This window comes from Oreochromis aureus, linkage group 18 (assembly GCF_013358895.1).
Source record: "Oreochromis aureus strain Israel breed Guangdong linkage group 18, ZZ_aureus, whole genome shotgun sequence".
Taxonomy (NCBI): Eukaryota; Metazoa; Chordata; class Actinopteri; order Cichliformes; family Cichlidae; genus Oreochromis; species Oreochromis aureus.
The window spans coordinates 22,804,408-22,938,191 of NC_052959.1; the positions used below are offsets into that span (position 1 = coordinate 22,804,408).

The 133,784-nt window shown below is 38.9% G+C and overlaps 6 protein-coding genes across 15 annotated transcripts; 4 read left to right on the top strand and 2 right to left on the bottom strand.

Annotated features, from left to right (window-relative positions):
* The first annotated feature begins 7,434 nt into the window (after nucleotides 1-7,434).
* cplx4c (complexin 4c) lies at nucleotides 7,435-13,614 on the top strand. Of its 2 annotated transcripts, XM_039602768.1 has the most exons (4): nucleotides 7,435-7,536; nucleotides 7,702-7,912; nucleotides 12,093-12,180; nucleotides 13,084-13,614. In XM_039602768.1, the coding sequence occupies exons 2-4, from the start codon at nucleotides 7,746-7,748 to the stop codon at nucleotides 13,300-13,302; spliced, it is 474 nt and encodes a 157-aa protein (XP_039458702.1). In that variant the 5' UTR covers nucleotides 7,435-7,536; nucleotides 7,702-7,745; the 3' UTR covers nucleotides 13,303-13,614. The 2 variants fall into 2 exon arrangements, with proteins under 2 accessions (XP_039458702.1, XP_031586859.2); XM_031730999.2 differs by having other exon boundaries at nucleotides 7,435-7,912.
* Nucleotides 13,615-17,705: 4,091 nt separating this feature from the next.
* On the top strand, nucleotides 17,706-22,565 carry LOC116313337 (retinal homeobox protein Rx2-like). The gene is made up of 3 exons (XM_031730996.2): nucleotides 17,706-17,988; nucleotides 21,075-21,331; nucleotides 22,125-22,565. The coding sequence occupies exons 1-3, from the start codon at nucleotides 17,706-17,708 to the stop codon at nucleotides 22,563-22,565; spliced, it is 981 nt and encodes a 326-aa protein (XP_031586856.2).
* Nucleotides 22,566-25,785: 3,220 nt separating this feature from the next.
* On the bottom strand, nucleotides 25,786-63,006 carry LOC116313459 (dynein heavy chain 8, axonemal). Of its 4 annotated transcripts, none has more exons than XM_039601963.1 (93): nucleotides 62,735-63,006; nucleotides 60,653-60,764; nucleotides 60,421-60,552; nucleotides 59,561-59,645; nucleotides 59,112-59,263; nucleotides 55,203-55,386; nucleotides 54,940-55,103; nucleotides 54,520-54,696; nucleotides 53,775-53,888; nucleotides 53,013-53,120; nucleotides 52,813-52,914; nucleotides 52,566-52,712; nucleotides 52,283-52,480; nucleotides 51,980-52,056; nucleotides 51,748-51,847; nucleotides 51,540-51,659; nucleotides 51,321-51,456; nucleotides 51,042-51,229; nucleotides 50,887-50,967; nucleotides 49,642-49,758; nucleotides 49,445-49,561; nucleotides 49,126-49,261; nucleotides 48,925-49,028; nucleotides 48,739-48,845; nucleotides 48,569-48,644; nucleotides 48,311-48,434; nucleotides 47,719-47,885; nucleotides 47,496-47,622; nucleotides 47,111-47,346; nucleotides 46,756-46,860; nucleotides 46,517-46,630; nucleotides 46,363-46,425; nucleotides 46,101-46,201; nucleotides 45,830-45,967; nucleotides 45,473-45,713; nucleotides 45,167-45,366; nucleotides 44,758-44,911; nucleotides 44,501-44,664; nucleotides 44,077-44,179; nucleotides 43,644-43,748; nucleotides 43,249-43,410; nucleotides 42,592-42,816; nucleotides 42,299-42,471; nucleotides 42,033-42,211; nucleotides 41,516-41,703; nucleotides 41,347-41,433; nucleotides 41,154-41,261; nucleotides 40,942-41,076; nucleotides 40,436-40,597; nucleotides 40,109-40,355; nucleotides 39,766-40,007; nucleotides 39,519-39,659; nucleotides 39,200-39,431; nucleotides 38,969-39,111; nucleotides 38,744-38,878; nucleotides 38,523-38,645; nucleotides 37,975-38,188; nucleotides 37,788-37,897; nucleotides 37,540-37,703; nucleotides 37,271-37,463; nucleotides 37,046-37,168; nucleotides 36,831-36,961; nucleotides 36,383-36,536; nucleotides 36,048-36,212; nucleotides 35,656-35,882; nucleotides 35,401-35,519; nucleotides 35,201-35,304; nucleotides 34,900-35,076; nucleotides 34,641-34,808; nucleotides 33,746-33,961; nucleotides 33,362-33,499; nucleotides 33,142-33,269; nucleotides 32,822-32,993; nucleotides 32,570-32,725; nucleotides 32,319-32,474; nucleotides 32,054-32,236; nucleotides 31,772-31,877; nucleotides 31,428-31,680; nucleotides 31,078-31,268; nucleotides 30,867-30,988; nucleotides 30,670-30,785; nucleotides 30,368-30,570; nucleotides 30,200-30,273; nucleotides 29,940-30,092; nucleotides 29,672-29,827; nucleotides 28,093-28,209; nucleotides 27,895-27,999; nucleotides 27,636-27,796; nucleotides 27,376-27,532; nucleotides 27,144-27,296; nucleotides 26,806-26,995; nucleotides 26,468-26,589; nucleotides 25,786-26,342 (listed from the first exon to the last, which is right to left on the bottom strand). In XM_039601963.1, the coding sequence occupies exons 2-93, from the start codon at nucleotides 60,692-60,694 to the stop codon at nucleotides 26,055-26,057; spliced, it is 13,653 nt and encodes a 4,550-aa protein (XP_039457897.1). In that variant the 5' UTR covers nucleotides 60,695-60,764; nucleotides 62,735-63,006; the 3' UTR covers nucleotides 25,786-26,054. The 4 variants fall into 4 exon arrangements, with proteins under 4 accessions (XP_039457897.1, XP_039457898.1, XP_039457896.1 ...); XM_039601964.1 differs by lacking the exon at nucleotides 62,735-63,006 and adding an exon at nucleotides 62,582-62,724 and having other exon boundaries at nucleotides 33,746-33,916; XM_039601962.1 differs by lacking the exon at nucleotides 62,735-63,006 and adding an exon at nucleotides 62,582-62,724.
* A 134-nt stretch (nucleotides 63,007-63,140) lies between these two features.
* calr3b (calreticulin 3b) lies at nucleotides 63,141-66,779 on the top strand. The gene is made up of 9 exons (XM_031731106.2): nucleotides 63,141-63,312; nucleotides 63,696-63,797; nucleotides 64,109-64,312; nucleotides 64,402-64,496; nucleotides 64,600-64,809; nucleotides 64,905-65,018; nucleotides 65,125-65,268; nucleotides 65,360-65,452; nucleotides 65,583-66,779. The coding sequence occupies exons 1-9, from the start codon at nucleotides 63,216-63,218 to the stop codon at nucleotides 65,793-65,795; spliced, it is 1,272 nt and encodes a 423-aa protein (XP_031586966.2). The 5' UTR covers nucleotides 63,141-63,215; the 3' UTR covers nucleotides 65,796-66,779.
* Nucleotides 66,780-67,726: 947 nt separating this feature from the next.
* On the top strand, nucleotides 67,727-87,410 carry LOC116313405 (epidermal growth factor receptor substrate 15-like 1). 6 transcript variants are annotated; one of them, XR_005609043.1, is made up of 24 exons: nucleotides 67,727-68,001; nucleotides 68,442-68,483; nucleotides 68,634-68,723; nucleotides 68,824-68,871; nucleotides 68,966-69,061; nucleotides 69,240-69,305; nucleotides 69,405-69,530; nucleotides 69,630-69,689; nucleotides 69,771-70,055; nucleotides 71,221-71,378; nucleotides 74,828-74,993; nucleotides 75,252-75,314; nucleotides 76,486-76,571; nucleotides 78,080-78,152; nucleotides 78,415-78,576; nucleotides 79,031-79,228; nucleotides 80,107-80,271; nucleotides 80,522-80,642; nucleotides 80,790-80,929; nucleotides 81,173-81,233; nucleotides 82,641-82,726; nucleotides 82,994-83,060; nucleotides 84,533-85,430; nucleotides 85,858-85,986. XR_005609043.1 is itself a non-coding variant. In XM_039602101.1 (24 exons), the coding sequence occupies exons 1-24, from the start codon at nucleotides 67,975-67,977 to the stop codon at nucleotides 86,002-86,004; spliced, it is 2,667 nt and encodes an 888-aa protein (XP_039458035.1). In that variant the 5' UTR covers nucleotides 67,728-67,974; the 3' UTR covers nucleotides 86,005-87,410. The 6 variants fall into 6 exon arrangements, 5 of the variants coding, with proteins under 5 accessions (XP_039458035.1, XP_039458036.1, XP_031586962.2 ...); XM_039602101.1 differs by having other exon boundaries at nucleotides 67,728-68,001; nucleotides 84,533-84,666; nucleotides 85,858-87,410; XM_039602102.1 differs by having other exon boundaries at nucleotides 67,728-68,001; nucleotides 85,414-85,430; nucleotides 85,858-87,410.
* A 1,077-nt stretch (nucleotides 87,411-88,487) lies between these two features.
* On the bottom strand, nucleotides 88,488-90,914 carry LOC116313404 (Krueppel-like factor 2). Its single transcript, XM_031731101.2, has 3 exons — nucleotides 90,579-90,914; nucleotides 89,461-90,373; nucleotides 88,488-89,324 (listed from the first exon to the last, which is right to left on the bottom strand). The coding sequence occupies exons 1-3, from the start codon at nucleotides 90,648-90,650 to the stop codon at nucleotides 89,149-89,151; spliced, it is 1,161 nt and encodes a 386-aa protein (XP_031586961.2). The 5' UTR covers nucleotides 90,651-90,914; the 3' UTR covers nucleotides 88,488-89,148.
* Between the last annotated feature and the right edge of the window lie 42,870 nt (nucleotides 90,915-133,784).

Consider the following 133,784-nt stretch of genomic DNA (forward strand, 5'->3'; position numbering starts at 1 on the left):
ATATTCAGCACCCTAATTTAGAAATAAGAAATTTAATCCTGTGACATGTGCCACAAAAAATACAGCTCTGCTTCCTGGAGAAAGCAAACATCTGTTACTTTCATTCTAGCAGTCTGGAATAAGAAGCCAAAGGTTTCATCAGGCTACATTAACGTGATGTGCAATACTATTACTAACAACACTGTTAGTTTTGCCCTGAAGGTGTTAATATTTTACTTATTATACAGAGCTCATCATTTTATGCTTAGTTTGCAGTGCTGTAGGAGGTGGCAGTTCGTGAGAGATGAATCTTTACTGGTCCCACAGCAGGAACATTTTAAGTGCTTCAGCAGCAAAGAGATAAAAGGTAATAATAAATAGAAAAAATAATTATATAAAAGGTGAGGAATAGGATGATAATAAAATATAATGTTAAAGTAGACGGATGATCATAATGGCTTATGTTACTTACACAGGGAGCATTGCTGTTTCATAATATTTTACATAATCCATCCATCCATCCATTCGCTTCCGCTTCTCCTTTTCAGGGTCGCGGGGGGCGCTGGAGCCTATCCCAGCTGTCATGGGGCGAGAGGCGGGGTACACCCTGGACAGGTCGCCAGTCTGTCGCAGGGCCAACACACAAGGACAGACAACCATTCACACTCACATTCGCTCGCACATTCACACCTAATATTGGACAAAAACAGTTACGTGCATGTCAGTGCTGCGATTTTATCTAATGAGCAGTGTTGATTGTAAAGTCTGACCGCAGCAGGAAGGAAGGACCTGTGATGTCTTCACCTGAGTCTCCTGAGCAGATGCAGTCTGTGATCTACTCTTTCTTGAATAGATCACAGAACATCAAGGTACTTAAAGGAATTCATAATTTCAATCTCTTCTCTTTTCTGGTTCAGGCAGAGAAGCTTTGCACCTTCTGGAGTCTAACATCTGTTCTTTGTTTTTTTCCACCTTGCGTCTGGAGGATTTTGGGGTATGAACGGCCAGGTTACTGCTAAGCATCTAAGTCTGATTTAAGTATGGATTATGACTAGGACCCTGCAGAATGTTCATGGACATTCTCCTTCAGGATTTTCTGGTAGAAAGCAGAACTCATCATTCCATCAATTACAGCAAGTCATTAAGTAGCAAAGCAACATCAGACCATCACAATACCACACCACTATGCTCTGTTAGTTTAACGCCAAATGTAGTGAGACACAAACCTTCTAAATATTTGAACTTTTCTCTTGTAAGTCCACAGATTTCCCAAAAATCTTCGGGATGACAATCAAGATGTTTTTGGCAAATGTGAGACGAGCCTTTGTGACCTTTTTGGTCCACAGTGGTTTTCTCCTTGGACCTCTCTCATGGGTGCCACTTTTGTTCAGTCTCTTTATTATTGATGACTCATGAACACTTGCTTTAACTGAAACAAGTGAGGCCTGCAGTTCTTTAGGTGACGTTTTAAGGTGCCGGCCACGGCTGTGAAGGTTCACCGCTGTTCCAGGTTTTCTCCATTTGCAGATAATGAATCTCACTGAAGTCCTGAAACCTCAGAAATGGCTTTGCAACCTTTTCCAGACTGATAGATATCAGTCAAATCTATATCTGACAAATATGCAGAAAACCAAAAATCAGGAAGGAGGCAAATACCTTTTCGCAGCACTGTATGTCTTAGCCTGGAGCTCCCCCAATCGAAATATCTTAATTTTCCAAAAACTTTATCGAGATCTGAAAGAAGTACCGTTACTTACTGCTTTAAATGAAGTGATATATCTGTAGTGGGCAGTCTGGCTAACACCAACACGATCTCCATGAATACCGTGCCCATCTGTGTGACGCCTGCTGAATCAGAATTTGCAATTGTGTCAGTCAGACTAAAGAGGAAATCAGTGTTTGTCCTCTAGTTTCAAGTTACTCAAAATGATGAATGTTTAAAGTCTTAAGCTTGACCAGTCATTTTTGTGGAGGCGATTCTTTCCATATTTGCTCAGCTCTGGTCTTACATGATGCTTTTTCTGCTCTGTTAAATCTGTAGTGAACCACCAAAAGGTAAAAATATTCTAATCATTATTGTACTTCACACAGAGGTCAGATTTCCACTGAGGTAGAAACCAGATAATGGTCAAACAAGAATAAAACCTGCACAAGTAGGTGCAGGTTTTATGCTTTAGTAGGTCAAACACACTGTCTGGGTGTCTGTACCGTAAGTATTACATAAAGAGTAGATCACCTGGAAAAAGTCCAAAACTCGTGGTGAGAGCCTGGAGAATGGGATGAAGAAGAGATTCCCATGCGTCACAAATGGACTTGGTAAAGACGTTGGATTACCAGGTCAGAGGTCAAAGTGAGAGAACACTTGACCACTTTAATCGGTACCTAGTACAGACAGACCTGTACTAGGTACACCTTACTACTACCAGGTTGGACCCCCTTATGTCTTCAGAACAGCCTTAATTCAACAAGGTGCTGAAAACATTCATCACAGGTTTTGGTCCAAAGTCACATGATAGCATCACACAGATGCTGCAGATGATGCAGATCTCCTGTTACACCACATCCTAAAGGTGCTCTATTGGATTGACATCTGGTGACTGTGAACTCGTTGTCATGTTAAGGTATGGAGCAGTAAGGTCAAACGCACTGTTTCTGTGGCCGTACAGTGAGCAGTATTTAAACTGTAGGTTACCTGGAAAAAGTCCAGGAGTCTTGGTGAGAGCCTGAAGGATGGGATAAAGAAGACATCCTATGCGTCACAATCAGTGTTGGGACTAACGCGTTATTAAGTAACGCGTTATAGTAACTACGTTATTATTGTGGTAACGAGCACGGTAACTAGTTATTATGCCAAAACCAGGAACGCGTTACTCGTTACTGGGATTTAGATAGGCTCGTTACTCGTTACTTCGTGTGGTGGATATCGCAGAGCTTCCACAGATTCAATAACATTAGCAAGTGGTGGAAGCCAGCAGGTGGATGAAGGAAAAGGGAGGCAAGAGGAGAGACCCAAGCGGCCGCGGTCCGAAAGTGTCAGGTGAACTGAACTTCAGGTAAGAAGTTATGACCTGCAGTCTGTCTGGGTCAGATATAAACCAAGTTTAGGTGGAGTTTATTTTCGGTATGATGACTTTTTCGTACTGCATGCTAGCTTGCATGACGGAGTTTCTATACAGCTGGGTGGGTGCTATGTTACTGATGTTGAACTTTATTTTGTTCATACGGTTAATTATTAGAGTTGCCAACCGTCCCGTAAAAAACAGAATCGTCTGGTATTCAGAGAAAATATTACGCGTTTCGTACTGAGGTGAAAAGGAACACAGTTTGTCCCGGACTTCAGCTACAATGAAAAAGACACAAAGCTGAAGCTGCACAGCTGCCTCTTCTTCTCTCATTCTCTCCTCTCCTGTTTCTACTTCAATCACGAAACTGATCAATGATCAGCTGATCGGCTTTTCTCTCTTGTTTATTTATCGCCTACTTTGCGCCAGAAAGAGGAAACCAGCGGATGTCGCGTTAAACAACAGCAGCACGTTTAAGCTTGATCAGCTGTTGTTAGAATTTATTTAATATTAATTTCTAGAATCAGCTGATGTTTGCTGGAGCCACAGCTGTAAAGCTGCTGGTCATGATATCGGTTTGGTTATCTGGAGAGAGGAAACATGAAGATGAAACCAGGAGATGTCCTTACTGAATCATCAGAGCTGAACAGGTGATGGAGAAACAGGTTTACCTTTTAGGTGAAATGAATGAGTTGAAGGGAAGTTATGAACTGTTTCTGAGAGACAAATAACACCAGGATCCTTTTCTAAGTAGCTGACAGCTGGTAACTGTGCAGGGGTGGATCTAGCAAAGTGTTGCCAGGGGGCCAGGTAGGGCATTAACAGGGAAAGGGGGGGACAAGGAAATACTTTTCTTTATTATTCTCATTTAAAATGTCTCGCTTTAAAAAAAAATAATTATCTGAGTCTTACAACAAACAATTGATAGATTGATACATATATACCATCAGAACAGTGTACATCACTGTCACAACAGTGTTTATTTTCATTCAAAGGCTTTATGATTTTTCCTATAATGGTGGGCGGTCTCTAGTCAAAATGCCCGGGACTATTTTTTGTCCCAGTCCAGCTCTGTATGCAAGCTCATCTGCAGTCTGGTGTTACCTACATCTTCCTATTCAGAAGGCAGAATTTCCAAGTTCTGAGTACAATCAAAAGCACCACGACTGCAGTTTTTGTGTTGGATGTAAAAAGCAGGCTAGAATCATGGCGGCGGTCAACGACGGTCCAGGCGTGGGATTTCTCTCGTGGAAATGTGCACATTATTTTTCCTTTCTATTGGTAGGTGGCACAGTGCACTTGTGGCAAGTAAGCAAGCTAGAAGACTGGCAATCTTGCTGGGTATCCAGTTATGGAAGCAACACATTAACAAGAGAATTCTGAGTAAAACCAAAGTTACTTTCCCTAGTAACTAGTTACTTTGAAAGTAACGAGTAACTTGAAGTAACTGAGTTACTTTTTTAGAGAAGTAACTAGTAATGTAACTAAGTTACTAATTTAAAGTAACTTACCAAACACTGGTCACAATAGGCTATGGTAAAGACGACGTGGATTACTGGGGCGCAGGTCACAGTAAGCCAATTCTTGACTACTCCTCTGTCTGTCTGTCTGTATACCCGCAGCAAATACCTGTGGTATAAAGCAGGTGAGCTGTAGTGACAGGGTCGCAGCCTAAGCTGTGGCAGGTTGTTATAGCTTGGCAGCATCTCTTTTGTCGTTTGAACTCACAACAAGGACAAGTGAAGAAAGGGATCTGAAAGATGTGCTTGGTCTCTTGTGTGCATTAATGGAGCAAGGACGATTAAAACAATGATCCTAAAGGAGTTTTCAAATTTTGTCAAAAGACCTGAGAAAGTATGACAGACAAAAGCAAAGGAGGTTAAAATAGTAAAAACAAAATACATAATTGAATGGGACCTCAAAAGTTTTCTGTAACTCTAATAATAATCTGTAAATAGCATAACAATAATCAAGCAGTAAATTAAATGAAATCTGATGCCTTCATCAGTGAAAAAATCCCATATGAATTTCTAAAATCTCTCAAGGGATATTTCACTTAGACGTTTCCATCTCAGTATGTTCATTAAGATACACGCAGAAACCACTTTATTAGGTATACCATTTTGAGATGATTTGAGTTTTGAGACATGGTGTGTTATCCTGCTGAAAGAAGCCATCAGAAGATAGGTACGCTGTGGTCATAAAGGGATGGACATGGTCAGCAACAATACTCAAGAGGCTGGTTTATTTGAACAATCAGTTGGGATCCAAAGTATCCCTCACCATTAAAAAAACACCACCACCAACAATTCAATTCAATTCAATTCAATTTTATTTATATAGCGCCAAATCACAACAGAAGTCGCCTCAAGGCGCTTTATATTGTACAGTAGATCGCACAATAATACATACAGAGAAAAACCCAACAATCATATGACCCCTATGAGCAAGCACTTTGGCGACAGTGGGAAGGAAAAACTCCCTTTAACAGGAAGAAACCTCCGGCAGAACCAGGCTCAGGGAGGGCGGGGCCATCTGCTGCGACCGGTTGGGGTGAAAGAAGGAAAACAGGATAAAGACATGCTGTGGAAGAGAGACAGAGATTAATAACAGATATGATTCGATGCAGAGAGGTCTATTAACACATAGTGAGTGAGAAAGGTGACTGGAAGGGAAAAACTCAATGCATCATGGGAATCCCCAGCAGCCTACGTCTATTGCAGCATAACTAAGGGAGGATTCAGGGTCACCTGGTCCAGCCCTAACTATATGCTTTAGCAAAAAGGAAAGTTTGAAGCCTAATCTTGAAAGTAGAGATAGTGTCTGTCTCCCGAATCCAAACTGGAAGCTGGTTCCACAGAAGAGGGGCCTGAAAACTGAAGGCTCTGCCTCCCATTCTACTTTTAAATACTCTAGGAACAACAAGTAAGCCTGCAGTGCGAGAGCGAAGTGCTCTAATAGGGTGATATGGTACTACAAGGTCATTAAGATAAGATGGGGCCTGATTATTTAAGACCTTGTATGTGAGGAGCAGGATTTTGAATTCAATTCAGCAAAATAATATGCAAACCTTCAAATTCTGACCCAGTGCAGTAAGGACAGTGTGTACCAAACTTTTATTTGGTCAGGAGATCAGATAGTAGACAGAATTATAAAATGAATGTAGAAAAATAGAATCTGCATTCAGCCTTAATAGGTGCTTGAAGGCGAGATGGTTCCATGGATCCATGCTTTCATCATCAGCGTCATTTTTCCAATCTTCTTCAATTTTGGTCTGTCTATACCAACTGTAACCTCAGTTTCCTGTTCTTAGCCAACAGGAGTGGAACTCGGTGTTGTCCTCTGCTGTCATGGTTGTAACACTCTGGCTGCATTGAGTTAGTTGCTGTGCTTTGTATCAGTTTGAAGCAATCTGCCCATTCTCCTCTGGCCTCTGACATGAACAAGGCATTTTTACACAGAGAACTGCCGCTCACTGAATATTTTACATTGTCTGTAAATCCAAGAGAAAGTTTCTGTGCAGTTTTTTAGTTCTGGGTGTTACAAAATGTTTATGTTATGAAAGTGTGATGTCCACAACATCCCTAAAATACTCTTTAGCTCTAACTAGGACAATATATGGCAGTCATGGCAGACAGGAACGCTTCTGGACACTTTTGAAGTATCGTTCACCTCTTTAATTCCTGTCTTAACATGCAGATAACCTGCAAAATCATTTTTAACCAATGCAAACTGCACTTAATGTGTGAAAGATACATAAACTGATACAGACATTCTCTGCTTATATCATATGATTTGGCAAGACAGGAAGCCAGGAAAGCTGGGGACAGTGCACAGGACATGACACGCAGTTAATGGCCTCAGGAAAGCTTCAAACCCAGGACTGTGCATCAGCCCTGTAGCACATGGGTTGCCTGCTAAACCCAAAAAACCATTTTTGATGTAAATGTCAGTGATAAGAAAATCTTGCTTTAAAATATGAACCATTTTTATTTCTACTTAAAGGAAATCAAGACAGCTCTGTGGCTGTAGAGTCCAGCATTAAAAACAGTCAATACTGTGAAGCTCAGCAGGAAAAGAATAATATTTTCCAAGTGTATAGCTCATGTTAGCCGTAATATCAACTAAATAACAGTTATAAATAATAATATAGTAACAAAGAGCTGTGCAAAAGAGTTTTCAGTGTTTTAACTTCAAACACAAATAAGTTCAGTATCATTAATGAATAGCTGTATCTGCTGTAGCACCGCTGAATGTAACATCCACTGTGGTAACCACTGTTTATATAAAATGTACGTGCATATGTATGCATTACGGAAGTTATTTATGCTTTACCTACAGTTAGTTTTTATTATTCTATCACACTGGTTCCATTGCAGTGATTAGTGCTGGTTTGACAGGTAGATAATAGTGAACTACACCCAGAGGGTCTATCCTGCTCCATCTTGTTGACAAGATAAACACTCTCCATTGTCTACAGGCTGGCAGTTATGAGGTAAGCTCTTTATCGGTTTTACTCCAGCTACAAGTTATTGACACGGTCTAATCGTCTTGACACACATCTAGGGAAGTTTGTATACAGCTCTTGTAAACAGTATCTTGTTTTAAACATACAAAAATTAATTTTAACGTTACCCTTCTCCTCTCCACCGGCCCGTAGCTTTACGCTTTCCCTGTAGGACTGAAAAAGATTACAGCTGAAATATGGCATTCCTCATGAATCAAATGTTGGGTGACAAGTTGAAGAGTTTTACCGGAGGAGGTGATGAAGGTAACGGTAAAGCAGAAGCAGAAGGAAAGGAAACAGCAGTGTCCAAAGGCATGTCCAGAGAGGAGTTTGAGGAGTACCAGAAGCAGATGGTGGAAGAAAAGTGAGTAAACCTTTGCAGCATTGGATGAAACCGTGAAAAACAGTGCCTTAAAATAATGTTAACAACAGCTAGCATGTTTACAACTATTCAACAATATGTTTTTTGCACTGAAGACACAAACTAGTGGTTAACATTTTTAAATGACAATCTTAGTTTGATGTAAGTGTGAATACTTGTCTGTTATTGTGTGCTTGGACTGGTGGTTTGTCCACAGCATACCCCACCGCTCATCTAATACCGGCTGGGATTAAAATTTATGTAAATGTTTAAATGTTTAACAGTGTGTAATTTTTAAAAAAAGGGAAAGATACAACTCATGTTAAGCACAGGCTGTATTACTCATCGCCAGGATTAGTAATACCAGGCTATCGCGTCATGTTTGTTCCAGAGCTGCAGATAAAAGCATATAGCACTGATAAAAAGTGCCTTTCTTAATATTAAAACCCACTCATGAATTACTATTACATTGTGGACCATAGTAGCAACATTTAAAAAGAAAGAGGTTTGTTTGCATTCCCTGTCAATACAAGCTGTATTCTACATTTCAGACACTTGTATGCTGACCAGATCCCAAAAAACTAAATGCGGTGTGGGACAGGTTAGCATTGGTGGGAGGTGGTCTGAAATTTTCATATGCAAAAAATAACAATACAATAAACTCTGTAGGTTACAGAATTCCAAAGTCCAATGTATTTCTAAGTACAAACAGCCACTTAATTTTGTTTGTAGTAGTTTCCATCATATTCACCCAAATATACAAAACTTGTTACTTTTTGGTGACGCCTACCTTATGGGCAGAGCATTAGACAGGCTAACCTCCACTTCAATGTAATTAACCCTGCTCTCTTCATATGCACTGGGCATAAGCCAGACTTTAGGGCTACTTTGCCTTTTATTATGAGCTGCATGATCTTAAGACTCATTTTGGACTCAACTTCTGCCATTATGAGAAAATACTGTCAGTCAGCATTCTCAAATTGTATTGTTTTCTATAGTGTGTGGGTGTGTATTATGCAGTCTTACTTGTGTGACTACATATGTGACATCAGCGGATGTGAGACAGGCTTATAGTTTAGCTTTAGGTACGGTTTATTCCCTTGAGGCTCAAATTAGCCAGTGAAGCAGATTAAGCTCTGTGTGTAATAACTCGGCACGGTTCGGTTTCAGGAAGCCGCCATTAAACATGTCTGCTAAGCCAGTGCGTTTTAAAACAATAATTATTTAATCACCTTAAAATCTGAAGTGATGCTAAAGTGTAAGCTAATTTCAACTAAGTGAAAAAAGAAGGTCTTAGGGCAGACTATATAACAGATTACAGTAATTTTTGATGTATTATTTACTTATTCAAGTGGCAAATGGCAGTTTAGTCTTAATCCAGTTCAGGCAAGTATGGTGGTCAGAAATGCAGGTTACTGGTAATTTAATAAAGGTAAGTTCAGCAAGAAAAAAAAGACATTTTTGTGTTTTTTTTTTATTATTGTTAATTTTTAAATGTTAGTTTATTTAATTATTTTTAAGTGGCAAATGATGTTTAACAGGAAAAGGAATAGTAGTGTTCATTTAATTAGGGTAAGTTCCCCAATACTAATTTCATTTAATTGGTGTTATTTTTTTATTGTGATTTTTTTAAAGTAGATTTTTGTCTTTATTTAAATGTTTATGAATTTTTAAATTCATAAACATTTAAAAAAAACAAACTTGTTTTACATTTTTTTCTTTAAAGATTATTCAAGCTATATTCTACAACAGGAAGTTGATGGACAACACTGAATAATAATGTTAGTAGAAATGATTAAAAAATTGGTCTGCATCTTTAATTTATTTAGAATTAGTAAAAACAAGAAAAACAAACAACAAATTACCTAACTAAGCTATACAGGATAAGCTAATAATTTACTTTTTCGAGTTACTGTGATTCTATTTGAGGATGAACTGCATTTAAGTAGCTAAATGCTAATATCGCCTTTGTGTATAAATGGCACAGCAATGGGAGTGAACGAGGTGAAGGAGTGCAGCCCTGGCCAAAACATCAAGTAACCCCGGATTTGTGCCAACCGCTAGCTCTCGGTGCAGCTAATCTTATTAAGCAGGGTCAGGTCTGACATTACTGCACCTACAGTTACAGAAGTGGGCTAATAGCACAAATTACGATAGTCTGGTGTTTTCAAGGAGGTTAATCTGAAATCAGGAGGTACATAAGTAAAAGTTCTCTTCTATACCCCCTAAGCTAAACCTTACAGTTCAGTGATGTGCATCAGCAAATTGTTTTTACTAGGTACGCAGCCTTATTGTTATTTTTCTTAAAAATAAATATTGACAGACCAATACCTTGTGTGCCTGGAATTTGAATGAATTTTTAATGAATATATTACACCAATGCAAACCAATAACAACATAAAAAAGTTTTGTATACTCCAAGTTTCACAAATTCTTGAGTGTAACATTAATGAAACACTCACAGTAACCACCAGAGAGCAAATACTGGGCCACCTACAGGAGCCGCCCACCCATGGAGACCCATGCCATGAAACGCCTGCTGCAGTTTCTGCGATGATTTTAATAACAGAGCAGGCTCCCTATTAGGTTCCTATTAAGTTCTCTCTCACAAGTGTTTATAATGGCAGACTGCATGGCTAGGTGTCTGATTTTATACACATCTGGTAATTGGACTTGGATTGGACCAAGAGGTGTGATTTAAAAGTTTTATGAACACATAGAGAAGAAAAGAAAAAAATCAACAGTTTTTAAATGAGTTTTTATAAACACAATGTTGGACAAGGGACTAACTGATAGAGGGTCATATGATTGTTGGGTTTTTCTCTGTATTATTGTAGCATTTACCTTACAATATAAAGCACCTCAAGGCGACTGTTGTTGTGATTTGGCGCTGTATAAATAAAATTGAATTGGAGCATATGATGAGCATCAGCTCATCATCATTTAATTTCTTCTAACCAATAACAAACCTCTCTACTTTAGAAAATTCAAAGTCTGTGTCGAGCAGGTATTATGTATGTATATATATATATATGTAAATATGTATATGTAAGTGATGCTGATGTCATAAATGTCATAAATGTTGTGTGCAATTTTTGGCTCTTAAGACATCAAACAGTAACTTTTGATCTGTGAGGTAACAATAAATCTCCATGATTTCAAAACAGAATTTAAAATTTTGATCAGTTGTTGTTGTTCGACTTTGCATCAGTCCATCTTAATAAATTAGCTGAAATATTTTTTAAACTAGTACATGCTCATCCGAAAGTACTATTTGGCCTGATTGTACTGTTGGCAAATTGATATACTTAATTACATTGAGAAAAAAAGAGGTGGTAGATCTTGTGTGTGTAAATAAAGGATAAATATTGGAGTGATTGTACAAACATTAGCCTATTATTGTGGCTCTCCTGTAATGCTCTGGTCCTGTTCTGCTGCATAAATGTTGGACTTCAGTGGTGGTTGCCAGGCGACGATATGTCATTATAAAATATTAAATATATTGTTTTTTTGTACATAAATTAGATGTTACTGTCATTAAATGAAAATGATATGTTGCATCATATCTCCATGCATGCTAAAAATGGGTCCCATTAGTCTGTTCATAAGTGGTAGCTTGGCAAATGATTTCAGGGGGCCTGAGATGTTCCACTACTCCAAGTTTGGTCCCTCAACGTCTGATCACGTAGGAAGAGTTTGTGGACAAACAGACAGTCACACAACTACTTAATCCTCACAGATCCACACAAGGTCAAACACAATAGATGAAGGCAGGAAAACAAGAGCCGTGCAGTGAGACTTGCTGATCAGCTTAACAAGATAATGTTTCATACGACAGTCTAATTGACGCAGCTGGCAGTCCTGGCATGTCTGCTTCTGCTAACATTACAGTATTATACATGTGATAACATAATGATATGAAAGGAAATATTTACTTACATTAGATATATTTTAGGGATTCTGAGCATCTTGGAAAATATGAGTCACATCCAGATTAAAAATGAATAAATAAATAAATAAATAAAATCATTATACATTAAATGTATGGTAAAAATAAACACAATTACATTCCAGTGATTGATTTACTGTTTCTTTTTCCTTTGATTCACACTCACTACGTGGCACTGTTTGCGTTGTAACTTGTTCCATTTACTGGCTCACATAAAGTGTGTGCATTTTGCAGGATTCAGCGTGACAAGGACTTTGCAACCAAGAAGGCTGAGAGGGCAAATCTCCGAGTGGCTTTAAGAGATAAATATCGACTTCCAGATGTAAGGAACTCTTTAGTTACTATATGTTTAGTTGCATTAACCTTTACATATATCAGTTTATTGTGCCATTTTTCCAAGTGTATCTCATTTACCAATGTTATTTTACTTTTATTATTATTTACTATTTTGATTTATTAATTATATTTATTATTTTTATCACTGTATTACTGTTTTTGATTTTCCTTAAATCATTTATATTACTTCTCTGATCATTTTATGTGTGTGCAGCAGTTTAATGTCTGTACCATTGTGCTTAAATGTTCTATATAATATGTTTACTCGACTTGTATCAACTTAATTTTTACCCAGGTAAGTTTACTCTATAACTAGTACTGCATGATTTCTGGCACAACCCTTTTAAAATTACTTTACTTACTTAATTACTTTCTTTAAATGGTAAAAATGCATTATTTTGGACATTAATGCAGTTGCTATTGAACCATACCAGTGCATTTGTATAGTTATTGTAAAACATTTCATATTTTCATCAGATTTAAGTAAATAATGTTTCCACATGAAGGTGAACACAACTTTTTAAACAGGGATTTGGGGAAAGGATACTTTTTAACGCAGTTAATTATACTTATATTCAAAATAAAAATGCGTATTTTGCTTATTTATTGTGTAAGTACTGTAAAGTAAGTTATCCTTTGTAGAACACCCAACAAACGTTTTGACATATATTAGAAAAAGCATGCAATTAATTGCATGTATTTGCTATTAATACTAGGAAAAAGACTTGTATTTGAGTTATTAGCAAAGCTGACTGAGACTCTGCCCAGCCATAATCATTCAGTCTCTTAAACAGCTCTAAAGTGCGTTGCAATGGTAACTTTATTAAATCTTTGGGTTTTAACATCATTCTGAACTTACTGCATTACAATTTTGTAACTTTTGTCACAGAGCACTCAAGACACGGCATTAGTGGAGATGGCTGGGGATGACATCGATGTGCCAGAGGAGCTTGCAAAAATGGTGGATGAGGATGAGGAGGAAGAGGAGGCCAATGACTCTTTCCTCAATAGACTTCAAAACTTGGACGTGGACACACTGAAAACCAAGGCCCAGGCAACAATGACGGAGATGAAGCAGAATGCAGAGGAGAAATGTACCCTCATGTGACTACGACTCGTCTAAATCTCAAAGTATAAGATATACAGTGCTCACATCGTACCCAGGCCTTCACACATTACTTTTTACATGAACTGCGACATTTGAAATTAAGTGTCTATTTCACAGATAATTGCTTTTATTTTTCAGTCTTCATACTCAGACTACAGATTAAAGTGCTTTGTTTATGGAGCGCTTCTCTACATACAGGTGCTTCATGAAATGAGTCGGCCATCTTCACGTCACACTGGTTTTGCTACTTATATACACAGTATGATACTCAGTACGGTCATTTGTATCATATTTAATTTGTCTATCTCTTCATCTGTCTCTGTAAAAAATTCAATAAACATATAAGAGTTCTTATTTCTTATGTTTGTGATATTCATTCAAAAACTCTCTTTAAAGAGGTTAAATTCCCATTAAGGTTAAAGCATTAAGTTCCTAATCTGGATGAGTGGAGGAGAGAGAAACTCGGGTTATTATGACAAACTAAAAGATTAAAAGATAAAGTACCTGAATGCCCCAAATATTGTTTTCTTTCAACTAACGGCTATCTGCATCATTTTGGTAAATACATTTATCTCGGATGAGATTCACTGCATATTTGGAACTTTATTCGACAGGAATTTGGATTTGCTTTTATCTACAGAAGACATTTTAGGTCACAGAGTATAATCTAGGATTATGGGCCACAGGATTAATCTAGGACCCATATACCTTGTTATCTCTTCTATTAATTGACAATCATCACGTTATATTTTTTTGTTGCTGAATACATTAAAATGTAGTTTTTAACACCTCTGTAGACATCCGAAATATCCTTAATTTCTGGGCAACATGTTTTTAAATCATTTCATTTGGGCAGCGACTGGTTTCATTTTCAAGTCTTTAGACTTAAAATGATCACATTTTGTACAGACTTTTAATAATAAGCACAAAGTGCACATTTACATGTGACAGATTAGACTTTTTTTCACATTTCAGCATGAGTTGATCACATCTCTCAGCATTTAACCCTCCCTTTCCATCATGTCTGTCATCCCCCTGCTGTTCACCATCCCCCTTTCCCCCTGTAAGCTGACACAGCGCCTTTAAACATTAGCTGCTTTCTTCCTAATGGGATCTCAGGGACTTAAACTGTCATCTGATAAAACTAAGGCGCTTGATAGCTGCGCTGCGCCCTCTTAACCAATTTGTACTCAATTAGGATAATGGGGAAACAAGCAAAGAGGGACAGCTTTAATATATTAATGTGATAAAATGATTATCAGTTTCCCTTGCCTATGACCTGGCTACTATTAGGAGCATCTAGCAGGTGTCATATAAATATGATCTGTTATTAAAGTTGTCCAAACATTAAAGGGCTTTACAAATGGTTTATAATTTATAAGTAGATACCTGCCAAAAATGACAAAGACAGTATAAGAGTCTGAGTTATCAAACGGAACAATTCAGTATGGACTAAAATCCATGTGTGTATCTTTTTAAGATACACATGGATTTTACATATGCACATTTTACATACATGCTTTAGTTTACTAAAACTGAGCCATTAATTAAAGGTATCTACAAATATGCCTTCACCGATATCACATGTCAACATGATGACCTTCTGTAACAGGGATTAACTGCAGCAACGGTGCTTTTCCTGGTTTGTTAGCCTGGAGTAATCTTTTCCAAAGATGACCTTTTATATTTGGAACCAGATGAATAAAGTTTCTTTATCCAACAGGTATAAGATAATATTACAACAATAATTTCATTCATTCCAATTTCTTTAAATAGTAATTAATGTTTTTGTGGAGGCATTTCACTTTCATCATGCAAATATGTGAGATTTAGCAAAATAAATGCCTGTCAGAGTCACAGCTAACATTGTTTAGGGGTGAATTTTGAATCTAATGAATTAGTAAAAATAATAACTTTAACAGGTTTTTACTTGCTATTCTTTTTCCCCTCCCTTACATATTGAAAGTTAGAGAAAGGTGACGCTGCACAACACCTTACAGGGTTGGCTTCCTTCATGGTAACCATATGGTGGCTACCTACTTACCGGCAAATCTCTGCCAGGGGGGCATCTTTAACTTCTTTATTCATTCACAGGCAAAAGTAATAGGCTTTTCAGTCTCTCCTTTATTGGAAAACAACTTTGACAACCCAGAAAAGGTGGTCAGCCAAAACCACTTAACCTATAGTCATTCAGCTAATAGATCGGACTGACAATGTAGCTCGGTGGCTCAAGTGAGGCCAGATGGCTTTAAAGTTGTTTAGCTTTAGGTTTCCACGGATTCTTAACCTTCTCACTGACTCCCAGAAGATGGTTTATTCCCTGCTGCTCCTTTATTGTGTGCCAAAGGGCTAATAAAAAAACAAACAAACAAACAAAACCCAAATAGGATCAACATTTACCACCAGGCAGATTGCTGGACTTATGCAAAGTCACACTAACTGTTATTAATTATGCAAATGTGTAAAATTGAAAACTTCACGAAAACTTGATCTATCTAAAAAAACACTTTGCGTCAGAATTCACTGCAAGAGTCTCAGTGAACCTCTTTGAAAGCAATTTGTATTTTTTGAAAGAAAAGTCCTGGATTTTGTTCGGCATGCCAAGAACGCCTAAATATAGCTTATGGTAGGTGGAGTGAGGTCAGTGGAAATCTCCAGTCAAGTCTTTAGGCTAATTAAGGATGGGGTTGATCTCTGCAACACCTACTGTAGCTTCTACGGCTTTGGTTGTGCCAGCTGGCACGGGTGAATCTTGCAGGCTGTAGAATGAAATACCCAGTGCCACCAATCCAAATCCACTGTGTACTATCAGAAGCAGATCAGCAAGATTATGTGTCGATTATGTGTTGATTTGAGAAATGCAAACATGGTATTGAAGAAAACCTTTTAGCAAAAAGGGTAAAGGAATGTAAAGGATTATGTTGAAAAATTGACTGCTCAAGCATGAATTACTTAGATAAAGTGGGGTGCAATCCCTTACATCAATCACAATTTTTTGCCTTTTTGGCTTCTTTAAAAAATGTATCATTACACAGTGAAAAGTTATTGCAATGATTATAGTATATATGTATATTTGAACCCAATATATCAGTGTTTACTCCACTTTGAAAAATGTAATATGATTAAATCCACTTTCATTTTAATTTATCAAACCCTTAAAAATGAGTAGTGTGAGGATTAAAATCTTTCACTTGCTTGAATGAAACATTATTTTACGTCTTTACAGTGTGCAGCCATTTAAGTTAAGTCTATCTCTGTGTCTTTCCTCTCTTATATTGTCTATAATGAAGGGATTAGTAGGGGAAAAAAACTCTCAGTACAAGCCATTATCTTTCAGACAATAGATTTTTTGAAAGAAAGTTTTGTTGAGCCTTCATTAGCAATGGCCTCCCTCTGTGGTCTGAATGCAGGACACATTTGGAGCAATTACTTGACCAGAAAACAACTGTCAGTCATTCTTAAAGGGGAAGGATTCCAATTAATAAACCTCTTAAACTCTTTGATTTTACTAGCATTCAACCTCCAGCTTTGGTGTCTTGTGTGGTTAAGGAGGAGTTTTGTCGGGGGAGACATGTTACATGTTCTTTCTGCACAGAACTTCAGCAGTAGGTCATTTGCTCAGTTGTTTGCAGGGGATTTCAAGGACTTAACAGGGAGTAACAAATGCCTACGGTAGATATTGTTAGAGTCAGTTGTCTACTTACGGACTGCAGAGACGTCATGTGCGCAGCGTAGCCTGTGGAAGGAGAAAGAAAGGAAGGTAAGATTACTTTATGTACTTTCTCGCTATGCATTCTGTCAAATATGTTGATGAACACGAGATGAGTTAAATTCGCTCTTTTGTGCCCTGAAGGCAGTCACAAAATGTATCCAGCTAAATTCTTAACCATGCTGATTGACTTCCTATTTGAAAAACTTGAATCACATTACAATAGAAATGGGAATCAGTGTAAACTCAGAATCAGCTCAATTTAAAAAGAAGAAGAAGAAAATGTACTCACTCAAATAGTTTAATTATGTAAAATTGTTTTTACTGAATCAATTCATAATTCTTCCAACTTTTACCAGAAAAAAATATTCCCAATGCTCCCATGCTCTCATTTTAAACTAAAGGATCACAATGAGCAAACTGGGGATCCCGTTCATCAAGACTAATAACAAACCGTTAAATTACCTTCAAGTGCAGAACTTTACATTTTTGTCTTTTTTTTCTTTCATTTTATTTCTTTTGCAGACAAATATGTGAATTTGCTTTGCTATTGTGGAAACGGCCCGCACACTCCACAAAATTCTGCTCTGCTGCTCTGTGTGAAGCAGAACAACAGGTGCTCTGCCTCGTCTCACTCGGTAGCCTTTTGCTTTTCTCTGACAAGGAAAAAGAGACAGTGTCTCCAAAGGTTCGAATGCATTTGTCAATGGATACCCTGGGAATAGTGGATGATAGTTGCCTAGACAACTATGACATGGCAAAAGGTGCTGGGTCAAGTGCCGGAGGCAGGGTTCACAGTATCGATGTCATACTGGGATTCACTAAAGACCAGGAGCCTTTACTCCATTCAGCAGAAGGTGATGAAAGCCAGAAAGCAAATGGAGCAAACCCTCAGGATCCTGAAAAGATGGTCCCATCGGACCCCTACGCTCACCTACCAGACCTCGGAGACAGCTCCCAAAATTCTTCCTACCATGGTGAGTCTTTTAATAAAAGGCATAAAAACCGGGAGGTTTTTCCTCTCAGTTTAAATCGTTCAGGGGATTTTCTTGTTAACCGACTAAAGAGTGGAATTAAACCTGTACTAAGGTTGTTAAGGTCTTGTACAGTCTAGTTTAAACATAATACTCCCACACATTTCTGTATCAGTGCTCAGGAGCTTTAAGCCATCGTGTTAATTGAGTTGCTTTTCTGAAACAACTTGTTTAAATACAATAGTTCTGCACCTCATGCAAAGTTATTTAACAGTAAGATGCAATAAGTTGTGGCAAGTGATAAAGTAACTGACAAACTTACTGTACTGTAATATTTAAGTTTGTGTACATGCTGAGGACAAAACACAAGCTTTACTCCAAACTTTACAGTCCATCAAATTCAAAAGTCAGCCCAAGTGTCCCCAGGATACTGTTTAATTAACTTCAAGCACCCAAATTAAACTGCTCACTTCTGAGTTTCATCAGCAAAATATTATACATTGATGAATAGATGGTGTGGTTTAATTTTATCTATATGTTTTGAATAACGCTCTTTTATACAAAATAAAGACGTGAAATACATTTAGTGTCTTTTACATAATTTTCCTGCACTTTCACTTCAACACTTCAACAAGAAACAAAGCTATATTACTATCTTCAGACTTGTTAGCTGCAGCTGTAGCTACTAACACAAAAACTGATTACATATTATTATGTTTTGCTTGTAAAGTAACTGGTTCACCTGACTGGAAGGCAGACCATCCAGTTTGCCATATTTCTTCTTTTACCTTCTGAGGATGAAAGTAGTGCCTGTCGATACAGGCAAGGCAGGTGGGACCAGTTTGAGATAAGAGGCCGACAAGCCAACAACATCAGCGCATTCAGTCAATTAACTAAAATTGAGTGTAATAAGTATTTAAGAATAAAGTTAATTGTCCTGCACATATCATAACCAGAATTACAAAGTGTTGTAGAACAACTAGAGAGCAAAATAATTAAATACACAGTTTATGTGTATGAACAGGTTAAATAGAAAAATAAGAAATACGACTAAAACAAAAAGACTAATATAAAACAAAGGATAACCGCAAAAATATATTATATTTTCTTTACTTGTATAATACTTTTTAAAACGCATCGTTGCAAACCAACCAGTGCTAAAATTGAAAAACAATTAAGTTTAACTGGATATTTTAAAACTTAAAATAGAGATGTACATGACTCAAATCTGCAAGAATAAGAATAATAGAATAGTAATGCTTTCTAAAGTTAATATAGACTATTGTTATAAAGCACATCGTTCATCATGGTTTTAGCACAGAAAAGAGCTTGATGTGATTTATCGGGACCAAAGATAAAGATTTAATCAGTTGTATCTGATTTGACTGAAGAGGATTTGTGTCTCCCTGGTCTTTCCCAGGAGACAGAGCTGTTTATTTCATTAGCAGGGACCTGAATGACAGCAAAGGAAACATTTGATATATAGTATGGTTCTACTGGCTTTTATTGAGGTTTCCTTCATGACTACTCATCAGCTTAAAAAACCTATGCCCTTTTCATGAGCTTACATGCTATATGCTACAGATATGTAATGCTACATTACTATATATTTTTAACGATTTTGGAAAATGACAATTTTGTCTGCCTTGCTGAGTTAGAGTTAGAGCTGTGTGTGATTATAGACTCCCCCATATTTACAGGGGCCATGCTTCAGTGTGACTGTTTGCTGGACAACATTAAATATTTCCTACACATTTTGTGCACACATGTTGAATTCTGTTTTGTAAAAGAAGAAACACACAAAAATCCTGTATATGAAGGATGAAATAAAACATGGCCGAATATACATTTCTGTGCAACTGCTATATTATTACATATCTTTATCGTGAGTCTTTATCCCTGCAAGTTAAAAATATAATTCCAAAGCCAAACAGTAGTTCTGGACCAACTTTGAAACTTGTACCTCAAAACTGTTGTTTAATATTTAATGTAGGGTTTACTATAATGTGCATTAAACATGAGTCCCTTGAAATAAGTTTTAAAGTTTGACAGCTCAGGTTGTGTTGACTGGACGCGACTTTAGAGAGGCAAGGCTGAGATGGTTTGGACATGTGCAGAGGAGTGATAGTGGATATACTATATATAAGGTTGTTGAGGATTAAGCTGCCAGGCAGGAGGAAAAGGGGACAACCACAGAGAAGATTCATGTATGCAGAGAATAGGTAGGTGAAAAGTAGGTGAAAGAGTAGGTGAGTACTAGGTGAAAGTTGTGACAACAGAGGATGCTAGGGACAGGGTGAATTGGAGGTGGAGGATCCCTAAAGGGAGCAGCCAAAAGAAGAAGAAGAAAAGCAAGTTGGTTTGTTAAATTAAACTTAAAAAAGAACGCAACCTACATGGAAAGATTTGGAAGACTGTTCTTTGATTTGTATAAAAGCAGTCACTTTCTCCTCACGTGCACATTTAGAACAAAGATACTTTTTATCTGTGACCATATTGCGTGGAAAGATTTGCTATGACTAATGAGCTTTGGTACATCACTCACATGACTCCCTTGCTCTACATCCATTTCTTAGAAAGCACAATCGGCAGTACAACTGTTTACCTGGCTCGTGCAGAAGCCAGTTGTCAGGGACTTGCAGGTTTAACTGGTAGCATCTGTCACTATGGGATTACTGCAGGGAGGAATTCAGTGAAAGACATGATGTCATTTAGACCTAGCCCTAACCCACCCTAAGGTTCATAAGCCTTTAAAGGGCTTTGAAAAGAGTTTTCAATCATTAATTTGTTTTAACATGGAAGCTAATAAAAGATTTCACTTTCTCAGTGGGTGGTAGGATAATGCATAAAACATTTCCCCCCAAACTATTCACTTCTTATTAGAAAAATCTTACATATATCAAGTTATCTCGGTTATTGATGACTGAAATAACAAAGGGCAATTAGACCATTTATTATTGTTTGCCATAAAGTGGAACGATAGAACAAATGTTGGACATTTAATAGTGTTCAATTTAAGCAGAAACATCAAAGCACTTTAAAACCTTAATTTCACCGCTCGGTTGTGTCCTTTTGTTGTTGTTTTTTAGAATCTGACATTTTCTCTGGTGACAAATGTGAGGGAGAGATGAGCAACTTGCAAAAGGAGGCAGATGATGCTGAGGGATCACCAGAGACCACTAAAGATGAAGAGCACTCTAAAAAGAAACACAGAAGAAACCGCACCACTTTCACCACCTATCAGCTTCATGAGCTGGAGCGAGCCTTTGAGAAATCTCACTATCCAGATGTCTACAGCCGTGAAGAGCTGGCAATGAAAGTCAACTTGCCTGAGGTTCGAGTTCAGGTAAAGGCAATGTATATGAAGATATAAGCACATGGCATCCAGATATTCTGACAACCTAAACAACAATACAGGGACTGATTGATAGTGTTTGCCAATCTTCCATCAAAAATCCATGAAAGAAATGAATATTTACCAACCGTTTGTGTTTAATGAAGGGTTAGAAAAAATCAACAAAGTAATATGGAACCTGAGTGGGATGGTGCTGATATGGAAGATTATTTGTTCACCTTTTAACAAATATGCTTTTTCTCGGAGGATTCATTATTCAAAGCCAATGATCCGATGACCATATTGCCTGAAACTCTTTGGCATGATTAATGAGCTTTGGTACATCACTCACCTGACTCCATTTCTTGGAAAGCAGAATCAGCGTTACAACTGTTTACGTGGCCCGTGCAGAAGTCAGTTAAAGTCTGTGGTTAGATTAGAGAAGGCACGGACTTACAGGTTTAACTGGAAGCATCTGTTACTATGGGATTACTGCAAGGGAAAAATTCAGTGAAAGCATGATGTCATTTGCAAAAGGTGCAACTATTGGTAGTAAAAAAAAAAAGTATTTTATTCAGAATCCATTTTAAGGATGTACTTAGTCTTTTCACTATGCTTGATAGCATATTAATCCCAGTCATATGGCATTTAACTGTTAATGCCCTTTATGTCTACTATTGCCTGGAAAGCAAATGTCCACTTTTAGGTCATATACTTTAATATTAATATTATAGTTCTTGCTAATGTAACTTAGTGCTTCCTTGTCCGTGCACCATCCCATTTCATATCATTTTGTTCGGTTCAGGTGTGGTTCCAAAATCGAAGGGCAAAGTGGAGACGTCAAGAAAAGATGGACACCACAACCATGAAGCTCCATGATTCCTCCATGCTATCCTTCAACCGTCCACCGATGACTCCAAACGTGGGGCCAGTAGCCAATCCAATGCCGCTAGATCCCTGGCTGACCTCACCTATTTCCAGTGCCACACCCATGCATACCATTCCAGGTTTCATGGGTTCACCTCAGAGCCTACAACCCACCTATCCAAGTCAAAGCTTCCTTAACGCCCCGCCAATGACGGTCCAGTGTATGCAGCCACATATGGGGCCACCTCCTTATCAATGTCCTCCCAGCTTCAATGACAAATACCCAACGGAGGATGACAGGAGTTCAAGCATCGCAGCACTCAGGATGAAGGCCAAAGAGCACATTCAGTCAATGGATAAAACCTGGCAGCACATGTGATATGATCAGACAGATTTGATTTAGCTGGTTCTCTATCACATCAAGACTATCTCTCCACTCTGTTACATATTCCATATGTACGGGAAATGATCCCCCTTTGTCAGGGTGTGTGGATACTTCTTTAAGACACTCCGGTTTGCCCAGCCAGGACCCACAGCTTGACTTTAAAACAGCTGTGCAGATGTGAACGGAATGTGTCTCTGAGCCTAAAGGCTGGAGATAGTCTCTCACTCAGAGAACCGAGGTTACAGTGTAACCACATGTTCCATTAATGTTTACAAACTCCCTTTAAAGCGTTTGACTCATGTTCCAGTGACACGGACACGTGATACCAAAGAAAAAATAATTTTTTTAATCAATTTTATGTCTAACAAACATCTAGCCATTTAAAAACATCACTTTAAAATGTATTTAAGTTTCAGCGACCCTTGTTTTAACCCTACAAATACAATTAATTCCCTGCCAGGTTCTTGAACAGACTCTTGTTTGGCTTTTGTAATCATTCATTTTGTAAACCTTTAGTGAATCCTTGATGAACTGAGATGAGAGATGATACACATAGAGTCATGTTGTCAGAAGTAGCAATGTTTTTGTATTGTACTACAACTTGATGAAAAATTCATACTTGAGATTTTATAACTGAGTTGTGTTCTGACTGTTTTGTGGTGGTAAGATATTTTACAACACACACACTGTTTATGGATGCATTATGTACAGGTATTAATGATGTATGTTATTTCGATATAAGATTTCCCAGCTCCTATGAAGTGACTATGACCAATTAGTTGCCCGTTAAAGGGCTACAGAGCTCCTCTGTTTTATTGTAAATTTAGTTAGTTTGATGTTTTTCTTTCAGTTGCTGCAAAGAAAGTGAAAATGAGCATCCAAAGCCAGTTTTCCACTAAAATCAATTTTGTTGAGTCTTTATAGGGAATATGAGTGTTAACGGGCTTTTGAAGAGCACCGAGTTCTGATGGGGGAGGTTATCGTAAGTCATGGAGCGTAATCTATCTTGGAGGCTAATCTAAACAGACATGCACACCTCTTAACACCTAATTACTGCTTTTAAAGCGATTAACCCTGGATTCTCAGCCATAGACAAAGTGCCCTCATATGGCCCTGAAAACTTTTTTTCAAACCCTGATTTACATGGCCCCTGCTCTAAGAATGTGACAATTCTAATATTAATTCATTGATACAGAATATACATATATTTTAATCATGACTGCATCTTCATGTTGATCCATTTTGTTTGCTCATTACTTGAATGTTGACTAAATATTCACTTAGGTCAGGTGGATTTGGAGATAAAAGATTAATGGGTGGTGGAAGTCTCTCTTATCTCTTGGAATTAGAAGAGTTGAATGTAACTGTTGGGCCACAAATAAACAATCTTTTACTGGCTTGGCCCAGAGACACATATGCATTAAGTCAATGCTGAAGGGTACTGGAAAAATGTTCTCTCTCATTTTTCCTTCTGCTTCTTATGGAATTTGCAAAGATGCTTAAATATACTTAGTTCTATATGTCAAAAATACAATACATGTATAAGGGTAATACTAATACTTCAAGAAGATAATGAGGGAAGTATCCACAAATATTGTCTGTATACCCCATCCTTGAGAAATGGCACCGACTGCAGTCAGTTTTATAGGCTTTGCTGCTCTTAGTGATGACCCTGATCATAAAACCAAAGAGAAAAAGGAAGATTTAATAGAACACAAACGTTTGAAGATGTTTGTTTTCTATTTTCAATTATATTTCGAACCCCTTTATGTTTTTAGGAACGTGACTTTTATTTTCCAAATGCAAGACCCAGAATAAAGTTACAGAGCACAACTGTTGATTGTGGACCTTGTTTTTCTCTCCACACATCCATTAGCCACGAACATGACTTTGTACTGTTAATGAGCGCTGGTGTACAATAGGCCATGTAAGATGTGACCGAGAGAGCTGGCCTGACGGAAGCCTGTTGTGCTCGTGCAGGCCTGTGGAACTTTGCCAGGCTGTTAGGCAGATGAAGCTCCACTCCATCAGGCCCAACCGGGGGTGTCAGGGGCCCTGCCTGCCAGGACGCTAAGGCCACAAGGGCTCAAGCTGTATTGAGCCCTTGTGGCCTGTAGCCTAGGTGGCTTAACTGCCCCGTTTATTTTGGGACCAATGATTGTATAAAGGGCTATTATGCATCCAAGTACTCTGCAACAATGCCTTTTAAACCTTTATTTAATCTGGATGGAAACTCTTGAGATTAAGAACCTCTTTGGCAAGAATGTCCTGGGCCTTCTGAAGAAATCTCACGCAAGCACACCAACAACATGCAGTCCACACAGAAGCACCCTGCATGGGCTCAAACTCACACTTGCTCCACACTGATATGTCTTGTCTGATAGACACCATGAACTCCACAATCATTATTTTTAGGATATTTGCCAACAAAGATTGTCAGATTTTAGAAAAGCCTCTTATTAGAGGTGTTCAAGCTCAGTATAAGGAGTCAAAATTCTCTCTCTGCTTTTCTTTGCTTTGCAGTTAGAGTGCAAATAAACTAATACCATTTACATGCCTAAGTAGTTAAGCACAATAAAGCAGTAGAATGAATTCAGATGAAAACTGTCTATGCTATATTTAGCCTTAACCAATTCTCACCACACCTTTGTCAGAAAGACTTAAAGCAACAAATCCCAGAATATGTCCAAGACACACTCAGAAACAGCAATTCATTACACAAATTATTGCGTTATTTTGCTTGGCCAAGCATGACCTTCTCCGAGTCTCAGGCTCTAGTTAACAAGCTGGCTAGCGGGACGTGGTCCACGGTGGAAATAATGAGGGAAAGGAGCGGAAATAATTGGGTTTGATTAAGAACGTTTTTTAAAGGGACACCCTTTTCCTCTCGACAAAACTGCAGATCCCTTAGAGGATGAGGGGGCTTGATCACTGGCGCCAGTTGTTTGTCTTTGCTCCTGTGTTCACTTTGAAAATAAGGACAAGTTTCTCAAACAGTGCTCCCTGCTTTGTCTCACAGACCTGCATGGCTGTATTTACAGTTTTTAGGATGATAGCTTTCTTCTGAATAACCGTTTTTAATTATGACAAAGAAAAATAAAACAACACTTTACACTTGTTGAAATAAATGTTTTAAATTCAAAAGTAATCACTAGTTTTTTTTCTTATTTTAATTGTCTCATCATATATCAAATAAAATGCACAGGAGACAAAACAGTGATCAAAGTTTTGATTATTTATTTCATTTCAGAAATCAGTTTATTAAGTAAACATGTAGTTTAACTGCACTTCTTGAGAAGTCACCCACACTAACTACCCAGCTCAGAACACAAACATAAAATTGAAAAAGATGAAATTATTTTACACCACTAGGAGGATCTGTCAAGACTCCATCTATTTTAAAAGAGCATGCTTTTCTGCAGGAAATGTAATTATTTCTGTTTTTATCACTTTTACATATTAGTAAAGATAAGCAACTGTCTTTTATTTGATGTCACAGAGCAGGGCAACCCCACGCAGGATCCAGTGGTCTGGTGACTCGACTGTAGGCAACACCACTGCTGTGATGTAGTTCAGATCTGTGCGCTTTGGCTTCTTGTAGATGGGGCACACATAAAGCTTAGGATCCGGAGGGGCAGTGGAATTGACAGCAAACATGTGAATGATAGGCAAGGGTGTGAACAACACTTTGGGTGAGGACTCGATGAGACGGGCGTTCTTTCTGTCCCAGCCAGCACCATCAACGTACAAACCATAGACATAAACTCCCTCCTGTTGAAGAAAGGCAGTCAATGACAGGATAGTCCATTATTTTATTCTCTCTTTAAGTAAAAAAAAATCTATTAGTCAATTGCCTGTTATTCCCAATTTTCAGAAAATACTGCATTTTAACTCACTGTTGGTGAGGCTTTGATCTCCTCCTTTGTGTGCTTCAGTACTTTGTTGTTGAGTGTGACTGTGTCCAGAGCCCAGCCTTTGTTCGCTCTGGTTACTTCTTGTCTCATGGCAGTCAGAAATCCTGCAAACATCCAAATAAAGACAGAATTAGCATCAGTGTGAAAGAGTTTATTCCCAGTTGATGGTAACATTTTTAGGTTTTCAACAGACTGACAACTGGTTTCATTTAGCTTCATTTAGCTTCAAAGTACAGTGTTAAGGATCGATATCAGCAGTCCTGCATGTTTTCTCATTGGCTGTATATGATATCGGTAAAATGCTCAAAGGTTCAACTAACCCTGTGGGTTGAAGAAGCCTGTCATCCAAAATGTTTTTGGTCTTCCTTCAAACACCCAACTGTGGAACTGTTTGTTTCTCTCCAGGAGATCAGTGAACCAAAAGCCTAGCGTGGAAGACTCCCAGGAGATTTTCCTCCACAGGTTTGGCACACGGGCATCAAAAATATTGTCGAGGGCATCACGCAGGTTCTAAGAGTGAAGTACAGACTTTAAAACTTCATGAATGCATTTAATTGTATAGTTTAATCACTATGTTTAAAAAAAAAAAGCATTTCTGAATTCAACAGTTAAAATGAATTACAAATATGTTAATATTTGAACAGAGAAGTAAATTTACCTCGCTCATTATTATAGTGCCATCGATGGCCAACTTCAGGTCTGTCAGACTTATGCGCACCAAACTTATAATCCTTTGCATTCGATCTACTTCCTGACGTAGGAAGATGTTCATTGGGTTAAGCACTCCCATCTTCGAGAGCCTCGCTTTGACCTTAACCAATCAAAGTGACAGCCATTAGATTTTAGTTCATGTAAACGGTGACAAAAAGCCTTTGAACAGACAAACCGACCTCATGAGGTACATAGTTAGGAGGCAGTTTCTCCAACATGTCCTGTGCCATGTTATAAACAACAGACTCTCGAGTCACTCCTGATCCCCCTCCACTTTCCTTGGGCTGAATATTTGTGATTGTGTCTAGCACTTCAGCAGATGTGTTTGTCTGGTACCTGGTTAATATTCGTTACAGAGCAGAAATGCATGGTTAGCAATTATATCAGCAATTACAAGCAAAGCATTCAATGCTTCATGATGACCACGTCCTCTCCTTACGTGATATCAGCATTAGGGTGCAGGCCTAATGCTTGCGGTGAATCCACAGTGGGCAAGCTCTGAATATATTCCATGTACTCCTCCACTGTCTCGCACACAGGAATCTTGTAGCCCGTGTAAAAGCAAAATGCTGGATCAAACATCTTTTTACTGAACCACACCTGCAGAAAGGAATGCAAAATGCAGAGTAACCAGGACATAAACCTTAATTCATCAGTGAAAGGTAACACAAAAACAAACATAACACTGGGATTCTTACACGAGAGAAACACTTCAACAGGCGTTTGTCATAGTCATCTGTGACTCTTCCTCCATATTGCACCTCAGCTAGCATGTATTGCACAGTTACCCATGACACATCATGCTGGAAAAAAACAAACAAACCACACACTGGTAAGTGAGGGCAGACGATGTGAACTCATTTTTCTTTTATACACTGTCCCAGATGAATCCTCACCTTCTTGCAGCAACAGTCATCCAAGTGCTTTTCAACAAATTCAACACTTGCTGTGAAATCAGCTGAGTTGAACTCATAAGGTATGTTCCAACCCAATGGTCCAAACTTGCGTCGCTCCTTAAAAACAAAGCAAAAAATAAATAAATAAATAATTTATTTATAATTTATATAAATAAAAATAAATAAATAAATAATTTATTTATAATTTATATAAATAAAAATAAATAAATAAATAATTTATTTATTTGTTTAAATAAATAACTTCCATCACTGCATGACATTTTAAAGGCCACCAGTGGGGGCAACCTATCTTCAAACATTGCTTGTTTTAAATACTATTTGTCTCAAAGTAAAATGGGAGGGATTATAGTCATGCGTTCATCTCATCCCACCTTGCTTTTTGCAGTTTGTTATTCTTCTGCTTGTGCAAATCATCCCTGGATCACCTTAGATGGCTTCTCATCAGGTCGTCTAAAAGGTCCCGCCTGACAACATTTTTGTCTTCGTTACACTGGCTCCCCAATGAAGTTTAGGGTTCAATTTATAAATATGGTGATCACTTTCGGAGTCCTTCACAGTCTGATGCCTTCCTTTATCAGTGAATTACTTCAACCAAACATAATGTCTAGATCTCTGGCATCACCTGATCAATGCTTGTCGGCTGTACCTCGGTCCAGATTAAAGACAAAAGGTGAATGTGTTTTCGAGGTTGTGGCCCCAGAGCTTTGGAACTCGCTTTTATTGAAACTAAGATCTCTGGACACTGTTGATATCTTTAAAAAGAAACTTAAAATCAAATCACCTGCTGCTTTTATTTAGTATTATGTTTTAAAGTTTTTTTTAAACATTTGGTTTATATCAACTTCTGAAATTGTAAAAGACTTTAAGAATTTTGTTCTTGGAAGGCGCTATATAAATAAACCGTACTAACAATCAGGATCAGAGTGACTGCAATCAAACTTTGACAGACTGGTGAAGGTTTTTAAATAACTGCAGTATAATTAATAAATTCAGGTAGATTTCCAAAATGTTGCAATTAATTTGAGCCAGTATGTAATCTAGCTATATTCTTATATCAAAATAGGTTATTGAGGGTCATTTTGTAGTTAATTTGCTATCCTACAGACACTACATTAACTTTTGTGGGGGATTTCCTGAAAAATGCCTGATTAAATCAATTAATTCATGTGAATTTCTGTATAAGCTGATATCACCACATTTGTGATTTTTTGCATGATTGCATGAAATTTCCAACTTCACCCAATTCAATCATAAAAACTAATGTAAGACTCGCCCCTGTCTCATCATCATTTTATTGCTGCTTCAATGCAACAAAGTCACTTTGAAAAACTATGTCAAAGACAAAAAGATCCCAAGCTGACTGCACACAGGCTCAATAATTCTGGTGTGGTTTTCAACCAGCTTCCCCTAGTGTGCCTTTAGAATTCAGAGTGATGATTCTCACTTATCATAACACACACAATTAAGAATTCTCAAAGTCAGTGATCCTTACATTTGTATATTATTCTGGCCTGAATCATGTCAGGAGCTACACTGATCACCTTAACCTGGGCAGTACCTGCACAGCGGTGTGGAGAAAGGCCACACTGTACAACAAGGGCTTCCAAATGGGCAGGTCGCATACTTCCATCTGCTCCCGTGAAATTCCTGCAAATGTTCGTTTCAAGCCAGCACGTATTCCCTGGGGTGGATCGTTAGTAAATTTGATGGAGGACTAGAGGTAGAGAGGTGAGAAATATTTGCTTTAAGCTTCTACCCAGCATCGGGTCAAGATGGGAAGTAATAAATGAAGTACTGCAGCATACAAAAGCTTTGTCAAATGTCACCTGTAAAAGTGTGATGGAGAATCGATTGTGTGGCTCCGTGGTGATCCACACTCTAAAAGTGTTGTGCATGGTGTCTGCAGCTGTGATAGTTTCAAGCAGCTCATCCATAAACTCCAAGCCCAGGTGACAGTTTTGCAGTAACACCCAGCCTCCCTATACATATCCAGGTACAGAGACCACAGATTAGGTGAAATACTCAGCCATTATTAGGGTTATAGTACAATGTGATCGGATATCGTAAAGCTCTTATTTAATCACACCTCTATCATTGACGTGTTAACAAGCTTCCTTGCATGCACCTCTTGTCCTTGTCCCATGGATATCGCGCTACATTCTGTAGGATGAAACAATGCAATGACAAATCATCTTCTAAGTTAAAACTGCAAACTAAAGGTTGTAGTGTTGTTTTATGGTTTAGTCAAACTCACTAAGTTGAAGTTTCTTAGCTAGTGCTTCAATTTGCTCTGTGGGATCTGAGCCCATAGAAAGGAAGCAAATTAAAGGGGTGCGAGGGTCACTTTCCTCCCACGTGCTGTGAAGGTTCAAGATGACAGGCTCAGCAAACCTCATGCCCAAAGAATCTCCCACATATTTTACAGCCTGAGACAAGGTACGGTCAGGGCACCAGGACCTGTGGAAAAAAAACCCCAAACTTATATGGTTATTGTCTTGTGTATGTATGTGTATTTAAAAACACAACCGCATAAAAAGACCAGCAGGAGGATCCAACCTTATCAACAGGAGTTTATGGAAAACATCAAGAGAGTTGTATCCATCTGGAATGACACCTTCTTCTGGTGCATCAAGATTGACCCAAGCTTTCCACTGTTTTCCACTTTGAGCCACCTATAAAAGATATCAATATTAACTCTGTAAGTACACAACAGCAGAAACCTCAGATTTATGATCTGTGGAACGTAGCCTCACCTGCTTTACAATGTTTGTGAATTGTGGCAATTTGCTGAGCTCCACCAAGTTTAGCCATACCATATCCAAGATCCAACTGAATGGTTTGGGGGGGCAGGTCTTCAGGTCCAGAGCCGCTCCACCTATTTAAACATTTTATGAACTCATCATGTTTTATCACAATAACAGAAAGATGCAAAATTACATTTCCTGGAAGTGCCGATGACCTCACCTTTAATAAGAACCTGAAATTTGTTGTGCTCTATTTTGTTATTCTGTAGGTCAATCTTGAGGGCCAGCAAAAGGGTAAAGATGAACTTGTGGTTTTCATACAAGCCTCTGACGGTGTATCTGAACACCTCAAAAGTCAGATATTCAATGATGTTTGCAATTCGCTTCTGAGTTTTAGAGGACTGTTCAGACCTGCACAAACAAATTCACAGTAAGAGTGAGTAGACTCTTACCTTACTGTTAGAGTAAGCCATACTTACTCTAATGTGAATTTTATCAAAGCCTTATGCTTCATACTTGATAAGAGACACACATTTTTCAGTAGATAAACTGGTACTGGTGAAAACATACCTTTCCAGTGACAGGTCAAAGATTTTGAGGAACTGACTCAGGGACGTCTGGTACATGACATTGACCATGCTCATCTCTGTGATGAGGAAGTAAAGGATGCTGCCTCGAGAGGCAACAGGACGATATTCTGCTTGAGCTATATTGATGTTCACCTCCGCTTCTGCTGCAACGCTGAGCTTTGCACTAACTTCTGCTGCGGTTTGCTTAGTTGTAGTCAGAATGCCGATCATGGAGTCGTCATCAACTAAAGAACCTTTAATCACACAGAAACAGCTTTTTTAACAGAGCAGTAAATAAAATACAAGTACGTCTTAGACGTTAACATACAGAAGAAACTGGCTTACCTTTAGTACTGCTGAGTTTGTACAGCAGGTTGTCTTCCAGCTCTTGCATTTTTCTCTTATTAGCAGTCACATCTTTAATTAGATTTAGTCTTTTGGCTTCTAATTCCTATTAAAATAAATAATCATAAAATTTCTGTGTAACAAAATGCCCCATCAATATTACACGCACAGTACTGAAATAACTTTTCATCAAACACATTAAAAAAAATGCAGCAATTTTCACAATTCATTAGTACATTTTCTACCACTAACCAATGTGGGGGGAGACTGTTTTCCACTGACCTGTTTCTCTCTGAGGATAACACGGCCAAGCAGCTGGTTCTCTAGACCCTTCATGTTAACAGTGAAATCAATGATGGAAGTCTTGGCACTGACTTCTGGGGAGTACGCTGGATTGGGCAGCTTGGTGGTTATATAGAGTTGGAAACCATCCATTACATTTACTTCTTTGTCTCCCACTTTGACCTAAACAAATCCCATTTATGAGAGAGCACGGTTTCAAGAAGTAGACGTAAAGATTGTTGAATATTAATGGTTTGACGATTACCTTGAAACTTGTCCCAGATTTGACGAAGTTTTTCTCAAGGACATTGTCCAGCACAGGATCCAGATCCTCAGCTATATCTTCAATAAGCAGTGGATTTCCCAAAGAAAGAGAGTCTTCCAAATGATTACGAAAGAACTTGTGCTTCAGTGATGTGACCTGAAAAGACATAACAGCTTGCCTCCATAAGATGCATAACTAAAACAACCAAGTTTGTTAAAAACAGCAACATTTAATTGTAATCGACAAAGTACTTGGAGTGAATTGGCCATTTCTTTTTTCTTTATCCAAGCCTTTCCCTGAGTCTGGGGATCAATGAGGAGGGGATATCTTGTTGCTTTTGTGACAATGATACCATTCTGCACAGACAGGTCATCTCCAGGGAGTCCCTGAAGGTTCCACTCACTTATCTTAAACAAAAATAGGATGATAAATGGCTTTAATAAGTCACAAATATCCTTTGAGATGCTAGTAGATATGTAGAATTAGATTTATTTTGTTCTTACAGTGGGAGGGTCCACTAGGGCAGAAATGATGTTGAGATTTTCTGTAAAAGGGATTTTATTGCTCTTGAGCTCTGCCTCCCAGATGTCCTTCAGCAGCATGTCACGGAAACTCTGGTTGAACGGCCCGCAATAAGACAAGAAACCAGTGAGCTGCAGCACGTCACCCACCAGTCTGCCAAGAAGAACAGAAGCAACTTGCCTCATTATTATTCTACCCCAATCAATACACTGCAAAACTGCAAGCAAACATGCAGACATGAAAAACAGTCCCTTCCTAACACAATATTTCAATATAAAATGTGATTTTCTTTGTAACCTACCTGTTTATCTGTGATTTAAATTCTTTGCTCTGCTCTGTCCAGCGAACTTTCTCTCCACTAAGTCCATCAATAAGTGCAGATGCAGCCTGCATTTTATTCTTGCATTTCTCAGCATCATCCAGCAGGTCCTAAAAAAGACAAAACCTTGAATGATCTACAATTTCAAATTCTACATAAAGGTTTATGCAATTTTAATAAAATTTATCAGGGTGTACTGCACCTGTTTTTCTTTCATAGCAGCGTCACATTTGGCCTTGACTTTGTCAAACTCTGCTTGCTTCTCAGCAAGCTGAGCCTCTGCCTTCATTAGCTCATTATTTGCGATTCTTAGGCGGTTTTCTTGAACAGCCAGGTTAGCCTGGAGAAAGATAAAAGACACTGAGATTCACAAAAATATATAAGGCACAGAAGTTTCATTACACATACTAACTAATATAAAAAGGCTATGAACTAGAAGCTAGGATTAAAAAATATTGACCTCTAAATTACGGACTCAAAGAGGCTGAAAGAAGAAAGCTTAACAATACAAGTACAACAGTCCCATGTCAGATCTACTTTGTAAACAAATTATGTCTCTCTCTGTCACATTGAGCATTAACATCACCTTAAGTGGCAGCACTTCTTTGTTGATGCCAAAGAATGTGGACATAGCCCGGGTCCATGCTAGCAGACCAGCTACATTACCACACACTTTCTTTGCATTTTCCATTGTGTAATCTTCCATATCGAAGTAAGGCTGTAGCAGTTCTACTGATTCCCCATTAATTTTGTCATTCTGGAAATGTTGGAGGGACATCATGAAACCAGTAGCACTCATAAGCTAAAAGAGGACACAAACATATGGCAAAGGTATCAAATAAAACAGCATTCAGTGATGTGCAACTCTCATAAACCTATATTTTATTCTCAGCAGACTACAGAAAACATCAGATGTTTAAAGTGAGAAAAATACCATTTAAAAAATGAAAGATTCAGCATAAAGCCATGCTGTTGTGATAGAGGTATGAGGATGAGGATGCAGTGTTCATGTTTTCCAAAGATTTTCAAATTTCGATTCAGCTGATTACAGAACAGTTTTCCACTTTTAAAACACAGGATTTAGCCCAGGGACGACAGCAATGTTACTGGATCATGTGCAGACATGCAGGCATGGTGAACTGTGTTTAACTGACAGTACCTAAGCCCCTGCTGTGTTTTCCATGACATAATCATGCATGTTTTTCATCAGATTGTATCATATTGATTTTTTGGCTTGCCCTTTGCACACAGATTTCTCAAGATTTTCATAATCGTGCGATAATATTATGTAATGTAGATGATGAGCTATTCAGTCTATCTATATTGAGGAACACTGATGTCAAATCGTCTAATTGATTTGTTACCAATTAAGCTAATTAAACTAATTGGTTGCAAAATGTTTCTCCTAATTTTTCAGCCTTAAATATTTTGCTGGAAAATAACTCCAATTAGTGAGTTTTTATAAGAAAAGTTTTTGTTACCTTCAGTGCTTCTGCCCACGATGGCTTAAGACACTGTCGTTCGGGATCAATGGAGACAGAGTCTAACTTCTTTTGAAACAAGAGAAGGCAGCAGTCCATGATCCGCATAATCAGATGTGGCGGCTTGGCTAATTTTCTCACAGTGGCAACATCAGCTGGCTTTATGGTCTGTAAAACATTTAAAGTATATGTACTGTGTACATACAATATATATGAGATAAGTACCTGTGTATGTAAAAAGTAATCACAGAGGTCTCACATTCAGTGCGGCTTTAGCCTCTTCTAAAGCTGGTTTAGCAGCCTCTAGTTTAGCTTCAGCAACAATTTTCTCTTTTCCAATCCCCTCCACAATTGTCTGAGCTTTATCCTTCACAACTTGGACCTCATTCTTTACAATTGTAGCAGCTTCAGCACTGACTGTTACCTCTGCCAACACCTATGTAAACGTAAAACAAGATGGCATGTTATAAAATGTGTAAAATATATACATAATATACATAACATTATGTCTATCAGTTGTGCATTTTGGGGGGTCACAGGAACCACTATGTATTACTTACCTTGTCAGCTTTGACAGATGCAATAGCAAGCTCTTTTTCCTTTACTTTTAGTTCTTTGGATAGCTGAGCCACAGACTCACTAGCCTCTTTTAGTTTCTCCAACCCTGGAAAACAATAATTTGAAAACCCCTTTTTCCTGAATAATCTTTGCAAAGTAATCCATACATGTCATCTACAGATTTCCTATTGAACTTCCTTACCAACATTCATGCGTTCTGCGAGTATGTTAATGCTGTTATACTTTTCAGTGTACAACGTTTTGTAACCATTTATAAAAGAGAGGTAGGATTTAGGGGTAACATGAGTTCGTCTTCGGAATCTAAAAGATAACACATACAATGCTGCATTGGTGTAAAATACAAATTATATACAAATAGAAGAAAAATTAAAATTATATACATGAATATAAAATCATTTAAATGTAACAACATAAAAATATCATCTGTGTTTTATACCTCTCAAAGTAGCTTTCACATGCGACAGATACTTTGTCATGGTATGTTCCCATAGTCGTCACCACAGATGCTTTGACTTCAGCAGAACAAACCATGTTAAACTCAGACAAGAAATATTTGGATACAGCCACCAAAGCCTCATTTGGCCAAGGGGTGAACCAGTCCATTGTGCAGCCAGAAATCAACCCTGGAAACTTCAGAGACCAGGAGCGAAACTTCGGTCCCACCTGTCAAGGTTGTGAGACAAAATGTGCTTCACCACAGACTCATACAAAGATGTCTTTGTGTATCTTTAATGTAACATTATAAACAATACAGGTGAACAAACGATACAAAGTCCCAACCTCTGAGTCACTGCTTTTGTGAAACAAGTATACAAATCTTTGACGTACCGGTGAGAAGCAAAGAACAACATGGAGATTCTTTCTTGACCGTGATATAAAATACTCGTAAAGGTTGTCAAAAGTTGGTGGAATACGAGGAAACTCCTTTTTCATCACAGGTATTAGGTTCTGGGTGATCTCTTGGATCTCATCTTTAGCAAAAAGATTGGAAACCTGCAAACAGTCAATTCACTATGAAGTCATCTGGACCAAATATGGCCACAAACGTGACAGTTTTTAACTACATGGTCTAAATTTTGACTTTCAGCTTGGATCAAAGTGGATTTTTGTGGATTTAAATATATAATAATATAATATATATAATTTTTTTTAAAGATCCTCACCTCTCCAGATGAAAGAACATTGTTGAGGTACTCAAGGAAGGCCTCATTCTTGATATCATTATCAGTAAAGATGAAGGTGATGCCTTTGCCTTCAGCCCCAGCTGTCCTATACAGCACTTTCAGGTCATCCAGGAAATTGGTCATGTTGTATGTTCTAATAAGAAGACAAACACTATAAATTGTGCTAATTAGCTCAACCCCAGATGATGCACATGTGTTTACATGCCATAACATGCCAGGTGCAACCATGTGTTTTCCCCATGCTTTTGACCCTCAATCTATGGCTTGTGGACCACTGGGGCTCCAGGGCACCCAGTTTGAGAGCCACTGGTATAAGGTCTTTACCTTATAATATAAGCAGCTTGAGGTAACTGTTGTGAATTGGTACCATATTGATAACATTAAATTGAGCTGAACTGAACTGAAGTTTTAGTTTTTCTATTCTTACCTGGTCAATGTGATCTGGAAGATGCGGTATCCAGCTATGAATGAGGCTAGCCGAGTAAGGCTCTGTTTACCTGATCCTCCGACACCCACAAGCAGGGCATTTCCTTGGTCAGTTCGAATTATTCGTGAGATCTAAAGCATTGGAAATCTTCAATAATTCAGCATTAATTGTAGCCAGATATAAAGGAAATGTATTAGTTGGGCTTGTAGTCTGACCTTGACGAGATGAGTCATTGCATCTGTGAAGAAAACCAGATCCAGAGTCGAGCCTCTTATGATCTCATTGTGTTGAGTCTGATACATCATTAGTTTCTCTGATAAGAACTTGAAATTTGGCACCTGAAAAAGTGAGCGTTTTCTTTCTGATTAGTATGACAGCTTTCTATGTCAATGTGCAACAGTATAAACATTGCACTGTAGTTATAAATACAAATCTTTTACCAGTTCATAAATTTTAGGGGCATCAAAACACGCATCCTCCCCTTCTTCTCCAGTTGGCTCAGGTGCATCTCGAAGAAAGTCCACAAAGTATGGCTCAGGATGAAGTTTTGGGACAAGGCTAGGATCAACACGCTCTTGGATCACCCGGGATACACCCTTCTCAAACCACTCTCTGTCCTCTGAGCAAATAAACCTACAGCAAAATTATGTTTAAATTTTAGCATCTTTGTTCTGCTTATAAAGTGATTTGCTGTATGTGAGGACTTTACCTGTCAGCAATCACCCTTGTACATTCACTCTTAAAAAGAGCCAAGAGGGTAGGTATATCATGACACTCCTCTGCCTTGATGTTTAACATCCCTTGCCAGATACGAGACAAATCTCTCAAATTGAAAATGTAGTGGAACTTGGATGGTGTGGGAAGCATTTTTACCTTCAATGTGAAATCATCGAATAAGATGTCTGTAGTAATACATCCACTTTTACAATCTGTTCACATCATCTTTTAAGTAGTTACCTTTGTCCACTGCCATAAAATCCTCCCAGCAGATACAAGACGCTTAACCATATCTGAAATGCTCTGCTTGAATTTTCTGCATTCGTGGAAGTAACCACCACTAATTATACCTGCAAAAAATTGCGTCAAAATAATATATTTGTTAATACAACTCGTAATAAGGGGAAACGAATCTTAAGGTACTTACCAAAGATCTTATCAATTGAAGTATTTGATGGCAGAGTACAGTTAAAGACAGTAAACTGCCTCTTGAGTCTTTGAGGGATGTCATTTCTCCCACCACCAGGGTGAATCATGGCAGCAAGTATCTGCACATCTTCAATAGTGGTGAAGTCTCCTGGTTTGTCCAGACTGTACATGCCACTCATTTCCATCATCTGTCGAACTATCTCATTGGTGATCTGGTTTGGACAGTTATATAAAGGAGTTATGCCTGAATTACTGTTCAGTGGAAAATCTACACCGTAACCTTCCACGTAAGCTGACATGCACCTTCTAAAAATGCATCTATGTTGGATCAACGCAGCCAGAAATTACTGAATGGCGTAGAAGGTTGTAGTGTATGGTTAAAAGGAGTTTCTGGTTATGTCCTAAGTTATGATGTAGATTTCCCAGAGAAGTCTAAATCAAACTTTACTAAGACTGGAAGCAACATGAAATAGTAAACAGTATATTTGCTGTTTTGTGTATTTTGTAAAATAAATATATATATAATACATGTATATATATAAATACCTGATCTCCCCATTCATTGACAACTGGCATGTTTATATCATCAATAAAGACTGTCATCCTGCGTCCTCCTGGGGGTCCATAGGTGCTGCCAATTCTTTTCTCAATGTAACTTTCCACTGTTCGCTGTATGTGTATGTATATAAAAAAGCTTTTACTAACAAAAAGCCAGATAGAATTTGACAAAGATAAATATGAAGAACATTTTATAGTTAAGATTTTACCTGAAACATTAGGGGTTCTGTTGCAGATGAGAAGTTCAGTGTCTTTGATAGGTCTGTCTCAGGATCATATTTTTTTGTGTAGCTTTTTATCATCACTGTTTTAGCAGTTCCTTGTTCTCCAATGAGCAGCACAGCCTATTTATACATACAATTTAACTGTAATTGAAGTACATACCAAGGATAAACATATGCTCTTTTATTTAATATTCATATTTTAAAGGAGACCTTGTGTTGTTTAGCAATGGTATCCAGCAAGAAAGAGGTTCTTGTGTTATCCACATTGGGAACAAGAATAGAAGTGTAGTCAGGCAAATGGTCAGTTGGGTAGATATATTCACCCACATGGTTGTTCCAATGACACCAATCACCTGAAATAAAAGATGAAGCTCTTACAGTAATTACATTTCAAAATGCAAAAGACACCATAGGGGTTTTATGTACTGTATAAAATGTTACCATTTGTGCCAATCATGTACTCAAACATAGTCTCCCCTGGCTGTGTTGGAGGAACATCAATATTGCTTTCATGACCTCTGATGTAAGTCTCTAGTTTGTCTCTATCATCTAACTCCAAAAGGGCTCCAAGGCTCCACATCAGACAGAAGGCAAAGAGACGCTCAAGGTGTTTGCTACCAGCAAAGCCTCCTGTCTCCTTGGTTGGGAGGAGGCCTTCCAGCAGATTCACAGACTGAAGGTGGAACATAATGAGACAATTCAATATTTCAAATTAATTTAGAAGCATCATCAATTTCTTCTCATTTGTCAGAATACATACCTGCATTATGTAGTTACACTCCAAAAGCTCCATTTTGGGTTTAAGGTTCTGCTTCATGTACAAGTAAGCATCCTCAAATATCTTGTCATATAAACTTAAAATACGTTCTGCCTCTTTTGCATTGTGCTTGTTAGCCCATCCCTAAAACATAAAGGCCACATTCCATCTGAATACAGTATTGTAACAGCAGCACTGATTCTTTTCTCCAAACAGCTTTTGAATGGAAAATTTCAAAAAACAAGCCTACCCTGAGTATGGGTTTCCAACTGAGAGCGGATGCGCTCATGAAGACCATACCCACCCGGGACACTGTAGCAGGGGAGGCATTATCCATGTTGTGCACCTCAAACACCAACTTGCAACATGGTGACATTGAGATGCGGTCACCATTAGCCAAGGTCAGTGTTTTGTTATCATCCAACACAGAATTAAGATTCTCAATCCATATGGCGTCGACGGGACCATCAAGCACAATCCATATGAACTCCCCTGAAGTGTTCACATTTTAAAGAAATGAAAAATAATAATTATATATATATGTATTTATATGTCTGTGTGTGTGAATATTCATTAAATATTGTATTATAAACCTTTCTTAGCTTTGAGTGTCCTCCTCCATAGTGTGGAAAATATCCCATCTGTCCAATCATTGGTGGCTGCATCAAGACGGCCAAACATCTGTGCAGCAGTGATTGCTTTGGGGTTCATGCGCATCTCCCTATGCGGGTATCCACATTCAGTCATAGCTCGCATGAGAATGTTGATGACTGTGGTCTTCCCAGCTCCACTTGGTCCCAAAGTCATCAGCCCATGGCGCACTCGTGAAGTCTCATAAAGCTGATAGTGATTATCAGTAAGAAAGAGTGTTTTCCAAACAAAATCCAAATAACAACAGCAGATAAACATGCAGATGGTACCTGAACAAGCTTGAGATTCCAGGGAGGATGGTTGATAATACCGGCTGACTGCACTTGATGGGCAACAGCTGCCTGAAGTTCAGCATATGTGCTACCATCCAGCTGGATACCAGGGAACAGGTCATTGATGAGACTGAGGAAAAGTGACTCATCATCATCCACCTGAAACATACACACACACACACACACATTATAGATATATGTATATATATACATATACATATATGTATACATATACATATACATATATGTATATATATATATATATATATCTGAAGGATAAACCGCCGCGAGGGGCGTGCTGGGTGTTTATATATATATATATATATATATGTATATATATATATATATATATATATATATATATATATATATATATATATATATATATATATATATATATATACATAGATAGATAGATATAGCTATAGATAGATATATATATATGTACATATATACTGTCAAATATTTGACTGCTGTCCTTTAGCACTAGGTTTGTGTCATACCAGTTTAGACAGATTCATGTCACGCAGCACTCTCATGACAATGCTGGACTCTGTGTCATCCGGCCGTGCTCTTTTAGCAGCCCCAAGTGTTCGTAACACGGACAGGATGTTCCTCAGGCCAAAGTCATAGTGAACCTAACAAAGCAAGAGCTTAGCTTTAGAGGCTTAATAATTACTTATTATAGGAACTAAACTGGCCATAAGATTATTACCTGTTTTGTAAGTTGTTCTTCACACAGTTTATAAAGAACAAAAAACTTCTGGGCTAAGATGATATTTTCATTGAATCCACAACTGGCTAGCTTAACTCTCATGATGATCTGTCAAAGGCAATAGTGAAAAAAATGGTTAGAACTTAAACAAAACAGATAATATTTCTCCCTAGCAAAACTAACTTTTACCCACCTGTCTATCTGGCACCATCATAGAAACCGTCCTGAATTGCACTTTTAAATTTTCAGGAAGTTCCTGACGACCGGCATATCCGGGGTTCTATGTATTGAGTGACAACATGTTTTATTTTATTCATACTAAACATCTGCTGCCTAGTAAACATGTAAATCTCGTATCTTACCATAGTGATAAACAGGCCAAACTCTGGATTCAGATCCACAGTGTCTCCATCAGTAAAAATGAATGTTCTCTTCTGGTTCTTGCGTGCCGTCAGAACTATGTAGATCTGTTGAGCAGCAACAGAGAGCACTGGCAGGTCGATTCTGTTGAACTCATCAAAACAACCCCAGGACCCTGACTGCGCGAGGCCTGAAAAAGAATCAACAATTAACCAAATGTGCATATTTTTGGAATGTGAAAAGAAGTTGGAAAATCACAAATCGCAAATGCACAATGGAAGATCCTCGTAGATTTGAACCTAAAATCAAAATCTTTCTATGAGCAGCATAAGATAAAATGAAATCTGAGTGTTATGCTCATTAATCCAGTTAAGGAAATCCCAGAAAGTTGATTCGGTTCACCTGGATGTCAAGACCGAAGAAGTCACTTGGGTGAGAGATGAAATGTTTCTCCCACTGAAAATGCTACACAATACATTTTCTAAGATATCTGATAATTCCATTAATTGCTTAGGATACCTTTATAAATCCTTCCAAGTCCTCTGAAGTCCATCTGGTCAGAGCAGTTGAACACTACAACATACTTGCCAAGGCAGCGACCCATGTCTTTGGTAGTTTCAGTTTTCCCAGTTCCAGCCGGTCCTGCAGGGGCTCCTCCCATACTCATACCTAGAGCTTGGGCTAGTGTGATGTAGCACCTAGGTAAACAAGACGGAGTTAATGAATGTACCTTAGTAATTAAATCTATATAAAAAGTAATTAACAAAATTTCATTATTTACTTGCCTGTCTGTCAGTGGAGTGATGACCAGACGATCAGTACAGCCTAGAAACTCATTCTGATAAATGAAGTCAACATTAGTAATAGACACAATGACCTTATCCAGGTAGCCCCTGAAGTAAAACCTGCTCTGCTTCAGCCATTCAAAGTCGCCAACAGATTTGATACGCTTTTTCACCTGAGGAAAAAGCAGGACATAAAGAGGAATGGTTGACCATAACAGTTCAATAATAAAAAGTTATCTGTGACAGTAGATGTGGAGTAGTATTTATCCCCCCCCAAAAACCCCAAAACTTACTAGGTCATTAAATATATCAGTCTGGTGCACATGAATTGTGACAAGTGTCTCATATTTGACTCTGTCAAATTTGCTGAGGTCATAGGTTGTTTGCTTGATGAGTGTAGTGAGCAGACTCAGTAATTTCTTTTGGGTAAGAGGCATGATGTGCTTGTCATCTTCTGCATGGTGCAGGGCCTTCTCTGCATCTCTTGTCCAAATCATTTGGATTCCTAGCAAGCCCACCTAAAAAGTAAGAATCAAACAATACACGAAAAGATGCGTCATGTATAGTACATACAGGTAAAGTGGTAGAAATATGATGCTACATGAAAGGTACTGTCAAAGATATCCATACTTGTTATTTTACAAACGTTGGACAAAGAATGAAAAGAACCATGAGATCTGTTAAGCTGCCTCTGCCACTGATAAAGGCCAGAAGGAAATGTCACATGAAAACAAGCAGTGATGTTGCTGGATAGTGTAATTAGAAAAAGGACAGCTCACATCTCATAGAGAGTAACGTCTCAAATCTTTAAAATCTTAAATACTTTAAACACTACTAAATGGTGGTTGGTATTATAGATGGAAAAAAATCTCTATTACATTTTAATGAACAAAATATTTTAAAAACTCATGAAAATAATTTTACTAACAGCCATAATTCAGTCTTCCTACCTGTGCTTGAAATTTGTTGAGAAAAGCAAGAAGATCAAACTCCTCATCGTCTATCTCTAGATCTGCAGCTCTGATAACAGAGTGCAGTGAAGCCTGTTGTTGCACCAAAAGCTTCCCAAGCCAGATCTCAACTTCTCCCTGAGCCATTACAGGACTCTCTAGCTGAAAACACAGAAACACATTTGACCTTATTCTTTTTGAATATCTATTTATTGTACCCTACACTTGTCTGTAGAAAATAGCAATCTGATATAAATTTAACTTTAATTTGAACTTAACTCTGTATTGACCACTTGCAAAAGTTATTTACACTAAAAGTAGCAAATGCAATTCAACATATCATTGCATTCCTGAATTTACAGCTCTAAACTAAAAATGCAAATAGCATTAAATACCGGCAGTTTCTCCCCTTCTTGTGAAATAACAGCTATGATCTTGTCATATTCTGTTTTGTGAAACTCAGCTTCTTTTACATTGTCAAACACTCCAAGGAGATGCGCCTGAAAAACAAATGCATCTACAGTTATTTTTGCTATTTTACCCAAAATCAAAAACACAAAAGAAAAAAAAGAGAAAAACAAATAAACAAAACCCAAGAAATCAGACTTCAATATACAAATCCTTTTCTTAATATTTCTATCCTGATCCTTTTATTCTTTGCCCATGAAAACTCCAAATTTAAATTGTATTTCTTATTTGCTAACATGAGTTTTTAATATATCTATGCAGACAAACAAATTAGGCCTTTTGCTGCAGCATTTTGATTAAGTTTTTTTAGACTATTTAAAAAAATTATTATTTTCTTACAGTGGCAGTGAATGTTCTGACCTGAATTGTGTGAGAATCACTGGCTTGTCCAAGGATTTCCAAAAGGGCAGGATCAGACACAAAGAAGAACCGTGGAAACAAGAGTCTCTTTTTCTCAAGATACCTGTGAAACAAGATCATATCACCTGTAGTGTACACATCGAACACAAAAGTATTGTTATAATTATGGGCCCCATTTATTCAATGCTTTTCTGTTTAGTGCAAAGCATCTATGTGTGATACAAGGAAAAAAAGTGGGAAAGAGAGGCAAAGAATAAAACCTGCAGTGCTCAAGTAAAAGCTAATTAACTAAATGGCTAAAAAATCTATATAAATTATTATTTTTTTAAATGCCGGAACTACTTTTCTGATTTTCTTTTTACCCTCCACTGTTGCAGCCAATACAAAGATGCAAACTAAAACAAGGATGTTGCTAAAAATTTACCCTGCAAGAGATTTCTGACAGAGCTCTAGTTGTTTCTGAAGATCTGGAAGGTTTTCTCTCAGAGATGGATCACCTACACAGCACTCCACCACATTTGGGACCTTTTGTGCTCGCCACATGATCTCAGTCCAAGACTTGTCAATATTCTGAAATCGATTTGCTTCCTGCAAGCGAAAAAATTTTAATGCTGGCATTTACCTAAGGATGCCTTCAAAATTGTTATTTTCAGGCCACAGGGCAGAATTAATGAACTGTACCTGTGGCAGATCTTTGGCAATGTCACCCCCAACAAACACAGCCTCCAAATAGACCCACAAGTTTTGCACTATAACCCACTGTTCAATGACCTCAGATGATGTTGAAAGCTTGAAGACCCAATCTTGGATCTCTGCTTTGTGGAAGGTACTATACCTGTAAAAAGCAGCCAAAGCTCGTTAAGTTCTTTAAGACATTGCAGAAATGGGAATATGTGTGGATATTTCACATCTTGAATGATCACACCCAAACTAATCTTTGTCACTACTAATGTTTCTGGGCTAAATTATTTGTTACAGTTAGGTAGGTCTAGCGGTCTTGCCTTTTATCACTCCAAAGTATCAATGTTTCTTGGGATCAAGTTTATAAAATCTGTTACAAAATTTTAAGCCGGGGTCTATTCTGTTCTACCTGTTGCTCAGCAGTGAACCTAGCACCATCAAACTGTCCTCCAAGTTGGTGAAAATCTCTGATGTTTCTGCTCCTTTCAGCATCAGTTCTCCTCTACTCTTAAATGTCATAAAGCTCAGGGTCTGAGCAGACCACATCTCTTTTACTTGTGATAATTTGGCCTCAATATCCTTCTCCTTTACAGCTGATATGCAAATGTCCTACAAATACAAAAAGCAAAACTTGGGATGGTGCATACACATGAGCAAATCAAATCTATAAGCTTGAAACTGAAGTAGATTATAAATGTCAAATCTGCCAGCACACCTCAATGTCGTCCTTGTACGTCAACAAAGGCGCCTCCATGATGTTCTCAAGTGTAAACGTACTGGACTCCACCTCAAATTGGTGTCCAGTCACTTGTGCAATACGGTCCCAGTGTCTCCGTTTCATAGACTTGTTTGCAATCATTTCAAGAAGAGGACACGAATCATTAAAATCGTCAATGGTCTTTTTTAGATCAAGAAAGGCTTGCCAGTCCTTTAGTGCTTTGGGTAGCTTCCGACACCTGCAAAAAAACAAATAATAAACTTTTTTAAAATGAATACTCTTTAAAAAAAACATTCATTACACAACAAATTTTAATTTTTAGGTCTGTAAGTTTTAATAACAGATATACTCAACCTGTTCTGAAAATCCAAAAGTTCGCCATTGATCTTTTCAATATCCACTTGTGTCCACAGTATCTTATAGTACCCATTAATCCTGTTCATCACTGCATCATACAGGCCATAGAGTTTTTGAAGCAGATCAAGATCTCTTCTAAAGGAAACATTAGGAAGCATAATGTTTGAATATATTTTACAATGTAATAAATGTTAACACTTAGCATAGTATTAATAGAGACGCAAAAGTTTCCTAGCACAGAACAAGGTTTGTTTTTCTGCTGATGTACCTTTTCTCGTGTAGACAGTTGTATTCTGTAACTGGTAAGCCAAGAAGCTGCTGTCCAGAAGTATATGTGGTGAAGTTTCTCCAAAGCTCTTCAAATCTAGCCTGCATACAAAACATACATACAAATGCTGCAAGGCTGTTTGTTAAATGTGATTTTGATGTTTTCTTGCTCTATCAGCTCTCTCTTATCTAGTAAACATTTACCCTAACTTGTGTGAATGATTATAGATTTTCACAAACTGAAAGAATTGAAACTTCGTCACCTGATAGATTTGAAGCCTGCGGCTGGCTTCTCGTGGAGCTAATCCTTCAACCAAGGGGCCTTCCTGAAATACAAGACATGAATTGAAGAATAGGTTAATATGAATACGCTGATTTATTGAAAACCAACCACACAGAGTGTTTAAGATTACTCACAGAATCAAACTGTTCCATAAAAGTGTCAACATCTTTTTGGAAGATAACAACGCTCTCAACAAGGTCTTGTTGGAACTTGGGTTGCATACGAACAAGCTCATATTGCACCGATCTCTGCACAAGTCAATATCGAAAATAAAATCAAGATCACAGCTTATCACATTTACATCACACAAGATCACATTTATTTAAAAAAAGTCATCAAACAAAACAGGCATTAATGTCATGATAATACTTACAGCTTTAGACTGGAGCATTGTGAAGGAGTCTCTCAGATTGTACACTTCTTCTACTTCTCTTTTGGTCTCTTCTGCTTCGTATTTTGTCAAAATTTCATATGCTTCCTGGAAATACATTATTATATTTAAATGATCAACATTTAGCTCACTCTGAACATGTGGGCCTCTCATTTATAACTAACAGTAGTAACAGTAGATAGTTAGATACAGTTAAATTACAAAATGTCTTTCACTAAAAATTTCTGGGCTTTATTTAATTTTGTTACTGGTACTCTGCAGCAGTTCATATCACTTTGTTTATTGTGTAGTGCTATTGCCAGTCTGTAGTTACACAATACACTTAAGCAACTGATACCTCAATGGAAATCAGTGTCATGTCAGTCTCTATTTCAGCTTCTCGAAGCGTAGACAGGACCCCCATAGTACAGCGTACATCTTCCAGATTAGCCACAGGATGTGATAGCTGTATAAGGTAGTTGTTCAAATGTACGTGTGTGTCAGTCATTTTCTTCTTGTAACTCTCCTTCAGGTATTTGCAAATTAGTTTCTTCCAGGCTTTTGTCTCATCTGTTAGGGCCTTTTTCAGTGAACCTATATGTAAAGGAACTTAGCATTAGTCCTCCAGTTCTCAAACTAATAACCACCTACATGGGACGTGTAATAAAACACAAGAAATATTATCCAATTATCCAGTGGTAGCAGAATGGAATTCAATCCTGGTCCTCACAAATAAAACTTACCTGTCGTTAACTGAACAGATTCAAAAGCAATAACAGGCTTGATAGCTTGAATTTCTTGCTCAACTGAATCATAGTGTTGGATTTCATCTGTAATGTGGATCAAGGATGGGTTGCTTCCCATGAATTCCTTTGTAGAAATTAAGAGAAGGGTTATGATAATGATATAACTATATGAAAACAACAAGGAACATGTCATGGTGAAAGAAAATCAAAGACAACTAACTTTGACTTTAGCGTTTTTGTCCTCTTCCCAGATCGCTCTGAAAGTACTGAACTGTTTCAGAACATCAGCTGCTTGTCCCTTCTGAGAGTTGATCGCTGTTTTCAGAATGCCCACGAGTTTTTTGATGTCCTTGTGTTCCACAACAAAGTTAAATAAATGATTTTTTTCTGCAGAAACACAAATAAACAGTCAAAAGTACAACCAATGATTGTGCTAACAGTTAGCAGCTGACAGTTTCATTCAAAGTTTAACATTTACTTTTGTACAAATGTATTTTATCCAGTATGACCCAAAATGGGCAAGTGAGCCCATAAATTCAGCAGGAAAGTATTTAAAGGGAAACACGAGACTTCTATAGGACCAGAAGTCCATTTGCAACCACAACTATCACCATCTAGTGGCCTTCAGATAGAATGCAAGTTAAAGGTACCTCTGCAAGGTAATACCCTTCATGTCTTACACAGTCCCCACAATAAGCTTAATATTTAAAATCTTCATTCATAATAAAGGATGTCTTTAATTTAGGAGCTGAACTTTGAACTTGTGCATCAAGTGTGTTTGCTCCTGTATGTGCATACTGATGGTGAGTTACCTGTTTTCTTCCTTTCATTAGGAGTGTACTCCCACTGCCAGGCAATACTCTTGCTAACTTTCAACACAGAGTCAGTTAGTTGATTTATGGCCTGTTGGATTTCATCTAAGGTGGGAATCATTACCTGATAATGTCAAATATCAGAAATCAAAACTAGATTTTCTGTTCAACAAAACTTGCAAAGAATTCCAGATCTCTCTTTCCTACAATGCAATTACTGCACCCTGAACATGTAGTGAAAGAGAAGTAGAAACTCACCACATTGGGTATATCCAGCTGGACTTCAGATTTTATTAGCGGAACTATCCTAGGTTGAGGCTTGGATTTCTTGTAACTTCCGTAATATATTGATGAAAATATGAAAGATCTTTTCTCTTTGAGTTATGATACTGCATTGTGCACATACCAACAAACACAAATATACTTACATAGCGCAACTAATCCTCTTTTTCAAGGTGTTTAGAGAGGACTTGGTTGTTTTGAGAACTGCATCAAGTACCCTTGCAGTGTAGGATTCATAAAGCTTCTTAAACTCCTGAAATTAAGATTTGTATGCAAATCAGTGGGTGAAGTGCACATAGCAGAAGTGTTTTACAGTTGGTAGACAAATATACCTTTTCAAATTTAGTATTTTTGTCTTTTATTGAACTTTCTGCAGTCCCTCTCTCATCCTCATGAGCAATCGTCTGTCTCTCTCCTGCAGTCATGGTCCTCCCGACTACAGTGTTGAAAGTGTGAAATACAAAAGATACGCTTAAATACTTAATTGCTGTGTTCACTTGTGTGCCACTCTTAAAACTCTGCCTTGACATCACCTGAAACAGGTTCCTGAACAGTCTTGTAGCCTTTTGGTTCATAAACAGCACTTAAAATAGTCTCCAGCTCTTTGATTGCTGTTTTGACATGACTACATTTGTAATCCAATGTCTTTGCCCACTCTTTACAAAGATTCTAAAAAGAGGTTGACATATGTATTTGGTGAATAAGACACAACTTATTTGTAAAGGCAAATTAAAAAATGAGAAGAAGACTTTAGCAGAATAATCATTAAATTATTGTAAAGAATGTAATTAAATTGATTTCAGTTGATAAACATCTAAAATTTGTGTTTTGATTTGGTACGAGTGGCCATACCTTATTATGGTCAATCAGATGCTGAACTGAAGTTGGATCATCTGAGAGCTCAATCAGCATCGTCTCTGAGATGTCTTTAAGGACATCATCAATGTGTAACTTGTTAATATTTAGCACCTGAAAAAGAAGGAAATGTGGTTCTTGCTTATTATAAATGCACAATAAGGAAAATTGTAATGAATGACACAGAAACAGACCTTATTCACAAGATGCTGGAGCTCATACAAAGCCGCGTCAACTCTTTGGAAGAACTCGTCCAGGAGTAAGGATGACCAGGTGAACAGCACTGCCCCACGTTGAAGAGCAGATTCAACCTTGCGAGTTACCAAAGACATTAAAGCTTACTTATTACACAACAGCCATAAAAAAAAAAAAAGCATGGCAACAGCAGGGCTCTAATTTCTCAATGGTGCAACTAAAAAAAGCCTAGGTTGCACCGCTCTGTGTGGTCAACAACAGATACACATCATGCCCATATCGTGGTCGAAACCAATCGGGGATAGTCAAGGGAGGGACCTCTCTGATTGGCCATGGTTGAGATATTCCTGTAGGCCTATGTGTATGTACATTTGAAAGTGCAGGCTGATAGAAAGAGGTGAGTAGCCTAAGCCTGATAGAAGTGGATGAAGCTGTGAGTAATGAGAAAAGATGAAATGAACAATTGATAACTTTTTCGTTAAGTTAAGGCCTGATCTGTCTGAAATTCATAGCCAGTGCTCTGACAAAGAGCCATCAACCTCTCATGTAATATCTAACACTGGTCATGAGACGGCATCAGATAATGAGCCACATACGATCGACTCCGAGCCAGAGCCCACTGAAAGTAAAAAGGGGGAAAGTGCATACATTTTGAAGAGAGTGGCTTGACCAGTTTCCCTGGCTAAGATACAGTAAAGCTGACAACATGATGCACTGCATTTACTGTCATGAGTGTGGAAAGAGCATCACCGGCAATACTGCATTTGTGACTGGTGCTAACACGTTTCGAATTGAAACGCTGAAAAAGCACAGTGTATCCAGAAAACACATTATATGCTGCGATAAATGCACTGCCCAAGTCTCCCCTCTCCCCACTGCCTTTAAGCGGCAGGCAGCAGCAAACAGGTCGTCAGAGGAGGCCGAGATGATGATTAAGTTTACCATTGTCTACAATATTGCCAAAAAAGAAGTTGGGTTCACTAAGTTCAAGTCCAAAATAATTCTTCACAACACCCCACGTACAGTAATGATGTCGCCCAGTGTATGGGTGTCATCTGAGACACACTGAAAAAAATGTATTTAATTTATTTAATATATCTTGAGATGTTTTAAGTTTAAATTTCAGTTCAGTGAAGCACTTTAAGCACCAGCACTTTTTCAGTAACTTATCTTTCTTGTAGAATTGTGCTCAAATAAAGAGACATTTCTTTCACAAAATGCACCATCTACTGTAATATACTTACATTTTGGATTTTTGAAGCCATCCAGCTGGAAAAGTCTTCAGGTATTTTCTCACAAGTGGACTCATAATCTTCCAAAATGGTCTATAAAAAAGGACAAGAAGTTATTTTATATTAAGTTAAATAATCATTTTGTGAAAAAACTAGTTATTACTTGCCTGTAATCGATGGTGATCAGCGTTGAGTTTTGTTTCGATGTTGAGAAGATGTAAGGCTTGCTTTGGAACCAGGAGATCCATCTTCAACAAACACTTTGCCTCCCGTATGACCTCAGTTACTTTGGGATCGAAGTTGACAACTAACTTTCCTGTCTTTGGGTGACGAACCAGCAGTGCAACATTTAAGACTGTTGTGAATAACACAGAGAGTAAAGTCATATTAACAGAATCAGATACAGTGTGCAATCAAGGTTATCAGCATATTTAATTTAAGCCAACCATGATTCATCTGCGATACTTCCTTGAGCCATGCTTGGTAGTAAATACACTCAAACTTTACTAACGAAGCTGCAGTCTGATTGTACATTTTGACGGCATTTCGTCCCTGAGGACTGAGCAGGATGTCCGAGTTTTCCTGTTTAGGATGATAGAGTGAGGTAACATTCAAATCTTTCAGTGGTAGTAGCTTTAAATTTTTTGACAGAAATCTAACCTTACTTTTATGTGTAACATGGGTTCCTCTATTTTTTTGAAGAGGTGCCTGGCCCAACCAATTCGTCCAGCCACAGGAGGCATGTCCCTAGCTAGTGGAGGGTTCTCTTTGTGGTTGCCATAGTGCTGCAAAAGAAGTTTGTAAAACAAAATCAAATCTGTGCATTTATATTTTATTTTAAATGGCATTAGCGAATAAAAATAAAATAGGTACCTTTCTCACAAACTCTACTTCTGAGACATAACGCTGAAGAACAAGACCCAAAAGATGGGGAACGTGTGCGTTAATGCAGGGAATGTTCAGCCTCTGGAAACTACAAATTTAAAAAAACAAAGTAATAACAAATCATTACAGTAGTCAATGTTATATTTCTAATATAATATTTCCAGTGTAATTGATATATATATATATTACATTGCTAAAAATATCATATATAGACACTAACCGCTGTATCAGGTGAATGGCACGCTCAGATGTCTTCACATGTGAGAAGCACGAATTCATAAAAGTCTGCAGCTGGTTCTGGAGAAAAGGTAACAAATGTAACCTTCATTAGTACTTTATCATGTTTTAATTGTGGCCATGTCTTAATGAGTGATGTCTGTGATTAGTGGTTTTGTGTATATGTAAATTCTTTGCAGGTCTCTGAGAAAACATCTTCATCCCTATGATGCTTCCTGTTTTAAACAATAGACAGAAAAACAGCAGCTACATGTTTTAGGCATAACGAGTACACAAATATACATACCTCAGTGTAATGGATTTGCTCCGTAAACTTGACAAAATCTGCTCCAAATTCAGCACTCCTTGGAGCCAACATGTCATACTGCTTACTTTTCATATTCATGGCTATGGTGTTGAACTGTCTGGCTAGAATCTCAATGCCCTCAATGTTGGACTTGTTAAGTGATTCAAATGTCTTGAACACTGTGATTATTTGTGTGATCTAGAAAAAATAATGCTTACTGTTACACAGCAAAGCATTATGACAAGACTGACATTCACATTTTAGGAATTAAAATAGATCGTACCTTTTCAAGCTGCTTGCAGAAGTTGGAAAACTTCAAAAAAATTTCCATCTCTGAAACCTCAAAAGGCCTCTTTCCAGATGCAGCCACTGTTTCCATCTTTGTTTTCTGGAAACAAGACTTATATTCCTGGTACAAGGAGATACAGTGCTGCAAAGGACAAAAGATTAACAACAGCAGAAACGGTGTACTGCTGCAGTCATGCCTCTGTAATAACACTGATGTGCACTAATCACAGTGTCACAGTCACCTGCACTTTTGTGATGATGTTATCAGCATCTTGGTCCCATATGAGACATTTGCCGTTGTCAGTAATGTACGATCTGCACATTGTAACCATCTGATTTGTGACCTAGAAAAGTTTTCAGTATCACATGTTGTACAAAGGGAGTTGGATCTTAAATGTTTGTTCTTTGAATGAAATGAAAAGACTCAACAAAGTAAACTTACTTTGATGAACAGTGAAGATATAGTTTCAGTCGTGTTGTAGTACAGTGAAACTCTGAAAATCATGTGAATAGTACTGATGACATTTTGCACATTTGTCATCATGGTAACCTGAAATGACACCAAATATAGTCACATTATTTATAATATACTTTTTGCTCTAATATAATTTGTATTTCTTAAGTTTGTAATGAACAACTTTATTGTACAAAAATGGAACTATTAACAGGCTATTATCCATATTTATTAAAAAAAAAAACTGTATGTGTGAGGGTCACTAATGAATAGTACATGGAGTATGAATTGAATACTAGCGTTGTTTCTAAGTGAATAGTAAATAGGCAATTTTTGATCATTTTGTTGTGATGTAGTCTCGGGCAAATAAAAGACTATTTTAAAACCTGTCAAAGACCTCCTGTATTCAGTCCATAGCAATCGCTACTCAGAATTTTGCATTTGTTTGTTATTGCCTACATTTGGTAAAAAAAGACCATACTTTTCCCCCCAATACTGTTGGTTTTACAGCCTGAATGCTTTACAATTCATATACATGTCTTTAAATAGCTGTGTATGCGATATAGGTGCTTTCATACTTGGTTAATTCCAACAGTGGATAACTAACTAAACACATAGGAAATTATGTGTTATTTTAACATCACTTCATCAACAAAAACACTGTTTGGCTCAGAGGTAAAATTTTATTTAGTACTAAAAATTCTAACAATTGCAAGTTCTTAATGGAAACATATTGTTGACTGCACATACCGGGTCACTGATGTAGAGAGGTTGAAGAACCTTCTCCAGTGTGTTCAGGAATTTCACATTGTCTTTTGCCTCATTGGCACACCTTGTTATCCTAGTATCCAGCTTCCGCCACATCTACAGAGGTACATGTTTATGTCAGTGATGACGGTAATAATATATGGTGTTTATTGTAAATGTTTGTTTATTGGTCAATGTTTCAAGGAGTAATTTAAATTTCTAATTTTATTAGTATTAGTATTAGTATTATTGCTACATTTTTTAATGATTTTTTTGTACATAAAATAAAGGCAATATCCCCTGAATTATATGGTCACGATCCAAAATATTATTAAAAATACACAAAACAAAATCACATTTATGGATTCCTCATATATCATAGAACAGCGATAATTAGTAATTACTGATCATTCAGGAATAATCTTACTATTATATAATTTGCATGTAATTTTTATTATATATATCAAATAGATTCAGTTTTTCATATTGCATCTATACACAGTGTTATAGATGCAATATGTCTGAAGGTATTTTTTTTAGATTTCGATATTGTTATTGAATGAGATTAATCTGAACAAGATTAGAAACAGGTATATCAGAGGTGTAATTTAAAAAAAAATATTTCGTGCAACAAATGACATTGTTACAGTATACCAGTACATACATTATACTGCCAAGTATTATCCCACATTAAACAGTCGACATAAAAAAATACTATAATAGTGTGACTGACACTGAGAATGAGTACCTTTACAGTTTTGGATCTGCTAATATGGAGCACCATTATCACTGTCCTGCACTCTTGGCTTTTGATGTGAGTGATGATAGAGTTGAACCTTATAGACATTCCTTTCCAGTGCTCTAAGTCACTCAGTGGCCCTTCGGAATCAGCTCCTTTCCTCAGCTGATCACTCTCTATGAGGACCTGATGTACACCGAAAAGGTTACATTAATGCAGTCAGTACTCTACAGCAAGCCACTACAGCCAGTTTTTTTCTTTTTTTCCTTTTCAGTCTCATCTTTCGTGTCCTTTCTTTCATACTAACAAAATATATACCATTCATTTATGAAGTCATCATCTCTGGCCAGTAAACTTTCTTCCTGTGTTCCTTGAAGCCATTGATTCATAGGCTGCACTTCACTTATGCCTTTTAATGATTTAACAAACCTGCTCAATTTCCTTGCACAACTGCAAAAGAATTTTTTCCAGTTGATGGACCAGCTCACAGTTGGCAGCTGCAGTTTTCATATCATTGAGGGTGGCCAGTTTAGAGAAGTCAATATGTGTGAATGTAGTCAGATGAACAATGTACTTGTTGCTTATCTGAATTTCTGCAGGACAAACATAAAGTACAAAATTATTAAATTATTAAAACCAGTCATTTAGTTACAGTATGTTGTTATGAAGAAACAAGGTTGTTTTTTTTTTACCTTCTAAGGAGTCAAGACAGTGTTTTATGGTGTACATTAAGTTCTCTTTACATTTTACTCCATGTCTGGACTCTATAGTGCCCCAGTTTTGTGGTGCATCGAGAGCAGGCAGTAGAACATTGTAAGCGTTCCTTATTCCTTTCAGGAGGCCGTCTCTGGCATCAACTACTGAAAAAAAGGTCTCCTACAAAGTATGGAGACAAGTCACCCATAACTTCATAAAATCCAAAGCCAAAACATCTGTGATATAAATCAAAGTATTCTAAACAAATTTATTGTCTAACAACTGTGCAGTTACATTGTAAATAGGTGTGGATGTCAGATTGTTTTATAATGTTACTGAAATGGTTGGATGTCAAATGTGACCTCAAAAAGATGTAAAAATATGTTAAGGAAGGAGGGTTAGACCATATCAGCTTTTTCCTAAACTAATACGGGGAATCCTGAAAACTGACAAGTTTATTATGTGATGCTTATTATGTGAACACAAGAATTATTATGTGGATGCACGAATTTCCCCGCCATGGGATCAATAAAGTCTTATCTTATATACACTGCTCAAAAAATAAAAGGAACACAAAAATAAGACATCCCATATCTGAATGAATGAAATATTCTTATTAAATACTTTGTTTTTTTACATAGCTGAATGTGCTGACAACAAAATCACACAAAAATTATCAATGGAAATCAAATTTAGCAACCCATGGAGGTCTGGATCACACTCAAAATTAAAGTGGAAAAACACACAACAGGCTGATCCAACTTTAATGTAATGTCCTTAAAACAAGTCAAAATGAGGCTCAGTAGTGTGTGTGTGTGTGTGGCCTCCACGTGCCTGTATGACTTCCCTACAATGCCTGGGCATGCTCCTGATGAGGTGGTGGATGGTCTCCTGAGGGATCTCCTCCCAGACCTGGACTAAAGCATCTGCCAACTCCTGGACAGTCTGTGGTAGATGGAGCGAGACATGATGTCCCAGATGTGCTCAATTGGATTCAGGTCTGGGGAACGGGCGGGCCAGTCCATAGCATCAATGCCTTCGTCTTGCAGGAACTGGTGACACACTTCAGCCACATGAGGTCTAGCATTGTCTTGCATTAGGAGGAACCCAGGGCCAACTGCACCAGCATATGGTCTCACAAGGGGTCTGAGGATCTCATTTCGGTACCTAATGGCAGTCAGGCTACCCCTGCCGAGGACATAGAGGGCTGTATGGCCCCCCAAAGAAATGCCACCCCACACCATTACTGACCCACTGCCAAACTGGTCATGCTGGAGGATGTTGCAGGCAGCAGAACATTCTCCACAATGTCTCCAGACTCTGTCACATGTGCTCAGTGTGAACATGCTTTCATCTGTGAAGAGCCACTGCAAAACCACTCCTTTATTAGGGATGTCTTGCTAATTGCCTATAATTTCCACCTGTTGTCTATTCCATTTGCACAACAGCGTTGCTTCCTAAGTGGGCAGTTTGATTTCAAAGAAGTGTGATTGACTTGGAGTTACAATGTGTTGTTTAAGTGTTCCCTTTATTTTTTGAGCAGTGAACACAAAGACATAAAATGCACAATTAGCTTTTTAAAATAGTTTCCAACCCAGATCCTAAATCATATCTGTATGTGATGAAAACTTTACCATACTGTTTTTCTCCAAATTTAAAACAGTTTATTGTGTGTTTAAATGGGATTTTTTTCACATAGAAATCATTTCCATCAGCATATAAAGAAAATTCTGACACAAGTAAGTGGGACTTATTTGATATGTTTTATATGTTCTGTTGTGAATAAAGTATGGGCTTATGAAACTAATGAGATTATGATTTCTGTTTTTATTTACATTTTACACACTGTCCCAACCTTTTTAGAAGTGGAATGGTTATAAAATCATATATCTATATTATATATATGGTTATTTGAAATATAATTTTATAGGGATTTTAAAGGGCACAAAAATTGTGCATTTTGTTTAAATTTGTATAAAGAAATATTAGTTTTTGTATAGTATTCTGATTCTGAAACAGTTGGGACAGCGTGTAAATAAAAACAGAAATCATAATATTATTAGACAGTATCTCACAAAAGCATTTTTGTAAATATTTTTGTATATCTTTCCATGGGGCAACACTGTAGATATGACACTTTGATACAATGTAAAGTACTCAGTACACAGCTTGTACAACAGTGTAAATTTGCTGTCCCCTTTAAATAACTCAACACACAGTCATTATTGTCAAAACCGCTGGCAAGTGAAAATGTCCAAACTTTGCCCAATTTGCCATTTTCCCTTCCTGCTGTCATGTGACTCGTTAGTGTTACAAGGTCTCAGGTGCAAATCATGAGACAGTGTGTTGAATTTGGTGTTATTGCTCTCACACTCTCTCATACTGGTCACTGGAAGTTTTAAAATGGCACATCATGGCAAAGAATTCTCTAAGCATCTGAAAAAAAGAATTGTTACTCTACATAAAGATGGCCTAGGCTATAGGAATATTGCCAGCACCCTGAAACTGAGCTGCAGCATGGTCAAGACCATACAGCAGTTTAACAGGACAGGTTCCACTCAGAACAAACCTCGCCATGGTCAACCAAAGAAGCTCAGTGCACGTGCTCAGCATCATTTCCAGTGGTTGTCTTTTGAAAATAGATGTGGTGCTGTCAGGATTGCTGCAGAGGTTTAAGGCATGGAGCCTGTCAGTGCTCAGACCATATGCCACTCACTGCATCAAATGACTATCCAATCCAACTTTATTTATAAAGCACTTTGAAAACAACATAGTTGACCAAACTGCTTCCCAGTAAAAACAGTGATAAAAGTTAAAAACCATACATTAAACAGACAAAGAAAATTAAATAACAATTAAATAAATAAATGAATGAAAAAAAAGATAAAAATAAATCGGTAAATATTACAACATGAATAAAACAGACAATAAAATAGACGATAAATAAAACTAACAAAGTAAAGAAGATTAAAAGCAAACCAAAACTGATTAAAACTGACTACAAGCTGACTCTGGTACTACTCATAAAACGCCTTGGAAAAAAGGTGTTTTAAAAAGTGATTTGAAAATTTCAAGTGGTGGATGCTTCCTTGTGGGACGAATGATAATGCAGAAGAAAGCGCACAAACAGAATGCTGAAGACAAGCAGACTAAGGACATGGATTAGTTGTGGTCTTATGAGACCAAGACAAACTTATTTTGTTCAGATGGTGTCAAGGATGTGTGGTGGCAACCAGGTGAGGAGTACAAACACAAGTGTGTCTTGCTTACAGTCAAGCATGGTGGTGGGATGTCATTGTTTGGGGCTGCATGAGTGCTGCTGGCACTGAGGAGCTACAGTTAATTGAGGGGACCATGAATGCCAACATGTACTGTGACATACTGAAGCAGAACATGATCCCCTCCCTTCAGAAACTGAGCCACATGACAACATGTCCTGATAACCAACATGATAACATCCACCCATCTCCATGATGTCATCGTGGAGGGGTGGAAGAGGATTCCAGTGGCACCCTGTGAAGCTCTAGTGATCTCCATTCCCAACAGAGTTAAAGCAGTGGTGGAAAATAATGATGGCCACACAAAATATTGACAATTTGGGCCCAATTTGGACATTTTCACCGAGGGGTGTACTCACTTTAGTTGCCAGCGGTTTAGACATTACTGGTTGTATGCTGAGTTATTTTGAGGTGACAGAAAATTTACACTTTTATACAAGCTGTACACCGACTACTTTACATTGTATCAAAGTGTCATATCTTTAATGTTGTCCCATGAAAAGATACAATAAAATATTTACAAAAATGTGAGGGGTGTACTTACTTTTTTGAGATGCTGTATATGGTTATTTTAATTATATTATAGTTATAGAAACAAACCACCATACAAATTCAGTACCCTCTTACCTCATGTACGTTTTCAGAATTCACAGCAATGTCCTCTCTTGTCCGTATAAAGTAGCAGCAAATACCTGTCAGGCATATCTGGGACAAATCGGGCATAAACAGCCTCAGTGTTTTTTCTCCTTTTGCAGCACCAGGATATGAGCGACCACACTCTGCAATAAAATAGAAATAATTTTGGAAGAAATTAAAAAATGAAAATGACACATAAAACAGATTTTAATTTTTTCTGCTAAAACTGGGATATTTCACCAGCACAGGGATAAAATCGTTAATTATCACGTGAACTTGGTAAAAACTCAAATTACAACTGGTCTTGAATATCAGAAAAGTAAAATACTGTAATCCTAGTTTGTTTTAAATTAGTGGTCAGTATTATTTAGTATGAAATAAAAAAAAATAAGCAGGGTAACATGTGACAGTCAAATACTGGAGTCAAGATCTATTCTAACCTGGTCCTGGAACTGCAGACTCTTGATACACGAAGGAAATGGTTTTGCAACCTCCTTTGGCAAAAAAATGATCAAAAGCAGCCAGCTATTCATAATAAAGAAAGAAAAGAAAGACAAAAAATTGTGAACTGAAAAATGTGTAACTGTATAATATCAGATGTGTTAAAACCATAATTGCCAAATCAACATAGACAATATAACATGTGAAATGTATGAGATGTTTTGATTTTTGCTTGTTCCGTTTGTAGTTGCAGCAGACAAAATATACACTTCTGATTATGATATTTTTTGCTTTTGATATTTTGCTTCCAAGGAGCCAAATGTTCATGTATTTTTTTTAAGGTTGCCTTGAGCAATAGTTCTCCAGGCTTTCTGAAAGTCTTTTCGAAGCTTTTCTGTTGTTATATTTTATATTTTTTATATATTTTATATAAATTTTATATTGTATTTCAATGTATGTCTCCACATTTTAATAAATCACTGTAGATATTTCCAATTCTCCTTGTAAAATAGGAAAAAATTAGTAGCTGATCAAGACTTTTGCACCGTACTGCATAAATATGTTTTAATGTGTGGTGATTGAGACACTGCCTCTTTTAACTGAAAAATATTTCCTGGTCATATGGAGACCATCTGGAACATTTTAATAAGATATAACCAAGACAAGTGAACTTTATCCAGATGATACAAATAAAAAAGTTACATTTTGTTTTCTATGGGTTTATTTGGAGTATTTGGAACTGCTGTGGTGAAGGTGTTAGTGTTTGATTTTTCTCTGTTCAAAACAATTAGAATCATTAATTACTGATTTGAAGGGCTATGTTGAACATAGTTTGTTCAAGTATATGTGAAAAACTCACAGAAGAATCTAAAATAAACTCCTCTACATCTGTTGGCGATAGGGCCAGTCTGTCAGCCAAGATGTCAATGATATACTGGTGTGCAGGGGTGAGGAGCTTTTTTCGCTCTTCTCTTGCCTCCTTATATTTGGCCTGAGAAATACAATAGATTTTAATTGTAGTAATTGTAACTGCTCTGACAATAAAAGTGCTTGATGTCAGTAAGGTTTCATTAAAGCCATTATCAATTTACCTGACATCCAACCTCGTTTGTATTTTGGCTAACTTCTTCCATCGTAATGTTTGGCAGGAGGACTCGCCTCCTTGATGTTTGAAAAACTCAGTGACTCTTCGACTTATTCTGCCTGGAGGAAAAAAATAAGTAAATGAATAACCAACTAACTCCAAAGTAGAATACAGTGAAAAAGTATTTTGCATGTTTGTCACATTTTCATGTTTCAGGCCATCAAAGAATTTTAATATTAGACAAAGATAACCAAAAGATAACCAAAGATAAAAATACAAAGCAGTTTTTAAATTATTGTATGATTTATTAATTGAAAAAGCTATCAAAACCGCAATTTTGGGAAAGCTTAGGTCAGTTTCACTAGTCCCTCCCAGGCCTGCTTACTGTCAGACCTGGGAAATCAAAAACCACTTAAATAGAATCTGTCTGACGGAGATAAGATAAGATAAGATAAGATAAGATAAGATAAGATAAGATAAGATAAGATAAACCTTTTTTAGTCCCACACGTGGTAAACTTTTAGGTCACAACAGAGAGTACAAGTTTAAGAGCAGTAAAAGTTAAGAAAAACACAATAAAATATGATAAGATAAAATAGAATAACATACTATACAACAAGAATAAAATACTATATACAATAGAATAAAGTGAAGTTGGCTAAATGATATCGGAAAGCAACATGTCACGTCACAATCTAAAGAAACTAGAACAGCTGAGAAGAAAAGTCACTGACATCTATCAGTCTGAACAGGGTTACAAAGCCATTTCTAATGTTTGACTTTAGTGGGATTCACTATCCACAAGAGCAGGGAACCTTCCAAGGAGTGGCGGGCACAGCAAATTAGTTCAAGACCTCGCTTGCTTCAGTTAGGGTCAATGTTGGTGATTCAACAATAAGAAAGAGACTGAACAAAAATGGCATCTATGGGAGAGTTTCACAGATAAAACCACTGCTGACCAAAAGAACACAAAGGCTTGACTTACATTTACCAAACAAAAAACCCAAACAAACAAACAAAAAAACATCTTGAAGAGCCACAAGACTCTTGTCAATATTATATATACTGATAAGACAAAAGCAGAACTTTTTATTGTATTCTATTTTTGTATTTTGTATTTCTATTTTTTTATTCTATTTTTATCCTATTGTATATTTTATTCTATTTTATTTTACTGTATATAGTATTTTATTTTATTCTATTCTGTACAGTTGTGTACTGTATTTATTCTTACTGTATTCTAATTTTTGCTTCATAACTTTTGCACTGTCCACTTCGTGCTGTGACAAAACAAATTTCCCACGTGTGGGACTAATAAAGGTTATCTTATCTTATCTTATCTTATCTTATCTTTTAGAAGGTTTGTGTCTCATTACATCTGACATAAAACTAATGTAGCATCATTAAAGGAAAATCACGCACGCTTGGTGGTGGTGGTAGTGTGATGGTCTAGGGCTGAGCAAAGCAACAATTGACATGTCCTCAAATAGGCTGTTTATGATCAAAAGTCTCCGATGTGGCTGAAATAAATCAATTCTCTAAAGAAGAGTGGGCCAAAATTCCTTCATATGATGTGAAAGACTCACAGTCATTTATAGCAAACATTTGATTACAGTTATTGCTGCCAAACGTGGCACAACAACTTTGTAGGTTTTTCACAGCACTGTGTAGGTAAGCTATTGAATTAACCCCCAAAATGAGAGCATCTGTTAACCGATAATAGTATTCATTACAATTGTACCAGTAAAACAGAACTTTTTTTCAATCAAAGTGGCACTGAGGATAATGTAATTAATAAAAAGTTCTTCTTTCTTTAGTCTTTACTGCCATCTGAACGAGCTAACTGGACTATTTATTACAAGTTGGACACTTGTTATCGAGGTCATATCTTACATATATAATTCTAACCTTTGACATATATATTTTCTGCCCTTACCAAAACTTGGTCATCCGATAAATGGTAGCTTTCTGTTGGGCACATGTTTGTGCCAGTTTTGTTTTAAGTGAAAAAAAGACTATTTTGGTTCCCGTTTTACAATCGTGGAAGTCACTTCCAAGTCCTGCAGTCGTTATGAGTCGTTACTGATACCTGCTGTTAACGCAACAGTTGAGACGAGGTGTCACGAGCCCAACCGTTACCACACGTTATACATGTTAATATTCACAGTAAACGTAAAACACTTTCTCAAAGCATTTTTCATAGTTTGGTGGGACTTCTTGTAGTCGTATTGCTAACCTTCCTCTTGAAACACATCAGATAAATAAACATTCACAGGACAGTCATTACTTTACACTCTTTATTTGTTATTGCCACCCTCTACCGGGTGGTTCCCGCACCGACACGACTGACATAACTCAAACAACAACTGATCTTGGACCAGGCTACGGACAGGACATATGTTTCGTGGTCTACTGTGATTGGTCCAGCCACACCGTCTGTTTGTCCAATAGCGGGTAGACATCTGTTCGCTGGAGCAACTCTAAAATATTCCCCTCTCTTCCTCCTGCACAGTCTATTTGCTGTCCTGCCCGGCGACGCTCCTGCAGAGCTGCTGAAAGTTGAGCTGAAAATGGGGAAAACGCAAGTCTTAGGGGTAATTGCAGTAATATTAGCAGTGTACTGTGTACATGCGAAGATTTACTTTCGGGAAGAGTTTCTGGATGGTGGTAAGTTGTGTAGAGAATTTTTATAACTTTGCAAGGTTAGCACTTCACTGCCTGTTAGCTTGACTTTGAGACATCGTTGTGTCACAAAAATTGTTGTCTGGACTGTGAGTCCTTTTAAAAAATACCACCCTTTTCTGTTAAATAACCGAAAGTGCATTGACTATTGGCTACATTCATTAAGGTCGAAGGGAGCAGACGTAATGTCGATATCAGTTAATAATCGTCGTCCAAGTTGCAGTTAGTGAAACTAAATTTCGACATTGACAATTTGTCGTCGGATCTACAATTACTGGGAAATTGTGAGACGATTTTCATGACGTACCATGCTTTATTGGCTCGCGAGTGTTAATCCTCACCAAACTTACTGGTTGTTTTCTGAACAGATGAATGGAGAAGTCGCTGGGTGAACTCCAAGCACAAGTCAGACTATGGGGAGTGGAAACTCACGGCTGGCGACTTCTATGGCGATGCAGAGAAAGACAAAGGTAAATGTTCTGACTTTCTAATGTAAGTCTTCATTACAAAGTTGTCTTTTGATTAAAATAGCATTTGCTGTTTTCCAAAAGACAGCAAGGCACGTGGCATTTAATGTGTTCCTGTTTTTTAAATATTTAATTTTTTATTTCTATTAAAGAAGTGAAAATGAGTCATTTGATCATAATAAGCAGCTGTAATGTCTCAAAAAGCCCCTACAAAGTGCCCTCATGTCTGATTTACATTATGGTTCCTACTTCTTTTTGTTTGTTTAAAGCTAAACAAAATATATTTAGTTTTGGTTTGATACTTTCATTTTCAGGTCTGCAGACAAGCCAGGATGCACGTTTCTATGCCGTCTCTGCCCGTTTTGATTCTTTCAGCAATGAGGGTAAGCCTTTGGTCATCCAGTTTACAGTCAAGCATGAGCAGAAAATCGACTGTGGTGGTGGATACGTGAAGGTCTTTCCTGCGGACTTGGAACAGACTGAAATGCATGGAGAATCCTCTTACTACATTATGTTTGGTAAGAAATAATGACCTGTGTGATTTACAGTGCTTTCAGCGTCACTGGATTTGATACGTATAATAATTAATTTTATTCCTTTCATCTAGGCCCTGACATTTGTGGCTACAGCACCAAGAAAGTTCATGTAATTTTTAATTACAAAGGCAAGAATCATCTCATTAAGAAAGAGATTAAATGCAAGGTAATTCTTGTGTTTTGAAGTCCATATTTTTTTTTTTTAACAGAACCCTGCTTCTGCACCAAAGGCTTTAATCTAAACCCGGCTTTTTTGTTTTTCTTTCTAGGATGATGAGCTGACCCACCTGTACACACTAATCCTGAATCCAGATCAGACCTATGAAGTAAAAATTGACAATGAGAAGGTGGAATCTGGCAGTCTGGAGGAGGATTGGGACTTTCTGCCCCCTAAGAAAATTAAGGACCCTGAAGCCAAGAAGCCAGAGGATTGGGATGACCGTGCCAAGATTGATGATCCCAGTGACACCAAGCCTGAGGTGAGTAAACTCAGTACAGTCATTCTACCACCTCTTAATTTGCTCTGCGCAAAGAGTTAATTATTTTAACCTCAGTATTTTGTGTTTTTCTCTAGGACTGGGACAAGCCCGAGAATATTCCAGATCCTGATGCTAAGAAGCCTGAAGACTGGGATGAGGATATGGACGGAGAGTGGGAGCCACCCATGATCCCCAACCCAGAGTACAAAGTAGGCTAGAAATTGATCATCAAAATACTTTAACATTAATATATAAAATGTTTAAAATGCTTTTAAATTGCATTACTGATAACCCTTTTAACTTCCTGTATTTCAGGGAGAATGGAAGCCCAAGCAGATTGATAACCCCAACTACAAAGGAGCCTGGGTGCATCCTGAAATTGAAAATCCTGAATACAGCCCAGACTCGAACATCTACAAGTTTGACAACATTGGTGTTTTGGGTCTTGATCTTTGGCAGGTGAGACACGGTTCATCTTTTCAGGTATGTGGTAGTGGCAGTTGAGCTACAGTGTAACAGTTTTGTTTTGTTTTTTTCCCTCCCTCCTCAGGTGAAATCTGGTACAATCTTTGACAACTTCCTGATCACAGATGACGTGAAAGAGGCAGAAGAGATTGGAAAGGAGACATGGGGTGTGACAAAGGTCTGGTCTTATTCTTTTTAACTCATAACTTGTTGTTCATGCAAAGCACAAAGTCTGCTCCTATGAACTGCTGCCGTGATTAAAAGACTTGTTGTTTTTTTTTGTTGTTGTTGTTTGTGATTCCTTACAGGAGCCAGAGAAAAAAATGAAACAGGAGCAAGATGACCTGAAACGAAAAGAGGAGGAGGAGAAGAACAAAGAACAGGACACTGAAGCTGCTGCTGATGAAGATGAAGATGATGAGGAAGAGGAGGAGGAGGAGGAGGAAGAAACACAAGAAGACACAGATGAGGCACTTTCAGAAACGGATGAAGAAGATGCAAAGCCTAAAGATGAGCTTTGAAGGGGTGTTGGCATAGAATTTCTTTCTCTTTTTTTTTTTTCTTTTTTTTTTGGGGTGCTCCCTCAGGAACTGTCCTATATTTCCCAGGGGTATTGTGGCTGCTGTGCATCCTTTCCCTGAGATTTGGACACAACCCAGCTAAAGGGTGATTTGCAGTAGATTGGAAGGGAGGGGGGGCAAATGGTTTGTAACATACTTGGGGTCTTTCATTTTGATCTTGTTAACCCTGAACTGCTGAATTAATTCTAAGGTTTTCCACTCAAAGTACATTCTTTATTTTGTAATAACAGATAATAAGGATAAACCGTCACCTGCTGTTTGCTAGATTTTCTTAAACTAGACCACAGACTGTATATAAGATTAATCTATGCAGTCTGTGGTCTGCATGTCTTTTTTTTTTTTTTTTTTTTTTTTGCAAATTCCCTCTTTTGTTTTTTGTTTTTTTTGTCTTTTAGGGTGTTTGAAAGAGCTGAAAATGTAGTAACTATATTAATTTAAGAAGATCAGCCACTCAGATTTCAACATTAACTCTGGGACAGAACATACAAAACTCATCATACAAAGCATAAACCAAAAGTTGTGACCATAAAAAAAAATATGTGAAGAGACAAATCAACACTATGGTGACTTCTTTTGGTTATGTATGCAGCACTGTCTTTTTTTCCTCCCCACACTCTGAATTGAATTGATTAGGCATGAATTGATGGGACCTGCATCACATTTTGAAAGTCTGGACAAACTGGTGGTGAGCCCCTTGTGTGTGTCTTATTTTTATGGGACAGAATGTTATTGATACCAAAGTTTTTATTAAAAGATTATAACCTTATTGTCCACTGATATTTTGTGTTGTGTGAGTTCACACTTTAGAAGCACTGCTTGTGGTTTAGATATAAATTAGCGGACTCCACACCAACTGTTTCAAAAAGGAATGTCAAATGAAGTTTCATTTCCTCCATCTGTGAATAAAACTCTTCTAAAGATTCATTTCAATCAATTAAGAAGTTTCTGTTGATATCCAAGCTTGGTATGAATAAATATACATTTTTAGAGTTCGCAAATGCTGGAAATTTAAAAAACAAAACACTGTCAAATGCATACTATTTTTCCTTATTTTTTCACCCAAGAGCAATAGATAAAATATTCATACTGTGAAAGTCACTTCATGTCAAGGACACCATACATGTTTATTAATATGTAGTGCCTGCTTCATTGTATCTTCCCCAGAAAAAATTCTGGAGAAGTATAGAAAACGCTAGTATTTGGGGGCCTGTAATCCATGTGTCTTTGGGTTAAGTACAATTACACTTCACTAAAAAAAAAAATATATATATATATATATATATATATATATATATATATATGTGTGTGTGTGTGTGTATATATATATATATATATATACACACACACACATACATATACATATATATATATATATATATATATATATATATATATATATATATGTATAACCTGTGGGTTCTGAAATGTAGTTGTAGTCATGGAAATTATCTGGTGTGAACTGAAAACAAAATGTGTTTGTAAAAGCAACGGTAACATAAGTCTTCACAAAATTCGCCTGTTACTTTGTATGATTTTTGGTGTACCACATCTCGAAAAACTGAATGTGGTACACCAAAGCTAAGGGACATCTGAAAAATTAAAACATAAGACAAACTATTTAACATCAATCCAGTGAATGCATTAAACTGAATGTTTTTCTAATTCATTAGAGGCCTTAAAGGAGACTAAAACTTGGATTTATGGGTTTTATCCACTCGTGTATGTCTTTTTTTTTCTGTAAAACTGTTCTTTAGAACACATGCTGTTCTTTGGGATTTTAATAGAGACGCAGCAGCAACGTCATTCCTGTAAGACCCACGTGTTGTCTGCAGCCAATGAAAATGTGAGACGCTGTAGGACCGGGTAGTAGGGGTTAAAAAATGCCGTGCAGTCCCAAGTAAAGTTGGACACCTGCTGACCACACATGCAAACGCTCCCCGGCCACTAAGACTGAAAACCTTATTTAATTTTAATACGATTCAAATTTACGCAGTTGCTCTGTACCTCTGACAAGGGCGCGGCGTCCACACCCACCGGAACCGCGGTCCCCGTCGGTCCCCAGGCGCTCGCGCCCGCTCCCTTTAAGGACTCTGTGCGCACTCCCGAGACACCAGGAGATATGGCGGCGTTCATGACTCTGAGTCAGGTAACAACTCCAAACTGCTCAAGAAAAGTAATAAAATTTATTAGAAAGCGTTAGCAGCTGACAGCGACAGCGGTTATGTGATCTGAATACTTTAGGCCTTCATAAGATGGGGTGAATATAAACTACTGTGAACGCTTTATTAAGCTTTCGCTGTCAACTAAGTTGACAGGGTTAGCTAGGTTAGGATAGCAAAGTTAGTGTACGCTTTAAAGGATGAGGAAAGCGACTGCTGGCGAAGACAGTAATGACGCTAGTGTAGAGTGTGGTGCTGTTGAAAACAAAACACGACTAAGTGGCAACTAAAAGAAAGATGGCCTTTACTTTATAAACTAACTATGTTGGAAGTTTGTTGCCATTGAAATTAGCCATTCGGTTTCTAGCAACTTAATTTAGTATATGTGATGCTTAATACACATTCATTTGTAATTTATTTCCTTCAGTTATCAAGTGGAAACCCAGTTTATGAAAACTACTACAGACAGGTAAGGTCTACGTTGTTTGCTGTTGCTCCCCGCCTCACTTCAGATCATTTACTGTGTATTCATCTCTGTATGATCTTTTATGTAACCCCACTCTTAAAGACACTTCTATCCTCTGCATCCTCTTGGTAATTTCCTCATGATTCTTTATAGCTCGACCCAGGAAACACAGGCAAAATATCAGCTGGCGATGCAGCTCAGTTTCTTAAGAAGTCTGGCCTGTCAGACAGCACACTGGGAAAGGTGGGTAACAGTGTCACCTACATGTACACACAACACACAGTCATGTATTTGACCTAACTAAAATCTTGTACCTTTGCATTTATTTATGTACGTATTTTAGATTTGGGATTTGGCAGATTCAGAAAGAAAAGGCTATTTGGACAAGCGGGTAATGCAGAATTTCTTTGTAATTTTGATGGTATTGTCATGCTGATGCATGCAGAAAAAACAGGATTTGTTCTGCTTTCTTCCTCTTTTTTTAGGGTTTCTTCATAGCTTTGAGGCTGGTGGCATCTGCACAGGGTGGAAATGACATAAGTCTTCACAATCTCAACCAACACTTAGCTGCACCCAAATTTGTAAGTCATAATTACAAATAATAATAATTATAAATAACTCCAAAGAACTGAATTAATCAATAATGTTATGGGAATTATTTCTGTGGATCATATGAAAGCTTCATTATTTAGTGACTTAGAAAATGATAAGTTGATGCATTTCATTTCATTTCTTCTTTTTCTTCTTTTTTTATTATAGAAAGATACAAGCAGCCCATTACTAACCGTTTCAACAACAGCATCTGATTCACAGTGGGCCATTAAGGTAAAATGTTATAAAGTTTCAAGAACTGTCATGAGGATATCACAGAAAAATGGGCTTGTCACCGAAACTTGAGTTTGTTTGTTTTTCTTTATTTCCCAGCCTGATGAAAAGGGAAAGTTTGAGGGAATTTTTGAGAGTCTGTTACCTGTGAATGGCCTCCTCTCTGGTGATAAAGTCAGGCCAGTTTTGATAAACTCCAAGCTACCTCTGGATGTGTTAGGAAAGGTGATGTTACATGTCAAGTAATACTATGCAGCCTTTTTTTGATATAACTGCAATTTTAACAGTTCGTTAAAATTGAGTACTTACTCATTGTTTGTGCAGATTTGGGACCTAAGTGATGTGGACAAAGATGGACACTTGGACAAAGAAGAATTCACTGTGGTAAATTGTGATTCCATACTGACGTATTATCTGGGTTCCCTTCTTTATTTGTAATAATTGGTTATACTTTCCATTTTACAGACTATGCATCTTGTGTATCGCACCATGGAGAAGGAGCCGCTCCCCACTAGTTTACCCACTTCCCTTATCCCCCCTTCTAAGAGGAAGAAGACTGGGGTTGGGCTTCCAGGTGCTGTTCCCGTACTACCTGCTCTGTCTGGCCTTGGAACTGGTCCAGCTCCTCTCAAAGAAACTTTACGCAGCACTTCTCCTCTGGTCAACACTACTCCCCTCGGCAGTGCTGCTCTCTTTGGCTCCGGTGCTGCCAACCTTTCTCCAAAACAGTCCTTTAAGTCCAGTTCGCCGGTATGTTGCCTCACATTGTCTTGTGGACAATATTATTAGTCGAAGATGCGCAAAGGCCTCTTTCTGGCCGTTGAGTCATGTGATTAAACCTAATATATAATATCAATGTAATGGACAGCACAGTGATGATGCTTCAAAAAGTTTCTGGGTTTGAACCTCCTAGGTTTGGTCTTTGTGGAGGTTGCATGTTGTCCCTTTACCTGCATAAGTTTTTGAGTTTTCCAGTTTCCTCCCACAGTCCAAAGAGAAGCATATTGTGTCAATTGGTGATTTTAAATTGGATATATGCATACAATTGAAGCACATAATAAAGTGCGCTCTGAAGCTGATGTTGGTGGAAAGCACTTTGAATGATCATATCAGATATGGTCACGTGACCATTCGTTTGATGTAATGAGGGAAAAATCAGTGTAATGAGGAAAAATCACTACATTTGTTTATTTTTTTTTTTCTTGGTTCTCTCTACGTGTCACAAGGGCAGATTCTCAACTCTTAAACAAGCTAGGTTGCCATGTATTAACTGTCTTCTGTTGCAAATGGGTAGACTTGTTTTACCACATTATTCTGAGCATTGTTCAAAGGCCAACCTCTCTCTACCAGGATACAGCTTCAGGGATTTCAATTTTGGAGAAACAGGTTTTCTTGAAAGTATAGAGCAGCAATACTTGTACTACCTTTGTTCCTTGACCACTTGATCAGTTGTAATGTTGTTCTGTCTTTTTTTTTTTTTTTTAAATCCATGGCCCTTACTGCTTCTTTAAATGCTTTATCATATATTTTGTTTTTTAACAGAAACAAAATGCAAGGTATGCATTTCATCTTTGCATTTTTTTGCATATATTTTTTTGCATTTTTCATTAGCTTGATTAGTTACAGCTTTAATGTATTGTGTATGTTATACAGTTGTGTGAATGTTTGTGATAGGGCAGTGAGAACGCATCCTGCATCCTACAAATGCAGTTCCATCTAGCTGAGGACTGTACTTTTTGGGGGTTTTTGTTTTGTTTTTTCCTGATCTGTTTTAACCATGTCAGTGTGCAGATTCATAAATTCCTCTTGTTGCGTAAAGTAAACCTGTCTGCACTGAAGAAGAGCTGTGTGTTTGTTGTGTACTGAATGCTGTGTTCATCATTTCATATCAAACAATGTCTTCTGTTGTCTCTAGCCGGCGATGAACTGGGTTGTACCAGTGGCTGACAGAGAAAAATATAAAGAAATTTTCAAGAACACAGACACTGACAATGACGGCCTCATCAACGGCGGTGATGTCATCGAGCTCTTCATGAACTGTACGCTCTCCCAGACGATGCTTGCACAGATATGGTAAGACCACAGCTCAGCTCAGACATATTTAGAGATTTTGTTTGTTGGGGCTTTTTTGTATGTTGTGAATAGCACTACAGTGTAAGAAAGCACAAGCAAATTATATTTTCTTCATTACACCCTCACAGTGGCTTTTAAATACAATAATTCATATATGGTTGAAGTGCAGACTTTCAGTTTTCATTCATAAGGGGATCAATAAAAGTATTACATTAATCATTATTAGGATAAAAATCCTTTACAGTTAATGACTGCCTGAAGTCTAGAACACATGGGCATTGCCATATACTGTCTTTCCTCCATTGAAAACCTCTGCCAGGCCTTTACTGCAGCCACCCTTAGTTGGTGCTTGTTTGCAGCTCTCTATGCCTTAAGTTTTGTCTTCAGTTACTGAAAAGCATACTCTGTTGGGCTGAGATCAGGTGACTCACTTGGCCATCAAAGAATATCCAATTTCTTGCCCTTGAGAAACTATTGGGGCTCTTCTGCAGTTTGTGTTGAGTTATTATCCATTTGCACTGGGTACTGTGTTGCTTACACATTCATAAAGGTGTCTGATTGTATGTGTACCTCCTGGAGAGTGTTCTTGATTTGGTTATATGAAATATGATGAGACATTTCTCATAACCATGGAAATAATTCAGTCATCATGAACTTTGGGTGTTCCTGAGCTTTCATTTGCACTTCTTCTTATTAAGAGAGATAGGGCTGTGCGATATGACCAAAATCTCATATCCCGATATTAAGACATCTATCGTCCGATAACGATATAAATCACAAAAATGTAACATTTTCTGTAAATTCTGTGAATGTCGGGTAGCTCGACTTGCCTGAAGTGTTTCCAGCTGGGCGTCGCGTACCTGGAGTCCAGTGTTTTAACTGATGCATGAAACGATACATTTTTAGACATAGGTTGTAATGGCTGCCGTTTTCTTTGTGAGTATTTATTACACAGCGTGCTGCGGGAAAAAGCCTGTTCTAACGTTTGAGTCTAAGGTTTATTTTTTAGCACCTGACGGCTCTTTTTTTGCTTCTCATCCGTAAATACTCTGCATCTTTCACGTGATTCAGTTTATTTTGAAAAGTCTCAACAGGATCTTGAGCTTTATTGTGAAAGGTTTATGTGGAAAATAAACAAGCGGACACGAGGTGGTTTTACCGTGGTTGTTGCTAACCACAACGCATAAAAACAAGCGCTTGTCCGTCTGTAGTGTGGTTATATTAAATATAAGAGAAAGAGAGAACTTTAGGAAATTAATATAGCCACTACAGTGACCATCAAAATAATGAAAAAATATTGCCGTAAACAGTTTATTTTGCGACACCACGAAACAAACGATAGCGTAAAATGAAACGATAGACGTTTTTATATCGTCATGATATATATCGTTATATCGAACAGCCCTAAAGAGAGAACAAGTTTGTGGATTTGACCAGTCCTAAAATTTTTGCTATCTCTCTGATAGGTTTATCTGGGTTTTTATCTTAACTTGTACATTTAAAATCCACTGTGTTGGTGTCACAAAAACAGTTTCATTGTCCAAAAAGTTATAGACCTAACTCTTTTTGTTGCCATTGTGTTAAATTGGTGAAGATGTCAACATTTTCTTACGTTTTAACACTTCGTCCTGTTTTGATTCAATTCAATTTTGACTCAGTCAGAAATATTATAATTATGATAATTCATCTTGGATATGTACTGTCGAAAGAACCCTCTAAACATTGTAAGTTAAAAATGCATAATTCCAAATTATTTGACTATTTCTCTGCAATTACGAAGGAGGTAAAAAAAAAACAACCCCAGAACTGACACTTATGAGACATTATCAGAGGTGTAAGCATCACAGCAGATGCCTTTGTGTCAAAGTAACTGAGGATAAAACACAGAAAAATATGAAGGAGATTTTCCTGGCCTGATCTTTTATAGCAAATAACCCCCCTGAAAATATGCTGCAGTAGATCAAAAACTAAAGAAAACCACAAATCAACATGTGGACATTACCTGTACAAACTCATGCTGCTGAAGTGAAACAGAGCAAAGTTACAGAGGTTTTATCACTGTCGGAGGTTGTTTTGGTGAGGGGAAAAAAACCAGCAGCTGACAATACTGTATACAACGGTAGAATGGTGCGTAATAGGCAAGTGAATAATGCAGAAAATAGAGGTTTTTGATGGGAAACTGGTCTTGAAGTATAGAGGTAATATTGGTCAGAGAGTGACGAAGCCTGGAGTTCAGAATCTGTCAGCTTTCAGCACCTGACATGTCCGTGTACGAGCTGTCGTTAACCCGACAGCTCGTACAAATTTGCAAAATCCGTTTACCTGCTCTTTAATCATTTGCTGTTTTAGCTGTTTGGCAATTGTTGAAATGTTTTTGAGCTTTTTGCTGAGGTTCTGGCTTTTCTGGCAAAATACATTTATATTTAAAAATTAATTTTTCAGGATTTAATGCAGCGGTCCCCAACCTTTTTTGCGCCACGGACCGGTTTATGCCCGACAATATTTTCACGGACTAGCCTTTAAGGTATCGCGGATAAATACAACAAAATAAAACTAGTACCGGTACCGAAAAAAAAGAAGATTTATTCATAACACACGTGAAAAGACCCAGGAAAAACCGAGTTAACGATAAAAACAATAACAAAATAACGCTGAAAACCGATAAAAACCCTGAAAACCATACATTTCACACCTGAGCCTCAACTCTCGCGGACCGGTACCAAACGACTCACGGACCGGTACCGGTCCGAGGCCCGGGGGTTGGGGACCGCTGATTTAATGAATCAATATCAGATTATTCAAATTAAAATCGATTTGAATGGGGAAATCGATTTTTTTTTCTTTTTTTTGTTAAATACAGTCAGAAGGATTCTCCCAGATAAAGCTATATAGCACCATCTTGTGACCACTTAAAATTAGATTCAAGAAGTTTATTGTCATATACACCTCAAAACACAAAAGGTTACACTGAGCAATGAAATTCTTACTTTGCAAGTTCCCTTCACACAACTAAATAAACAACTAACTAAAAAATAAAGTAAACCTAAGCATAGAAAATAATAAAGCAAAGTGAATGCTGTGTACACAAGAGTAGGTGTAGTTAAAATTTTAAAAGGCAGTGCAAATATTAAAATTGTTTATATCGTATGAAGTTGTATTATAGTTTATATAAATATTCAAAATTGCAAAGTTATTATCAAGTTATTGAAGGCATTGACAAATAATCTGAGTTCAACCAAATTATTACATTTAGTCTAGAGAAGTGGAACAGAAGTGTTTTTTTGTTTTTGTTTTTTTAAATGATTTAAAGGATGCCCACTTAACCAGCATAAAATGGACCATTTGGCCGTGGTAACCACTCAGTGGAGATTTATATTTATAAACATTGCTTTTATTATTGCTCAGAAGTATATAATAGGTTGAGAAAAATGTCTCCTCTTCCTCCATAGGGGACTTGCTGACACAAAACAAACAGGCAAGCTGAATGAGGAGCAGTTTGCTCTAGCCATGCATTTGATCCAACAAAAGGTCAATAAAGGCATCGACCCTCCCTCCACTCTCACTCCTGACATGATCCCTCCATCAGAACGATCTGCATCATCAGCTATGGGCTTTGTGAGTTCTCCCTATACCATACTCCAACCACTACTTCATCTGTCGGTTTGCCAGTTTATTACAATTTGTTTCTTTTTTTTTTACAAAGTGCTTTTTAAAAATTTGCATCTGTACCTTCAGTGTGTTTCCCCTCATAACTTATGCTATTTAAGTGGTTCTTATTTATTGCTTTCTAGTCCTCAAATGCAAAACTTTTTTTTATTGTTTACAGTTTTTATTCTTTTGCCTTCTTGGGATCTTTTCTATCCTGTCTAACAGAACCATGTGGGGTTTATGTCTCCTGTGAGACCAGAACTTGGTTCCTTTTCAAAGGTGCACATTGTGAGTAGTTGGGCTTTTGCCACAAGGTGGCGCTCTTGTTCTATTATATTCTCTTTCTGTGTTTCAAGGAGAAGGTGACCAATAATATGGGAATGTTTAATGTGCAAGTGCTGCCACCTGCTGTATTTTCATCTTCACTGGCTTGACATTTTTTGATCTTCAATGAAACGCAGCATAAGAGAATACCGTTCTATTATATTACAGAGAATATAATAGAACAAATAATGTTTAATATGTAGTAGAGAAATGGGGCCAGTGTTAAGTGGGCAATCAAGTAAACCAACATGCAACCTTTTATTTAAAATTATCTGGGGAAAAAAGGCATCAATTACCATTATCAAGGTGTTAGCTTTTTATTTTTCAATGAATGTAAAAATAAAATTTAATCTGTCTGAACTAAGTAGGTAGGTTTAAGCTTGACTGCCAAGGTGAGGAAAACAAATCCGTTACTCCAGTTAAGCTTTTCAGACCAATCATGCTTTTATTATTAATATTATCAGATTAATGTCATCATTACAGTAAAATCTAAGAAACACTATTTAATTTAAATGCACTGAAATTCTTGGCCAATAACAACTTTATAAATAACAAATGAACCAATAGCTGATGTTATTGGCATCAGCTGTCAGTTATATTTCTGTATTGTTCTGCTATACTTGTGTAGCTCTAATGGATAGTCTCTTATTTCAGGTGAAACAAAAAGCTTAAATGGATTATGTGTTGTCTTGGTCTGCTTCAGCAATTTTGCGAATTGCCCAATATTTCTGTTTAGGTTTTTTGATATGTCATGGGTCTGTTTAGCAATGAACCCTAATCCAAAATTTACTCTAGCATTGAATTCTTTTAAATTGCCTTGTGTGCAATTTATGTATCATCTGGCTGGCTTGTTCCTACGCTAACTGTGTGAGCTGCTTGTATTTCCTTCCTCTGACTTTTGTTTCTTTAGACACAACAGCGGGGAGCGCCTCTTTCCCCACTGCATATCACTCACATCTTCCCTGACCTCTTTTCCCCTCCTTCTTGCCTATTAGAACAGATTCTTTGTCGTTTGTCTGTCCATTTCCCAGTTAGCTGTTTCTGTGCTCCCCCTTCATTTTACCCTCATCATATCTTCTCTCCTACCTTTTTTCTCCCCTGTCTAACTCGTCTTTCTCGATGTCTCTCGCCTCAGGACGGTATCAGCTCCACAGGGTCGACAGAGCTGACAGGTATCAAAGAGCTGGATGACCTCAGTAAGGAAATATCTCATCTGCAGAGGTGAGCCCCCTACACCCTAACTAGCAGGAGGGACAGCTTTGTTTTGCTTACTGTGAGGAAAAAGTAGACAAGCTTTTAGTAAGGTGATGTTCTAGATCAAAGTTTTTTTTCATACTATTGTATTGCTTGTATACAGGATGCATTGTACTCGACAGCTGTCAACATACTTCTCACTGTGTAACTCTATACGGATTGCTGACACACATGAAAATGAATTGCAGTAAATGGTTACAGTTGACTACACTTTTGTCTGTTTTTGGACTGTGAAATATATTTTTATTATCACAAGAGAGATTAATACAAGGTCAGCTGAAGTAGCATGCCGCTTTTTGATGCTACTTTATTTTTTCTAATGTAATTTGGCACCAGGGTTTGATATAATTATTACACCAAATTAAAGTATGTTTAATTTAAAAAAACAAAACAATAAAACAAACAAACCCACAAACAACATGTTGGGCAACTTGATTAACTGGCTGCTGGCCTTTTCTGGCTATTGACAGCAGTCCAGCAAGTCATGGTCATGAGTTAACATTTGATGTAAATTGTTTTTTCTTGCAGTCAGTATTTTCACCCAATGAACAAACACTTGTGGTATAAGAAGGAAGCTACTAAGAGAATGTGTCAAAGAATAGTGTATAAAGACTGCAGCGTATGGAAGGTGCAATCGTTCCACTAGCATTTACAATTCAAAATAGATTTGTGCATATTGTAAAATACATTTATAAGCCAATGAAAAATATTAAAAATTCATCTCAAGTAACCTTTTTTTTTTTTTTTTTTTTTTTTTTTCAAAGGGCACTTGATAACGCACCAACAGTGACATAGTCATAATAAATGTGCTGCAGAAGGACCTTGAGCGAGTTTAGCCTCTTTGTTTAGTCTCTTTGCATTAGGGTGGCTTGACAAAACTATAAAACCACAGTCAGAGATAACGGATATCGCATCACGTTAGCGGTTTCAGCATTCTTTGCTAAACCAGATATTTGGCTGCAGGCTCTGTGCACGTTCACGTAAAATGGGGCAGTTGATGAGTCATTGGAGATCTGTAGTGTCCATATAAAAAAATAAAATAAAATAAATACCAGTAAAAAGTAACACTGTAGCTGGAAATAACAGATGAAAGTAATTGTTGTAATTCATTTTCATTACAAGGACACAGAGGGGTAAAGCAAATGCATCAGTTCACATTAATGCATTTATTTTACTGTTTGGTGCTGATGCCCATTAGACCTCTGAAACGTTGAACTTTTTACATTTAAAACATTAAAGGTTACTAGATGTGTTCATTTCTGTTACTTTTCCATAGCCTTGTAAAAGAGATATAGAAATCATTTTGATTGAATGTTTTAATTCTGATTTCTCTCATCCGTTATGTTGCCTGCAAATCTAGACAGAAAAATGAAACACTGGGTATAGTTTTTGTCATTTGCCTCTGTTTCGTTTGTTGGTGAATGTCCATTTTATAACGTCTTTGCTCTTGTTTTGCTTGTGTTTTTCATCTGTAGAGACAAATTCATCCTGGAGCATGAGATCAGAGAAAAGGAGGAGGCCCTCAGACAAAAAAACGGTGATGTGCAGGTAAGACTGAATAAAATAAAATAAAATAAAATAATTTAGTTTGCCTGGTTAAAGTTTAGTCAGTGTAATGGTATTCATGAGTAAATTCCAGTCCATTTGACCTTTTCTACAATTAAAAAGTTGTCAGAAATACTTCAGATTCAGCACAAGTTGCATAATTTTGAGGGGAACTGAAGGCTTAATAGCTCAGAAAAGATCATGCCTAATAGCTATACTTTCTGCAAACACATGTGCCTCTGTGTGGGTTTTTCTTGACCCTCAGGACTTGCAGAATAATTTGGAAAGGGAGAGCAGCAGCTTGCAAGACCTGGAGTCCCAGAAGCAGGATGCCCAGGTACGCCTGGAGGAAATGGACCAACAGCGCTCCAGGCTTGAGGGAATGCTGAACGACATCAAGCAAAAGTGCCAGGATGAAACCCAGAAGGTTAGAGATGTGACACACTGAAGTGATTGGCATGTATTTCAGTTGAGAAATGTTATTGAATTTTGTGTTTGGCTACTGGTGACAGTGGTACACGTGCATTTGTGATTTTACTGTAGTGTAATCTATTTGGTCTGATAATGTCAAAACATTGGTCATCTGAGGTTAATATTTGTTTACATGAAAGTGGGGAGAGTTAGTATTTTTAAACACATTCACCACATGAACAATTAGGTCTTTGTTTAGAAAGTCAGTGTAACTGCTTAAGAGACAGCTGTGGATATTTGGCTTTTAGTTTGTTGGTGCAAGATGGATGTGAAAAAAAAAAAATATGTAAGAAGTGAAGCGCTAATTGCATTTAAGAAATGTATAATTTAAATCTACAATTTCTAAATGAACAGCAAGCAGGATGTTGATCCTGCAGATATAAACTCCTTTCTTTCTTTTTGTTTGGAAGATTTCATCCCTGCAGAGCCAGATCCGCTCACAGGAGACTGACCTCCGCAGTCAGGAAGATGAACTGAGTCGCACCAAAACGGACCTGAGTCGAGTCCAAGATGAGGAGGCACAGCTAGAGCAGAGACTGCTGTCCGGTCGGACTCAGCTGGACAGCGTCATTAAGTCACTCAAAACCACCCAGGATGAGATCAGTCAGGTCAGTTCAGAGGGAAAGGCAACAGGTTACTTTAGGATGTTGTGCCACTTCAGACCACCAAGCTCCACAATAGCAATGTTGGGATTAAAGATCAGGTTGGAAAGTGGGATAAAGGTGTAGATGTCTAGTAGTACTAATAATAATACTTATACAGAGGTAGAATTGAATTTATGTTTATTTACTAGTGAAGTTTCAACTTGTATTTGAATTTATTTATTTTCTTTTTAAATAATCATTTTTGAAGCAGACGTTTACTCTCTTACTCCTCTGACAGTCATATTTATCATGCTTTAAAGGTACAAAACACCTAAACTGCTTACAGCCAGTTCTGTTTAGTGACTTTAATGTCTGGTGCTTTCATCAGATTTGAACACCATGTTTGTTTCTGTTAGCTGAAATAAATCCAGATTACAATCCTGCCAAAAAACGAAAGCCAGCATTTCTACCTGAAAATTTGTTAGCCCCACTTGATGCAGATTTGGTTAATATTGCGCTCCCTTTAAGTAGTGGAATTATTTTATTGTTTTTTTGTATTTATGTTTCTTTTGAAGTCGGTTTATTTCAGTTGGTGTCTGGAAACCGTTTTCTAATTTCAGTTTAGTTTTTAATATTTAAAAATGTTTCCTTTTACTTTTGATTTTCATTAGTTTCATTTTCAGTTTTGGCTTTTTCTTTTGTCATGATACGGGACGTTTGTCAGGGCCAGAGGAGGTCAGACTATTTGTATTGTCACTGTGGAAATTATTGGGTCATAGACTTGTAGGCAGTGAGCAGTGAATGATTTAACCTACCATGTTCGACATACGTGGATAGATATCAGTGTGGTTCTTTAGAAGCATGGTGGTATACTGTAGATTGACATTCTTTGTGTTTTTTAGGCTCGTGGTAAGTTGTCACTGATTCAGGAGAGCCAGAAAGAGTTGACCAAGACCATTGAGCAGTACAACAATGCTTTGAAAGAAATCAACGCAGGAAACTTGAGCAACCTGCCGGACCTAAGTGAAGGCTTTGCTGAAAGGGAGGATGGAGGTTTCAGAAGTACGGTGAGGAGACCACAACTACTTATGAAGGATGATTTGTTCACAATACAATTTTAGTCTAAATCCAAGAAACTCTATTTTCCTCTTCTCTAATGATCTGGATTCAGATTTTGTTTCATTTGTCGTTTTGCTCTGGAGATGCTAGAGAAGTGCAAATGTACCCAGACTTGTAGTGTGAAAGTTAATTTCTAAATATTTTCCGTGTACATTGGTAAAGAGCTTAACTGATTGTTGCTGATTTGTTGTTTTCTAGATGGTTAATCAGGAGGGCTCTTTAAAGTCAAGGATAGCCATGTTCAACAACAGTGCTGCCAAGGAGACTCGAGCAGACCCCTTCAAGATGGAGGATCCCTTCAAATCTGACCCCTTCAAAGGTGTGAATACTTCCTCAAGTCTCCTTATTTACTCCTTTTTCTGTAATGACTGTGGCTCTGTCAGCTGCTGCTTGCATTCAGTTTGTGTCCCTTAGAAGGAGCTTTTCTTGTTAGAGGATGTAAGTGATGGTGTTGTGCTTTTTCTAGATCCATTTGGAAGTGATCCTTTCAAAGAAAGCGACCCTTTCAAAGGCACCTCATCTGAAGACTTTTTTAAGACAACTGACAGGCCAGACTTGTTTGGGTCTGGAGACCCCTTTAGCAGAAAACCTGTACCTCCAGTCAAGGTATTGACTTTTTTTTTTCCCCCTTCCCCAAGTGATACTACTTTGGAGTGCTAATATGGCTCTTTTAGATGCAGTGCGATTATTAGTTCAAGAAGATTTTCTTTTTTTGTGCTTGCAGATGAATGGAAAAGCAAACCAGAAAGAGATTTGTGGCGTGGTCATAGTGTGTACATTTTAAATGTGTTTGACTGAATTAAATCTCACTCTGTTTGTTTTTTGTTTCCCTTCTTTTGCATTTGTCAGCCAAGTCCTTTCGGCAGCAGTGACCCCTTCAGATCAAACAGCCCAAAAACAAAGGACTCAGGTACAGAATCAACATGGGAAGTCAAAGCACGCTGAAAGAGACTTTAAATCTCAAATTATTAAAACCCAGAATAATTTGTTTGCACATAGTCCCAGAGTTCTTCAGTTTAACGTTTTTTCAATTTCACTTTTATTAAAATAGCAACCAACTCGTACCAGCAGTCATCTCAAGAACTGTAACAATCTGATGATCCCCTTTAATCAAGTACTTTGAGGGGCAAAAAAAACACCTTTTAACTTTAACAGGAAGAGGCCTCATGTAGCTAGTTTGTCGTACATAAATTGGACAGGTTATATTTAAATATGTTACATATCCTCATCCTTCTGCATTTGCTGTTATTGAGAGGATGATGTATGTTCATGTTTTCGTGCACGAATCCATGCCGATTTCCACGTATAGTCATCCCTGTACTAATAAGAGCAGATTTTCCAAGCCTTTTACTGAAAATACGACTCTAAAAACAGACATCTAAACATGAGAACTCTCTCTAGTTGTGAAACCGATCTTAAAAGAGTCTTTTTGCCCGTTCTGGGTGACGTGTTAGATTTAGATTTTATTTTGGGGGGAGCACCAGGGGCAAACAATTTTTACTCACTGTGGCTTCAATTTTTCCTGTGGTTTCGGGCTATTTTTAGTCGAGTACCTACACATTTAACTACTGACCAACTAAAAATACCCCCACCCCCCCCACCCTGGAAAAACAGGAGGCTAACCGGAGCCAAGCATAACAGAAACTCTGTGACTGCTGGTCCTTCTCTACTAGAATACACTGCCACTCCTTTAACCAGTTCACTTCTGCCTCTGTCCTGTCTTTATACTTGCTGCTGTTGAACTGCTGTGTCTCTTTTGGTGCGGAAGTTGTTTTAAGTTGGTGGCTACTGCTGGTTGATGCTCTGCCGTGCTACACGTGTTTAAGAAGAACACAGAGTCGACTGTAGACCTGAGCTGAGTTACTGTGTGCAAAAGAAAACAGCGATCCTGCACATGAACGGGGTCTTTTGTGGTTGAACACTCACAACAAACATATTCTCTTACGATGTTTTGTTTTTTCACGGTGAAAAAATGCAGTTTTTTTTTTTTTTTTTTTTTTCCATTAAGTGGCGTACTGCTGAGCTTCAAAACAAGCCAGGCATGGTTATAGTTAACAGGACGCCAAATGACGCCCGATGCATACGTCAGGTTAAACAAAACCTCTGCTTTACAGGTTTTTTGTAAAATGTCATGGAAAATTAAACGGTCATGCCACATTCCCTCTTCTGAAAATAGAAAACAGGCCCTTTCAGAATAAGCAAGATGCAGAGAGGATTTTGAATGTGTGGTTTGGGGCTGAACTTCATTATAGTTTCTGGCTCTTTCCATAAATGTATTCAAATGTTCCAAATGCATTTCAATGTACTCTTGTCACAGATTTGTTTGGGAAAGCAGACCCCTTTGGAAGCAACTCTTTTGGAAGTAAGGGGGGTGGATTTGCTGACTTTAGTCAGATGTCAAAGGTAAGCTCTGGAGACTTGAAGTTATGAATCAGTTGCACCATAAAGCATAGTTTTCCACTAAAGCTGAAGAAAGCCGTGTTGTTAATTTAACTTTCATCGTGACTGAGGTCTTGTTTTTTTTTTCCCTTCCAATTTATCACATTTATGAAAAGGGTCTACCTTGTATAAGTCCAGAGGCTTTACATCTTAGCTGACATTTCTGTTGGCATCATCGTTTTGTATGACAGTTTATGGTTTTTCTTTTCTTTTTGTCTTGTGTCTGAGAAGAAGTCGGACAATCCTGTACTCCCAATCCCAAAGAAAAGTGTGCCTAAGAGGCCTGCACCTCCCTATGGTAAGCATTGAGTTTATTCATATATATATATATATATATATATATATATGTATATATGTCTATATAAAATAACATAAAACATGTGTTTTTGATGAACTTGACTGCGCATGTGCAGGCATGGTGTTCATAACTAGGAAATAGAAATGGGTCAGATCTGCCAAACAGATCACACTGTGTTTTTTTTAATGCCAGTGATGATGGTACTCATATGTAACTCAAAATAAAAGCATAATAACTTTTGGGGGTTTTCACAGCGAGTAACCGTCCTGTGAAATAAGGATTTGATGCTTAATGGTGGTGGAAAAAAAAAAAGAGAAAAAAACAACTTCCCTATTGAGGTGCTAGGGTGCTGAGAACATAATTTCTTCTTTTGATTTGGTAAACAGGAAAGCTGCTGGCAGAGATACGAGTCCTTTAAATGATAATGTTGTTGTTAAGACTCGTTTAGATTACGCTGCCGCAGTGATGTGTTAAGATATTTTTGTGTACAGGATGAGGAGCCTTGAGAACAACTTTCTCATCCTTTTTTTTTTTTTTAGTGGTTTTGTTCGTGTTGTTTTTTTATGCACATGTGAATTCACACATTACCTAGAAGCCATGCCCAGTACATGCCCTTCCGCTGTGACCTTGCACTTATTCTTGTAGCAGAAGCATCAGCCTGGGAAAGTTAGTGTTCCCCTTTACCGCACAGAAAAGGGTAGAGATGAGTAGCCACGGTTTGTCTTGAACTAGAGACGTGCTTCACGTGTGATGGGGAAGTGAGAAGTCCACTCTCACAAACCGTGGGCACCGTTGACTTTCTGTATTACAAGGACAGTTGCTCAACAGTTAGAACTTTTAATATTTTTTTTATTTGATTTGAATTATTCTTTTGCAGGTGTGTTGCAGCAGCATTTGTAAACAACTTTAATAATACTTGTTTTTCTTTTTGTTTTGTTTTTTCTTAATCAATTCTTTTTAATTTGACAAATCAAAGAATTTGTTTTTCAGAAAATTGAGCCCTTGAATTTGCAGGAGCCTGTGCTGCATTGGTGCACAAAGTTCGTGAGATAAACAACATTCTCACTTATTAATAGTACCATCATTATAAGAAATGTGTGCTTACTGTACACAAGGGTGTGTCCATCTTTTACAATTGCAAGTTCCAAAAAAGCAACCGTGTGCATGTTTAAGCTTCACTGCATCAGTGAGCTGTACTGAAAAAGGTGTTAACCACATTTTTTGAATCAATGTGGCTTTCCCCTGGGTAACTACTCTGCTTGCATGAAGCTGTTGGCTTCCTGTGAATATTTAGTGGCAAAGTATTATGCGTTAGCCTTTAAAGTGTGAGTTCAATTTCCCAAGGGGCTATCGGTGAGAAATATCTCTAATGAAGATGCTAACAGCAGCATTTTCTGTCATGTTGGGTTTTTTTTTTTTTTACATATATATATATATATTATCTTATTTAAATGTCCTTCCTTCTCTGATAGGTGTGCTCGGTTTGAGTCCATCAGAGCTGCTCCAGAGCGTTGGCTCCACAGCAGACGGTGTAGACTCTTTCGTTACGACACAGTCGAGTAAAACATCCAAAGATTATCCTATGGGTTTTGCAAATTTTGCATCTGTAAGTGTAGTGTACTTGCTGTAGTGTATCTTTGCCTGCACAAGCTGCTGATGTCATCTCGATCTTTAGATTGCTGTGTTCAAGCCACAGAGGTGTCAGCTCTGTGTCATTGGGCCTCATTCTGTTAACGCCCCAAAAGCAGTGTGTTCAGAAGGCATTCAAAGAACTTTTGCGTTTACTGGCTGTTAACTAACAACTGACAGAACATGTGAGAGCTTTTCAACTGCTTGGTTTAGAAGGAAAGTAAATGATTGCATGACTGAGTTGGACAGTCCCTCTGCTAGTCTCTGTCGAGTTATAGATTGGCTCTGTGCACCTGGTAAAGGGGCTTGCATGCTTGCTGTCATCTCTGACTTTGCCTTTGAGAGGAAGCGAGGATTTATAAACTCATAGTTGGCGAGTTCATGAACTTGCCTGGTCAGGTATCACTTGAGGAGCATTTTTCAAGTCTTGAAGTGCAAGCTAAAGGCTTATTCGCTGTCAAAGCATGATATGCCTCAAAGCAGAGAACAACAGAGCAAATCTTCCTCTTTATGTCCCACCTTCCGCTTATTTGCCATCTTGTATAGCCTAACGGCTGACTATACTCTCATGTGGAGAAGTGATGCATGGCAGCTTTTTGTGTCTGGTTTTTATCACTTGACATGATATGTATTTATTTTATCCCTCATGCCAGCATGACTGTTGTGAAAGGGATTTGTGGTTTTTATATCGAGCTCTGTGTTGTAATTTTTGTTTTTCTGCCAGGATCTGAACATGTTAAGGTAAGACGGTATAAAGGTGTGCTTTTCAATTCTTTGCATGTGAAAAACCTGTCGGCAATGCATAATCTAAGTAAAGTGATTCTCGAGCATAATTATTTTCCTGCATTCTTGCATCCAAGCACAGAATTTGGGAAACGTGACCATTGATTTGTTGTAGTAGAGCAGCACCTTCTTTGCTTTCTTTTGTGATGTCAAAGTGAAATCTAATTGTCTTTAATTTGCATTCAATTTTTGATCAGTATTTTTCTATGTATCAGATCATTTAGCTAAATATGCAGTTTTTGGGAATCAGCCCAACTAGAAACGCTTGATTTTTATTTATTTTTAATTTTTTGCATATTTTATCCAGTGTTTTGTCTGTTGTGTCTTATACAACTACATTCCTGCTTTTTATTGCGCACATCTAATGTTTGTGTCTCTGCTCCAGTTTGGAAGTGAGAGCGAGCAGCTGGAGTGGGCCAAGCGTGAGAGCGAGCGTGAGGAACGGGAGAGGTTGAGGAGGCTGCAGCTCCAGGAGCAGAGGGACCTGGAGCTGGCCATCGCTCTCAGCAAGACCACCATGCCGAACACCTGAGCAGGCGTTCTCCAGCACAACTTTCTGTCCTCTTCCCTTTTCCTTACAGCCCGCCGTCTACAGGCTCGTGAGAACAGCACCATCATTGGCCCGACATGACTAGCATCCCCTGTTACCAACTTGTGCAAGAGCCCAGTGTTTCTGCAGCTATGACTGTACTTGTGTTCAAATGACTCCACATTTAGCTACCAGTTAAGGTTCATTGCTCCCAAACTATGTGGAAACTATAATCAGGGACGATATGGAGCCACTTGATTTAAGCCTTGCTTCATCCTCCAAGAACATGGCGATTTAACGCAAGCCAAACCAGCAGGGTACTCGACTACTACAACCTATATCTAGCTCCATATCTGGTTATGGCTAATCAGCTTTACCTTATCCAAATTTGCGGGGGCTTTTTTGAAGGTAAAATAACATTTTAAAAATATTTTTGTTTTATTTATAAACGAAAGGAGCTAATTTGTCATGTATGAAGTGAGATACCTCCTAAAACGGTTTTTATATCACTCAGAAAAATCACAATGAAAGTCGAACCATTTGCTCTGCTAACATTGAATTGACTTTTTCAAATGTGTTTTGTTTTGTTTTTATTTTGTTTTATTTTATTTTTTAGGAAACTTTCTTTTAGTGTATATAGTTATACGGTTTTATTTCGAGCTCAACCAAATAAAAGACGGGGGGACTCCATTCCTGTCTTAAACAACAAGTTATGAGATCATCAGTAGCATGATTTAGATTCTCATTTTAAATGCTACTAGTGTTTCTGGGCATTTATGCTTTCATAGCTAATATTTATATAAGTAAAGTGCATGAATTAAAAGAGTACTGGAATATATTGGAAACCCTAAAGATGCTAATGATAATCATTAGTCTTTCTTTCCTGTGAACCCAGCTCTGTCCACTTGGAGCGCTCTTCCTCTGCGAGCAGCTTGTTTGTCAGATCATTGGTTGCATTGTTGTAACACCCAAATAGCTCCCTGCAACTAATGCCTCCATTAAATGGAAAAAGTATAAACCTCTCTTGTTTATACTGGTGCTGTTACACCTTTTTACTACTTCTGCTATTCAGCCAAATCGACCTTTTGGATATTTATTATTTGTTTCCATATGGATTTGTGTTATCACTGTCTAGTAATCGAGTGGGAAGACTTTTCTGCAAATGGCTTGAATTATTGCATTCTTGTAATCATACAAAACACTAATCAGGTTTATGTGACACATAATGTATGCACTGTTATGTTCCAGAGCCTTCTGGACATTCACAGAGTGACAGCGCCTTATTTGTCAACACGTTAGCACTGTAATGTGTAATTGCTGCACATTATGTATATAATTTTGAGGTAAAGGTTTGAGTTGCTCAAAACTGTAAGGACTTTTAATTGAATAAAAGTGATTTTTAACACCAAGCACAGTGGTAGGTCTGATTTCTTAAATATTTCCACAACAGCACGGAAAGAAGTGAGTCAGGTTTAATTGCAAAATTAATGTTTCAATGGTAAACAAAGAATGAATATACAGCAAGTGGCCTTGAGAAATGGGGGCTGAGCATTGCATAGACTTGTTATGAAGGGTGGATTTAGTTTAATTGTTCTTGCAATGCTTCTTTCTAAATGTAGTTCTCGAAGTAAAACTAGAGTGAATCGAACATTGATTGTTTTTATGTCTTAGAAGTCTGGTTTGATATTGGAACAAAAAAAGTGAAATGAGAATGACATATTTGCATGTACTGGGTAGATATTTTTGGCCCAGTGTGTACTTCCTCTTTTTTTTGTTTTAAAATATGATAAATTTCAGTGTCAATAAACGCGTTTGAACTCTGTTTGCGTTTTATTGCTGCAGGTGAATTTACTATACAAAATAACTGAGTTACACTGATTCAATTAAAACTTTTATTAAGTTTTTTTTTTTTTTTAAAAAAGACTAAGCTTTTTAGAAAATGCCATCTGGCTTTTATATATGCACTCAATGCACTCTTTGATGCGGGCGAAACGACTGCTCACTGACACTATGCAGCCATAATGTGCACGGACTTGGATACTTTGAAACTGTAGTGCAGAGTGACTGTGTGTAATTGTAGTATTAAGGCTCTTTGATGTCCTACTATAATTTCTACCCATCAGAAAGGGAGTCTAAGGGCTCCCTGATGAGGGTTTGCTGTGCCCCTCTGTCCAGACGGCTCCTGGCTCACTCTGTAATTATGGAAATGGAGTGTTTGTATTTATAGGCTAAGCCCACAAGCGGCTGCCCTTCTCTGTCTTGCAGCTGCAAAACATCACAGTGGAAATCAAGTGCTCGTGTTTTAAAATTCGATGTACAATTTAGAAGAACTGATGTGACAGTCTGCAGGTCTGCTGCACCTTTTTACAAGCAGTTATGAAACATTTGTTGAGTGGGTGGATGTATCCAATAAAAACTAAATGTGTGAACAAGTATAAGGAATGAGTAAGCACGCAAGCAAAGTAAAGACTTCTCAAGCCAAAAAATTCAGTTCCATTTTTTTTAATATTTACAATAAATACATGATTTACAGTATAAAATCCAGGTACTTTTTTAATATAAATTTAAGTAAAAAATAAAGCACAGGACATCAAGCCCTGATAGTGTACAGAGGGGCTGGAACCAAGAGTTTCACACTGAGATGGACAAAAAGCATTAAAAAAACCAACAAAAACAGTATAGGCCATTCAGACATTGAGGCAGTTTAAATAAAACATTGTCTTTGCACATATTAGGCAACTGTATGTGCATTGCACTCCTGTCAGCAAGAACATGTACTGCTTTTTTGGCCATGTCTTCTTTCACAAAGAGTTTTTTTTTTTTTTTTTTTTTTACAGTAGCACAACACAGAAAGGCACTTTTGTGTCAAACACAGCATTCCAGTTCTGTCAAAGGAGAGTAGTATATACAGGGCCAGCCCCTTCTTGGTCTGCTTGCTCTAAAGCAAACAAAGCTTTTCTAAAGCTTTAAACAACCAAAGTAGTACCAGCTACGTTATTAAACAATAACACTAAACGTTTTTTGAATTCAATATCATAATATGCGTCTTTGGTCATGTGAGGAATGTTTTAAATAAAAAATACAGTTGAAATCGTAATAAAAATAACACAACCCCCCCAATCGCCCAGAGTCCTTATGTGGGTTACTTCACATGTGTCTCTTCATATGAAGGGCCAGGTGGTCAGACCTTGAAAAGGCGCGCTCACACAGGTGGCACTGGAAGGGTCTGTGTCCGGTGTGTTTGCGGAAATGACGGGTAAGCTCGTCGGAGCGGGCGAATTTCCATCCACAGCCTTCCCAGCTGCAGTGGTATGGCTTCTCACCTGCGTGAACAAAATAAAAAAAAAAGGTTTATTAAGCTGTGCTGAAACGGAATTTTTTTTTTTTTGATCAATGCGCTGCTTTGTGCGTAACTGCGCACTTAAAAATAAATCATAGCATACTTCAGCTCAAACTTACCGGTGTGAGTGCGGAGATGTGCCTTCAGGTGCGAGCTCTTTGTGTAGGTTTTTCCGCAGCCTGCAAACGTGCAGGTATGCGTGGCTGTGCGCTTCCGTGGCCACGTGCGCCTGCCTCTTTTGGGTTTGGACTCCAGCAGTTCGAGGGGAGATGAGGGTGGCGTAAGCATCACCCTCTGCGCGCCCGGCTGCAGGCTGAGACCTTCATCATACATGCCAAAGCCAGCATGCGGAGCGTGGTAGGACATCTGCATCTGTGGAGCCTGAGGGTGGTGCTGGAAAGCCACAGTTGTGTGATATTTCTGCTGAAAATTCATGGGCTGGCATAACTGTCCCTGACAGTCCGAAACTCCCTGGTCATTGGGACTCAGCGGCGGGGTCATGTTGCTGGCCGCTCGGGGAGAGATGGCCACTCTTGGCTGCTCAAAGGACATCATGCAAGAAACGTTGCCTTCTTGCTTGATTTTGCTGCAGCTCTGGGGCACCATGCCCATTACGGGACCATAACTGTCCATTGGTGGCTCTACTTTGATGTTCTCCGGGCGGGGGAAATGCGCCGTGCTGGCATAAAATCTTCCCTGAATGCCGGGGTTGCGCGTAATGCCATAGCTGTCTGTTCCTTCGGAGCGGAGTTGCTCTGTCATGAGGCTGGCGCCGTACGGGGGCGGCGGGGAGCGATGGTCGTCTGCTGGGAACGATGGCATAGAGTTTCCAGTCGTGTACATGTTGGGGTCGGCGGTGCCCAGATAGTCCATCGCGCTGTCTGAGCCAGTTGTATTGGCGAGAATAAAATCCAGATCCAAATAGTTACTCAGATCCTCGTCGTCCTTTTTGTTTTGATTGTCCAGGTTTTGTACCATTTCAAGCATGGAGCAGCTCGAAGAGACCAGTTTCTCCATCTCTCCCTTCCATCTCTGCAGGAATGAAGAGAAAAAAGCAGATGAGAAATAAGCGACTGCAGAAGTTTTTTTAGAACCAAAATATATATTTTTCGAAGCAAATAAATTATTTTTACATGATATTTATATTATTACAAGCAGAATCAAAATCACGGATATTTAAAAAACAAACACACACAAAACACATACACGCAATTACGTGACATTGTTTCAAACTTACATTTTCCCAGGGTTTTTCTCTTTGGTTTGAGAAAGTCGAAAATGACGGTAGCATCACTCCGGATAAGGCCATCGTTGGGTAAAGTAATATAAGTTTCTCTTGTCAAAATCGTGCTGTGCTGAGCGGCAGCCGCGCAGTGGTCTGTGCGCCTATTTCACTGTCGCTTCTCCACAGTTTCACATCAAATACATGAACAAGTTTAAAAGTGGTAGGAGGTCCTCCGAACCTTATAACCCTATTCCGAGTGCGCCTGGCCAATTGTGAGAGCTCAGGAAACAACGTAAAGTTCGGTAAATTTAGCGCTTTATAAAGCAGCTCGCGCAGACTCACTGCTCACTTGTGTGTGACAGGCAGAGCGGCTCGCACCAAGCCTCTTTAAAAAGGGCGGGCCCTAGCCCGGCCCCTCCCACATTGTGACGCAAGATATTTGAAGTTTGTTTTTTTAAATTATAAACACACTGTATAGCAACCATATATACTTACGTAATAATCTAAAAAGAACAAGTACAGTGACAGAAACTGCTGGAGGCAAAGCCGCACCAGCAACTTAAAAATAAAGGCTGTCAGTACTCGAGTTAATCACCACGACACAAAAGAGATGTGGCTTTTCTGATGAACAGTAATAAAAATATAATTAGATTCGGATTAGCGGGTTCAACTCTGGAAAGAAACTGAAAGATTTGCCACGAAATAAAAAATATATGCTGGATGTGACATGCATTATTAATATAATTATTATATATTTATTATTTTCTGATCTCGATGCCTCTATAAACCCTTTTTTTTCTTTCACACTTCCTCATGCACTGGTCCAAGAGCCTCGATTAAAGGGGTTTCTATTTAAATAAACACGTTTTTATTAAACTTATAAGAGCTCAGTAAAGATGCGTGCAGTGTAGGTGTCTGTGCCGGCTCATTATCATTAATGGAAGATGCTTTTTGTTCTCTCACAACGGGCCTGTCTAAACAGGCGCCAGGGACGTCTGAAACTTTTTTCCCCCTTTTTTTGAGGGGGGTATTATCACGCTTTAACCATTCCTGATATAAACGTCATTTAAGCTAACGCCCCGTTCACATGTAAATAGCATAATTGGGGCTACTGGTTTCGATTGGGGTCACATTTGCATCACAAATCGGCGTTAGTGTTTGTTGCTGCTTCGGCCGAGAGATTTGAGGTTTTCGCTGCGAGGAAAGGGGGATTGTTTTCTGGAGGAATCCGAGGAAGTCGTCTGGCTCCAGAGGTCATGAAGACAGGCTTTCTGCAGGGTACGACTCCGCACTTTTTTGTGCTACTTTATCCCAAATTGTGATGGAATTAGAAAAACTGGTGCCTAAACTTTATTCCTTGGATCCAATTCAACATAGAATAGTGCAATGAAAGAAGAGATTGTTTTAAGAAGCACGTGTTTTATCAAATGTCACAGTGAAGCACGATTAGTGGAGGCAATTAGGCACGAGTAATGATTTAGATTACCTGTAAGCAGCCATTTATCTGCAGGTGGAGCTGATGTTAAGCTAGTTTTGTTTTAAGTTTAATGTAGATGTGTTATTTCAGAAGGAATGCTTCCCTCTAAAATGCAGCACAGAATAAGTCAAAAGAAGCCTATGTACTCCAACCTGAAGTACACACTATATTTTAGGTACTCTCCAGCTGTACTTTATGTAGGATTTAACCTGAAACCCCAAGAGAGACACACACCTCATCCTCAACCTCAGCAGGTTAAAAAAGCGCAAAAGTACTCAGTGTGCCGATGACCTGATCCAAGTCAGCTTCTAATGACAGATACACCACCTCTCATCAAGCTGTCATGTCCACCACCTTCACCAGTAAACTTTCAGCTGTGAGGTTTCCACATCCTGAGCCCTGTCAGTTCTGTGTGTTCAGTGGAAAGTGCGTCACACAGAAGAAGTCCAGTAAGGCCAGAGAGGAAATGTGTTTTTAGTGGCAGCGCAGCAGCCGGCCTGATGTCTGAACCCGTGACCGCTGTTGTTGACCCTTGCTCTGCGCCGCGAGCCTTTTCTGCTTTGCTACTAGTGAGAGTGAGAGCAATCTCACTTCCTCTCTTACTCAGCTACCTTTACTGCCCTGTAATGCCTGATAGATTACATTTAGGCAATTACCAAAGAACTCAAAGTTGTTAGAGACATTGCTTAAAATCTTCTTGCACCACTATGTTTAAATTCAGAAACCTTATGCAAGGTTTGTCACTCTGTGAAAGCCCACATATGAAAAAAAAAGCAACAGGCTGTCTCAACAGTATATTACACCAGTGCCATTTGAACTTTAACTTTTCATGACCTGATTCTGAGCGTTTGTCTTTAGCATTTTACTACATGCTTTTGTCTCACTTAACGGGAGCGGTATTAATATTTGCCTTCTTTCTAAGAGAAAGATTGGATCTCACTTGTTTAACTTGTAAAAACAAAGAGGCTAAATATTTGTGTTTTTATGGCATTTTTGTGGCTTATTATTTACTGGTGTGTTGCAGTGACTTCAACATACTTTATATATGTCTCATAAATGTCAACAGATTCCTTTCAGGACACTTGAACAGGAGGAGTCTGGGATGAAACATCAGGTTTTTCTACCCACTGAGCCACAGCTGCTGATTTTATGTTTATACAAGCTCTTGCTCAAGGTTTGTATTTATAAAAAAAAAAGGTGAAAAAGACAAGAAGGTTAATTTGGCTCGTTTAATTATCTGTAAATAGCCCTGAATTTGTACTGTATCTATTAAATAACCTGTATCTGAAGCCTTTTACAGACTTACTGATTCTCACAGTGCACATTTTAGATACTTTGTTTCAACTAGCACCGCTTAATAGAAAATCTTTGACTCAACGACGCTGCACCTGGCGGATTCAAAACCAAGCCAAACATGACCGAAACGTTTATACGCGAGCAGCCCATACCCACGTTAAACTTCACTCAGCGTGCACTGGTCTGTGAAGCAGAGCAAATTGATGTGAAAGGCAACAAAAGTAGTTGGCATGTCTTGTGGGAATACAACATTTAGGAGACGGGTTTGTATTTCGTTCTGAGCTGTCGCTTCCTGTGGAGAAGTGTGCATACCCGAGGAGAGAATTTCATTTGAGCGCACCGGGCAAATACTGATGCTGGACATACGATGGGCGGGACACTCTTATGACTGCAGCAGCCCACGTAAAAACATCTCTCAGGTTGCACTCAAAGATTTGTAACAAGTTCATAAAGAACTGGTACTCAGTTGATCCCTGTGGGGAAAATTGCCCCCACTCTACAGAGGTCAGGAGTAAAAAAGGAAAAGGAAACAAATATCTTGGTTTCAGTGCACTTGTCAGTAAAAGCGCTGTCTCTCTTGGAGTCAAAGACTGCACCTTCAGCTCTTACTGCAGAAGAGGAACCACTAAAGTCATCATATGGCAGGATTAAGTATAGATTAGTACAATTTCCAGCGAAGCCTCTTTCCCTGAACTAAAATTTACACAATAGTTTTACAATTGGGCAACAATGTAATTTCACAATTGTTCAAACTATTACTGTTGCTGTCTTATCTGTGCTGTGAGGTGATCAACTTATCAACAGGCTGTCATGTTGCTCAGGAATAATGAAGCTGCTGACATGTTGTTGCATTAACAGCGGCAGTCGTTCTGTAAAATCTATTCTTTTCTCTTAGAACTTTTCTCAACAAAACATGTTGAGAATGTTAAGCATCCTCTTTTGTTTTTGTCCAAGATGCTCTTCAGGACTTTGTGTAAAATAAAGACGAGCTATTTCTAAAGCGAACCTCCCATCCCTGTGCAGCCAAAAATGGAGAGATCAAACGAACTACAAAGTGCAGTTTCACAGAGAGAAAGCACAAAAGAAGAACGAGACAATGCTGTTCTGCGAGAACATGCTCGACCTCAGCAGAATAGTACTGTACACATCCTGTCCGCGTCCAGTATTTCTTTGAGTGTGGAAAGGCAGATAACTTTACGGGTCTCTGAAAATGCCAAGTTTCTGACAGAATACAAATGGGAATGTTAAAAACACCAAGCATGAGGTTTATTAGCTCATCACGCTGATGTATGCCTCATGTTCTCCATGATGAAACTTCATGTTGTCACTGCCGAAATTGTTTTTGGGCTGTTTAACTTAGTGACATGAGTACAGCCGTGCATCATGTTTATGTCACGTCTGCAAGTGCTTCATCACCCGCGCTGAGGATCTGCCTCACTGCGTTAACTTTCATGGAAAAACAGCGTGTAAGTGTGAGAGAGAGGACTTGGCGGGCCCGCTCCGACATCCCAACTGGGCGAGAGGCAGCGAGAGTTTGAGAGTGAGTTGGATCCTGCTCTGTGCTTATATACCCCGGTTATTTTTAACCACCCACCCCCTTGCTTATTACAGCGTTTCCCCCCTCCGAACACTCAGGAAGCACGTTTGGCTCCTTTTCCTGCTCACATGCGGCCAGATTCAAACAGAATCAAAGAATGATAGCATTGAGGCTCGCCGTCCCCACTGCTGGAAAAAAAAATGTAGGGGGATGTGGACAAGGTGGGGGGGATGGGGGTTTCGGAGGGGGAGGGGGGGGGGGGGGTGTTAAGCAGAAAAGGTTGGCACACGCCAGTGGCATGACATTCTCAGAGCTGGCTCCAATCCTACACTAATTTCAGACACCGTCAAACATTTGTTAGAAAAGTCAGCCCAGAGACAGTCCTGGACTGTAGCTGCTGAGGGCCTTCAACAAGTTTGCTTTGTTGAATTAGCTGAATTTCACAGCAACACTTAACTGTCACCATTCAGAGCTGTCAGTACCTTTGTAGATCATTTTCATTTCTTCCTTTTAACAATGTGTTGCATGACATTGCCTAAGTGTTATATTGTTAAGTAACTAAGTTGATACTAAAGATTAAAGATTATTGACCTTTACCACATGCTCTTTTGTTTTTGTTTTGTTTGGCTTTTAAAAAAAAATGAAGTTCACTAGTGAAGACTTTTATTTAAAAAAAAAAAAAAAAAGCTTCATGAATATCAATTGCATTCAGTTGTACACCTACAAACAGAGAAAACCAGTTAAACCAACCAAAGCCGATCAAGACAGCCTGAATGAATGTGAGATCCAGAGCAGGATTAGTCGCATTCGACCGCATTAGCGTAATGTCGGTTCATTTAATAAACTGCCGTGTCAGTTACAATGTTGAAAACTTGTAGACAAAGGTGCAATAAGCTCCTCTTTTTGTTCTCGACTCTATCTGGCTAATAAACCTGTTTGTCGTCTCTGCTCACAGAGAAACAAAGACCACATGCTGGCCCCCGCTGCGCTCCACAGCACCTCTGCATTAAAACAGCCGGCGACTGGCTTCCACAGAGCCCAAACATGTGTCCCAACAACCAGTGCAGCTTTCAGCAAGTGTTATGGAAACCCACCTTTTAAAAATATGCAGCACACTCAGGCTAACATGGCAGGAATACTGGCTACATGTGGATATAATTGAGCCAGTAGAGCACAGAGGGGATGGGCCCCAATTTATTAGCTGTTAACACCAGGAATCATACTGGTCCAACTCGTCATACCACACACACATGGCTTCACAGACAGTAAAAATGTTGTTTTTTTCATTCTTTCTCTCTCAAAAGGTGCAAAGAAAGGTGTTTTTTATTTGATAAATGAGAATGAGAATGAAGTGGGCCACTCCAAAAGGCACTGAAACACTTTCACATACCCTGTGGACACATAACAATTCAAAGTGCTGCTTATTGTATTACACAAGCACTGAAAGGCATAATCCACCTTTGAAAAAAATACACTTATTAGCTCTCTTGCTTAGAGTTAGATGACATTCATACCACTCTACTCAAAACTTGGCATTTTTTCAATGTGCTGGACAATTTTCTCAAGGGGCCACATGAAAAACTGGGACTGTTGTGGAGGATCACATGAATAATAAATTCACTTCTCCTTCATATTAATGTAATCTCCTCATACTCTGGTACTGGTAAGAGCAAATATTACAATTAACTCCTAATTGTGGACTGCCCACCTCTGCCCTCTTCTTCTTCCACCCTTTCTTTACAGCAGAAATAAAGGCTTTTATTTCCTGATATGGTCTTTAAGGTTAATTTCCCCCTTTGTGGCCACTGTAAGGATTGTGAATTTTTATATAACTACCACATTAAAATTGTATTGAGGGTTAAAGTTATGAATGATTAAGCCACTTTCATTGGTGACAAAGGTGGCTACAGATGCTAGCTGCCTGCTAATTGTAGTCTGTGCGTTGAAGCCTTGTGTTTTTTAGACAAGTTATGGTTTGATGTGCGGTTTTAATGTCGTTATATGTTAATTCATTCATTCAATAAGGTCACTTAGGGCTTGCAAAAAGCAAATAAACATAATTCCTGAAAGGTCACACATCTCTTTTAAAGTCACGTACTGACTTTGTATGATGTGCGAATGGTATTCATTAATAATCCACTGTGCCGGCATAGAAGGCATTGTGCTTTTTCTGTTCTGTTTGCACTAATTTGTAACCCGACTAGTGTCAGCAGGTTAACTCAACTGCTCGATCAAGCCTTTGGTTATGATGACACTGCTGAAAACTGGGGTAGGCCTGTGCTTTCCCCCCGCTATAGTTCCACAACTTCAGACCTGTGCACATTTGAACATGCCGCACTAAACTGTGCCAGCTGTTTAAATAACATATCCATGGCCTCGACACAGGTTCCCCATTGAAGGCACGCTCGGCTTGATTGAGTGATCGAGCCTGCAGTGCGCTTTATAGTGTGCACACTTCAAAATGGCGACATTTGTGGAAAGCCTAATAAAAACATTCCAGGAATAAGGTATGCGCCAGGTATTTCCTCTCCTACACCTTACCATTCCTTAAGTGCACTCGTCTGTTTTCACAGAACCGCACTGTTTCAGTGAGTGGACACAGATCCTGTACTTGTGAATGGAGTTGTGTTTTTGCTCAATGGATGACACTAAAATTGCGGCTCCCTTAAAAAGCAAAAGATTTGTGCTCTTTGAGCCAAATTTTTGGGAGCTGATTCCTCAGTCCTTTGAGAAACGGATGAGGTTGTAAAACGAATGGAACGCTGTGAGTGGGCGTCATAATGTATGAAATCCAGAATGACAGGAGTGCATTAGCTATCAGTGTCATGGAAAATGGTGACAAACTCACATCGGAGGGTGTTAAAAAGGTCAGGCTGAGTGTCAGTAGAATACGGCAAGATTGCATCAGGGTTACATGACAAAATGTACTACATATGAAAATTTCTCAACTCAGGGTTACGCAATACTTCAAATGCATTTTGAATTTCCTACCTTACTCATCATCTCAATTCAGCGTGTAAAATCAGGTGTCCATGTGTAGGGTCATCACTAAAAGCAGTTTTTATTTAATTTATTGTTATGTACATATATACGTGTGTGAGAGTGTAAAGTAAAAGGATGTGAAAGTACTTCTTGTGATTCAAAGGTCCAGGCTTTAAACTGCTCTGAATGCTGAGATCTTTTTCTGCCTACTCTTGCTTTCAGTTGTTTGAGCCTTACACTCCTACAGCTCAAACTTTCTGTTTGCGACGGGCAGCCAACCAACGAGGCAGGTGCTCACGAAGCTTGGTTTCACACCGCGAATGAACTGAAGGTCTGCTCCAAGGCCAAGTCTAACAGAAACAAGCATAATTATGAACATTTTCTTTTTAAATTGTACATGAGTTATATACTCTAACTCTTTAACAGCAACAGAAATATGGCAGGAAAGGAAGAAAATTCAGATTTCAAAATTATGACTGAGCAACAAGTTGAAGCCATTGCCACACTGTTTAGCAGCACAGAGAGGAGAGGAGATGTCGGTTAAATCCTAGTCACTTTTTACAGACAATGTGATGAAAATGTGATTAATGCGACCACAGAGAGTACAACTCCTCCACTGCAGTCTCATCTGATGACATTAACCAATATACATTTGATCTTGAGAACTTCTGCTACTGCCTATGTGCACGCAGCAACAACTGTAACAGAAAGTCACACTTACTGACCCAAATCAACAAACCAGAGATGTGGGGTGGATGATGATAAGTATAAAATCTGGGGGGTTGGAGCTTTGCTACATTTTAAGATATACACAGGAGAGTTGCTTTACAGTACTACGTTGCACACTTTTTTTTTCAAACACAGCAGGAGTTTGATTATTTCCCCCAATTTAATTTTAATATCTACTGTGGCAGCTGATTGGGTGAAGGTTATTCGAGGAGTTGGACAGCACGTTGGTTACCATTGCTGCCTCACTGAGTTTGAATCCAGTACTTGGACTTTTTGGAGTTTGGATGTTTTCCACATGTCTGTGTGAGTTAACTGGTGCTCTGTCTCTCTGCGTTAGCCCTGCAACAGACTCACGACCTGTCCAGGGTGCATCCCACCTCTCCCTCTATGGCAGCTGGAATAGCCTTCAGCTCGTTTGTGAACCTGAACTGGAAAGAAATTGAAATCAACCCAGGTGAAGTCTGATCTCTTCTGTGTTTCAAAGGCAAGAGGCTTCATGTTTTCCTGCAAGCTGTTCAGCAGTCAGTCAGTAACTCATCCAGGTGTGGCACCGGTGTGGGGGGATCCTCTGCACATTACAGATGCTATCTCAAAGACGCACCGGGACATTAACCCCCAGTCAAACTGCAATAAAACACCATTAGTCTTACAGTGGGTGGTGGGTAAGAAAGATGCTGATATGTGGAGTTTAGTGTAGTATACTTAGTATCACTTCTTCTTTTCTTTCACAGTGTAATTTGGAAACTGGCTACATGTTTGATTGAAAGATAGCTTCATGCAATTACTGAAATGTTGGGGGTTCAAAATAACAGATGATTGAGTCAACTCTGAGTGGAAAAACAGCTAAATCAGCCTCTTCTATACGTTTTACAGTTGAAAACAGTTAGAGGGAGTGTTCAGGTGTTCAGGGTGGATCTACAACTGAGTAATTTAGATTTTTGGGTTTGGCTGCTAAAACGGGGAGAAGATAACAACCTGTGGTTGTCAAACAAACGAGATCCGGTGTGTACCGACATTTTGGCACGCGCTGAATTCATATTTTGATGTGTCCTTCTTTCACTCTTAGCCTGCTGACAGGAACTGGTATTTGTAGTGTGGTTTTGTGAACTAACCAGGTGGGTCCAAGATGCACTGAGTGAATCCACACCAATGCAAAATATTCACTTCATGATGTGTGAAGTGTGCTACCTCAACGGAGAGAGTGGTTTGCTGAGCCGCATGTCGGTTTCCTCTCAACTTTCAGCAGTTTCTTTTGTGGCTATGTGCAATCCACTGATGGAACCTGATTTAAAATCTGTTCGAAGCCGTTTACAGTTGGAACATTTTCATCTGTTTTAAATATGGCAGTGTTTTACTACTCCAGCAGAACTGAAAATACCCACACAGTTACCAACACAAAGTCAAAGATAGCTTTGAAAACGCCCAAAAGGAGCGAAGTGAGTCAAATTACTTCCGACACTGCATAACTAATTGATTTATTTACTACACCTGGCTTCAATAAATGGACCCAAAGTGCAGGTTACTGGCCTATTCAATGCTGCAACTAAGGTATAATTACACTGTAATAGCTCAGGGGCCTCACTGGACTGGTTACCTTCAAACTCGCCCTCTTCCTTGCAGCGCTTCAATAACTTATAACTATTGTTTAATCTGTACCTCCTCTCTTACTTCCTGAATGAGGCCCACTATTGATCAGATTGTAATTTATTTGCTTTTCATGACGGGGATGAACACTGACGGGGGTTGGTTCTTATCATAGCCGAGGGAATGATGATTAACCAAAGTCAAATTCTGGCATCAGAATAAGGGTGACTGCAGAAATGTATAATTAACATGTATCGGTATCGTCAGAGCCGTCAGAGCATTTTTTTTCGTCATAAGTCAGCGCAGGGTCAGGTCTGTTGTGAATGACAGGGGTTATTACTACAGGGAAGGACAGCTGACATAACTGCTCCGTGGTGTTTTATGACTGGGTCTCTTATTCATCAACCAACTGTGCCCAAAATATGTGATCATTTTGTCCTCTGACTGTACGAGTATGTTCATACACAAACACACACACACGCGCCCAGTGCTTAGCAACCGCGTGTGTTGTGACAGAGCGAGGAGAACTAAATCGGAGGAACTCTCACTGCTCGACATCTGAGCCTGTCACCACTTCTCGGAGGCATCTTTTAGGGTCGCAGGTCAAAGCTGGCCGCTACCCCGAGGTGTCCTTGAGCCCATGACTTTTGCAGGGCTTGGGGTCTCCACCCTCTCGACCTTGACTGACCGCTTAAAACTCACCTGAGCTCTGCCTCAGGCGCTTATCAGGCTCGTCTTGTTTGCAGCTCAGATGAACTGTCAGAACCTGTTCTCGCACCAGCTCATCACGAGACCTTTTGACTGCGCTGTCCTTTGACTAAGCGCATAGATAATGACTCTTGGCTCGATTAATTCCTTCTTGCTTTTGTTCCCATCTGAGCACTTACAACTGTCAGCATGCCCGAGCAGCTCTCTCCAGCAGGACAGGTCACGTACTTCAACCTGTTGCAGGCTGAGGGGATAAACACACTTGATCCATAAATGCATGTGCACTCATGGAGCGAGAGCTCTGCAGCTCTGGGTCACATTCTCAAATGCAGCTGCTGCGTTTAACCTGAGGCTCAGACACAGTGCAGGAGAAAAGCCTTTGCTAATCTACCTGCCTGGCATGATTTGCAGTGCAGACATTCTTATGTTAAAGGTACAGAGATGTTGTTTTTTCGCTCTCGTGACAAAGCATGCATGTGAAAGTACGTCTTTCTTATGCTATGGGTGTGGTCCTTCTTTCTTCTGTTGAAGAATGTCACCCCAGCAAAATGAGAATCCCTGGATAATGTACTTGTGTATACATACATCTGTCTATCATGCAAATGAAGCAAATAAAAAATTATTTTAAGGAGGTGGTGGAACATTATTCTCAGTTCTGCTTTAGACTTTTTAAGTAGTCATATATTGGAGGTTGTCAGTGTATTTTGAGTTGTATTACCGAGGTGTACTCTGGTTTAATGCAGCTGGTAACCACTTCCTGTTTTTCGAACAGTGAATCTTCTCACAGTTTGGCCATAATTTCCTGAAGTGTGTGTTTCGTGTGTGTAAGCACAAGCATTTGTGTGTTGTGGCTTAACGCAAGCTGAGGTGGCTTGCATGTTTGCAGTGAACAATCACAGTTCCTCTCTACTCAAGGTGGTGCACCTTGTCGAGCTGCAAACGACGAGGCTGGTAAACATTTTGCAGCTTACATGAGTGTGTGAGCATGTGTGTTTTTTTTTTGTATGCATGTGCAGCTATGCAAATGTATCTGAACATAGTTTCTTAAGTGTATGTAATGGCAATGGTGTAATGGAATAGAAATGAAGCTGAAGATTCGTTGTTTATTAATGCAATCAGGAATCGCCATTCTGGCATCATGCTGTAAGATTCCCGCTCAGCTTAAATGTTAACATGTGAGATTTGTGTTAACACTGTGTCCTGATCTGTGCATCTCTCTCTTTTTAGAGCTATGTCTGTGATCGGCTCAACAGTCTGGACCTCACACAGCTTCATGACAGAGATTCACATTCCTGTCTGTGCAGAGGCCCATGTCTGATGTTGTCTTTCAAATCAGAGATTAACAGGAACACATGTACGCCAGTTGTGTATATATGTGTGTTTCTGAGTGAGCCAAGGAGACTCATACGCGGACCCTAATTTGTTTTTGCAGACTCTGAGGTCAGCAGTGCCAAGATTTATTCTCAACTGGCTTTTATCCCCTCACCCCCATTGAACTGCGAAAGCCTGACAGATATGCTGTTGGCTTTAAAGACGTAGACAAAGGCGCACATCACGTTTTTACATTCTCTGTGTCAGATACATTGGTGATTTCATGATTAGTCATGTGAAAATGCTTATGAGTTACCGATGCTCTCTATCAAGGTTGCATATCTGAATTTAAGTTGCGATCACCTAGATACTGTTCATGATTTTGTAAGTTGTTGACTTCCTACGGAAAGCCATGCAGCAACAAAGAGCGCACAGATAATCTAGCAGCTGCATCACATAGGTAGCCACACATGCCACAAGTTGGAGAAGTGGGCCTGACTTGTGGGGGAAGAGGCTCCCCACTGGTTTTACACAGAGATAAACAGCACATTTAACTGAAAATAGATCTCCTTCATCTCCCTTTGACCTAGAATTTGTGCACCCACATTGAGGGTTTTCGAACTCAAACCAGTTGTTACCTGCCTCTGAACAGCTGAGGAGAAATATCTAACATTTAGCAGCTCATATGTGAAGGCCTCAGCCCAAAGTAGCCCCCAAAAAGCAGAGGGTCCGTGACCAAAACCTGAATAAACTGTCATCCTTCATCCTGAAATATCCTCATCAGAAGACAAACTGGGGTTATAATAGAAATGTATGGCAGGGTGTGTCGTGTTATGAAAATGCCACAAATTATGGGCTGGTGGGGAATTGTTCTAATCCAGCAAACCAGTGCTGCGGAAACAAAGCTGCCATTTTGGAGAAAGGGAAAGAGCCCGTTAGTTCCTGAGTCCACGCTGAGATCTAATGGATCGCGATGAAGTTAGTGGGTCTGATGGAGGTTTTTGTTTCTTTTTTTGAGGTGGGAGACCCCATAGTTTGAGGGGTTTGGGGGTTTTGAGTCTGTGAGTGCATGAAAACATCTTTCACTGAGACTGCAAGACAGATTTTTATAATTAGGGTCAGTTCTAATCTAAATAAGGTTGAGTTTCATGTCTTTTTTTACATTTTCCCGTCTCTCAGCAGGCGTATGTGAACAAAAGATATCGACAAAAGCGCCTTATGTATTCGCTTGAGTAATTTAAGTCATTTCTTTTTGTCTTCTGAGTCATTCTTTACTAATAATTCACCGCACTTGCTCAAACTAAAGCTTTCATCAGATGTTCAGACGCAGCTATGTCCTGGATCATGTTGTGTTTCTGTGGCTCGCTGCTTTTCTTGGAATGTGCGCTGGCTCTTTGATTGTTCTGTTTCCTGTGATTTCAGAGGCCCTTTGTCTCGACATGGTAACTCACTAATCAGGGAACTCCGTCATAGCTCCCCGTCGCTAGGCCGCGCTCCCCTGATGTCACCCTCTATGTAATGATATTTTTGGCTCTGCTCTCATGTCTCTTGCAGTCCACTGAAGCAGAAAAAAAGTTACATTTGGAAGGAACAATCAGCTTTTGGAATGTGCCGAGTGAAAAAAAGAAAGTGTGGCATGAGTGACAGCTCTGTCACAAGGCACGGCTCCAAAAGTCAATACCGATGCAAAAAGAGAGCTTATCTATCAATCTTTTTTCAACTGAAATTCCTCTCACTTTCATGCCTGTGTATGATTTATGCCTTGATATACTTTAGGCTACTGGTTACATTCATTCATTTTTCTCTATTCATAAACTGTGTGAAAAGAACTGCTTTTGCCAGGAGTGAAGAATCATAATGAGGTTAGTTTTTTTTTTTTTTTCGTACTCTGGGTTTCCCCCATCTTTTTTTGCTTAGACTGTGGTTTTGTGATGTGTTATGGGATCCATGAAACAACAACGAAACCAGATGTGCTTAGTAATGCGTCTATATACAGTCTTAACACATTTGCAGAAGTTGAACTGAGAGAACGCCGTGTAGTCGGTATTAAAACTTTGTGCCGTCTAAGCTTTCTGGTAAAGCTTCTGCTCTTATATAGCAGCTCTCAAAATAACCCCCCGCCCATTGGCTGAGCGCGGCCGGGTCGGTGAATCACATCAGGCCAATTAGAGAGTAACACTTCCTTTACTGCGAAAGATGTTTCCTGTTGATAGTAAATGTATGGCCTGCCGAGGAGCAGAGAAGGGAGGGTGGGCTGACATGCTGCCAGTGTTTCCCTGACCTTTGTGGCCTTCGTGGAGGAAAAACTGATGGTGTTGTTGGAGTGAGGTGTGTGTTTTGACTGTGTGTATGTGTCCGTGCGGTGGAAATTAACTAAGCACAGTAACTCAAGCACTGTTTTGAGATTCCTTCACAGAGTATTTTAACTTTATGCTCCTTGTCTTGATGCATGCTCAATCATCCCAAAAAGTTGACTCCGTTCAACTGGACGTCCAGTTGAACGGAGTCAACTTTTTGAGATTTATTATTTGTAATTGTAATTATTTCCCATCACAGTTTCTCTTTTGAACATATTTATCTGACATCTGCTTGCTTTTTAATCTTATAACAAAAACAATTTTATGGTAGTTTTAGACAGAAGTTTTTGTTTTCCTTTGTATTCCCCTTATTCCTTGATTGCTTAGGCATTCCTCTTCAGGATATTCTCCCCAGGATGTTGTCCCCTTCCACACTGCAAAAGCTGTTCAGGAATGGCTCTAAGAGCACCACAAAGAGGCCAAGGTGTTAGAGATTGTCCAGATCTCAATCTGATCAAGCATCTGCGGGATGTGTCAGAATGAACCGGATCCTCGGAGGCCCTGCTCAGGAACCTCACAGGATCTGAGGGATCCTCCTCTGATGCGTCAGTGCCAGACACCTGGAGGATAACCAGCAGAGGTCCCCTGTTCATGCCCAGTCGGGTCAGTTGCTTTGAGGGCATGAGGTGAACCTACAAAATGCAAGGAGGCTTATTTCAATGTTTAATGTGTAATCCACTTCGTCAGTAGCTTAAATACTGACCTATGAACTAAGTCTAAACATTTACACTTCATCTTCTATATTTGACTAATAATACTGTGTGTTTTACTTCAGCTTGTTTTTTTTGATTATGAATACTAGATTTATTTGATCCGTTGCTCTTTTACTCTGCATCTGAATCTTTTCTCACCACTGCACAGCGGTGCTGAGAAAACGGAGAGGAAACGCTTAAACACATACACAAACTGACACATGCAGAGGAATAGATTTACTCTGAAACTGACTCATCTCTGCCATGTCACATCTTCGCCCGTGTCACTGGTCAGGGGCGACGGCTGTTTCACAAGCCTGTGACAACCTAACGGTGTGAAGTGGTTTACTCCCTGCCGGAATTATAGCTTAGCTCTGATCAACTCATTCAGATCACATTCAGAGGCTTTAATTACAGAAGCGAATAGATGTGATGTTTAACTTTTTGAGGGGCAGATGTCGTGCGTTTTTCACAGCCATCAAAACAAAAAGGAAACCACAAGGGGATCGTTTTTCCCTTTTTGATGTTTGTGAGAAAAAAAATCAGGGTTAAATCTGAATTCTTGAGTCTCTAAACTGTTGCTGAAGAGTTTCAGCCTTTCAGTGACCAGTCTCACCCCTCACGCCCACCTGTTTCTGTGGCCTGCATAGACCGAGGATTGTTTATCTCTGACGGTGCTCTGCTGCGGAGTTAAAACTGTGGGGCCCAATGGCTGTGGCCACAGGTTGGAGGAATGTCTACCGTCTGGACGGGAAAATGTAATCAGCTGAGATCAGCAAATTAGAGGCCAGTTTCTCTTTCTCCCTTTCTCGCTCTCACTTTCCCTCCATGTGTTTCTCATGCATGCACGCCCTCTTACTTTTTCTCACTCTGCGTAGCAGAGTCGTACATGCACACCCTCACACACATACAGACACGCGTTCCTTCAGATGAAGAAAAATGACACCTTTTCTTTCAGCTATTTCCTCTGTTTTTACATACTTGGGTCCGAGGTACAAGAGGCAACGTTGTGTTTTCATGTGACAAAACACACAGAGGTCTGTGTGGATTCAGGAGAGGTGAATAGCCTAATTCATCATTTGGGCTTAGGCATGTCTAAGCCTCATCTGGGAATATCTCTATCTACAGTTAAAAAGTGCAACTGTTGGCACTGTCTCTTGAGCTTAAAGGAGCTACAGCTTAGTCCTGTCCTCCGTTTGACTGATGACTTCTCTGGAGAATCAAAATTCCACAGTTAAATTGTAGTTTAACCTGAGAGCCTGAGTTTCTCTATAAAAGTTCTGCTGTTACACTGAGGAAACAGTGCTTTGCTTAATTCTTTAGTGATTTTGGCTGCATTCATAAAACAATAAGGAGTTTTTAATTTAAGCAAAAGCACAAAAAACACATAAAAATCATCCTTTACAATTTCATTCATGCATTTAAACCAAGGCCATGTTTATATTTCTGATGAACTTGTTGCACCGTAATGTAGAATTCTATGTTCTGTTTAAACTTTGATTAAAATGCACTAAAAAACTAAAGAGAAGAAATTAAAGTATATGTGATTGCAACTCTGGATCTCTGTATGATGTAAGCATTTCACTATAAAGTACTTACTAATAGTAAATGGAGGCCAGAGTGTTATGAGATTAGTACTGTCTATGAAATATTTTTTTAAAACATGTCAGACCCATTTTTAAGGAATGCCTTTCCATGTATTTTTAAACACAGACCCTTTTGTTCCTTTTTCCTCCTTTCCCCCATGGGATTAAACCTGTGTAGCCACACACAAAGGACTCCCAACAACTGGTGCATGTAGTGCACTTAATATAGACAGAAAAACTGGAGCATGCACAAATTTCCAGTATTTAGTTACAAGTTTAGTATGAAACAAAAATGAAGCCATGTGCTGTTCCTTAAATGGCCACTTCTTTGTCAGTTAATAGTGCCAACTTTACCACAGAAATAAACATGTTTGCAGACAAATTTACATGTTTACACATCCAAAAACTGTTTTGCTCTCTAGCTAATGAATCCATCCACAAAACCTGTACAGGGGCTGGGTTTTTATAAATCTTGAGTATTTAAAATGCATTAAGACTTGAAGTTATGCACAAATAAAGCTGCTTCAAATCAAAAGTGGGTTCCACAACACAGGTGTTTGTAGGTGATAGCTGTCTACTACACTTAACCAGAACTACTCAGTCATTTTTCTTGTTATGTGGCAAATAGTATGTCTCGCTGTGTTCCTGTTTTCAAAATCTGTCATTGAATGTGGTCACTTCTGGCTCTAATCAAACCAACATCATAATGGCTGTAATGGTAATTACAGTAGGTCACAAGCCCATTGGGGATTTCACGGTTGCTATGTCCATTTGTTATAGACAGTCTATGTTTTGATTTAAGAACTTGTCATTACCACAAGCAACCTTATGTGTGACTAAACACTTACTTCCTTTATAATATAATTTTCTAATGTGTACAAACCCAATTCCTCCAGATCTGATAGAACCATTGATAAGTTTTCCTCTGCTTATCCAGTTTACTTTTGCAGTGGGGCAGGAACCTGCCTCTAGACACGAGTCACCAGTCTAACGGTCAGTGCGCTACAATGTAAAATACTTTGCTTCCAAAGTTGCCTTGTATCCAGTACAGGGTTTCAAAAAAATGTTACAAAGTGCTTCGATTCCACAGCAGTTAATTGGTAACAATCAAAACACTGTGGAAGTCATGAGTTTCACTCGGTTGCCAGTAGCAATGACTCCAGACATGCTCGCAAAAATATGGGATGGGTTTTTTACTATAGTAGGGACTTATTACGTGCGTCCGTGCATTTATTCATAAATAAAATGAATTTTATTCATAAAGTGCCTCAAGACCTTTTAACTATAGTGCTATTAATATACTTTGAAAAGAGTACATTAGTAGAGCCTGAGTAAATAGGTTACTTTCCCTACACTAAAAAACACACCTGTCATCACTCACATATCACACCGTATATAATAAGTCTCACCGCAGGCATTATTTGTGATAATTAAGCCTCCACAGTGGACATTAAGAGTAACAGGTCAACCACAGGCACGCTCGGGCTGCACTATATTCCTGTATGCCTGTCACGTACACTCACTCTCACACATTCTCACTCACTCTCATACACATGTCGATAACCACACTTGTAATGTGAACCTCGCTGCTGAGGAGAGCAGTCTATAATTACAGAGCAATGGTGGGGAAGCCATAATCACAAAGACTCAAATAGAAATCTGAATCAACAGATGATTCCAGATTGTTTCATTCCCTCTGTTTACACAAGGTCATTGTGATTTACATTTGCAAATGGAAAACCTATTGTCCCTCACACAAATGTTAACATTTCTCTGATTGAGCGTTTAGGAAGCTTGCAAGTGGTGATATACAATTGTGCTTGGGTCTTTTTTTTTTGCTCTCGCTCACAGCCCACATCAAAAGTGTTCTTTTCAGCTTGGCAACAGCTTAAAAAAAAGTCAGTGTCATTCTGATCATAACCCCTGAAAGAAAAAACAGATTGATTTCAATCAGTGGCCAACTGTGAATCACACTTGTGTTTTTAACCGCTTACAACAGATGGCTCTTTGTGTTTCAGTTACACAAACAAACACAACATTTCCACTATTTCAGTCCAGCTGGTGGAAACCGTTAAAAGAGCAGAAACTATAACACCTCTGAGGCATGAAAATTAGATGTAATGCAGATTTTCTTTCCATATAAGAGAAAATAATTTAAATAGAGGTTTAGGTCACATTGTTTATAGACAGCTTGAGTATCTATCTATCTATCTATCTATCTATCTATCTATCTATCTATCTATCTATCTATCTATCTATCTATCTATCTATCTATCTATCTATCTATCTATCTATCTATCTATCTATCTATCTAAACTTTGTCTTTTGCTGTAGCTTTAAAACGCTGCTGTTTAAAACACTGTCGTTGCTCAATGGCAATTGCCTAAGACACCCCATTCCTGGGAAATGAATGCGTGCCCTTGTTCCAAATTTAGTTTTTACCCGCCACCATGGTTTGCTATTTGGTCTGCCATTTCTCAGGGTTGTGGGCTTCTTTAATGAGCACTTTGATCCCACTCAGGTCTGGCGTTGATGTTTACGTGACCCTGGAGGAAAAAAAAGGGAAAAAAGAGCAAACGTATCCTATTCTTTGTAAAAGACCAGCACTGTGGTATCAGGACCCGGGGACCTCGTACTCATCCTGAGCACCCTGTGAGCGTCTGTAAAAGAGGTCATACCTACACTTTCCAGCCAGACCACGCTGAGTTTTCTGTGGAAAGAACAGCAGCAGATGAGAAATGTACACTGAGGAGAGTTTTGTAAAGGACAAAATATGAAAATGATTTTGAAACATCCACTCGTCCTGTCAGATTTATCTGGATAACCGGTTCATGTTGCAGATGTTAGGGGCAGATGTTTTATAGCTTCATTTGTGCACTTGATCAGGATTTCTCTTTATCAGCCCCATAACTTTCATAACTACACTACAACAGTTTCTTGGCTCTACTTACTACATATTTTATTTCCAGCACGGCTTTGACATGGACCAGCTGTGTTGTGAGCGCAGCGGGGCAAGTTCCTCCTAATTGGCTACATCTGTATACTTTCACTGTAAAAATCCATAACTTTCCAAGCTGTTTTTCCTCTATTTTTCTCTGAAATGTTACACCTTAAAGTATCTCAGATTTACCATTGCATTTACCGTAGAAAGAAGGCTTTACAGGGGCGGAACGCATAAAATAATTACTCTCAGTTGATACTTTATCCTAATTTTGCTTGATTTCATTTGAAAAAGTCATTTAAAGATTTTATTTGTGTGGAATTTGATTCTATTTCGTTAACTTCTGCTGTTCCACTAACAGCTAGTAAATTTCTGCCAAGCAGCTGAAACTCTAAAGCTCAGAAATTGCTGGGTATTTGCACCGAGCGCACTGAGTATATGCTAAGCTTTAGTCTGAGATGAGCCCCCTCACTGCAGTCTGCTGTTGTCTGCTGCAGGAACAGTTACAGCGATTCCTCTTACCTTAGCATTTTTACATGTTTGTGTTAGTAAGTCTTAGCAGTGTTGGGCACATTTTCAGTCCTGCCAGAGACTGACAGAGCCCACAGACCTGTTCTACCTGCTTCCAGCACACACTATTATAACCAATTAGAACTCAGTCAGTTCCTTGTGTGAGAATTTTCAGACGTGATTCTCTCTTTAGAAACTAAAGCAGACAGCCTGTTCTGCTTTAGTTAAAAAATCTTCCATCTATCCACAGTCTCCCCCTCTGCCCAGGTGCAGACACCCTACAGCAAGATCCCCCGAGCACAGAATAAAGCCAGCAGCAGCACCAACACATGTGACAAAGCATAAAATGGAATACTTGGGTTGGAGGTGGGTTGCAAAGCAGCTTGACTCAGCCCTTTATGAGAGTTGCCAGCTGGATCGAGTGAATTGAAATGGTGACAGAGGAGACATCAGCCAATACAGGTTGGCAACAAAATGAGCATATGTGCTTCGATTGCTGGCTGACCTTGACTTCATGGCCTGCCTGGCCTAGTGCTACTCTCAATTTAAGTACAAAACAAGTAGCTTGATGACAGGATCTATGAAATGGGTTATAAATTGTGCGTTTGTTAACTGGGAGAACTTTGCTGGCTACGGTTTAGTTGTGATTTAAACGTTGGCCAGGCATTTTTATCAACTGAAGTACACTTAAATAAAAGTTGAATTATTTAAATGGGATAGGTTGAGGGAACCTGGGGACCAAGAACACATTGGTTCACTTAAATAAATATGTGCTAAATAACTTAGAGGTAAGCAGTCTCAGGAATATTGTGGAAGCACGTCAAATCAAATAAAAGCCCTTCACACCGACCTGTTCTTGCTGTTGCTGAAAGAAAGAGATTTTAAAAGCTTTTACATTATCCCACAAGAATAAAAGTGTACGCAGGTTTTGTTCTTTTTATCGCCCTGGAGGCATCAGCAGGCAATACTACATTCCACCAAATGATTTAACAGCTTTATGGGTACACATTATACAACAAAAAGCTTCAACCGGGAGGACTGAATGTTCTAGAGTCAATCAGCATTTGGCATGGAGTCTCAACTAATGTCACGATGAAGAAAGCTTGCCCTGTTTCACTCTGTGGGAGCAGCCTAAACCGAACAATCCAGCCCAACTGTAACCATACAAATAGTTCAGCAAAAACGCACATCACAGCACCTGGAAAACAACCCATGAAAATACAACAGGGGGTTAGGCACCACACTGGGCTATATCAACTTGGAGAAGATGTTGCCTTTGTTCAATGCAAAAGTTTAATCTCTTATCCTGTTCGAAAAGGAAGTCAGGATATGCAAAGCTACCATAACTGCCTGGGTGACAGGTGTGTTTGCTTTTCCAAACCTGGAACTGGAAGAAAGAGACAACCAGCCATAGAAGCAGAAATTAAGTTAGAAAGTTGCACACATTTCTTTGAACTTTGTAAAATGTACCCAAGGAACGTTTTCCCACCCTTTGTTAGGAAAGTCTTGAACAGTGTGATGGGAAGTGTTGAGAGCCAAAAGACAGAAGACAGCTTGCATGCTGATGCAATGAGTCAGAGGTTGCTGTTTGCACTGGGCTGTTAATCACAAGTGTGTATGACCATGTGAGCAGGTGGAGGAGCAGGATCTTGCTGCAGGAAGGCTAAGAAGAACTAATCCAGATACACACACTCTGTTGAAAGACAACAAAGAATTTAAAAAAAAAGTGCATGAAACAAAAGCCTGGTATGCATTCACATGCATATTCACGTGTTTACACACTTGAGGATGGTTTGGTGTGAGGTAGATTTAGGGATTAATTCAGGTGTAAATGGCTGCAACCCTATGCCTGGGCTTGTCTGCTGTGCACCCATCCACGTGTTCTGGATACCCATGTGTCAGTGGTTATGAGTCACGCCAGACAACGATGTTTGCCCAAGTTGCTGTGACTCACTCATGCTTGCTCGATGGGACCTGAAGTGTCGTTCTTTTCTCATGCAGTACAGTAAAAATGTGCAACTTTTTGCTACGCTAATTAATCCATCGTTTTCTTCCTTTGCACCTTGCCTGCCAGTTGAGGCTGCCTGTAACATTAAAGATGGATTTGACTTAAGATTCCAAAGCTTGCTCGTGAAGATTATGCCAGTGATATTTTGAACAACATACTTCTACATAAGCCCATGCAGAGTTCTTGGCTTTGGAAACATGCGTGGGCGATGTCAGTGGCGTGTGTTGGTGCCTGACCAAGGGTTACAGCCCAGCAGAGACAGGCTTAGCCTCAGTGCTGATACAGAGGCATTATATGTATCTTATCTCTTCCCGGGCTCCTTAAGTCTGATATACACCACTTCAGCAGAGTTTTACAGCAACACAAAAAATGGTCATAAACATAAAATGACTGACTGATAGCTGCACTCAGCTAAAGGATGCCCTCTAATTAGCGTGTTTTATGAGCCCAGGATCCACAGTGAAAACATGCTCATGCTGTGCCAGAGAGCAAACACTGCCTGGGAGGTCACGGTGGCCAGAGGGAGCTCTGGAGTGTCCTCAGACCAAGTTCAGGGCAATTCATAGAAAGTCTCCCAGTGGACCTTTAGCCTCCATATGTTATTTGCTGATTGCTCAGTTAATTATTGTGTGACTAATGCGATAATTTCATGTCTAACTGCCCAGAAACGATAAGATGTTGTAAAAAAATTCACCATCATCAGTACTGTTTGGCAGCGGAAATAGCTATAAACTCGCTTTAAAAACAATTACACAGTAATAAATTAGAAACCAAATGTAATATTAGAATTCACTCGTGCTTTTCTATTTGCTTCCATCGCCACACTTTCAGGACAAAAAAAAACTGATGGGAAAAAAATGACTGATGATCCTTTACATATTATTCAAAACAAGCCTTTTTGTTTTGACGTAAATTTTAATCACGCACAGCGTTTTCTGCCTAAGCTGATTTTCTGCTGTTTGCAGTAATCTGAAGTGCTGTGTTGCTTTGCAGTCAATGCAAGCTATCGTTACCCCTCTCCTGTCCATGTGACAGTTTTACTGAGCAACACATGGGCTCCAAATGTTAGGTGGCGTCACTTTCTCAAACACACAGATGTGTCGGTGTTGTTCCTGCATCAGCATATTAACCAATCAGGTTATTGTGATGTCACAGCTTCGCTATGTGGAGAAAGAATAAAAAAATTGCCTTTGTTGATATAAAAGTCTTCCTGAACAAGTAATAAGCATTTAAAGTGTTATATTTGTTCATTTGTTAATATAAAAAGTATATTATGAAGTTACACTAGGTTTCCTGTTGGCCAAGTTTACGTTATTCAAGTTGGTTTGCTAGTGATAGTTTTTAATAGCATTAGCTAACCTTTTAGCTATTTATGAATGGTAACTGGACAGATTCGAACACACACAACATGCTACATTCACACAATTCAAACAAGCACTTTTTCTACGTTATTGCTACCTAATATTCACACTCCAATAGCACTTTGGGTTTAGTATCTTTCCCATTGATACTTTGGCACGATGACTGGATCGAACTATCGAACCTTCTGATTAGCTCTACCTCCTGAGCTACAATTAGCATTAGCTATCTGAATTAGCATTAGCAATTCAGGTGGCTAAAGATTCAGATATCATTGGTTGCAATGTTGATCCTAGACAAACATTATTATAATGATGTAGGAAAACCACCAGCGTAGGGATCTCAGAGAGTGCCTAAAGAAAAGAGATTCTAATCTTTACTCCTCGAAATGAATTTATGGAGACACCTGGCATCTCCTAGATCGGAGAACCGGTGAGGTCTCATCTGCAGCGACAGCAGGGAACCTCTCGACAAACGCTGTTCAAATGGTTGAAATATTTTACAGGTTCCTCAAGACAAAAGAAGTAAAACCAAGAGAGCTGAGTGAGATGCTGGAGAGCTCCCCATGACCCCTTGGTCAACCAGAAAGAGGGAAGGGTTAATCCCCGGTTAACACTGACCTCAATCAGCAGCTCCTCAGCACCGCAGTGATAAACATGAGTAAGAACAGGATTCTCCTCATGCATGGAGACGGCTCAGCGCCCCAAGCCTGACCCCAGAGGTAACGACAGATGTGACACTTGATTCTAAAGATACAGCTATATTAGAGGAAAGAGAGAGGGAAATGAGGCACAGGTACTGAAGATGCAGCAGAAACCACAAACACAACTTTCTTGACGTTACTTATTTTGTAAAGTAATTGCTCATTTGTCAGTGCAAAAGTTCCACTTTTCCTGACAAACGACAGAGCAACGCAAACACTAGTAGAGTAACAGAAAAATGTCAGTTTTTGGAAGCAGCGCGTTCTCTATGAGCCGTTATAAACGGGTTTCAATCTCTGCTTCACTTTTCCCTTTGAAGTAAATGTGAAATGTCTCCAGCTATCAGTCAGCTTAGCAGTTATGCCTTCTCTCCATTGTTGCTTCTCGTGTTGCGTCTTGCTAACACTGGCTCAGCGGGTATTAATGATGCCAAATTCTCAGAAGACGGGCTAAGGAAATGCTGACACTTTCCAGGTGCTAGGCTTGGTACAAGTTTGAATGTCAGATTATATAAGTAGTCCAAATGGGAATGATTAAGAAAATCAATTTAAGACTGAAGAAAAAATAAGAAAAGGATATGAGAAATCTACAGGAATTCAACCTATTATTTATTAATCCCCTCACCGCCCCCATTTCTTCTGCCCTAGTACATTTCGGAGAAATCAGCTTGCTTTTTGTCACTCTCACAGCTGATAATATGCCTGCTATCATCTAAGGTAAATGCAAAGTTCAGAGAATGTCACAACTGTTTGCAAAGCATCGGGCGTTGACATGAGATTTGCAGTAATTTGCTTTTTTTTTCATTTGTAACTTATCTGTATTTCCATTGATAAGGTGAAGCTGATTCATCAGTGTCAAGGGGTTTTTGTGAGCCTCGAGTTTTAATTTTTCAGCTTGATTAATGTCACAACTATACGTTGAGCACACGGCAGTTGGATGATAGCGAGGTTTCTATCAAACGCTTGTGTGTAGGTTATGCCTATAAATCAACCATGGACGTGTTTTTGTAGACGTGTAAGACAACGTGTAGGTGTGTTTTGTGTTGAACAGGCTTATAAAATTATTACTACATTCCATGTGTGTGTTTACCTGTCTGTTCAGGTCTCATCTTTAACCGCACCCTCAAAGTGTTTTTATAGTAACAGGCACAGATTCATGTCGCCTTTGAAGCAGACACATAAAAGTCTTTGGGTGAACTGCATGCCGGCATATTTTCACTGTGGTTGTTAAAAATGTTTTATTACATTTCTTTTTTTGAAAATAATTATTATCCAAACCGATCCAGTGAAGCACTTATTACTTTACAAATCTGCTTGTTTCCTTTTCCTTTTATATCTACAGGTTTGCCTCCTGGAGACACACAACACAGTAAAATGTCCATTTTAAGTGAAAAAAACTTTCGAAACTGTTCAGCTTTGTTTACATCTTAAGACACTAAAACGGTAATAGAAACGACCGCAGAGCTACTTGTACAGAACATCCCAGGAAAAAAAAAAAAAGTTAAACTCGCAAGTATTTTTATGAGCATCATAAATGAAATATGCACTTCTGTTGACAGAAACAGAAAAATAAACAAAAGACACACTGGGTACATTGCGTCTGCCTTTTAAAGTAGGACAATCTGTGCCGCTCAGGCCTGTTATTTTGTAATTATTTACCCATCGTGAGAAACATTAAGTCATACAGGTAAGGAAAGTTAAATGAATGATATTCTCAGAGACAACTGCGTAAAATTCCCTGCAGCTCAGTGGGTCTTTGGGTGCAAGTGATCTTTCTGTTCCATTTCTTGCAACTCCTGACTGAACCTGTTTGAGAAGGGAACATAGGGAACCTTAACTTGTTTGCTCGCTTTGAAAGAAACAGTTTGTTCGACTAATCTGGTGTCTGAGACCGAAACAACAAATGTTGGTGAGATTTAGCCAAACGTTATCTCTGGAAGGAAAAGTAGAGTAACATGTGTTAGGAGGAGGTTACATCGAGTGAAACAGCAAAACCACACTCACTTACTTAAACACAAACGCACTATGCACCTGTGCAGGATTGTGCTTAGAAAAGTTGATAGCAGACTGAAAGAACTTGACATTTGTTTTCCTAATCACCTGCGACACCTCCTTTCTGTTTGTGCAGAGCGAGAAGTATCAGGGAGCTCAACAAAAGCCCCATTTACTCGCCGTCCTTATTTGTCCAAGCGTGTTTCCCTCCAGCTCCCTGAAACCACAAGCTCATTATTTCATCCTCTGTAATGTTAGCTTTTAAATCCACATCAGCACACTCATTTGGTTAGAGATGGCAAATATTTATGCAGAGTGTCAGAAAAACACACGCACACGTGCGCACACACAACTCAAAAACACATGCATACGTGCGTGTACATTTTTTTTTAACTCTACTTTGTTTTGATTTTCTTTTCTTATATTTTAAGGCAGAGCTAGGGAGTGAATTTCAAAATTAAAGTAACAAATAGTAATAAAATCATGAGAAAAATCTGATTATGCTGCAGTATCGAGATCGTGATAAGGAGAGACTAAACATTCCTGATGACCGTTCTTGACAAAACATGTTAAAAACAACAAATTCAACCTGCTCAAGCCCTTTGGTCTGTGCCAATAGCATTAATCATAACGTTTAAGTGTTATATGTTGTTAGGGTATAACTTTTGGGAGCGGTATCTGACACTAGGAGTCTCTACTGATGCTTTTTTAGAAAACCTACTCCGGTCCATACAATCCCACTGTGCCTCCAATAATAGAAGTCTCAAAATCTTCTGCTTCCATGTGTGGCTGCTGAATGTTTATCCCGAAATTTGGAGAATAATTAAACAACAAAAGCGGAGATGCGAGGGAAATCACCAACAGCTGTTTTTAATAGTTTGCTGCTTAGATTATTTTGTTCCCAAAAGATTAGACAACAATGCATTCAACCCTCCAAATGTCTCTGCAGCTCCTTCTCCTTCCCCCGTCTGTGTCTCAGGTTGCCTACAGTCAGGTATGATGGCCTTAGGCCTCCGGTTAAATCCCCAGCCCAGACGTCTGCAGTCCTGGTCTGTCTCTTTGGGAGTCCTGAATTGATTGCTGCTTTAGTCCCCTGTCTATGTTAATGGGAGCCCTGCATTGTCAGGGGCCACTTGCATTGTCAGGGGGTCCTTGTATTATTGTATTACTGAGGGGACTCGGCTGCCAGCAGCTTGTTGGTTGTGTTGACCTCCTGAAATGGGGACCACCTTAAAATCTGTGGAAAATACCCCAACAATAATGTGGAAACATTGGAGCTGTTTCGATTGACAACATGTGGCCCAATGCCAGTGAAAGTGAATGATGTATGCAGTTATGTAAAAATGAAAGGCTTCACAGGAGTCCTGTAAAAAGTTCACCCCTACTACTTCGATAGGAGCAGCCAGGTGCCGCTAATCAACTGCACTTGATTTTAACTGATCATCAGCAAGTGTGAGCACTTCCCAGGAAATTTACAACAGGATGGGTGCAAAAGGAAAGAATAAAGGTCTTGCAATGACCCAGCAAAGTCCAGACCTCTACCTCATAGAAATGCTGTTGCAGGACCTTAAGAGAGCTGCACATCAACAAAAGGTTTGCAAACCTTCATAAAACAAAGTGGTGCAGAATTCCTCCACAATGATGTGAGAGACTGATAAAGTTATACAGAAAACATGTACTTCAAGTTATTGCTGCTAACAATGGTTCTCCAAGGTACTGAATCATGGGGCGTGATTGGTTCTTTCACTGGAAAGCATAGAGTCATTTGAAAACTTTCTTTGTCACACGGCTCATATATAAAAGCAGGGACTGCATTCGGGTCACATAACACGATGCTAAACGTGACCCCGGTTTTATCTATTACCTTTGTTTTTGCTGCTGTGGCTGAAAACACTGCAGAAGCTTAGTAGCGTGTCTCTGCTGTCACAGTGACGCGTTGGATGAAACACAGACAATGAACTGAAAAAAAAACATCATATAATGTATTTTGGTATGTAGTGAGTTCTTTAACCATAACAAGTGAAAAAAAAATCTGCCAGTTCAGCAAACACGCATTTTGTCTTTGTTAGATCTTCCAAAGGATGGCCTCGCCACTGTATTATTTTGTCAACCCAAAGCAAAGTCATATAATTCCAAAGCTGAATACCCAAAGGTTAAAAAAAGGGTAGCACAGACACAAAGTCGGAAAAAGTTTACAACAAATGTTTTGCGGACATGACCAGAATAAATGGGTGAAACCGAGATCTGCCAACATTTCGTGTCTGTGTTATCTTTTGTGTGTTTGGATGTTGGAATACATGTTTTACTTTTTTCCCAGCAGAAATCAGCTCACTCCAAGAACGTAAAAATTGAATATTGAGTGATTTCTTTATGCTTATGTTTTAAGTTTCAGATATATACTAGAACTTGGCTTTTTCAATGACTTTACATTAGCACTGAAATGCTCGAGACTGTTGTTTGCACACTGCCTGCGTACTGACACGCTACACCGAAACAAACCTGTGTTTAAACGCACTTATCTCCCCCACCTCAGCTGTGCCACACTTATGTTTGGACTCCAAGTTGTTCCTGCAGGATGCTGTAATTAACCGTTCCAATCAATATCTGGCTCAGCGCTCTATTTCTCGCCGCGTATCGGTGTTTTGAATTCTTTCTTGTGTCCCTTTTAAAGCCATTGTTTCCTCTCAACTAATCATAGACCATTCTGCTATCAGATCAGGGAGTGTTTTAATGTCCGTCAGCAGGCTCAGAAACCAGGCGAGCCTCACTTTTAGAGAACTTTGAAGCGGAAGAGAGACAAGTGCGAGGCTAATTTTGGACATTTATTTCTCTCTGAGGTGAAACTTTAGAGTGATACTTTCGATTTCGGTCACTGTATAATTACATATCGAGACCGCTAAACAGGCTGGACCCAGTGCTAGTGCTACAAGCTTAAGGGAAGCTTGATCATGGCTGAAAAATGAGCATGGGTCATGTTAGGTGTTCCATAATCAGCATGAAAGTGATCTGGGGGGTGTTGAAATACTGACTGTATCTATTCTCATATTTAAAACAAAATAAAAACAAACTATATACAGTAGCATTTGGAAACAAAGCCCTTAAACAAAACCCTATACTGATGGTCATACAGATAGTCGAGAGGTTACCTCGTCAGTGGAGTCAGGGATGTGTGTGTGGGGCTCATGTTTCACAGTAAATCTCGGTGGATAATGACGGTGGCTGAATCTGCCTCTATTGTTCACCTGCATTGTGTTACATGGGAATGAGGACAGCAGGAAACCTACCTTTTGTTGAACTCAAATATTTCGTATTATCACACCAGTCCTGGTACATTCACATGTACAAAAAAACCCCCAGAGCACACGCACACATACGTCTGCATCATTGGAGAGCTTCACCACTTCAAAGGCTTCAATCTGCGCGCAAAGCAAACAGCAGGAGGAGGCAAATTAGAAGGGGCGCATGGGCACTTCATCAGAGGAAGAGGAAGCACACTGGAAGAACCTTTAATCTCTCGCAGGCCTTCCAAACCGAACACCCAAAAGGAGACGAGATGACACTGATTGCTGTAGTCACATCACAGAAACAGAACACCGACTGCTGTCACAGATGTTTTTGTCCCCGGTGTAACAGAGGTTAGGGTTCGTCATGTTACAAACTTCTCAGTGAGCAGCATCTTTTGGGTATTATGTTGCTTAGCCACGTTGATATCGGATGATGTAACTAAATGAAGTACACTTTTTTAAAATTTGTTTTTGGCCTTTATTATTTTTATGACAGGACAGTAGAGAAGGGCCAGATAGTGGTGGGGTGACATGCAGGAAATGGCCTGGGGCAGAATCAGACCTGGGCCCCCGCAGGAGTCCTTTTGGCGTATGGCTCGCCAGCTCAACCCACGGACTTAAGGTTTCAGTTTAGCTCTCTGGCGCCCCAAATACAAAGTAAGTAGACTCCTTGCAGAGTTTTCTAGTGAAATTAAATTCTATTAAATGTTTGATTTTCATGTCATGCGCAGGCTATGTTTAATTCCACGTGAGCCCCATTCAAACTCACCAATCCCTTCTCTTGTAACAACAACCAAGTTCTTTTTATTCATTTTCAGACCCAAAGCAAAACGGACACCTCCTTGTTTTCAGTCAGGTGGTTTTCGTTCTAGTGTCTCGCACTTGTAAAATGAAACCAAACAAATGCTGTGAAATCATTAATTGAAGGTATGAAGATTTAGAACAATGTTTGATGTAAATTGTAACCTTTGCAGTAAGCCTGTGCGTTCCAGCAGCCCGGCTTAACTCATCATCCTTCTCCTTTTGTGACAACCCTCAATTGCAGACTTTTTAAGCGGCACTGGAGATGTGTCGTAGATAAGCTTCCAGCTTAACGCAGACAAGACTTCTCAGTGGTTTCCTTAAGGCACGGTGTTCCCGTAGGCTCCGGATTTTGTCCTGCAGTGTCATATTTCAGAGATGTTACTCAAATGCATTAGGAGTTACTCTTTCAATTAGGTGTAAGGAAATGATTTGAAATGAGTGATGTTCTTCCTAATTATGATTTAGACGTGTATGGACAAGACCAGGAAAGGCCACAAGAGGAGGTGATTAGTGGCCATGGCTTTTTAGGCACACTCTTTAATTACAGAAAACACCAGTGGAGGTAAAGCTCCGTCATCTGATAGCATCTTGGGCAAAGCAAGCCCCCCCACCCCCCGTCCCATCTCTCATCAACACCAAACACTATGTGCCAGTAATGAAACTGTAAGCCCCGAGGTCTCTCTCTGCCCCCAAACTAACGAAGAATGACAATAGAAGCAAATCTCATTTGTACTGCTAGAAAAAAAGATTTCGGCTACAAGAAACAGAGGTGTTTTCCAGCATCTGGATGCATCTGTGCCCTGTGATTACTGAATTCATTCATGTGCACGCTTCCTCGAACAAAGCAATGCACAACTTTCCTGTGGTGGTAAAAAAGTTCCACAGTGGATTTCTTGGCGCATGCAAGTGATTTCTTGTGTGCAGCTGATTAACATCCTGCCGATCTCATAATGACGCACCTTACTCATCCAGCGGCGGCTTCCTTTGATCAGTCGAGATTCAGTTTAACACTCGCTCTGCTTTACCCGGCGTGCACCGCCGTGTGTGTATAAAAACTCCAACTATAAAACAGATAAAGAAAGTCAAAGGCAAAGTTTTATGAAACTACATGAGCGATACTTGTGAGTTATTTGTCCAGGTGGGGCTCCTCAGGCAGGTCTTTCCAAGGCCAGGAGGCAAGTCAATTCTGGTCTTTAACCTTGACAGAAGAATAATTAGGACACCGTTGCGTGAAAATTGAGGGTTGTTTGAGGTATTAACAACACTGAAACAAAACCTGCGGCAAATGTAGCAGCTAGGACACACCAGTCAGTAACTTGCGGATCAACCAAAGAGTAAAGGATTATTCATTTTGCACAAATAGGTGCAAAAGTAGGTAAAAAGTTCTTGATAAATGGGTACCTATAAACTGCAGCAAATAAGATAAACCACATAAGTAGGGATACACTCAGTCTTTGCTGTAGATTAGATTAAAAATAGGCACATCACCAGATTAGACAACTCCTATGGCAAATATTTTATTTATTTTGAACCCGAGATAAGGCCTTGACCTTTGCAAGATATTTGGTATAGGCGAACGTGCGACTGGGAAGGTGTACACTCACTGCAGTCCTCCTGCAGGTCGCATGAACTTCACAGATAAAACGTGCTAATTACCCAGCGTTAACACTGCAGTCATCATGCCCAAGCAAATCTCGAACAATGACATGTGATGTAAAGACCTGTAAATAGTCTGCCATAAGAAAAACGTGATCGGGTTAGGCGTTTGGAAAGCAAGTCACGGCCTATACCAGCAGCAATTATCCCTTCTCATCCTTTGTTCTGTTTAACATTAAAATGACTCTTTGATGAACTTAGGATGAGTAATAATAGATGAAGCCATGTGCGGTCTTGTCCTTTTGCTACCAGCGATACAGACGAGATGAATGACTACTATCTGTGATGCACAGTTCATAGAGGCTGCCAATACAGGACAGAGTGTTCTGCAGCATGTGAGGGATAAAAAATGTACTTTGTAATTAATACCTGAAAAAAATCTCTCTCACCATCACCAGTTAAAATTTTCCAGAGGCACAAGTAACTTCTAAATACTTAACCCTTTATTGTGAACATCTTTTTCAGGGAAAGCCTGAAAAATAAAAAAAAAATGAAGGTATCTTGGTAAGAGTCGTAATACATAGCTCTGCTTTTCGGTAAGTCTTTACAGTTCAAAAAGCTCAACAAGTTAGAATTAGCCATCTTTAGAGCTGTTGATTTGGAGCTGTTACAGTTAAATGCGTACAGTTTTGAGGTGTTTCTATATGCTTTATCAACTATGTAAAACAAAATAAACGGTTGTTGAATTGGGTGGTTACACAAACAGCTGTAGCTGTTGAAAAAAAAAAACCCAAAATCACAGGAAGATGGTTTTACTTGGGGTTTCCTCACTGCAAAAGAGAGAAAAAACAGCACTCGTACAGCTGTTATCACACAGAACTTCAGAAACTTTCATATCACACATGCAAATTCATGTCCAAAAAATATGCGTTACTCATACGGAGGTTAAAGATCCTATGACTAAGATTTTCGTTTCCATCTACATGGCCATAATACATTACATATTTAAGGCTTCGATAGGGCTGTCAACCAATCCCAGTGACTCACAGATTTATTTGCACGCCACAGACCGTCCTGGCTTTCAAGCCAGAGTTTCTGTCCAGTGCTTCATTAAAATTGAAGGAAAGCGAATCTTAAAATTTTTTGAAACAGGCTGATTTTATGACACAATCAGCCTCTTAACTACATGGATTTGCTTATGTTCAGCTGAGGAAGAAAGCTGAGTGCAAGTCACTGATATTGCAACACAAAAAAGAAATAAAGGCTGACAATATCTGACTTGGCATCATGATGTATTATTGCTTCACTTTGTGTTTGTCCAAGGCACAGATGCGTTATTGAAATTCCTCATCATATCAGTAAACTTTAAAATGGTATTTATATTCTCTGAATCACTAACTTATGCACAGAATTCCAACCTTTACTCTGAAAATCCACCCATTATACAGTAATCAAAGTAGCTTTAACCAGTTACACCTGTTACTGAGAAAGCTGGGCTCTGTTTCTTTTCTTGGACGAAGCTGGAACTGGTTTCAGCTCAAGTGAACGCCTACCGATCATAAAATCACCAAACTGGACAATGAAGCTGGAGTTGTTAAAAATTTATAGTGAAATACCCCTGCCTTTTTCTCTCAACTTCGTACTCTCGAGCAGAACTCGAACATTTACTGACCCTAAAAATAAATGTTTTCTGCAGATTGTATAATTACATGGTGCGGGGAGCGGGGATGTTAGCGTGTAATGTGATGCCTTTTTGTGTGTGTTTGTGAAGGGAAGGGGTTGCGGAAAAGGGAGGGAGATGGGGCTGGGGAGCTTTGGTACAATATAAATAAAATAGGATGGCCTTCGCGCAGCTCGGCTTGTTATTGTCTTTTCAACCTCAAAAAGACAACACGTAAAAATAGACATGTTTTCTTTCTCTTCTTCTGTATAGTTTACAGCAATTCAATGAATGAAGTCTGCTTTGAGGTGGTGGCGCTGATCAGCATCTCGGGGAACGATGGCCTCTGCTTGCTCTCAATCACCTTTTTGTACCTGTACATACCAGTTGCATGTATGTCTGGTGTAAAACTGCCAACACAATAAATCCTCTTTCATTAAAAGAAAACAAATAGCCTTACAAACTTCAGGTAAAATTTCAACCAGCCCTGCTCCCTGAGTCTCACCCCGGCCTGGCTGGAGCGTGCTTTTTTGACTTATGCAATTCCATCTGAGAGGTATTTTATTGAAGTGGTTGCCTATTTGCCCTCACATTAAACGCCTGAGGAATGTGTCCCTGGGTTTGCTGAGGTTGTTTTGATGTGCATTTAAAAAGCCTGTGTGTGCAGAAGGAGCTCATTCACAGCTCGCAGCGACTCAATGGCTTCATTTGTCCTTGAAAGTAAACACTCACAGAGGAGGCCCACAAATATGGCCTTTTCAAATGCCAAAGCCCCCTCGGCTCTCCATCTTATGTGACAATGAACAAATTCCTATTCAAAAGCACTTACTGTGTGATAGCGTACCATTGTGGTGCCTTCGACACACCTGAGCAAATGACTGAACCGCATCACCGCTGAACAAAGCTCACCTTGAACTGTAAACGTGACAAACAGGTATGATGCACTCGTGCTGGACGGATGCCACATTTCATTACTTAAAGACCTGCTTGACGTATTGAAATCGGTCCAAAATAAAGATGCTTCACTGGGGATTAAAATGCTTCTCTGAGGCAGAGCTGCCTGGGTCTCTGACTTCCAACGGTTTTCATCTGTCTTTCACCCACAGGGCAGATCAGAGATGAGAACGTAACCTTCCTGCATTGTGACCACCCCTATTTATACGGCTGGATTATGAACTGAATGTTACTGCCAGTGTAAGCGCTTCATATGAAAAAAGTGAATAATGGGTGACATTTATGAACCCTCATCCTTAACAACTGCAACCTTTAAGAAGCCTTTTGCAATATTTAATTATTACTTTTGACACTACATGTGTGAAATATCCCAGGCTGAGAGCAGGAGGAGACCCGTATCTCTGGCAGCGTCGTGTCAGGAGGGGTATCAGTGTAAAAATCTATGCCAAGTCAAACACACAGACCCCAGTCAGCATGGGTTGCCATTGGGAGTACGGGCGCAGCCAAAGATGAAGAAAACTCTTCCTTTATATGGTTACCGTCCCAGCAAACATGATTTAAACTCATGACCCTGGTCCAAACTGATCGCAGTATGAGTGCAAATACTGAACCGTACAAGGGCAGATGATTGTGTTGATTTTGTGAGAAATATCAAACTAGATTAGTGCATTTATTTATTAATCTATTTTTATTTATATTTGTCTTAAATCTCTGCTGATCTGTTCATTACATGATTGCAAACAGATGGTCAGACACCATTTTCTCCCTGTACACAAACTAGGATTACTGTCACCTGTTTTGTTTTTATGGGCTTTTTTTTTTTTTCAAAGAAATGAAGGCAACACTTTCAAATCAGTTGTGTTCATGTGCATCTAGTTTCTGTCTGATTTGTTACAACCACCACCTCTTTGTTCCCGATCTCAGCGTCACAAAACCAGGAATGTCATTTTTGAAATATGAAGTCAGTTCAGTAGGACAGGAAGTCGGCATGAAAAACGTGAAAAAGTGGGTTTCTTTTCATTCTTTCTATCAAGAACGTTTTGTTTTTATTCTTATCAATAAGGAGATAGTAAGTAAAAAAAGGTTTAAATAGGACAGATGTCCGGGCTAGAAGTGCCTCCAACCCGTACTGACGTAATGTATGCAAGTGTTAGCTAGCTAACTTTAGGAACCTCTTTAGTGATTTATTGTTTTTGTGTCATTTCAAACATTTATCACATACAAAGACTTTGAACCAAAATGCACAGGTATGATAAACATTTTGATCATGGGCACCTTGCTTGCATGCTCATCCACAATCTCACCGCAGTTTGTTGGAGTAAATGAGAGTTTTACACCAGAGAATCAAGTTTAAGTCACACAGGTCGTAGTTTTTTCACATTTGTATGATTTTTAGGATTACTGTTAGCTCGGGTTTAAAAATACAGGGTTGCCCTGTCTTTTAAAACTTGTTTTCCTGGTTACCATGGTGACGGCTCTGATTTCACAAAGTGCTCTGAGAGTGGAGCGTCATACCAAAATAGCTTGTCAATCACAAGGTACGCCCACCCTGAAATATGCTCTTGACTCTAATGGGGAAATGATTCACAAAGCGAGTTTCATGTTGTATTTAATAAATCATGAATCTGGCGACTATCAGAAAAGTGCAGAGAGATCCGCGGAGCTGAAGGATCATTTTAGACTTCTTGAAATCTGCTTCCTGCTGTTTCTAGGAGAGAATCCAGTTTTAACACACTTATGCACTGGCTTCATTTTTCAGACCTGCCTGGGTTAGACTAGTTATGAAACTTTCATTTTACTATATGTCTTCACATCACTGCTGACAAGAAGGGAGCATTCTTGCATCACTCATCTACCACTTGCGTTTTTTGTTGGCATTTTTGTTTTTGTGTTTGTTACGTCAAAGGCAAAAATAACAACATTATGTGGATTATATGTATCATGTGTACGCAGTCACGCAATCTCTTCGTCAGACTCAAATCCTTAGAAACAACAAAAGAATACCGCAGCAACCAAGCCTTCTAAAAATAAAGTCAAATATTTGTAACCATGTCTGATCTGATTATCTGATATTCAGAATACCGAGACACCGCAACACATTTCACTCCGCAGGTTCCCACTGACTCATCCAGAGATGCACCACGCCATGCAGCAGTGTGCGTTTCTCAAGGCATTCCCAGGTGAGGTGTGTGCGTTAGCGTGTCTGTTATGTCTTTCGTTGCACTTATTGCACACGCAATCTTGTGAGATTTTGACAGCGCTCACTGTTAGCATCTCAGGAAAATGTGAAGAATGACTTCCGGTCCAGCAACAGCTAAAGATGTTTACGATGGTGTTGTTGTATGTGTTGTTTTGTTCACAGGAGCCTGACATTCCTCGAACACCTGTAAAATTCCACTCTGGATTTAAATAGCTGATGCAGCCAAGGGACATCCACACAAACCAAGACACATATTTTAGATAAAGGAAGTGTTTTTGTGCATGCCCAAAAACAAAAACCTTATGATTGACATTTGGTTCCCATGCCAAATATCTAGACACTGTGTTGTGTTTTTTTTTTCGCTTTCAGAAGAGAGTTTCTCCATTGGCAAAGTACCAAATGGCTGTTGTGTGAATAGTCTTAAATATTCTTAAAACCTTAATTGCTTGTATTCAGTTTCAGTTTGTTACATTTCTATCCAACCATCCATTTTCTTCACCTTACAAAATTCAGGGTTACAGGGTGGCTGGAGCCTATCTCGGCTGTCATCAGGTAAAAGACAGACAGACAGCGTTCACACCTACAGCCAATTTACTTTCACCAGTTAAGCCTGTTTAATTACTCAGCCGTTTTCACTTATGCACCGCAGACCTGGATGTTTCTAGAAATCATCCCCACATGCCGGATGGTACATTAACCGTTTTTTTCTTCTGCCAATTCTGTAGTAAAAAGTCAGATTGTGCCAATGTGAGAATAGCCAGCTAGCAATCGGACGTCGTGTGCGCTACCTCGTGCCAGCGTTCGGACTTGTGTGAACACGTTTTGCCGTTTCCTCCTTTGCACTACATGTGAGTAAGGAAAACTGGAAAATCTCTAAATCCTCCAAAATTGCCCAAAGTTCATGTGGGGAAAACAGCTACAAAACACACACACACACACACACACACACACACACACACACACACACACACACACACACACACACACACACACACACACACACACAAAAATGCAACATCTACAAACAAAAAGAATTTAAAGCAGAGCAGTATATAAATGTACACTGACATATTATTGCCTAATAAGCTACAGTAAATGTAGTTACTGATAAAGAGTAAAGGGTAGAATGTAAAAATATTCTATTTTTAATTCAGTTCAATTCAATTTTATTTATATAGCACCAAATCACAAGAACATTCACCTTTACTTTATACTATAAAGTAAAAACCCAACAATAATAAAGACAAAACCCCAACAATCAAACTACCCCCTTACAGTGGGAACGACAAACTCCTTTTAAAAGGAAAAAACCTCCGGCAGAACCAGGCTCAGGGAATGACAGCCATCTGCTGCGATCGGTTGGAGGTGATTGGAGGAAGACGGGATAAAAGACACGCTGTGGAAGAGAGTGCGAGATAAATAATAACTCAGTGCATCAGGGGAAGCCCCTAACAGCCTAGGCCCTCTCCCGTTAACAAATGGGGGATTCAGGTTCACTTCTATTAGGACATGTTTTCTTTTATCTCTGCTTTGGCCTCCACCAGTGAGCCATTCGGTTACTATAGAATGAATACAAACAGCAACACAGCTAGGAGAAGGAAGATTGGCAGAAACATCACGTACATTTCCATGTTTTATTATTTACTAGGTCAGCTTTGTTTCAGTAGCAACCACAAAATTTGTTTTGCTTTCATGTTTTTTTAAATGACTTCTGACAGACACTTATGAGATCAGCACACTTAAAACACTAAGTCTTGTAAAACCTCATTAGTTTTGTTTTTGTTGGCTATCTGAATGGAATGATCAACGTTTGTTTTCACAAACATTTTTTCTCAATTGTACTAAAAGCTGTTAGACAGGTGATCTTTCATGGGGTCTGATTAAAGTAAATAAATTCAGTGAAAGAGAGGATTTTCCTGCTCAGTGATCCATTTCTGAGTGATAGAAATGGCGTTTATCGCTGAATGAATCAAACTTCCTTTGTCTGCTTGTTTTATCAGATAGCTTTCCGTAACACCAATAACCTGCTCTGAACAAAAGAAAGAAACGTTTTGTATGTACTGTATCAGTATTGTCCAAGCTCGCCCCATCAGCGTGCGAATCATGCAAATTGCAGGGAAGGGTGGGTATGCACGCTGTAATTTCAATGGAATATGTGCGCTTAAATTTAGAACGCGGCGTGGTTTGGGGGGGCAAGCTCACCGAGGAGCTGGGGCCCCTGGCTAGTGATTGGCTGCGTGTTGTGCTAACAGACGGGGCCTTTCCACTGCTTGTGACGGGCGGCTCTGATGTGGGCGACCACGCGGCCCTGATGACGGGGTTGCATGTGTTCCTTGACCCTGACCATAATGGACAACTTTTACCCGCCGGAAGAAAATTACAGCCCCTCAGGAATGTTGCTGTTATTATTTTTCCTTCTTCCTATAAAATTGGAGAGGACATTTCAACGTGTAAGCAATTACAAAACCATTGCAGTTAACCATCCACAGAGGGAAATGGGCTTTTGTGTTGTTGTTGTCCATGTAGGAGGGTAATAGATGATTAGCAGGGAGTGCAGATGAATTTATGGGGGATGTTCAGCTAAATTAGACAAAGGACAATCAACACATTTGACTGATTTCTTCCTCTGTAATACGCCTACTACTCCACTAATTCTCTGCCGTAGCCGAAATGCATCAGTCACTCAGTTTCAGTCAGATGCAGATGCTGCACATTGTGCTGCAGTGTGAGTCAACAAGCGGCATGCACAGTTTTCATTCTGAGGGAACGCATGTTTCCCACACAAGTTTCTAACAATATCACTCAAACACTTTAACACATCTCCTGTGGGACCAGAGCGAGTTAAACTCTTCTGACTTTTAAATCATCCTCGAAATATATATCCTCAAGGATTCCTTCAAACCGACCTGTGTATGCTGGTAAAACTAAAAGTGACTCACTAAAAGTCGACTCCATATAAACTGAAATTGCTTGATATATTTGGCTCGAGTCATTTGGGTAAATTTAATGGGGTCTGCGAGGAGCTAAATAGAATTACCACATGGGTCAACACTAAAAGTGAGGCTGGTTTGGCTACAGCGGGACAAGCATCTGTTTAAAAGCTATGAGCTTGACACAAACGGGGGAACTCTGGTTCACCCTTCTCTTTTTGGAAAGCAGAGTCCAAACAGCATACAAACAGGTGGCAGAGCCGAGTTGTTTCATCCCCCCGTGCAGTGAAACTCCTCATTAGGATTTAGGTCAAGAGATTCTGCTGAACTTTGAGACACAAACAGATTTCTTTAGGGAGGGGGGGGTCCTTTGGTCGTTTTTTGAAGTGTTGAGATAAAGATCACTGAGATTAGTGCAGCTTGAATTCAGGGAGATGACTCCAAAGGTCTTCTGGTGGGTATTGAGGTTCCGTCAATGATTATATCTGCTGTGGAGGATCAAAGGCGAAGAGCTTCAGCCCTCAGGGATGCTGCTGCTTGTTGCTGTTCACCTAACCTGGGCTTACCCTGCCTCACCTCACCTCACCTGTCCTGGCTGGTGTGCCTGGGAGAGAGAACACAAAAGACGTAGACACATTCGGGCTATTACGCAAACGCCATTCCTTAACTTGCATTTCTGTTAGCACCATGAATTTTAGCTGTCATTTATAGAGTCTGATTCACCACTTACACCCACACATGCACACTTTGTAAGACATACCTGTGGCTCGTTTAGCACCATAGAGAGCACTCTAAGAAAGACAACTCTTGTTAGAGGTTTCTTAGCTGCTGTTGCACCTTTTTATGGTCAATACCATAAAGTACTGTTCGAAAGTCTTGAGCCACCCTTTGTTTCTTTATAGTTTGCTTCCAAAACATCACTCATACTTTTTACACTGATCTACAACACAGCAATAGTTCCCCAGGCTTTCTGAAGGTCTTTGAAAGTTATTTCTGTGGACACTGGCTGCTTTTTCACTCATTTTCATTCCAGCCCTTGTACCTGACTGCTTTCCAAGCAGTGGTTTTTGTTTCTTCAGCAACTTAACACTGATGTTGAAATTACACAAGCATAAAAAAAATTTAATTGTGTCTTTAGGCACTTTGTTGCTAACAGCCTGTCACTAAAAGCACATAATTTCCCAGTTTCTTCAGATTAACGTATGAATAACGCCAAAGATAACATAGTTTAACGGGCGTGAAATAGTCTTTTGAAGAATGTGACTGAAAATGTGGCGTATGCAGCGTCTCCTTAAAATATTTGAAGAAACCGGACAAGCGGAGGCTAAAAAAAGTGCCAGGGTAAAAACTGTCTATAGTAGATGACCATTATGTCTTCAAGAAAGAAAAAGTCCAGCAAATGCCTGAGACAGGACCCGAGAGATGCATCTGGCCCTACTGTTCACTGACATCAGACCAGAAATGGTCTCAGTGGCTCTCAAGAAGCCATTCTTATGGACGGGAAACAGGGAGAAAAGGCTGAGGTAATGATTACACAAGAACTCGACTGAAAATCAGAAGCAATGGTTTCAAATTTGATGAAGCCAAATGTTGGTTCAAATCATCGTCAGTATCAACAGAGGAAGTCAGGAGGAAGTCATGGTTTGGGGCTCTATTTTCCCATTTTTCTAGCAAACTACAAAGAACAACAACAAAAAAAGTTTGGTGGCTCAAGACTTTTGCACACTATTGCATATTATCATTGCGCAGCATGCATTTTGTCTCACTAACTGATTTTAGTCTTGATTTTAGGCAGTTGCACAAATAATGAGATCTTATTTAGCCTGTAGTTTCATATCCATGGGTGTCTTTTTCAGTGTCAACAACAAAAAAACAACTTCAACAACTCTTTTCTCACTCCTTTGCTTCCTGTCACATCTTTCACTAACTACAGTCTAAGAAAATTAACAAAACTGCCTAAAAAACTAATAAATTCCTTCATTACTGCACTGAAATGTATCATAAGAAGGTCAGATTGTAGTACCAAGTTTTTTGTTTTTTAGACTTTTAAGGTTTCCGCTGAAAATCTATTCATACTCAACAATAAACCAACTTTGTCATCTCAATTTCCTTTCAGGTCTCTTATTTTCTGCACAATAAAGTATAAAAAAATGTCACAGTGTAAATGTTTTGTAAGGCAGCGGTATGCAAGCACTAGTTCAGACGCTGTCTAAAGTGCGTGCTGAAACCTTTTTATGCAAGAAAGGGCATAATTCACACAATCCTTTTCACAATATTTTTTTTTATCTATAGTTGTTGGAGGGGTTTGTAACACTCAAATATATTCCCACAATGACAAAGAAGCTTTTCAGGAAAAAATAACAATGGATGGTATTTTAATTGTGATGGATGACCTCAATTTCCGCGTATTATATTTTTCATACCCTGCTGAGACAAGTAGCTAGTGGCTCAAAGTTAGAAAATCCACCTCAAAACAAACATCGGGACTTGGAGAATGGTTGCCAGCAGTGTAAATGGTGCAACAGAGCTGCCACAGCCTTATTCCTTTCAGCAGTGAGCAGCTACATGCACAGTAGATGTAAAGACAGAGCTCTTGTAGTATGGTGAAAGCAAAGTAGGATTTCCTGTGTAGTTAACAGAAGACAATGTCATGCTGTTCTGTGTGACTCAAACACGTGTCCTTTACAGTGCAGGTGATTTGCATACCTTTTAAAAGAATTATTTCCTGCATGTTTACTTGGGACAATAGTGATGCTAGCGCAGATTAAAAGGAAATATCCCTTGTGTATTCTTGTTAAACAATGCGCATGAAGAAAGGAGGAAGCATATCCTATTGATATAATTACACAGAAAACAAGAATAGCAGTAAAACATTTCCACACTGTTAACATGTTAGCTGGGAAATGTGATTTTGAAATTTTGCTTCCTGTTCAGAGATTGGAAACTGCAGCCACTGATTCAGCCCTGTTATTTATTGCTTGAGCGCCTGAAGATCTCCTGTGGGCACGAGAGTAAATTGCCCCCTCGGTGTAGTCGCTGAGATAGAGATCACAGAGGTGCACCCTCTGCTTTGGTGTGAACCCTTTCAGACACCTGTGACTGCCGAGAGTCAAGCCTGGGTTGAAAAGGTCAATTTAAGACTTGCTACAATAGTGTCTTCTTGTCCTTTTTCTAAAGTCATTATCAAAAGTGTATTTTCATATGTTGTGTCAAAAAATTGCAGTGTTCCTCTTTTTGAAATCAAGGGCTGCAGATGTTCCTCATTGCGATGAAACAAAGCTAACAATTGCTAGCCATCGGCACCCACCAGGAACGGGAGAAGCACAAACATTTGTTAACACTAAGTTTAACTTTAGCTCTTTGTATGTTTTAACTTTGCTCTTCCCTGTGGCAGCTGATGGATCAGCAACAGCATAAGCAAGAGTAGCCCGCAGGCTGGTTGTACCACATAGGCTACTTTGGACACTGGCTCCATCTGACAGCAGGCGCTCTCTGCAGGTAGACGGGCTGTCTGACACTGCCCACGGGCTGCCCACGCTTCCATCGCTGAACCATAATTTCTTTATTAGAGGGTACTCGCGAGAGCCTCAGTGAATTGGAGGCTGTGGAGCTAATCGGCTATAACTATTTGCAGGTTCTACATGAAAAAAGAAAGCCCATCTTTTATTTTAGCTTTTGCCCACAAAGGATTGATTATAGGCCTCTACCATTAGAGAAAAGTCAAATACTCGTGCCATTTTTTTTCTTAGAGGGAAGGTGGTGTTTGCCCTACACTAGCCTTTCTGTTTGCGGAACCATCTTAAAACAATTAATATAATAATAACTGTTTAAAACAAAATGTCACAATATCAAATATCAATCCATCCATTTTCATGGGCACCACAGTGTAGTAGTTTATACATTCAGTTAGTATGTGAAGGTTCAATTCCGGTCGGAGACACAAAGACGCTTTCAGGTTGTATCAAGAAGGGTGTAGAACTGCCAAATCATACATGTGGCGCTACTTGCTGCAGCAACCCCC

Bases quoted from the DNA above. Each gene is read 5' to 3' on its own strand.
- cplx4c (XM_031730999.2), top strand. From the start codon at position 7,746: ATGGCATTCCTCATGAATCAAATGTTGGGTGACAAGTTGAAGAGTTTT. The intron at 7,913-12,092 runs GTGAGTAAACCT...TGCATTTTGCAG, and splicing joins AAGCAGATGGTGGAAGAAAA to GATTCAGCGTGACAAGGACT. The intron at 12,181-13,083 runs GTAAGGAACTCT...CTTTTGTCACAG, and splicing joins ATAAATATCGACTTCCAGAT to AGCACTCAAGACACGGCATT.
- LOC116313337 (XM_031730996.2), top strand. From the start codon at position 17,706: ATGCATTTGTCAATGGATACCCTGGGAATAGTGGATGATAGTTGCCTA. The intron at 17,989-21,074 runs GTGAGTCTTTTA...GTTGTTTTTTAG, and splicing joins CCAAAATTCTTCCTACCATG to AATCTGACATTTTCTCTGGT. The intron at 21,332-22,124 runs GTAAAGGCAATG...TGTTCGGTTCAG, and splicing joins TGCCTGAGGTTCGAGTTCAG to GTGTGGTTCCAAAATCGAAG.
- LOC116313459 (XM_039601963.1), bottom strand. From the start codon at position 60,694: ATGGAAGAAGTTAGCCAAAATACAAACGAGGTTGGATGTCAG. The intron at 41,077-41,153 runs GTAATAATCTTA...TTGCTTTGTTAG, and splicing joins AAGAACAACTTACAAAACAG to GTTCACTATGACTTTGGCCT. The intron at 36,213-36,382 runs GTGAGGATCTTT...GACTGTTTGCAG, and splicing joins ATGTTCTTTCATCTGGAGAG to GTTTCCAATCTTTTTGCTAA.
- calr3b (XM_031731106.2), top strand. From the start codon at position 63,216: ATGGGGAAAACGCAAGTCTTAGGGGTAATTGCAGTAATATTAGCAGTG. The intron at 63,798-64,108 runs GTAAATGTTCTG...TTTCATTTTCAG, and splicing joins CGATGCAGAGAAAGACAAAG to GTCTGCAGACAAGCCAGGAT. The intron at 64,497-64,599 runs GTAATTCTTGTG...TTTTCTTTCTAG, and splicing joins AGAAAGAGATTAAATGCAAG to GATGATGAGCTGACCCACCT.
- LOC116313405 (XM_039602101.1), top strand. From the start codon at position 67,975: ATGGCGGCGTTCATGACTCTGAGTCAG. The intron at 69,690-69,770 runs GTAAATTGTGAT...TCCATTTTACAG, and splicing joins ACAAAGAAGAATTCACTGTG to ACTATGCATCTTGTGTATCG. The intron at 80,930-81,172 runs GTATTGACTTTT...TGCATTTGTCAG, and splicing joins AACCTGTACCTCCAGTCAAG to CCAAGTCCTTTCGGCAGCAG.
- LOC116313404 (XM_031731101.2), bottom strand. From the start codon at position 90,650: ATGGCCTTATCCGGAGTGATGCTACCGTCATTTTCGACTTTCTCAAAC. The intron at 90,374-90,578 runs GTAAGTTTGAAA...TCATTCCTGCAG, and splicing joins GAGAAAAACCCTGGGAAAAT to AGATGGAAGGGAGAGATGGA. The intron at 89,325-89,460 runs GTAAGTTTGAGC...TTGTTCACGCAG, and splicing joins ACATCTCCGCACTCACACCG to GTGAGAAGCCATACCACTGC.